Source organism: Suncus etruscus, chromosome 3 (assembly GCF_024139225.1).
Source record: "Suncus etruscus isolate mSunEtr1 chromosome 3, mSunEtr1.pri.cur, whole genome shotgun sequence".
NCBI classification, from domain to species: Eukaryota; Metazoa; Chordata; class Mammalia; order Eulipotyphla; family Soricidae; genus Suncus; species Suncus etruscus.
Genome location: NC_064850.1, coordinates 21,105,890 through 21,232,199, shown reverse-complemented (window position 1 = coordinate 21,232,199; position 126,310 = coordinate 21,105,890). Strand labels below are relative to the sequence as shown.

The 126,310-nt window shown below is 47.1% G+C and overlaps 4 protein-coding genes, 1 non-coding gene and 1 pseudogene across 7 annotated transcripts in view; 4 read left to right on the top strand and 2 right to left on the bottom strand.

Moving 5' to 3' along the window:
- The first annotated feature begins 396 nt into the window (after positions 1-396).
- Positions 397-550, top strand: LOC126005371 (uncharacterized; annotated as a pseudogene).
- Positions 551-8,171: 7,621 nt separating this feature from the next.
- Positions 8,172-18,289, bottom strand: GSTZ1 (glutathione S-transferase zeta 1). 2 transcript variants are annotated; one of them, XM_049770494.1, is made up of 9 exons: positions 18,171-18,289; positions 14,255-14,306; positions 12,423-12,490; positions 11,932-12,012; positions 11,576-11,701; positions 10,379-10,457; positions 9,848-9,900; positions 9,156-9,205; positions 8,172-8,654 (listed from the first exon to the last, which is right to left on the bottom strand). In XM_049770494.1, exons 1-9 carry the CDS (start codon positions 18,183-18,185, stop codon positions 8,528-8,530), a joined length of 651 nt encoding a protein of 216 aa, XP_049626451.1. In that variant the 5' UTR covers positions 18,186-18,289; the 3' UTR covers positions 8,172-8,527. The 2 variants fall into 2 exon arrangements, with proteins under 2 accessions (XP_049626451.1, XP_049626450.1); XM_049770493.1 differs by lacking the exon at positions 18,171-18,289 and adding an exon at positions 14,498-14,577.
- A 152-nt stretch (positions 18,290-18,441) lies between these two features.
- POMT2 (protein O-mannosyltransferase 2) lies at positions 18,442-73,812 on the top strand. The gene is made up of 21 exons (XM_049770386.1): positions 18,442-18,726; positions 27,628-27,712; positions 34,678-34,782; positions 37,308-37,416; positions 40,554-40,662; positions 44,583-44,742; positions 46,371-46,477; positions 47,833-47,915; positions 50,167-50,276; positions 50,779-50,845; positions 52,853-52,922; positions 55,500-55,578; positions 64,113-64,264; positions 64,832-64,923; positions 65,978-66,054; positions 68,414-68,485; positions 68,718-68,777; positions 68,870-68,975; positions 69,756-69,896; positions 70,039-70,153; positions 71,539-73,812. Exons 1-21 carry the CDS (start codon positions 18,491-18,493, stop codon positions 71,642-71,644), a joined length of 2,241 nt encoding a protein of 746 aa, XP_049626343.1. The 5' UTR covers positions 18,442-18,490; the 3' UTR covers positions 71,645-73,812.
- Positions 35,557-35,660, top strand: LOC126005326 (small nucleolar RNA U13). Its single transcript, XR_007494461.1, has one exon. It is a non-coding gene; the product is annotated as a small nucleolar RNA U13 (small nucleolar RNA).
- A 4,422-nt stretch (positions 73,813-78,234) lies between the features above and the next one.
- On the top strand, positions 78,235-83,142 carry NGB (neuroglobin). The gene is made up of 4 exons (XM_049770514.1): positions 78,235-78,408; positions 79,928-80,039; positions 80,708-80,827; positions 82,568-83,142. The coding sequence occupies exons 1-4, from the start codon at positions 78,320-78,322 to the stop codon at positions 82,700-82,702; spliced, it is 456 nt and encodes a 151-aa protein (XP_049626471.1). The 5' UTR covers positions 78,235-78,319; the 3' UTR covers positions 82,703-83,142.
- Positions 83,143-87,018: 3,876 nt separating this feature from the next.
- The window catches only part of TMEM63C (transmembrane protein 63C), a 56,921-nt gene continuing 17,629 nt past the window's right edge, over positions 87,019-126,310 (bottom strand). Inside the window, exons 3-24 of one of the 2 annotated variants that reach the window (XM_049770357.1) lie at positions 126,137-126,216; positions 125,667-125,748; positions 120,449-120,486; positions 115,317-115,459; positions 113,984-114,032; positions 110,326-110,434; positions 108,168-108,241; positions 107,427-107,507; positions 107,220-107,343; positions 105,523-105,656; positions 103,764-103,886; positions 103,284-103,437; positions 101,668-101,774; positions 99,897-99,983; positions 99,104-99,169; positions 96,096-96,258; positions 95,748-95,853; positions 95,355-95,522; positions 93,856-93,968; positions 91,874-91,945; positions 91,634-91,735; positions 87,019-87,465 (exon numbers count right to left, since the gene is read on the bottom strand). In XM_049770357.1, coding sequence (XP_049626314.1) covers positions 87,283-87,465; positions 91,634-91,735; positions 91,874-91,945; positions 93,856-93,968; positions 95,355-95,522; positions 95,748-95,853; positions 96,096-96,258; positions 99,104-99,169; positions 99,897-99,983; positions 101,668-101,774; positions 103,284-103,437; positions 103,764-103,886; positions 105,523-105,656; positions 107,220-107,343; positions 107,427-107,507; positions 108,168-108,241; positions 110,326-110,434; positions 113,984-114,032; positions 115,317-115,459; positions 120,449-120,486; positions 125,667-125,748; positions 126,137-126,216 — 2,358 coding nt within the window. In that variant the 3' untranslated portion in view covers positions 87,019-87,282. The remainder of the gene's footprint in view (positions 87,466-91,633; positions 91,736-91,873; positions 91,946-93,855; positions 93,969-95,354; positions 95,523-95,747; positions 95,854-96,095; positions 96,259-99,103; positions 99,170-99,896; positions 99,984-101,667; positions 101,775-103,283; positions 103,438-103,763; positions 103,887-105,522; positions 105,657-107,219; positions 107,344-107,426; positions 107,508-108,167; positions 108,242-110,325; positions 110,435-113,983; positions 114,033-115,316; positions 115,460-120,448; positions 120,487-125,666; positions 125,749-126,136; positions 126,217-126,310) is intronic. The other variant, XM_049770356.1, reaches the window with a different exon arrangement.

Sequence of the window (126,310 nt, the reverse complement as noted above, 5' to 3'; positions counted from 1 at the left end):
CTGTTGATCCCAGCTATCTGTTGTCAGTCAGCTCTTGGTGTCTTAGCAGACTTGTTTTATGCAGTATGAATTCCCTAGGTGCAGAACTCCTAAAAATGGGCCTGAATCTCCCATCTTTCCCAACTCATGCTCTTTCCACTTCCCTCCAGCCATGGTTTCTGCTCTAGCTGGCATTTCAGGTGTGGAAAATGGTGAGGCTGCTCTTATTGCTCTTATTGAACCTTATTGCTGTTGCTCTGATATGCCTGGGTCTGTTGTGTTCCAATGCAGCCCGCAAACAGCACATAGCTTTAGAAAGGAAGTAGGCTCTACAGGAAACTGGGTCTTCATTATTTCTTCTTTATGATTTTTATTTTGCTTAGGAAATAAAATTCCCGTTGTTTTTTTTTAAAGTATATATTTTCTTATAGAATATGTCTGAAGGTGGTTTTCCCAGGGTGAGACTTATCCATTGCACTCCAGATGTGCTGAGCCCTGCGGTTTCCCCAAATGTGGGAAACTCGACTGCATAATTTGTGGTAGTGGGGGACTGCGTTCACGCTCTCCCCTGAAGAAAAAAAAAAAAAAAAAGAATATGTCTGTGGAAGAGTTCAGTCTGAAAGTTCACTGGATTCAGTTGCTGAGTGGGATGGACAATTACTGTAAACCTATTAGTCGTAGAAAGACTTGAGTTATGTTTTTTATAAGCTCTACCCAGTCTCTTTGAAAGAGTTAGGTGACACCCAAGCCTAAAGTCTGTTTTTTTTTTTTGGGGGGGGGGTCACACCTCGCAGTGCTCAGGGGTTACTCCTGGCTATCTGCTCAGAAATAGCCCCTGTCAGGCACGGGGGAACCATGTTGGACGCTAGAATTTGAACCAATGACCTTCTGCATGAAAGGCAAACATCTTACCTCCATGCTATCTCTCCGGCCCCAAGTCTGTGTTTTTATATTTATTCTTTAAGACCAAGTTTCTGCAAAGATAGCCCTGTTGCCCTAAAGTATGTGGGGGTTTTTTTTTGTTTGCTTATTTTGGTTTGGTTTGGGGCCAGACCCAGTGATGCTTGGGGATTGCTCCTGGTACTGCACTCAGAAATGAATCCTGGTGGTGCTCAGGGGACTATATGGGATGCTGGGGATCGAACCTGGGTCAACCCCATGCAAGGCTCTAGCCCAAGTGCATGGTTTTATGGTATGGAGTTTGGTGAAATGAAATATTTGCTTGTAAGAGCACTATTTATTATTTTAGGGAAGAGTATGAGTGAATGAATCAATTTTGAGTAGCTTGAGAACTGCCTGGGTTTGTAGCAAGGAGTAAAATTACAGTAAATTAAAAGGAAAGGAGAAAGGCTATCAAATGTATCCTAGTATTGTGTCCATATCCTCACATTGGTTCCCTTTCACTTGCATTTTATTTGTTGGAATTGTACTTAACCCTGAGCCCCATTGGAGAAATCCCAAACCTCCTTTGGCTATCTTTTCCAACAGAATAAGAAATACTTTGGATTAGTCTACTTTGCTACATACATTTTTGATCAGAGGATTGAGTTCATCCCTGTAGTCTCTGGAATACAGAAGTTAAGTGTCACAAACAGAACTAATTATAGAAAGAAGCTAGGGTGCCAGTTGTGTTCCTGTAGTCTGGGTTTTGACTGTGACTAAGAAGGGATGAAATAAATTTATTCTGATCTTGGAAGAGATCAGCCACAACTCTTGTTTGTGATAGGGCACCCCCTGTAGGCCAATCTCTGAAGGGTAGTTTGCCATCATGATTCCCCAGGACCAAGGCACAAACCTCTCCGTACAGCTCTCCTGGAAACCAGAATCTGCTGGTAAAGAGGGACACCATCCTTTTTTGGATCTCGATGATCAAAGTAGCTTGGGAAACTTTTGCTTTCCGCAGAAGGGGCTTTTTTTTTTTCTTTTTTTTTTTTTTTTTTTTTGTAGTTGCCAATGAGGATAACTGTTAAGGAGTCATTCTCTTTAGAGATCAACACTGTGCTCATTGTTTTCCATTGTGCTCAGGGTGCCGTGTTTCTTTGGAGAGTAAGTAGGAAGTGAATGATGTTTGAGACCCAACACAAGTCCAGCAACCATTTTTTCACATGACTCTCACTGAATTCATTGGAATATTCACATAGTCCAAACTCCATGTGTGTACCTGGGATGTTCATTACTGTGTAGCTTTGTACACAGGATATGAAGCTGTGCTACTTTAGGCCAAGAAATATTTAGAAACTATCATCTTAATTCTTCCATGTTCCATGGGTATACTATATTAAGAAATTTAATATAAAAACACATCCCTTCCTGAGATTACACTCCTTTCACAAATATGTTTCCATTTAATCAGATTGAATTATTTATATTTAGCCACACTCAAGATCTAGTAAGGTCTGTTTGGAAAAACAGTCTTAAAATCAAAACTTTGGAGCACCTTCTTTTAAAGGGGAAAAACAGTAATTGTGTTTTGATTCCCAGAACCTGCTTGTAATCAGTTGAGACAGATAAGCAAGAAGGATTTGGGTAAGATTAATTTAAATAAAAGATAATTAAAGATTCCCTAAACTTCTTTAGCTCTTTCGGTTATGTTTCTGAAAGGCATGCTTTAATGCCATGTACTGAGATCTACCAGTTGCATTAAAAGATAATCTTGCTTTCTTGGTAAACATTTGAACAATTGGAAACCACAAATGCTTTCCTTGTCATGGTCTACCACACACTGGCACTGAATGGGTTAGTCTTGTCTTTAGACTTGTAAGTAAGTGCTCATTCACTTCTGTCCATTTGTTTGACAAGTCCTCCATATGAGAAATGCTGTCAGCCTCTGTGATGAGTAAGTTGAGAGCTCTGTACCAAATTGTTCTTTAACCTTGACGTCTTGCTGGGTGGTTTTCCTTTTAATGTGCCAGAGTTTACCACTCTGTGGCACTGAACATGTTGCTGTGATACATGAAAGACCCTGAGCTCCAGCTCTTTTAGTGGCTCAGTTCTCGTGTTTTTATATTCTGTAATAGTTTTGTGATGCTTTTGTGCATTCTTTGTCTTCTCCAAGTTTTGAAATCTGTCATAAATAAACTTTTTCACTATGCACCTAAACATTTGAGTTCTATGTTAATGAATTTGCTGTATGTTAAAGTTGTTTTAGTTATGAGGACATGCCCTACAGCGCTCAGGGCTCTGGTTCTACACTGAGAAATCGCTCCTGGCAGGCTCAGGGAACCATATGGAACGCCGGGATTCAAACCACCATCCTTCTGCATGCAAGGCAAATGCCCTATCTCCTTGATATCTCTAGCCCCAGACAGAAGTTTTATTAAGCACCAAAACCATCCCAGGCAGGGGAGTGAGGACAAAAGGCCTATCTTGAGCCAGTCCCACTTATATAGGGCTCTGACATATAGAACAAGAGGATGAGTAGGGAAAAATCTTTGTTTAGGTGAAACCAATTTGTAAACCAACAAATACAAAGAAGCCAGGGCAGATCTTTGTTTTAGGTAAAACCAAGTTGTAAACCAACACCCGACCCCTCCTTATTTTTATTTTATATAGCCATATGGGCCTGGAGAGATAGTACAGCAGGTAAGGTGCTTGCATTGCACAAGCCATCCTGGTCAAATCCCTGGCACTGCACCCTGAGCAATGCCGAAGTGATCTCTAACTCAGTTGAGTAAACCTTGAGCACAGCTGGTGTACTCTAAAAACAAAAGCATAAAAGTAAACAAAAAATTTATTATTATAGTTTGAGTCACATACTTAACAAAAGTTTCTCCTTTTGTGTGTGTGGTGATATGGAATTTGGGCCCACACTCAGTAGTGCTCAGAGGATGTTCCTAACTCTGCTTGGGAGTGGCTTCTGGCAGTACTCAGTGTATGCAGTGCCAGAGATTAAGCCAGAGGCAAGAGCCTCCCTTCCAGTTTTATCTCTGGTCCAATAATGTTGTCTCCTGATTTTGATATACACAGGTTCTTGGCCTTTACTATCAAGTTTCCAAGATCCATGGCTTATGTCATTAAGCTATATCCAGTTGGCCTCATCCATCCCCTAATTTTCCTTCCCTTGGTGCTATCTTTTTGTAATCCAGGGTTAAGGGTTTGCTGTTACCAAGTAGAACATTAAGGGCCCAGAATGTGGCTTAGTGGTAGGGCACTGAGTGCATATAATAAATAGAACATTATTGAATTCTGTGCCAATATTTATATTTGGTCCCCCTTGGTGTTTATTTTCTAGTGAACAAACTTGCCTGAATTTGGAACCAGTGTCAATACTAACAATTTAAAGTACCTTTGAAGTCTTTGGGGGCATAGGAGATAGTACAGCACATAGGGCACTTACCTTGAAAGCAGCCAATCCAGATTTGATCCTTGGCATTATATATGACCCTCCAAATGAACACTGGCAGGAACGATCCCTGAACGCTCAATGTGGTCCCAAAACAACAAAACCACATAAACTGTGCTCTAACTGTACATTATAATGTCTGTTACAGAATAAGAAGGAATGATAGCTAAGCAGGGAGAGTGCCTTTTCAACATAAAAAAATTTTTTTTAGTTTGGGAATCATACCCAGTATTGCTAGGGGGCTGCTTCTGGCAATTGTTGGGGGACCATGTGGCCCTGGGGATCTGACTCAGGCCTTTCATTCAAAGAAATCAGTCTACTATGTCAGACTGTTCATAGTAAGTAAACAGTATGTAAGCTATTCATACTTCACTATTTTCTTCAATGATATCCACAGTCTTAAAAATCTGTAAATTCTGTAAAAGTCTGTAAAATTCTCCATAGCATGTTAGTAGCTAACATACAGAGGAGGAAGCACTGAATAATTACATGAATATAATCTGCCTAACAAACTAGTGCACATTCAACAAAGATAATCCCTGGAAGACTTTGTAGCTTGGTGAGCTTTGTCTGTGCATGCTGAATGCAGTATGTCACTGATGACACATGGTGTATGGAAGATGGTCATTTTAACCTTTTCTAGTCTTTTTGGCCACCCCAACACCTATTTTGAGGGATTTGGGGAGACAAAACTGAGGTGTTTAGGGGCTACTCCTGGCTCTGTGCTCAGGAATCATTCCTGGTGAACTCAAGAGACCATATGGGATGCCAGGGACCAAGCCTAGGTCAGCTATGTGCACGGCAAATGCTTTAACCACTGTACTATATCACTCTGGTCCTAAAGGTTTTAATTTTCCAACATCTGCTCTTCCACTATGGCCACTCCCACTGTAGGTAGGGTCTCCTTGTGGTCAATGGCAGGTCAGATTAGGGGGAGCTGCTGACTGTTTCTCACAGAACTGTGGAAATGAAGGACTTAACTGTTGCTACCCACTAGCCTTAGAGAGGCGTCCCAACTGGAAAATTCCACCCAGATGGTGGTAGTTTTGTTTGAACTACATCTCTCCTCTGTGCAGACAAGGGAATTCAGAAAAGGTAACTTTCAAAACCCTTTCTAGAAATTTCATTTATTACTAAGCCTTGGAGCTATCTGGTCATTAAACCCTAGAGAAAAGTCTAAGTACCAGGGAGAAATACTGGATCTTTCATGAACTTAAAATGCTCAAAGAGCCCCTGCAAGGAGACTCATCAGGGAGAAGGAGGTTCCCATCCCTGGTTGTACCAGAAGACTACTTAACACACATATCTCGAGACTTGCCATCCTGTCTGACCCTGGGACAGCAGAGTGGGGATATCAAGTGAGGCTCCAGAGCTCAAGATGGAGGGTCCAGGAATGTTGTGTTGTCTCTCGAGTTAGCAGAATCCTACATCTTGGCATTCCTGTGGCACAGGGAGCCACAGACGCCTTTAGGGAGTCCCCACCATGGGAATATATGACTCAAAACTGGGGCGACTAGCTAAGCTGCTCCCCTTTCTGTTCACTGTTGTCCCTCTATTCCTCCCACTTCCTCTCCAGCACACATCCTGGTGATCCTGGGCCTGTGGACTCCCCCAACCTCATCTCCCAATACCTCCTGCCTCCTCTTCCTCACAGCTCTTGGCCCGAAAGCCCCCAGAAGAGACCAGATTCTCCTTGTGTGAAGGCCACAGAACCTTCCTAGAATGCACTTGTGTTGCCCTGAGGAAAGTGCCTGTGGCATAGGTCCTGGCATTAACACACAAATTCCCTTTTCCTTTTCAAAAATGAGATCAGGAGGGGCTATTAGTACCCCCTAAATCCAAGGCAGGTGAGAACCACAGAGTGTTTGGCATATCCTCTGTGGAGGTGATAGGGCTCTTTGTGGGGGACATTGGGGGAATTCCCAAAGAAGCCTGTTTCTTTGGCCTAGAAGTGCATCTCTTTGTGGAGAAGGACAAATTGTTAGATTTAGGGAGAACCAAGTGAGACAGGAGGGTTCCAGAAATACCATGAACTGTAAACAACTTCTTGTGCTTCCACTTGTGCTGAAAGTGGGTTAGGGAACACAGCATTGTTTCCTGTGCTCCTTTATTTTCCCATGGAGGAGTTTCGGAATACACTGGATTTTTTTTTGGGGGGGGGGGGCCACACCCAGCGGTGCTCAGGGATTACTCCTGGGTGTCTGCTCAGAAATAGCTCCTGGAAGGCATGGGGGACCATATGGGACACCGGGATTCGAACCAACCACCTTTGGTCCTGGATTGGCTGCTTGCAAGGCAAACGCTGCTGTGCTATCTCTCCGGGCCCTACACTAGATATTTTGATGACTTAGAAGTCACTTTGGATCCGGAGGACCAGCTGAGAGGCCACAGACTCATGATGCTGAGCAGAATTAGACCTGGCCAGCTGTATTCACAGAAGGAAGTGGAGGGCCTTCCTAAGCAGAGACAAGCCTGCCATCACAAAGTTATGCAGCCTAGCTCCCAGCTATGTGAGCATTGGTGGCCTGAATGGAGGAAGTAGAAACCCACTACTAACTGAAGCACACCTGTCATATTGTGGGAAATTCCACAATTCCAGTTCACCCACCTCACCCTATCTCATTCCTGTGAGAGTCATTCAGAGCAGGGGTCATCTCTGCTTTTGTACCTTGTCCCAAACATGGATTCCCTTTAGTTTCTTCACTCCCCACAAGCCTGGGTCTTCTGTGGCCTGGACAAGAAACTGAAGACGAAGGGTTGCAAGGAACCTCAGCCATGGAGAAATCCTTTTGGATTTCCTGGGCTTCCACTCTAGAGAAGTGGCTGTAAAACCCCCCTAACCCAGCCAAGGATGAGGTCTCCTAGTCCTCCCCAATCCTGATCCCAAGGGCAAGGGCACACTACCACGGGGGGGGGGGAGAGGGGGGGTGAGGAGAGGAGCATGATGAAGTAGAGGGCCACCCCCTTGTCCCCAAGTTCATCTTCAACTTGGCACATTTCAGTTGGGTGCTGTCCATGAGCCCTGGACTGAGGTCAGCCTTGGATCATAGGTCAAGGTTTCCTGAAAAACCCAAGGGAGCCTGATTTTGCCAGGAAATTCTGAGGGTTAAGGCAGGGGCCCGACAGCAGGCAGCACTGGCATCACCCACCACTGTTGTTGTGCCACCTTTCTTAGACTTTCAGGACCTGTGGGGGCTCTGCCAGAAAAATGTATCAGGGGACTGAGTTGGTCACTTTGATCCCTAGCCTGGACCCCAGGTCATCTAAGGACAGTATGAGAAGCCACGAAGGTTCAGGATGCTAGTGAGAACTAGACCCCAGGATTGGGGCTGGATGAAAGGGTCTCATGGTTGAGAAGGCAGCTTCCAGATGAACCACACAAATTCCTTCACTCTCAGTTGAAATAGCAGCCAGGCAGGAGATATGAAATCACAATCAGGACAGGGCTGCCAACTGTTTCATGCCCAGAAAATACTAGACCTCTGCCAAGAGGTGATCTGGTTCCAGAAGACCAGTGCTAGGTGTGGTCAGCTGTTTCCTGGCAGGCAGTCTGAGCTAGCTTTTCAGCAGCTGGTCACACCATACATGGAAGAGGCTTCAGCCTGTTCCCAGAACCCCCAAGTGACTTGCTGAGAGACAGGTTCTGGGATCTGGCCTCAAGAACAATCATAGTACAAAGAGAGGTGCTGTGGTACACTCATTCCATTCCTAGGCCCACTTGCTAAAGAGAGGGTCTCTGCTCTTTAGGGTTGGGCAGGCAAGTGACAGAATGACTCTCCTAGTGTGGCCCCAGGACCTCTCAGACAGTGAGTATTTATCTTCTGGAAACGGCTCATCCTTAACCAAACAACCTAGAGGCCTTTTGCAGTTTAATGTCTTGCAGAATGTGGCATTTTTCTGGAGTCAGGTACAACGTGGGGCTGGGAGGCGAGGCTGCATCCAAACTTCTTTCAGCTAACTTGCCAGGCACCATGATTCTCATATCAGCTTCAAGACTGTTCCCGCCACAGTCCATGCTCATGCCTCTCTCCTCCCTCCACCCTCCAATCTCCAAGTGGCCACACTGGACAGATGGGGAGGTTGAGGCACTTCCAGGGCTAGTATACAGGCTAGTATCCTGCCTCTCCAGGTGGGGCTCCTCGGCCCACCCAGCTTTAGGTCCTGCACCCCTCTCCCTACAGCCCACCTGTTGGTGCTCTCTAAGAGTTAAGCCCTCAGCTCAGGAGGTGTATCTGGCTGGCGGCAGGGGTGAGACACTTGGAAGGCCTCCATGGCCAGCAGAGACTTGTTGAGGCGGCTGATGATGGGATAGGGAGTGATGTCCACTTTGTACCTGGGGTAGAAAACAGCACCTGAGCTAAGGACTGCAGGGCAAAGGGAGGCTGTGCTGAGTGTGGTCAGGAAGGCTGGGGTCAGGACCTGGTAGTCAGGAAGGCAGAAGCTTTTGGGAACATAAGGCAGGTGTCCCTAAAGGGCATATAGAGGAAAGCAGAGATGGGATTCACTTCGAGGACACAGATATGTCACATCTGAGCACAGTAGGCAAGGTCTTTGAGTTATTTTTTAGGGGTGTCTACTAGCTGAGCCTCCTTTTGTGAGCAGGGGCTGTCTGAGCCAGAGTGGGCCCAAGAGTGATAGTTACTGATTTCTCTCAGGCCACTGTGGCTGGAAGGCCTGGTTCAGAGGTTCCTGGATGCACACAAGTGTGCATGCATGCATGCATGTGTGTATGTGTTTTTGTGCATGTGCAGGGGTGAGGTGGGTGATGGGCTTGTCTGTGGGCATAGGCAGAGCATTCTGAGGGGAGCCAGGAGGTAATGAAGAGACTCTTTACCTTTCTGCATTTGCCACTTGAGGCACCAAGCATAGATCAGCCATGGTCACCTGAAAGAAGGTAGGGTGGGCTTGCATCAGGGTGTGTCCCCCAGAGCCCTGGTCCTCCCACTTCTGGCTCTTCCTTGTACCCATCACCACTGCCCCACTGCCCCCTCTCTGTCCTGGCTATCTGAGCAGGTCTCCAGAGCAGGGCAAACCTCTCCCTGTCTGCTGGGGCTAATGTCAATGGGCACCAGAGGAGCCTTAGAAGATGGAGATGTGGGCCTGGAGAGATAGCACAGCGGCGTTTGCCTTGCAAGCAACCGATCCAGGACCAAAGGTGGTTGGTTCGAATCCCAGTGTCCCATATGGTCCCCCGTGCCTGCCAGGAGCTATTTCTGAGCAGACAGCCAGGAGTAACACCTGAGCACTGCCGGGTGTGGCCCAAAAAAAAAAAAAAAAAGAAGAAGATGGGGATGTGCTTGTCCCAAAACACCACCAATGGCACCTCATGGGGAGACGCTGCAGGAGCCACGGCCAGGCATAAAGGAGTCAGGTCTAAGTCCCAGACTGAGGGGACATGCAGATCATGGGAGCCTGCCCCTAGATTGGACTCCAAACCCTCAAGACTCGTCTGGCCACATCATTCAGGGGCAGAGGCAGCAGCCTGTGGTGAGCACAGGTGAGGCAGTAGCCGTGGAGAGTCCTTACCTCATCTCCTACGCAGCACTTGCCAGCTGTGTGCTGAAGAATCTCCTCCAGAGCTGTGGGGAGGCCCATGAATTATCTTAGTTGGACACAGAAAGGGCATTTGGCCTTGACCTCACAGTTCTCAAATGAGAGTTGAGTGGCAGGTGGGGCTGGGTGCTAGAAGGATTGTGCCAGCCAGAACCATATACTTGGTGGGGATGTAGGAACAAGGAGATGTGTCTAAGGGCTCCTCAGGCTCACCCACCACTCCCTCCCCCAGCATGGACAAGACCTAGCACAGGCTGAGCTGTAGCAGCGTTTCCTTGCTGAAGTGGGCAGTGAAGCAGATTGCTCCATGAGCTCCACAGCTAGAGAGCCTGAGGATTGAGGTACTTGAGCTTGGGGACCTGGACACTAATGTCCCCAGGATTAGGTACTGCCAGCCCTGTTTCCCTCCCCTCATCCATTTCACCATCGAGACCAGAGAGTGAACTGTTCAGGTCCTGGGCATCAGGCCAGGTGGCTATGGATCTGATGGCAGAAACAACTCACCCTTAAAGCCAGAGCTGATGGCCTTCTGGGCCCAGGCCAGCTGCTTCTCCTGACCCACTTGCTTCAGGACAGACAGGTTCTATGTGGCGCAAGAAAGTTGGAGATTGGTTTCAGTAGCAGGTTGGGGCTGGCCCCTCAAGGAAGCTCAGTTCTACCTGGCATCCTGGGCTCTATGACCTCCCTCCTCCCATCATGATGCTGGCTGAGCTGTGCAGATGGGTGGAGGACACAGCTGGCCTGAAGTGTGACCATAGCCCAAGGCCTCAGCCATCTGCATACAACGCTTCTTTCTGCCAAGCCCCATGAGGAGTGAGGTGGGAAGTCCCAGGTGGTAAGAGGTGCACAGAACTAGTATCAGGCATTGGGGCACTGCTTCTAGCCTGGCCCCCCAAGCTCCCTCTCCTCAGCTATCAAGTGGACTGATTTGGAAAATAACTGGGGAAAGGGGAAGAGGCAGAGGAAATGAGGCCCAGCAAACCTTTCTTGCTCTGAGGATAAAAATGGATAGAATGTCCTAGGGCCAGATCTGATGTATGGCACCAGCAAGATCCTCTTACAGACCCACCCAGCAGGCCTCAAGCTTGACATGGTGAAAAAATATAAGGGAAGGAAATCACTCAGGGGCCCCTCCAACTTGGGAGCTTTCCATTTCTCAGAGAATCTGTCTGGGTTTGATCACTTTTGTTTTGTCTCTTGCTTCTGAGCTCAGGTGGCTGAGAGACAAGCAGCTGAGCACTGTGAAGATGTAGCTGCTGCCTCCTGGTTTAGGGAAGACAAAGGGACAGGGGATGAATGTCGATAGTGCCAGGGCTCCAGACTCTTGTCTTTGTGTGACAATGCCTGGGGAGCCTCTCTGCAGTTCCCTTACCAGGCAGGGGCCAGTGCCTCTGCAGAGAGAGGTGGGAACAGCTGGAGTCTCTGGGTGTTTGCATGACCAGCACGAATTCTAATGAAAGATCTTCTGGGGATTCCTACTTCCCCCAAAGCAGGAAGGGAGGCCTCTTCCTGCCACTGGAACCTGCCTGCCCAGAGTACTTTTCAGAGGGCAGCAGAGGACCCAGGGGAGTGGATGACTTCCTTCCCTGAGAAGCACACAGTCCATGCCCTGAGAATTCCTCCCTGTCCCCCTGCTATGATGTTGCCAGGTCAGTGAGTGAGCAGTGGAAATGAGTGACAGGGAAAATGAATTGGCCTCACCTGCAGAGGCTGGATGCCACCAGCAATGAGGTCGGAGATCATGCGCACGTGTGCCCGCTTCTTGGGGTCCTGAGGCAGCAGTCTTGGGGTGGGCCTTGTCTCTTCCAGGTACTCAATGATAGCCAACTGTACAGAGGGGGGTTGGGAGGTGGGGAGAGGAACCAAGCCCTGGACCAACCCTCCAACCTTCATCTCCAAGCCTACAAAGAAAGAGACTGTCCCCAACAAGGAGGGGACATTTTGGGGACCCCTACCTGGGAATGGGGCTCATTTTTAGTCACTTTACTTCCTTGCTAAAGCAGCTAACCTCCCTCCTTCCCTGAGCACCCCCTCCCACCAGCCCTTCTTGCACTTACCGACTGACCAATAGTGGTTCCATCAATCTTCAGGGCTGGCACTTGCATCATGGGATTCAGAGCCTGGAATTCTGCTGAGAACTGTGGAGACATGGCACTGGTGAGCTGGTTCACAGATCTGGTTAGCAGGGGAGTTCTAGCATCAGCACCCCTCATACCTCCAACCTGCAAAGGCCTGGCTCCAGGACCTGCTATGACAGTGGGGCTCCCAGGAAGTGTTGACACTTGAGCCACATGTGTGCCAAGCACTGACTCTGCTGTGCCTTGCACCTCACACTCCTTGCATCACAGACACACACACTGCTCAGGTCCAACATATTAGGATCCATTAGGGCCATTCTGGTGGTACTGGTGGAGTTGGGAGACTTGCACAGCCAGTGAGTGAACCCAGGGCCTCCTACACACAAGGCCTGTGCTCCAGCCCTGTGAGCTCACTCCCTGCCCAGGATCATTCCAACTCCCACAGCAGGGCCTGGGGATGGCTCCCTTACCTGCTGCCCCCCATCCTTTATGAGGTTGATGGGCACCGTCTCGTAGTCGATGTTTTTCAAGGCTAGAGCTAGGAGAGATAGCAAGCAGCAGTCAGGGGCAGCCTCTGACTGTAGTGACCAGAGTGAGAGGGTAGCAAAGGGGGACACCTTCTCCATAGTCTCCCTGGTCACCTTCCAGGTCTCTATCCCTAATCCAACATGCTCTTCTGCTCCTAAATCCCTTACTCAACTGTGATCAGTAGAACTTATTGAGGACTCATGTTCATACCTTTCTGAAGGACTCAAAAGGCTTAGGGGAGGTTGAGTAGACGGTATTCCTGCTTCAGGAAGAGTGCCACCTGAATCCACTCTCTCTGCTCTTAGAACCAATTACTAGATCTAGCTGGGCATCCAGCACCTGGGTGGTCTCAATAGATCTGCCCTAGATCTAGAGGCTGGATCCCTCTCTGATCCTTTTGTCAACTTCCTGTGGCACAGTGAATAGGGCAGAGAAAAGTGTGTGCCCCGCAAGAGGGTGTTGGTGAGTCCTAGCTCAGGGGAGCAGGGAGGAGGGCAAGACATACCCCTTTATGAAACTGCCCCACACCTGGTGCTCCTCCCTAGCACTGGGCCAGAACTGTAAGAGCTGAAAGTGGGATGGGCCAGTGCACTCAGGCCCAATGACGACAGCAGCACTAGCCTCTGGATTCGAGCAAATTCTAAGCATTTGTGGAACTGACACATTTATGACACAGGTCATAAAGTAGAATTTGGCTTCTCACTGGGGACACACTGCCTGGATTCAAATTTCATCATAGCCCTTTCCCAGCTGTGTGGCCTTGAACTCTCAGGAGGACTTTTTCAACTATGAACATCACAGGGACACCGCAGAACAGTTATGACCTGGCACTCTGAAGCCAGGCTAGGTTTAGAATCTGGATCAGACTATGACCAGTTCAGAGACAGAATTTGTCTGTAAGCTCCTGGTTCCTGAGCGTCCCCATTATTGGGAATAGTAAGAGCACCTCCCAGGGTGACTTAAGTGCTTGGTGTCTTTTTTCCTTTTGGTTTTGGGGCCACACTTGGTCCTTGGGGTTACTCCTGGCAAGATATTCTTGTGGTACTGGGGATCAAACCCAGGATTTCTGCATGCTTAAGCACAAGCTCCAGCCTGCCATGGGTTACTGAGATTTACTTACTTATTTAGCTTTTGGGTCACACCTGGCAGTGCTCAGGCAAGATTGGGAAAACATTGGGATGCCAGAGATCAAACCACGGTTGCCAAGTATCTTGTCTACTGCACTACCTCTCTAGTCCCCGGTTTACTGGAGATTTCAAGGGAACTGTATACAAAAGCAATCAGCACACTGTTCCCTTGGTCTGAGTCACTACTGCCACTTTTGCCAAGGGCTCCCAAAAGGGGGACTTTGCATGGGAAGAGTCAGCCCCAGTTTTGCCTGCCTGAGGCCTCCAGGGAGAGGGGAACACTTGGCCAGATGGTTCTGAATAATCTGCTAAACCAAACAAGATAAGGAGGAAGGCCAAATGTCCCTGTCTGTTTCCAAGGCCCTCCAGAATGGCAAAGCTGGTTTCATGGGGTTGCTAAGTGGCTTTAGAGGGCAGCATGGAAGAACTGGGCTGCCAGGTGGAAAATTCACCCTCTCTGCTTGCCACCTCCTACCCTCTTGCTGGACTTCTCAGTGCAGGGGCTATTTGGTGCTATGCTCCTGGAGACCAGGGATGCTGGTCGCTGGGGTGAAGGCCCATTTACACCCCCCCCAGACTCAGCTTAACCACGGTTCACTCAGTACTTCCTGCCCCACCCAGGTTCCTGCAGGAGGCAGGGGGCTTACCAATGCGAACTCTCCATGAGCAGGAGCTTCGGAAATAGGAATAGAGAATGGGCTGAGGAGAGAGACAAGGGTGCGCATTAATCCCAGCCAGATGGGTCCCCACCCAGAAACCCACTGGGGTGCTAAGTGGGCCCCATTTGGCCCCCTTGTCCTCAAGGCTCTAAATAGTATTCATCATAAAGTGCTCCAGACATCTGAGGGGTCCCCCCACAGAAGTTACCAACCTGCCAATGCCTCCCTTACCTTGCCAGACTCAGTCATGGTGCTGTGGTGACCCTCGACCTGTCAGAGTATGTCTCTGCTAATAGAGCTCCCAAGCAGGAGAGGAGGCCAGAGGGGTGGCTCCCATAAGCCAATGAGGCTGGGCTGGCTGGACAGAGGGGACCTTGGACTCTGGCGGGAAAGGACCTTATTACTACTGCTGCACCGAAAGATATGCAGAATCTGGTGTGCAATGGACTGGAAGGTGCACAGAGGGTCACAGTGCCCAAACTAGCTCTGCTTTCCTGTAACATCCCTGTTTCTCTTGCTGTAAAACCAAGTTTTCTGAAAACCCAAAAAGACCAGGAATTCAGAGCATTTCTCCCTGCCCTAACTCTGGGGCCCTCTAGGTGCTTAACTGGTCTCTCAGGAATAACTGGGAAGATGCTGTTTTCTCCAAAGCAGAAATAGCAAGTGGGCAACCCTGTACTGTTGAGTTTCACAGTAGTTTAAAATGATTCCATTTCTTCCAGCACCAGAATATGATATTTCACAGATAAACCTTCCGGGTTTTTTTTTTTTTTCGTCTTGTTTAGGCTTGGGGTCCATACCTGGCAATGCTCAGGGGTTACTCCTAGTTGTGCTCGGAAATCACTCCTGGTAGGTTCAGGGGTATAGGTTGGCTGCATGCAAGGTAAGTTCCCTACCTGCTATATTATTGCTCTGACCCCTTCTTTTTGAAAAAATTCCAGACATAGTGAATTGATTGGAGTTGTGTTTGTTTTGAGGGGGGGTGTCACACCCGGCAGCGTTCAGGGGTTACTCCTGGCTTTACGCTCAGAAATCACTCCTGGCAGGCACGAGGGACAATATGGAATGCCAGGATTCGAATCACTGTCCTTCTGCATGTAAAGCAAACACTCTACCTCCACACTATCTCTCTGGCCCCTGAATTGGAGTACTTGAGTAGCAATACTTCATCAAAGCTAACTAATGGCCCTTGTCAATCAGGCCTTACCCTCTCTGATCTGCTATGCCACTCCGCACACACAATATCCCCCCATTTCACTCTTGCTTTTGTTACCTTCAGGTTCCTAGAGGCTAAATGTGTAATCTCTAAAGAGACTCCAAAGTTAATCTCAAATGTTTTCGGGAGATCCAATATTTCAGAGCAAGATCCAGGACAGAACCACCAGAAACAGCCCTAAAGCTGAAGACAGAGACATGTCCCTAAGGCTGGGGAATAAGTCAACCAAGTTCATAAGATCAGTCTCCCAAACTATGGACATGTGTACCCAAACTTCCCTCCCTCCCCTTGCATATCACACTGGTCCCTGAATTGCCTTCACTCTCCCTGCCCCCAGGCCTCCGAGATGGGCAGGTATAAACTCAGCCCCTCCCTAGTTTGTGCTCTTCCAGCCTGTGCTCAGAGCTGGAGAGTGAATCTGGCCCTGCATACAAGGTAGGTCCTCCCATAATGAAAGGCAGCAGGTGTCCTGGGAACAAAGAGCTTGGAGTTCATACAGCATTGAGATGCATCATGCCTTTTTGTACCAGTCTGGAGGTTCCTAGGAGTGAAACAGGATCTATTGGTGCAGGGTGGGGTCAGTAGAGTGGCAGATATGGGTTACTCTGTTACCTTTGTAGGGCTAGTTTTATGTCCTGGTAAAGTAGATCTCCTCACCACTCTTGGAGGCACTTTGTTTCCAATTCAAATATAAGTTTTGACCAATCCAAGGGTGTATTAGTGTTATCTTTTGTAGTGATGGGATCAAACCCAAGATCCCAATATGCAAGGTACTTGTTCTATGGCTGATCTCCAGCCTCATAAGGTTTTTTTTTTTTTTTTTTTTTTGGTTTTGAACCCAGTGTTCAAGTCTTACTTTTGGCTCTATGTTCAAGGATCACTCTTGGTAGTATTGTGGGTGGGGCCACATATTTAATACTAGGATTCAACTGGGATTGCCATGTGCAGGTCAAGATCCTTATACTTTGGACCTACTATCTTGAATTGGGTTTATAAAGTGACCGTGTACAGCAACCAGATGTGTTTGCTTGCTTGTAGCTATCATTGGTGGTTATCAAACTTCAGTGCTTAAAAGTCTTCTGGAATGTCATGAAACATGCAAACCCTTGTAGCTTTTCCTCCAATAATTGATAATTTTGCCTTGGGAGCAGCCTGGGAATCTCTCTTAACCCGCAGAACTAGTTAGGCTTGGCGAAGAGATAGTATAGCAAGTAAAGAGCTTGTGCATGTGGCCGACTGTGCCATGACTGTGCCAGAAGTGATCACTGAGCAAAAAGCCAGGAGTGATTCCTAAACACAAAGCTAGGAGTAAGCACTGTCAGGAGTGGACTCAACTAAAAGACAAAAATCAAAAAAAAAAAAAATCCAGAATGAGCAAAATCAACCGAAAGAAGGTTGCAAGGGCCAAGGTCTGGAAGAAGCCAAGATCCATCCTAGTTTAGATGGATCTAAGAGATCAGTGAAGAGGAGGGAGAGAGACAGAGAGACAGAGACGAGGGGGGGGGAGGAAGGAAGGAAGGAAGGAAGGAAGGAAGGAAGGAAGGAAGGAAGGAAGGAAGGAGAGAAAGGAAGGAAAGAAAGAAAGGAAAAGAAAGAAAGAAGGAAGGAAGGAAGAGAAAGAGAGAAAGAAAGAAAGAAAGAAAGAAAGAAAGAAAGAAAGAAAGAAAGAAAGAAAGAAAGAAAGAAAGAAAGAAAGAAAGAAAGAAGGAAGGAAGGAAGGAAGGAAGAGAAAGAGAGAGAAAGAAAGAAAGAAAGAAAGAAAGAAAGAAAGAAAGAAAGAAAGAAAGAAAGAAAGAAAGAAAGAAAGAAAGAAAGAAAGAAAGAAAGAGAGAAAGAGAGAGGGGCCGGGCAGTGGCGCTGGAGGTAAGGTGCCTGCCTTGCCTGCGCTAGCCTAGGAAGGACCGCGGTTCGATCCCCCGGCGTCCCATATGGTCCCCCAAGAAGCCAGGAGCAACTTCTGAGCGCATAGCCAGGAGTAACCCCTGAGCCTCACAGGGTGTGGCCCAAAAACCAAAAAAAAAAAAAAAAAAAAAAGAAAGAAAGAGAGAAAGAAGAAAAGAAAGAAAGAAAGAAGGAAGGAAGGAAGGAAGGAAGGAAGGAAGGAAGGAAGGAAGGAAGGAAGGAAGGAAGAAAGAAAGAAAGAAAGAAAGAAAGAAAGAAAGAAAGAAAGAAAGAAAGAAAGAAAGAAAGAAAGAAAGAAAGAAAGAAAGAAAGAAAGAAAGAAAGAACGAGCTCGCTCAAGGTCTGGAAGAAGCCAAGATCCATCCTAGTTTAGATGAATCTAAGAGACCAGTGAAGAGGAAGGAGAGAGAAAGAAAAGAAAGAAGGAAGGAAGAGGAAGGAAGGAAGGAAGGAAGGAAGGAAGGAAGGAAGGAAGGAAGGAAGCTAAAAAAGAGAGAGAGAGAGAGAGAGACCCTTGAAGCGCAAGGATCCCGCAAGCCAACCAACCATTTGGTTGTCATAGCGGGCAAGCCTTGCAGGGTTCCCGCAGGCATTGCGCAGGCGCGAGCCCGCCGGGTAAACATTGCGCAGGCGCAGAGAAGGCGCGGCGCACAGCACGCCGGGAGTCGTTGTCGTCGGACTTGGCGGGCGCGGCCTGGAAGTTCCTCTCTCTCGACCTCCCCACCTCCCGGTTTCTCAGTAGCACCACTTTCCCGGGGTGTGTTTGTGTGTGGAGGGGGCACAGACCTTCCCCGCTGGCATCTCGCACTTGGGACGCGACACCCCTCTCTTCCAGGCTAGGCCACTTTAGCGCCTGAGCTTTCCCCGACGACTGTAGGTCCGAGCCTGGATTTCCGGACCAGACTGATCTGGGACTGACTTCCGGTTCGTTCCGCCCGGCTGCCCCGCCCCTGAGGCTGCTGGGAGTTGAAGTTCCCGGAGCCGCTGCCCACTCCCGTCATGCTTTGCGCCGGCAGCACCGAGAACTACATTTCCCAGAAAGCCCCGCGCTCGGTGACTTCGCGGGACGGCTGGGGCCGCTAGGCGACTCTGTCGAGGTGGGGAGGATGTCGCCGTCCCTGGGCGGAGGCCTGCCGGGGTCTGAGTTGCGCTCCCGGAGGTGCCGCTCTGCCAAGGCCGGAAGCCCGGACGAGGCCACGGAGGTTGCCCCGCCGAGTCCCAAACGGGCCGCGTGGGGCTCCCTGCGCTGGCATGCGGCCGGCCGGTGGGCCTTAGTCGCCCTGGTGACGCTGCTGTCCTTCGCCACCCGCTTCCACCGTCTGGACCAGCCGGCGCACATCTGGTAGGGGAGGACCGGAAACTCCCGCGGGCACCATGGCAACCGGGCAGAGGGCGCGTGCTCTGATTGGATCTGGGGGCTCCGAGGGGTGGGACTTTCTGTGGAAGGGGCGGGGCTTAGGTGATGGTGGGCGGGAAAATGCTTGGTTGATTGCCTCTGGGGTTTTAAAGGGGATTTAAATTCTCCAGGGACTATTGGAATTTCTATTTCTTATCTTTTTTTTTTTTTCACTTAATCAAAATTTATTGTTAACACGATAGAATCTCTCAGTCTAGAATTCTTTTCTTTGTTTAAATGGGGAAATATAATGAAAATTAAGTTGAGTAGTGATCTAGTGTAGAACTTATTTTCAGTATAGTAACAAAAATAATTATAAAAACATAGGAAAATATTTTAAACAAGATTCATTATTCTATTTTTCTTTTTTCTGTTTATTAATAACTTTATTTAAACACCTTGATTACAAATATGATTGTTGTTGGGTTTCAATCATGTAAAGAACACACCCCTGGGGCCGGAGAGATAGCATGGAGGTAAGGCATTTACCTTTCATGCAGAAGGTCATCGGTTCGAACCCCGGCGTCCCATATGGTCCCCCGTGCATGCCAGGAGCAATTTCTGAGCACAGAGCCAGGAAAAACCCCTGAGCATTGCCGGGTGTGACCCAAAAACCACAAAAAAAAAAAAAAAAAAAAAAAAAAGAACACACCCCTTCACCAGTGCAACATTCCCATCACTGATGTCCCAATTCTATTAGCATAGAATTTCCCAAGGCCCGAGTTCCTAATATATAGAATTTATAGGTATCCGTGGAGAAGATGGACCCTTCTTAACTTTCCTTAGGAACTGGAGACAACTTGGGTGCTGAGGAGTGGTGACCAGGGTGCCAGGGAAGCCAAAGTAGCATTGTTGCGGCAGGAGAAATTTACTTAAATGAAGACTTTATTTTTGTAAACCTTCGGTTGTCGATTGAATCATGTTTGTTTTGTCATTTTGTTTTGGTTTATTTTTCATCATGAGATCTATTTTTTATAAGTCTCCGGATGGAAGAAGGAAACATTTTTGTTCTATCCGGAAAAATGGTTACTTTGGTCAGCAAGTGGCAATGTTTTCTCAGAATGGCCGAGGAAGGGAAGATAAGGGGATATTAGAAGTGAACTCTTGGAAGCCCAGCCTAGCCCTATGGTGTAACCATAATTTGCATGCAGGAGCCCTAGGTTTGATTCCCCAGATCCACCTGCTCCCCTTCACCACAAATCTCTCTTTACTCTGGATATGGCCCAAACAACTAAAGAAAAACAAACTAAACTCCTCAAGCGAGTTGACATACTATTCAGGCTGTTCTGCTAAAGTTTTATTAACTTAATTTCTGATCTTGTTATTTCTTGAGATTGCGGTATCAGATGAGAGAAGCTAGTACTCTTGGCACAGGCAGTAAGATGAGCATTAACATTAGGAAATTGGCGGGACTAGAGAGATAGCATGGAAGTAAGGTGTTTGCCTTTCATGCAGAAGGACAGTGGTTCGAATCCCGGCATCCCTTATGGTCCCCTGTGCCTGCCAGGGGTGATTTCTGAGCATAGAGCCAGGAGTAAACCCTGAACGCTGCTGGGTGTGACCCAAAAACCAAACCAAACCAAAACAAAACAAAACAACAACAAAAATTTAGGAAATTGGGATCAGTTTCTGGCCCCATTCTCTATGCTCCACGGATTGATGCATTGAGTTTAGAAGGTTGCATCCACAGGGGATTGCCATGCAGCTAATGAACAAGCTTGGGGAATCTGCTGCTTTAATTTTTTTTTGGGGGGGGGGGAGGGTCACATCTGGCAGCACTCAGGGTTACAACTGGCTCTTCACTCAGAAATCACTCCTGGCAGGCTCAGGGGACCTTATGGGATGCTGAGATTCAAACCGCCGTCCCTCTGCATGCAAGGCAAATGCCTTACCTTCATGCTATCTCTCTGGCCCTTTTTTAATTCCTTTTTGTTGTTGTTGTTGTTGTTTTTTAATCTGCTGCTTTATAGTAAGTAATAGCTTACTCTTTGTTCCAGATAGAGACATTACCTCACGTTCAAAGTTGCTTGATGTAAATGCAACTCTGAGAAATGGCCAGGGTAAAGTGCTGTCAGGACTTGCATTGTTAGCATACCTACTGAGATGTACCTAGAAGTACCTAGAAGATGTACCTAGAAGTACCCAACTGCATACATCACATCATAACAAGAATGTACAAGAATACAAGGAAGATTGCTCCCAGTAGTTTCAGTACTTGATTCTGTACTGTCTTGGCTTCTGGCAGTTTCCTTGGGAAAGTGCAACTCTATTGACTACTCTAACTTGACTGAAGAGGCTGGTGCGAGCACCTTCTGTTTGTATCATAAAACTTTTAATTAAGACTACCATGAAAAATTAAAAAAATAGAAAAATAAAAGAAGGTAAAAACAAAACAAAAAAAGAAAAGAAAAGAAAAAAAAAAAAAGACTACCATGAACAAGATTCCAAGCCAATGGATGAAGGCAAACTGGCATTTACATTCCAGCACCTTGTGCGGTGGAGAATGATCCTGGAAGCCTTATTTCGATAATTGGAATTTAGTTTAAGGTCGCTCTTGTCCCTTGTGACTTGTGCACAATGGTTTAGATTGGTCTCTGGTCTTTAATGCCATTGTCAGATAACTATATGGTCTATTCTTTTTTTTTTTTTTTTTTTGGTTTTTGGGCCACACCCGGCATTGTTCAGGGGTTACTCCTGGCTATCTGCTCAGAAATAGCTCCTGGCAGGCACGGGGGACCATATGGGACACCGGGATTCAAACCAACCACCTTTGGTCCTGGATCGGGTCTATTCTTCTTGATGTTATGATGTGATGTATGCAGTTCACTTCAGTTCAAGATTTTTGTTAAAGTTTCTTTGAATTGGGGTTGGAGTGAGTGTAGAACATTTGCCTTACATGCAGCAACCCAGGACAGGCTTGGGTTCGATCCCTAGCATCCCGTTTGGTCCCCTGAGCCTGCCAGGAGTGATTTCTGAGCACAGAACCAGGAGTAACCCCTGAGCACTGGCAAGTGTGGCACCAAAACGAAATAAATATTTCTTTGGATCATCATCAGATTTTATTTAGACTTCCAATACAGTGGAGGACTAGCTAAGCCATCTGGGCAGTTGCACTGCATGGTTGCAACCTCAATCTCTCTCTCTCTCTCTCTCTCTCTCTCTCTCTCTCTCTCTCTCTCTCTCTCTCTCTCTCTCTGTTTGGGGAGTTAGAATTGATATCAGACATAGGGATCTAGTTCTATACCTGCCACATCTACATGTGGTTTTGTTTTTTTCCCCAACTTTTGAAGTACTTTTCTGATTAAATTGTCAGCTAGAGCTGTCACTTGACTTAGTTGTTTTGTGTTGTCTGGCAGGATACTAAGCCTAAGGGACAAAAAGACTTTGTTTGCCATTGCTTTACATTTTCAGAGATCTACACACCCAGATACTGGGGTTATTGCTATACTTCCATTGCTATATGTTAGGGCTTTACATTATACAACCCATCTCTCTACTTCTTCAGTTAGTTATCTGAGTTCATAGCCAGATTTTTTGGCTATAGTCATGGTTAGAAAATTGACAGAGACTCATTCACTATGTTCCCAGGTTGGCCCATGTGAGCCCTGGATGGAAGTATTTTCAGTGAGTCTGTGTATTCCATTAATTAATAAATTGGTGTCCTGGAGACCCCTCCTACTTCCTCTGATGGACTGATCTGGCATTGCTATTAAGAGAAACAAAAGCAAATCATGCCCGGGAATGATCAGGAAAGAATTTATGGTTTTCAAAATAATCTGTCAAGCTGGAGAGAGAGTACAACAGGTAGGGCTAATTCATTCACAATAAATGTAGGGGATAAGCAATCACCAGGTAAAAGGGTCTGAGACCAAGAGCGAGAGAGAGAAACTGAGAGTGCGAGGGGCTAAGTAGCATTTAATGAGTCCATAGACTTTCAGGGCCACACACTCGCATACACATGCACACAGAAAGTCAGAGACCAAGTGAAAAACCACATATCCCCCAGCACAGCAACAGCAGCAACAAGAGCACAGCTAAGCAGGCGGTCAGGCAAGCAGGGATGCAGATTCTCTCTGGAGATGTTTCGCTGCAGCATTTGACTGGCAGATGGGCAGGTAGACAGGCCAGCCCTGGGCCCTCAGATGAGCAGGCTCCCTCAGATCAGCAGGCAGGCTCTCTAGAACTGGGCCTTATCCAGGCTTCCTCCAACTGATCCAAGGCAGCAGTTCACAATTAGGGAAAATCTGTTAACTGACAGACTATAGTTAAAGGGGAAAGAGTGGTTTATGGCAGAGGGCCATGGGGCTGAATTCCTAAATTGCATGTGGCCAACCCTGATTCAATTCGATCCCTGGCATCCCAGGTGATTCCCCCTCCCCCATGCACCATTAATAATTCCTGATGTAACCTCTAGGAATAATGCTCATCGCCAGGTATGGCCCAAAATCAAAAGAAAAAAAAACTCGGTAATTCTGACCTTTCTGTGATCACCATTTGGTGACCAAGAGGAGATGAGATCTTTCTGGTGAAGATTGTGTTAGGTGACCAAACTATTTTACTAGGTAGGTGTGAATGGAGGTGAGGGAAGTTAAAATTAGAAAATTAGGGGGAGACTTTTAGGTGCTTGAAAATTTCAGGTGTCCTTAAAGGGGAGGCCTATGGAACGTCATCAGATACTGGACTATGCCCATTTTTAGATGGCTATTTCCCTCACTCCTAAACTCACACCCCATCAATTTTCATAGTATGGTGGGCTAAAAATCTGACTGCTTAAGTTTCAAGGGCCACAAAGGTATATCTAGAGTTAGATAATGGACTGGAACAGCATAGAAGATGTTAACAGCAGTTAAGTCCCAATGATGTGTGTGTGTTGTGTGTGTGTGTGTGTGTGTGTGTGTTCATATATGTTTTGGAGCCACACCTGGTAGTATTTAATGGTTACTCCTGACTCTGCACTCAGAAATAACTCCTGGCATGTTTAGGGGACCATAGAGGATACTGGAATCAAACCCAGGTGGCCACAAGCAAAGCAAACAACCTAGCCACTGTGCTATTGCTCCCGCCTCTAAATCCTAAATTTCCATTTCTGTTGACCATTAAAGGTCTGGAGGCCTTCCTACCCAGCAAGACAATATCAATCCAGAATCCCTAGGTGTGAGAAAGGACTCAATTTCAGCTATGTTATGTTGATGGTAGTTGATAGGTCCCCCATTAAAAGATCTTGGGGCCTGGTCCTGCAGGTGTCCCTGTTATCTGGGTGAATGAACTCAGCAATCCTGACAGTAATTGTCTTTAAAGTTGTGATTTCCTTTTCTTTCTTATGATTTTTTTCCTCTGGCCCACTCTAGTCTGGCTCATATCTCAACACATAACAGCCTCAGAATCCTCTTTGATAGGTATGGGATGAGGAACAGTTACTCATTTAGTAGTGGAAGCAGCAATAATAGTACTAGGCCCAGTCCCACAGTCTTTCCTTTTCCTTTCCACAAGAAACCTGTTCTTCAAATTCTATTCACTGAATTTGAGTGCTTTGCATTCTTGATTTATGAATCTAGAGGCCCGAGGTTAGGGTAGAGTAGGAAATGCTGGATGTCAGGATGGCCAGAACCTTATCCTTTAGGCATTCCTAGACTGGACATCTCTTTCTCTCCAGCAAGCTCCTGCTGAGTCTTTTTTTCGAGGCACACTGTCATGGTGGAGTCCTCTTCACCTTTAGTTTCCCTGCCTAGAAAATCTTCCCCTTTCTCTCAAAGAGTCATCTGGAGCTGTGGCGTTTGTGTCCCACATGGCTCTGAATTTGAGTCTTCTTCCCTCGAGCCCCCAGCACCCATTGTCATTTGAAGATGGGTGAGGATAGCCTTTTGGTATTATCTGGGCTCTTACTCTGTAGGTATTCTTGAAAGCTGGTAGGCTGTGGTAGCTGGGAGGAGTCCTGGGACTCAAAGCAAGAGCGAGGCTCTGAGCCACTAAACAAGACGCGTGACCTTGGGTTGATTCACTTGAGTTGAAGTTCATTTTACTCCAATGTGTACTAAACAGCAGGCTCCTTTTGTATAGGCTTTGACTCAGCAGTCCTCTCCCTATTGCCTTTTGGTGTGGGTGTTGCCAGGCTTGCTGTCCTTTACCATGACTTTTGTCTTTCACCCATAAGCCACCAAACAGTGCCCAGGGCACTGTTTCAATCCTGCCTCTTCCCACTCTGCTTCTTGACAGTGGTACTATTAGGAGTACTTATTCCCTTCCTTGGCCTCATGTGTTCCAGGAAATCTTCTCAGAAGCTCAAACCAGGCCAGGGAAGAGCTCTCTTCCCCTGTCAGCCCTCTGGCTTTGCTGCCAGGACTCTCAGGTTCAGGTTAATACTTGTCCTCCTCACAGGCTAGTGAGACAGTCTGTCACTGTTATGGATGCTGGCAGAGCAGCAAGCAGGATGGGCATTGACATGTTTCTATTAATTCTTTTTGCCTCCAAAGACCCATGTGATGGCCAGGGTCTGTAGGGATGCCAGGATAGGCTAGTGTTGCCTCACCATTGAGAGAGATGATCTGGGGAGCAGTGATTAAGACACTTCTCTGTTCTAAGAGGGAGCCTATCCTCTCATAACTGCTTGCTGCACTCTGGACCCAGGAAAACGAAAAAACACCCACCCACTGCTCACACACAAGTTGACCTAGGGTCTCACACATGCACACTAGCCCAGGGTCTCTTTGTCTCTCTGTCTTTCTGTCTCTCTCTCTGTCTTTCTCTCTCTCTCTCTCTCTCTCTCTCTCTCTCTCTCTCTCTCTCTCTCTCTCTCTCTCTCTCACCCACACACACACACACACACACACACACACACACACACACATCCAGTCTCACATATATAAGGCAAGTACTTTACTGCAGAGCCACAACCTTAGCCCCTACTTGGGAAATTTCCTGTGGTAAAAATCTATTTGTCAGTATTTTTCCAAACAGACATCAGAACTAACCATAGAGTCAGAGATAGGTCAAGGGGTGAGCACACGTTTGGGCCACAGGAATTTGATTTCTATCACCATGGTTTTGGTTCCAAAACAAAAGGTTAGCCACATGTTGGGACAGTTCAGTAATACCTAGCACATGTGGGTCATTCTTAGACTACAGAGTTCTCCCATATGTGTTATCTGAATTGAGTCCTATGAGTTTCAGTGTGGGTACACAGGGACACCATTGTCCTCATGGTGAGGAGACGAGGTACCTAAGAAAGAGGTGGTTATGTCCCTGTAGGAAGTGGTTGAGCTAGGACTACTTTCTCTTCTCTTTGGGGGAAGGGGCACACCCAGTGCTCAAGTGTGGTTCTGGCTATGCTCAGGGGACCATATAGGTTAGGACCCACTTGGGATCAAACCTGAATCAGCCACGTACAAGGCAAATGCCTTACCCTCTGTACTATCACTCTGGCCCTTACATTTCTCTTCTTTCTGCAAACCTTTGTTCCCCTGCCTGGAAGGTAGATGTCTCTTTGACATCGTCATGTCACTGTCCTTACTTTATGTCAGTGTGCTTGGCAGACACCATGTGAAAGAATAAAGAAGAATATGCCTTCTTGGGTCCACTGAGTTAAAAAACAACACTATTGGGGCCAGAGAGATAGCACAGCGGTAGGGTGTTTGCCTTGCACATGGCCGACCCAGGACAGACCCGTGTTCAATTCCTGCATGTCACATGGTCCCCCAAGCCTTCCAGGAGCAATTTCTGAGTACAGACCCAGGAGTAACTCCAGAGCACTGCTGGGTGTGACCCAAAATATATTTAAAACAACAACAACAACAACAACACTATTTAGAAAAGCATGTTTTGCTTCTGCTGTAGGATGTTAATAACAGTTCCTGAATGTTGACCTGGGATGGAAGGTCCCTCAAAAGCTACCCCTCTGCTGAACTGCAGAGAGAGACTGCCAGATTTGAAAGGCTAGGCTCTGCAGGATAACCAGCCTGCTACCTTGAAACCCACACAAGGGCATGCACAGGTTTATGTAGTTGAGAACAAGAATGCTCACTGTTGAAAAACTAATGTGTTCGGATCACATAATTGCCCCTAAAAGAACTTGGACAGTGAAAATGGATGTTAAGCTTTTCACCTGAAAAGCCCTCAGTTTTCATACCTGATGAGTTCATTTTTTTCTAAAATCAAGATTGTAGCCAACACATTACTTATAGGTGGATGAGCAAAATCAGACCTCTAGAATAAGACCTGAGATAAAGGTCTCTGGAAAGTTGATTCAGTATAAGCTGTGGTAGTAATCATAATGTATTTTCTGTTAGGTATGAGCTGGTTTGGGGAAGCTATTATCCTTTCTATTTCACAGGAAAACTATTTGTCCTTTCAAAGTACATAGAAGCTCAAGACAAAGATTAATTATAGATTTAACTTAGATTTGATAATACTGGTTGGTAAATATTTGTTGGTGTTACCTTGTGAAAGACAGTGACCAGTATGCTATCTTACTCCCTCAGATTAAGGACTTTTACTTATATCGAGGACTTTTTGTTGTTGTTAATTGGTATTTTGTTTGGAGGCCACAACCAGTTATGCTCAAGGTTTACTCCTGACTTGTGCTCAAGGAACACTCCTGGAAATACATGCAGGGGCTATATAGGATGCTAGGGATTGAACCCAGGTCAGCTGTGTGTAAGAAAAGCACCCTACCTGTTGTTCTATCACTTAGCCCCCATGCTATTTTTCTTTAAATTCAAATTTTCTCATTAATGACTTGAAGCTCAAAGCTTTTAATTTTAACTCTAACTTTTACCTTGCTTTGTTAAGGCTACTTATGTTTTACAATACTATAATTAAAAAAAACTATTCCTCTCTCCTGTTTTCCTATAGTTGGGACGAGACTCACTTTGGGAAAATGGGGAGTTACTACATCAACCGAACCTTTTTCTTTGATGTGCACCCGCCTCTGGGAAAGGTGAGCGGAGGGTGAGGTGAGCACGACCACTCCCCAGGGCTGCAGTGGGAAGTGTGGTTTGGGATTTCTTTCTGGGTTGGTAGATCCATCAATGGGAAGAGAAATAAGAATGAGCTATAGCTATACCGTAGAATTATTACTGAGCTGTAGAAAGAATGAAGTACTGATCCATATGCAGCACAGGTGAATCTTGTAAGCAGGATGCGAAGTAAAAGAAATCAAACACAAAAGACATATGTTGTGTGATCCCCTGTATTTGAAATTCCAGAATTGGAAAATTCATGGAGATGAAATACAGATTAGTGGTTGCCAGAATCTGGGGCAGGGTGGAACAGGATAGGAGTTGGGAAGTGACTACGAAAGAGTATATAATTTCTTCTTGAGATGATGAAAAGTTCTAAAATTAGGTACTGGTAACTGTACTGAAAAATACCGATGTTAACTTGTAGTGTTAAATAATTAATGATGGTGCTGGATGGATGGAGGGACCTTTCTCTGCCATCCCAGGCCACTTGGCTCTGCAACTCCCTTCACCTACGGGTTTGGAGGTTCATAAGTGAGCGGGTAGAAATCTCACTCACAGTCGGGCTTCAGGAAGTATCAGCTTTATTCATACCCTATCCACCACATGTGTGGCCTACATCATAACCTATTAAGCATTCAGCCATTCTTAGCTAGCCCTGCATCTTAACTCCTTTCAGCCATCTTCCCTTTGACCTCCATACTGGCAAAATACCAAAAGGCCCTAATCCCCTGGGTCAAAAGCTTTATATATTACCTTTCAAGACCACTCCCCAAAATGGGAGGGGTCTTGCAGGTAAGGTTAACATAATATCCGGTTCCCAAGACCCCTCCCAGAAATGGGCGGGTCTCAGGTAGATACACCTAAATCCAGGTGGAGTCACATTAACTCACTAAAAATGGTGAATTTTGAGGCATGTGAGTTTTCACTCAATTGAAATTAGGAAATGGGAGAAGGATGAGCTTGCATAAAGCACACGTAGCTTAAGGGGGTGCTGGTTGCCCACTAGGGAACAAACTTTGTCCTTCCCTTCCTGCAAACATGCTTTTTGACCTGTTTCTCTCAATTGGAAGACAATTAGAATTCCATCTATCAGAATTCTTTTAACTCTTTGAACAAACTTCTCTGAGAAAGCAAGTAAGGCAACTGTGGGCAACTCATTCCTGTTCTTCCTAACTACAGAGTTAGAAGTTAGTAACTACTTCTGCACCAAATAGAGTAGAAATTAGCCTGGACAAAACAGTGATCTTGAAGCACAGATAGGGAGAGAGGGGGATCTGTGGCAGGTGAGCTTAGGGAGGTACTGGAACTTGGGTAGGGGTGAAGGAGAAGGCTCTGAACATGGGAGGGGTAGAGAGGAATTGACATTAGAACCCTGTTTCAGAATTAACAGAGCGAATAGGGGAGGAACAAAACTGTGCATCTTTCCTTTACCAGGATAGCAGTAATATTAAAGCAGTGTGGTGTCTAGTCACTTCACATGCATCACCTTAAGAACACAACAGCCCTACTCAGTGTGTTTGTTTGGTGGTTTTGGCAGGGGGAGGATACCTGGGTGGTTGGGGCTTCTTCCTGGCTCTGCATTCAGGGTTCACTCCTGGCAGGCTCGGGACCAACTGGGGTGCCAAGGATTGAACCTGGGCAGGCCACATGCAAAACAAGCACCCAACCTGCTGTACTATTGCTCCATCTCCGTAAGTGGGTATTGTTTTATCCCTGCTAGTAAGTGGTAGTGTTGAGGTTCACACTAGCTTAAAGATTGCTCTCATAACCATTACACTATGTTGCCTCCTGAACTTGTTTGATTCAGTACTCACTCTACATCTGTTACTGCCAAGGATATTAACCAATACAGTGAGTTGAATATTTGCCCTGGGCTCACCTGTTTATTTTGGTTTTGAGGTTTTTGGTGGGGAGAGCGGAAGAGGTTTTCCATAGGAAACCCTGTCTGGTCTTTTGGCTGGAGACTACTTACTGCCTGTCTACCTTTGGAGTCTCCTGGTGCTCAGCACACGAAGGCAGGTGTGTGTTGGTCCTTTCGCCTTCCTGACTACTGTCTGATCTGTGTGAAGGAATAAATTGGACACTTCTTTCTTTCTTTCTTTTTTTTTAAAGCCTACAGCACCTGCTATTCTCAGGCGTTCTCCCATCCAAGTACTAACTAGGCCCGACCTTGCTTAGCTTCTGAGATCAGGATGGTATGGCCGTAGACTGGACACTTCTTTCTAAAGTTGCCACACACAGTGTGGCTCATGGGCCCCCCAATTTATATCCTGATGATACTGTGCTGTGTCTGGCTGAAAGAGAATGATGAGCAAGTTAGAAATCTAGGAGAGAGCAAAGTAGCTTTCATGAATTAGGAGTCCAAGCCAGTGAAGAAGACTCAAAGTGGCCCTTGAAGTAACAGGCTGGAGGTGTGACCTGAACATCGAGGCTGATGCCTGCCCACTTCTCATTAGGCCCAGCCCTGAGCACCTGCCAGCCAGCCAGATCCATCCTTTTTTTGGTTTTGGTTAACTGGGGACCACACCCAGCAATGCCCAGGGGTTACTCCTGGCTCTGCACTCTGACATCACTCCTGGCCATGCTGAGGGGACTATAGGGGTGACCGGGGGAGCGAACCTGGGTCAACTTTATGCAAGGCAAATGCCCTACCCACTACCCCATTGCTCCAGCCCCATATAAACAAGTGAAAACAGTTGCACATGGCAAAAACATTTGATCCTTACAGGATCAAATCAAAGAGTCAAAAGCTACTGTTCCTTACTTTCCTCAGAGGTAATCATGGTCATGCTTGAGTTTCTACTATATCCTCTTAGAATTTTTTATTATTTTATTTTTATTCCATTTTATTATTAAAGTAACTCTTTTCTGAAGTTTTGTTCCATCCTCTACCTCTATTCCCTTCATTGTTGTGATGACAGAGTCATGGTGCATGCCAGGGGTTGCACATCAGGTCACCGTGCTCTAGCACACAGCCACAGTGCTGTTCTTTTAGTTGTGGTCTTTGCACATGCTCGCCATACCACATTGCCAGTGTTCCTCTGCCAATGTCCCAAGGCCCCCTCCCATCCACTCTTTGCCTCCTTGACCCCATTGGTAAACTATTCTGTAGATTGACTCTCAGGACACTCAGGTTCTATATGCTGCCTTTGTCCATTTATTTTTCCTTTACTGAGTAACTTGTATTTTTGTGATGATTTCTTAAGTTCCTTCTACATTAGCACATAAAAATATACTTAATTATTTTTAATGATTGTCATTCTGTTATACAGATATGCCAGAAGTTTTTTTCCCCTCTCCTATTGGTGGGCATTTATATTATTTTTGCTTTTTAGTCATTACAAATGACACTGCAAGGGCCCGGAGAGATAGCACAGTGGTGTTTGCCTTGCAAGCAGCCGATCCAGGACCTAAGGTGGTTGGTTCAAATCCTGGTGTCCCATATGGTCCCCCATGCCTGCCAGGAGCGATTTCTGAGCAGACAGCCAGGAGTAACTCCTGAGCACCACTGGGTGTGGCCCAAAAACCAAACAAAAACAAAAACAAAAACAAAACAAAAACAAACAAATGATACTGCAAGAACATCGTTATGCATTTTTTTTTCATTTTTTTGTTTTTTGTTTTTTTTTTTTTGGTTTTGGGGCCACACCTATTTGACGCTCAGGGGTTACTACTGGCTAAGAGCTCAGAAATCGCTCCTGGCTTGGGGGGACCATATCGGATGCCGGGGGATCGAACCACAGTCCGTCTTATGCTAGCACTTGCAAGGCAGACACCTTACCTCTAGCGCCACCTCACCGGCCCCATGCATTTTTTCATAGTTGTACAGATGTGTCTGAAAGATTCTCTGCAACTAAACTAGAGTCAAATGATAGTTTTTTCTAGCTATTGGTTAAATTGTCCTTAAACAAAAGTAATATATACTAGGGCTGAAGTGATATTACAGTGGGTAGGGCATTTATCTTGCATCAGTTGACTTGCAGGCTTCTATTGCTGCATCCCATATGATCCCTGAGCACCTCTAGAAGTGATTTTTGAGTGCAGAGCCAGGAATAGCCCTTGAGTATTACCCAGTATGGTCCCCAAAACAAAAACAAAAAATAATGATAATGTAATTTTTGCTTCCCCTATTATCAGCTCTGGCATTAAAACTTTATGAATTTGAAAGTAATAGAGGTTAATATGCATTTTTTGAGATTGAGCATTATTATTGTTTTGTTTTTGGGCCACATTTGGTGTGCTCAGGAGTTACTCCTGGCTCTGAGCTCAGGAATCACTCCTTTCAGGCACAGAGGACTCTAGGGAAGCCAGGGATTGAACCTTAGTCAACTGCATGCAAGATAAGCACCCCACTCACTGTACTTTCACTCCAGCCCCACATTATTAGTATTATATTAATATATATAATATATATTAAAAATATTTTTTTTTTTTGCTTTTTGGGCCACACCCTGTGATGCTCAGGGGCCACTCCTGGCTATGCACTCAAAAATCGCTCCTGGCTTGGGGGACCATATGGGACACCCGGGGATCGAACTGTGGTCCATCCTAGGTTAACGCATGTAAGGCAGACACCTTACCACTTGTGCCACCGCTCTGGCCCCACATCATTATTATTGTTGTTGTTGTTTTGTTTTGTTTTTTCGGCCACATCCAGTAATTCTCAGGGGTTTCTCTTGGCTATGCGCTTAGAAATCGCTCCTGGCTTGGGGGACCATATGGGTCGCCAGGGGATAGAACTACGGTCCATCCTAGCTAGCACGCACAAGGCAGATGCCTTACTGCTTTGCATCATTGCTCTGGCCCCACATTATTATTTTTTAAACAAATCTTTATTAGCCATTTGTATTTTGTTTTATAGGAACCCCCTACCCATTCACCCACAAACTTTTTTTTTCTCTAGGGTTGCTTCTTATTGATTTAAGTGCCTTAGGAAACTAGCTTAGGCAACTGCATTTTTTTTTTCAGCTGATTGATTGATTGATTGATTGGGTTTTGGGCCACTCCTGGCTCTGTGCTCAGAAATCACTCCTGGCAAGCTCGGGAGACCATATGGGATGCCAGGCACTGAATCGGTCAGTCCTGGGTCAGCTGCATGCAAGGTATGCCATACCGCTGTGCTATCTCTCTGGCCCCCAGGGAACTGCATTTTGGATGCCTAGAAAGTACAAGCAAGTACATGTGCCTGGTAAGTGCCTACTAAGTGCACATGCTTGGGTCATACCTACAGCATTTACTGCTAATTCCCACAGCCCAGCAATGAAGGCTTATCAGCCAGAGTTCAGAGACATAATGTTCTGTCCACAATCAGACTCTGAGATCGTTGGGTCTTAAGCTCTCTGTGCATGCTGGACCCAAGCAGTTGTCTGGGAGTGTGGACCAGCAGCTCGTCTCTGGAGTCCAGTGGGCAAGGGTAGCCATTTTGATGGCCACCATCAGTTTTAGTGCATCTAAATCTTTGATTGGCCCTGTCTTTCTTATATCTTATATTTTATTAAGTGAATTTGTGGACCCTGAGACTTTTCTTTCTTAAAAAATTCAAGGCTTGGGGCCAGAGAGATAGCATGGAGGTAGGACATTTGCCTTGCATGCAGAAAGGCAGTGGTTCTAATCTCAGCATCCCATATAGTCCCCCGATCCTGCCAGGAGCGATTTCTGAGCATAGAGCCAGGAGTAACCCCTGAGTGCTGCCAGGTGTGACCCAAAAACAAACAAACAAAAAAAACCCCACAAAAATCAAGACTTTAGAATCTGAGGTTAGGGCACATGCCTTGCCAGATCTGATTACTTTGCTTTGCAGATGGCCTCTCAAGCATTGCTGGATGTGTCCCTGGTGGACCCCAACAATGCAATTGAACACTGCATCCTTAGACTTTTTCAATGCATATGCCCAAGTGTCATTCTGGAGACACGCACCCTCCCAACCCCCAATGCTGCTTGTGAAGCCTGGGGATTTGGAATTAGAAATCAGGGCTTTATAAATATTTATTTACCATTAAACTTTGGCTTGTAGACCTTCACATGGAGCTACAGAAAATTACTCAATGTAAAAAACTACTTAGAGAAGAAAGCAGCAAATTAGTGGTCCAAGTCCAGGCCACCTCCAGCCCAACCCGAAGCGGTGGCAGGGAGAGTCTTTCTCTCACACAGCCAATGTATCATCATCGAATGGCCCCCAGGCAGCCTAGCACTCTTCTGGCTGCTTGGTATTTGCTGACTGTGCTTACAGTACAGCTGCTTTCCATTGCTTGCATGTAAAGAGAGGTTTACACTTCTTCACACTAATGGAAGATAGAAGAGACTGAATCTTTCAAACAGTTGGGCAGATTCATGCCTCCAATTCTTTGTTAAAGGGTGATTTGGTTCTGGGTTGGGGTGAGCCTTCAGAATACGGAAGGTGGGAGAAAGAAGTCTCTGACTGGGACTTTTCCCGCTGGAAGAAATGTCTATGATCGCTTATCATTCCTCTTCCCTTCTCTCTGTTTAGTGTTTGTAAAGCTTCTTCTTTCCTCCCTCTTCATTCTAACTTAGAACGAGATTTTTCTTTTTGAGGCATTTCTCAGGAACCAGCCCTTCCAGGAGCACCCCTCCCCATTGGCTCCCATGTCTGTCACTTTGAGTGAAGGAGAGCAGACTGAAGGGCCCCTTCACTGGCACTGTCTTGTAGCTTGTGGGAGCTTTCCCTTCCTAAGATTCACTCTGCACTCTTCATGAGAATTTGGCCTTAACACAAGAGAGCATTTGTTTGAGCCAGTGCACTGTGTAGACAAAAGAGCCTTTGCTCTGCAGCAGCTGCAGGAGAAAGTGTCACACTGGTCGCTCCTTCTGAGACTTGTCAGGGAAGCCGGAGTCCGCAGGCAGCTGGAGGGAAATGCGGGACACAGAGGAATCTTCTCGCCAAGATCTCTCATCTTTTTGTTTGTTCTCTCTCTCTCCTCAGATGCTGATAGGTCTTGCTGGCTACTTGAGTGGATATGACGGCACCTTCTTGTTCCAGAAGCCAGGGGACAGCTATGAGCATCACAGCTACATAGGGATGCGAGGAGTAAGGCTACCTGACTAAATAGTGCCCAAGCCCTCAGTCTCATTTAGAGTGTCCCAGGTGGAAGCCCAGGAGTGATGGCAGGGGTAGAGAGGTAGAGAAGGGGACTTTAGGGGGAGAGAAGGTACTAGACGCAAACACCCTGGGGTAGCAATTCAGAACTGGAATGGAGAAGGGAAGAGGAGCCCAGAAATAATCGAGAGTACACACTAGGAGCTAGCCCAAGCCCAACTATCCTCTGCTCATGGAAGGCACCAGGATGGAGAGTAACCAGGGCCCCAGGAATCCCCTAGTGTTCTCACACTGACTTTATGGCACTGACAGGCATCTAATGCTGCCTGCCTCTGATGGCTTTTTCTTAAGCTGTCAGCTTCTTCACATTCACCCCCAGGTTCCTGGCTCTCCCCTTGAAGATTTCAGATACACATGTAGGGTTTTCTGATCTTTTAAGGAAGCCCATGTATTTGCCCTGATCTAGCACTAGCCTTGTGGTACCTAAAAGTTCAATAGTGGGGAACCCCATATAGATAAAATCTGAAAAAGTGACCTCAACTCAGAACAGGTCGAATTCATAAATTCTTCTTGAGGAACCCTAAGCATTTGAGCCTAATATTGCACACTTAGTTGGGCTGATGACTGGATGATATGTGTGGCCATTTCTTACCATGTCGAAAAAATCCATATTCTAACATGATCCTGTGACTTCTAATGATGGCTTTAGAATATCACAACATTAGTAAGCACATTAGTTTTTGTTGTCTAAAAGAGACAACTCAGATTCTTTTCCAGTTCATAAGCATGATGATTGGGTTTTCGTACGTCTGTGTGATATGTGCTTCCCTTCAACCTTGTTACGACGTCAGCACATGACCCTTCTGACATGAAAAAAATAAAAATGAATAAATAAAAGAGACAATCCATGGGCCAGAATGAAAGTACAGCAAATAGGGAGCTTCTGTTGCGTGCAGTTCACTTGGGTTTGATTCCCAGCACTACAATATGGTCCCCAAAGTTTGCCAGGAATGATTCCTAAGCACAGATCCAGGAGTAAGTTCTGAGTATTGCTGGGTGGGGACTACAAACAAAAAAATAAAAGACACAATTTAGATATGAGAATTGCTGTTTCCTTGGATCAATCTATTTATTTTTGGTGTTCCAGGAAGGACCATGAAGAGAAGTAGTTTAAAACAAGACAAAATAAAAGAACAGTCCTGCAGATCCTTTTTTAAAAAATCAAAATACTGGGGCCATAGCAATAACACAGTGATAAGGCCTTCGTTTTGCATGCAGCTAACCCAGGATAGAACTGGATTTGAGCCCCTGCATCTCATATGGTCCCCTGAGCCTGCCAGGGATGATTTCTGAGTGCAAAGCCAGGAATAACCCCTGAGTGCTTCTGGGCGTGGACCCCCCCCCCCCCAAATAAATATACAACAGCTAGTTGATTAAAATGATTTCTGAGGGATAGGAAAGATAGAATAGTGGGTAAGTATTTGCCTTTCATATGGCCAGTCCAGGTTGAATCCTTGACCATCACATATGGTTCTCTGAGCCTGCCATGAATGATTCCTGAGTACAGAATCAGGAATAAGCTCTGAGCACCACCAATTATGCCCCAAAACCAAATAAATAAATAAATAGAAATTTCTGGTGTGATTGAAGAAAAGAGCCAAGGAAGAAATTAATAGACTTCTCTAAAATAGTAAACTGCCTTCAATAGATTTTTTGCAACTTAAAACCATAGTTCTGGGACCAGAGCTATAGCACATTGATAGAGCATTTGCCTTACACACAGATTACCTAGGACTGACCCAGGTTCAATTCCCAGCATTCCATGTGGTCCTCTGAGCCTGCCAGGAGCAAATTCTGAGCACAGAGCAAGGAGTAACCCCTGAGTGTGCCAAGTGTGTCCCCTCCCAAAAAAAAAAAAAAAACCCAAAACCACAGTTCTTAGGAGAAACATGTTTACCAAGCACTTTCTATGTGTTTTTAAAAAATCTTGAGCTCATTTAATCAAGAGAACATTTTGAGGTAGAGACAGCTGGGATACAGAGATGTGTTCTTCTCAGGATCACAGCTAGAAGTAATGGGGAAATCCAGCCACAAGATTCCACTATGCCGTCTGGCTTGACTGAACTTCACTGAGTTCATGTTAGGGGACAAGGTGGTATTTACTAGGAACATCCCTTTTAAAAATATTATTTTTATCTTTATTTTGCTTGGGGGCCACACCCAGCAACGCTCCTGGCTCTATGTACTCAGGAATCAGTTTGTGGGTGCTCGGGGAACAAATGGAATTCCAAAGAACCATTGGCCTTGTTCAAGGCAAGCGTCTTGCCCACTGTACTATTGCTCTGGCTCTGGAAAACCCCATTTTAACCCATACATATTCCAGGTGATTTCAGACTACAAGTCATGCCTTCGCTGGGGTCCTCCATCTTAAAATTTAATTTTTACTATGAGGGTCTGATATCTAGCTTGGTTGTTTATTTTTTATTTATTTATTTGTTTATCTTTTCTGTTCCTAGTTCTGTGCATTTCTGGGTTCCTTGCTGATCCCCTTAGCCTACCTCACTGTTTTGGAACTGTCCAAGTCCCTCTCAGCAGCCCTGCTCACTGCTGCCCTCCTCATCTTTGGTAGGTTGTTTTATATTCATACCTCTGGGGAGATTGTCAATGTGATTGCATGTGGAGTTCTGTTACGGGCCCACCTCCTAGAAACTTTAGGATTTGATAAATGTTTTTTAAGTCTCTTTTTATTCACCAGCAGTATTTATTTGTATTACTACCTGTGTGTTCCAAATTATTGGAGGGAAGAGTGTGAGTCATCCCAAAACATAGACTTGCTCAGAGTGGGCCACATCTGAGTTTGAAATGATAATAAGATAGTGATTTGTGTGTGTGAGTATGTTTGATAGAGGCTTGAATATCTAATTCTGCTTTTTCTTTAGATTACTACCAAGATTAATTTGCAGGGGCCAGAATGATAATACAGCAATAGTACAATGCTTGCCTTGCACATGTCTGATCTGGGTTTGATCCTAGGCATCCCATTTGGTTCCTTGAGAACCATCAAGAGTGACTCCTACTGCACAGAGTGTTGCCAGGTGTGACCCAAAAAGCTAAAAAAATAAAATAAAAGATTGCTTTGCATTTTTTTTTTTTTTTGGTTTTTGGGTCACACCCAGCAGCACTCAGGGGTTACTCCTGACTATGAGCTCAGAAATCACTCCTAGCAGGCTCGGGGGATCATATGGGATGCCAGGATTTGAACCACCATCCTTCTGCATGCAAGGCAAACATCTTACCTCCATGCTATCTCTCCGGCCCCTACTTTGCATTTCTTAAATACTTTTAGCTGAATGAATAATAAAGACAGATGCTTTAGAAATGCTGGATAAGGGCCTGGAGAGATAGCACAGCAGCGTTTGCCTTGCAAGCACAGCAGCGTTTGCCTTGCAAGCAGCCGATCCAGCACCAAAGGTGGTTGGTTTGAATCCCAGTGTCCCATATGGTCCCCTGTGCCTGCCAGGAGCTATTTCTGAGCAGACAGCCAGGAGTAACCCCTGAGCACCACCGGGTGTAGACCAAAAATCAAAAAAAAAAGAAATGCTGGATAAAAAGAAATAAAGAAATAGCTGGATAGTAGGACATAGAAAATATTAATTTGGATATTTTCCATGGATATTCTTCACATGGATGCTTGAGAACTGATCCATAGAAACTAATCTTGAGGTTGGAGCTATAATGCAGCAGGTAGGGCATTTTCCTTGCATGAAGCCAGCCCCAGGCTACACCACTGGCCCATATGGTCCCCAAGCCTGCCAGGAGTTATCCTCAAGTGCAGAGCAACGAGTAAGTACTGAGCACAGCCAGGTTTTTGCCCTGACTCTTCTTCCCCATCTCCCCCGCAAAAACGGATTCTGTTGTTAACCTTGTTCTTCTGAAAACATACTTATGACATGATAAAGCTTAATGAAAGAAATCTAGATAAATTTAGGTGGCTTGGTGGACATTTTTGGAGTGATTTTGGAGTTTTTGACAAATATGTTGCAAGATTATAATCTCTGGGAGACTGCTATTTTTTATTGTTGTGTCTTGAGTTCCCCTGTTTAGTTATTTATTTAGTTTCATTTGTAAACTTTTTTTTGGGGGGCGGGGACATAACACACTTGATTGTGCTTAGGGCTTACTCCTTGCTTTGTGCTTGGGAATTACTCCTGGCAGTTCTCAGGGGATGTGATGGGGCCTCCAAAAGCAGAGTAGGTGCTCATTTTAATATGCTAGCTCTCCTCTCAACTATTTTTTGAGCATCTTCTCTTGGCCGACATGTCCTCTGAGGGGTTGATTGATGACAGTGTTCTTGTTGAGATCTCGGTGAGGGTTTGGCATGAGATAAAAGCCAACTACTAAAATGGTGGTAGGATACAGGAAAGAAATAAGGACTGAGAAGAAAAATTATGAGAATCACTGCTCTGGGTGAGTTGCACAATCCTTTTGGGAACAGTGTTCTTGAAGCAGTGTGTCTCTTTTCTTTCTTTTTGGTGAGAGGACACCTGATTGTGCACTGGGCTTATTCTTGTGTGTGAAATTCTTGGTGTGGTGCTCAGGGATCACACATTGGTTGTGTTCAGGGACTCAGATGTTGTACTGAGGATCAAATCTGATTTATGCAAGACCTTACCAAATCGCACTCATTTCTCTGCCTTCAAAATCTTGTTTCTTATTATTAGACTATGGAGTTTGGCAGAACTATAGCCTTTAATCTCCTGAATAACTCAGTGATAACTAAGTAGCTTAGATAGAACAAATACTAATGCAGCTAAGTGCTAGAGGAATTATTTCTTTTCTTTTTTTTTTTTTTGGCTCTAACAATGATATACTTCCTTTATTTATTTTTTAATTATGTGAACAATGATGCAAAGAAAGAGGACAAGGTAAAGTTACAGTGGAAGGACAATCACCCAAAAACAGAGTTCTCAGAAATCCCCCTGCTGGGGCCGGGCGGTGGCGCTGGAGGTAAGGTGCCTGCCTTGCCTGCGCTAGCCTAGGACGGACCGCGGTTCGATCCCCCGGCGTCCCATATGGTCCCCCAAGAAGCCAGGAGCAACTTCTGAGCACATAGCCAGGAGTAACCCCTGAGCGTCACAGGGTGTGGCCCAAAAAACCAAAAAAAAAAAAAAAAAAAAAAAAAAAAGAAATCCCCCTGCTGCCACCTTAATTTTGAACTTACAGTCAAAGGACATTAAGAAAAATAAAACAAAAAAAAAGAAAAATAAAACAGAACCCATGTACAATTACTTTGTCCCTCAAGTCTGCAGATTGTAGTACATTATAACATTTCTTAGCTGTACATCAAGCAATCTAAAGCCATAAAATTTATGTAACTCCTTAAACTTGAAGGCATAGTATTTTTTTACAATTCCATGCACATGCATATTAGTTTAAGTTAACCTCAAAAGTTTAAGTGGGTTTTTTTTTTAAGGTTTAGAGTCAAAGGAGAACAGTAAAAACGGTGTTAGAGTGGCAATTATCATTTGCATAGGCCCACCAAAATATGGGGGACATGGAAAGGAAAAGCCTTGGCCTAAATACAAGGAGACCCTATCCCTGAAGTTTCCTAGCATAAGACCAACTCTAGGCTCCAGGCAAACTAGTTTGCCCAATCCAGGTCATTGTCTGTAGTGCCAATTGCTAGAGGGACTATTTCTTACGTCTCCCCTCTGGGTGGCTTCTCTAACTTACTGTTTGACCTCTGACCTCATATTTTTCAGACACCGGCTGCCTCACTCTGTCCCAGTACATTCTCCTTGATCCCATCTTGATGTTCTTCATTATGGCCTCCTTGCTGAGCATGGTCAAGTACAACTCCTACACCAACAGGTCAGGAACCCCATCTGTGGGAGGAAGGCCATCAGAAATTGGCAGTCCCAGGGCTTGTTAAGGATTGAGGATTCAGGGTGGGTACCCTGAAAACTTGTCTTAAGGCTGAGCTTATAGCAATACTTTTTAAAAAAACTTAAATGGTCTGTTTTCCATGATAAAAACATATGTTATATATTATATTATGCTATGCTATGCTATGTTATATTATATCATATCATTATATTATGTTATTATATATCCATATACCTGTCAATGCTGAGGTCTTACATATGGCTTTGTAAAATTACATTATATGATATTATATATTTATTGTATATTATTATATATTATATCATATTATACTGGCAATGTTCAGGACTTAAATCTAGCTCTGCACTCAGGAATTACTCCTAGTGATGCTAGAGGGATCATATGGTATGCCAAGGGCCTTACCCACTGTACTATCTCTTTAGTCCCAATAAAAGTAGATTTTTGTTTTGTTTTGTTTTGATTTTTGGTTTATACCCAGCAGCTCTTAGGGGTTACTCCTGGCTCTATGCTCAGAAATTGCTCCTGGCAGGCTCGAGGGACCATATGGGATGCCGGGATTTGAACACACCATCCTTCTGCATGCAAGGCAAATGCCCTACCTCCATGCTATCTCTCCGGCCCCAAAAGTAGATTTTTAAATCTGTTTTCAACTGGGGCATCCAAATGATGCTCAGGAGATCCTGGGTACTACTCGCAGTTCTCAGCCAACCAGGCCAGTGGTTCAGTACAACTAAGGATGCGATGTTACTTAGGCTTTGTGGTTCCCGGGGATACATAGGCCACCCTGCTGGTGCCAAGTTCCTCTAGGACCACTGTCAGTGGATTTGGTATCATGTGGTATTGGAAATGGAACCCAATTTACATGCATGCCAGGATTTTGCCCTAACCACTGAATTATCTCCCAGCCCCCCAAAAATAGATTTTAGAATATTTTCTATATACACTTAAACTTTTGCTTTTTATGTAAGACCAAAAATGTCAAGTTTTGGGGGACCAGATCAATAGGGACAGTAGGTAGGTCACTTCCCTTGCATTCGCATTTGCCCAACCCAGATCTGATCCTTGGCAACCCATATGGCCCCATGAGTCTGCTAGGAGGGATTCCTGAGAGTGGAGCCAGGAGTAATCACTGACTATAGCCAGGTGTGGCCCCTCCAAAAATGTCAGGTTTTTAGAAAATAATGCTTTCATTGAATCACCATGAGATACAGTCATAAGTTGTTCATGATTGAATTTCAGTCATACAGTGTATAACAACTTTCACCTATACACATTTCCTGCCACTGGTATCCTTAATTTTCATCTCATTCTCCCCCCCCCCCCCCATCTGTGGCCAAAGAAAACAAAAAGAGGCCAGTTTAAAAAAAATAGTATTACTTGTTTCTTTATTTTTGATTTTTTGGGTCACACCGGGTTGTACTCAGGGATTACTCCTGATTCTGAATACAGGGATCACTCCTGGAAGAGCCAGAGGTACCATATGGGGTGCCAGGGCTTGAACCCATGTTGGTTGTATGTAAGGAGAATGCCTTACCCATCTCTCGAGCCCAGGGATGGCGAACAAGTTCGACACAAAGAGCCACAATTTTAAACTGTGAGAGTCAAAGAGCCACACCACGCAGTGACCTGCCAAAACAGACAAACACTCACACAAAAGCATCTAATTTTAACAATAATCTGGGGCCGGGAAGGTGGCGCTAGAGATAAGGTGTCTGCCTTGTAAGTGCTAGCCAAGGAACGGACCGCGGTTCGATCCCCCGGCGTCCCATATGGTCCCCCCAAGCCAGGGGCAATTTCTGAGCACTTAGCCAGGAGTAACCCCTGAGCATCAAACGGGTGTGGCCCAAAAACCAAAAAAAAAAAAAAAAATTAATTTTAACAATAATCTATTAAACACATATTGCATTTTGCCATTTTGAGTGAGGGTAAAAATCCTGCAGTGATGATGAGGGTGTGCTGCGTCCTTCACACTAAGAATTCACAGCAAGGGCCCGGAGAGATAGCACAGCGGCGTTTGCCTTGCAAGCAGCCGATCCAGGACCAAAGGTGGTTGGTTCAAATCCCAGTGTTCCATATGGTCCCCTGTGCCTGCCAGGAGCTATTTCTGAGCAGACAGCCAGGAGTAACCCCTGAGCATCGCCGGGTGTGGCCCAAAAACCAAAAAAAAAAAAAAAAAAAAAAGAACTCACAGCAAGATGTGACCCAACATGTGACACACAGGTCCCCCCGCTCTATGGCCCGTGCAGTTGTTTCCAAGGGATGGGAGATGGGATGACGCAGCCTGGGGGCGGGACTACACACTTGGAGATCTCTCCTCAGAGGTCCCTCCTCAGAAGCAGCAGAACAAAATCCAAACTGGGCAAAGAGCCACAGTATACAAAATAATGATAAGAGGCAAAGAGCCATATTCATTTGGGCCGGGAGCCGCATGTGGCTCGAGAGCCGCATGTTCGCCACCCCTACTCTAGCCCATATTACCATTATTTTTATTGTTGGGTTAGATTTAGAAGATATCCATGAATATTATAGGGATCCCTTTTTCTGCTGCACTACTTATAAACAAATTCTCAGTGCTGATGCTGTTTTGGAGACCTTTGTCCTTTCCTCCTTCTCTCTAGTCCATTCTAGTCCATTCTAAATGGGGAGGACACCAGGGTAGATGCTACATAAATCACTTTGTCCCTGCCCTCATTAGTTCCAACTCCAATGAAGAATATAAAAGTTAGCTGAGTGGCCTCTACCGTCAGAAAGATCCCTGTGTGCCTGGATGGTTCTAAACGTGTTTAGGTTGACTTGGCTTTTCTTATGAATAGTTGCCATCCTATTTCTGGGAAAGTAGAGAAGCAATTCATCCTATTCAAACTAAATGACTTAGTTCCTTGTAGGCTTTTCCAGATGTCAATTCGGTTTCTCCCATAGCCAAGCTCATTCAACTATTTGTACTAATCAACTCAGCCCAGTGACTGCAAGCCTTTTCTTCGCTTTGCCACATCACTGCCACCTGGGCAATAAATTGTGTACCACAGGGCAGTCCCAAGGCACCTCACGCTGAGCTGTTGAGGAGCATCCACTGTCAGCAGAAGCAGCCAGATAACCAGGAAAGTGTCCCTTGAGGACGAGTATTATTACAAACATTGCAAGCCTAGAGCCTGCTGCCAGGTTAGAACCATGCTCCAACATGGCTAGCTGGATTGCTTACCAATCTGTACATTGATTCTGTTGTAGGAAGAGACTAATAAATATTCAGAGCAGTGGAGCAGCGGTAGGGCGTTTGCCTTGCATGCGGCTGACCTAAGATGGACCACGGTTCAATCCCCCGGCGACCCATATGGTCCCCCAAGCCAGGAGTGATTTCTAAGTGCGTAGCCAGGAATAACCCCTGAGTGTCACCGGGTGTGGCCCAAAAAAACAAGAAAAAAAAAAAAAAAGACTAATGAGAGATGACTGCTGGGCTTTCAGGGAGTTAAACATTAATACTTGCAATACCTGAAACAGTGTCTAGCATATTATAAATATATAATAAATACTGGTGTTTTAAGGACCCTAGTGGCTTTTACAGGAGAGACTTCTCTAGCTTTTCCTTATTTGTCCACTGGACTGGTTGCTGAAGTATCACCTCTTGCTTACTTTAAGCCCTATACTTAGCCAAGAAAAATTGGTCTCTCTCCCCAGAAAAATCCCTTTCATTCCTCACACTATGCTTCCTCAAGTTCCAGGCATGTCACCAGCACTTGCTTCTGGAGCCATGCCATGGTCCCCTGAAGTGGGAGGCCTCCTAATAGAGCACTGCAAGCCTCCCAATGCCACCTCTGCCCTTGTCCTTTGCTACTTATGAGTTTGCCTGACTCCAGCTGCCAAACTGAATACTGTTATCTTGTGGTTTTCAGGCCCTTCTCTGCCCCCTGGTGGTTCTGGCTCAGTCTTACTGGCATTAATCTGGCTGGGGCTTTAGGGGTCAAGTTTGTTGGCCTCTTTATCATCCTGCAAGTTGGTTGGAACACCATTTCTGACCTGTGGCACCTATTTGGAGACCTCAGTCTTTCACTGGTAAGAACTCAAGAACTTGTAAAAGTGTCTTTGTATCTTGGTTTTATTCAGCAGAGCTTATGGCCTTTCTCTGCCTCTGTTGGCAGCTGAGTGCTAGTTCTGGATCTGGCTACCCTTCTCTGTAGGGCACAGGGGATGAACCAGGACTGGGAAGCTGGGCTGAGGACTGAGAGAGAACTATGAAGGAGGATAGACTAACATGCAGGGACTTCTCTTTAGGGCTTAAAATACTCTATAAACTCCCAGATAGGGGATTTTGTCCAGCTGGACTCAGTTCAGTTGCATGGTAGATTACATGGATTGTAGGTCATATGGGTGGGATGATGTTCTAAAGGAGCAATTTTCCTTTCTTCTCTCAGGGTCCCCAACTTTTGTGTTATTAGAGCTTTGTAGGATTTATTAAAATATTATTTATTAAGAACTGTGCCAAGGGACTGGAGAGATAGCATGGAGGTAAGTCATTTGCCTTGCATGCAGAAGGACAGTGGTTCAAATCCTGGCATCCCATATGGTCCCCTGAGCCTGCCAGAAGCGATTTCTTAGCATAGAGCCAGGCATAATGCCTGAGCACTGTCGGGTGTGACTCAAAAACCAAAAAAATAAATTAAAAAAACCTGTGCCAAAGGGCATCAAAGAGATAGCATAGCAGTAGGGCGTTTTTGCACACAGCCAACCCGGGACAGAAGGTTGTTGAATCCCGGCATCCCATATGGTCCCCTGAGCCAGCCAGGAATGATTTCTGAGTACAGAATCAGCACCGCCAGGTGTGACAAAAAAAAAAAAAAAAAAAAAAAAAAAGAACTGTGCCAGGTATGATGCTAAATGCTTTACCTGCATGTGCTCATTTATTCCTTGGAACAATCCTACAAGGGTGGTAGTTATTGCTCTTTCTTTACAGTGCAGAAATGTTGGCAGAACTATAGCCATATAGTACAATGAAAGTATAATGTTTCCAAAACAAGCAGTGGATATAGGACTCAGATTTCAGTGAGGCTAGCACCAGACCCAAACAAGTACACTAGGTGCTTCACCACCACTTCGGCACCAATGTTCAGAAAATTAGATCATTTATTTATAGACTAGTGTCAAACCATCCACTAAGTGTGAAACTCAGAGTATCTAGATGAGTAAACAGGATTCCTGCCTTCTAAAGAAAGTAGAGATGGGGGACTAAGTGGGCAGGAGCTCAGAGACAGCATCAGGTCACCAGACGCTTTGAGATCCTGAGGGGTGCCAACCCAGTCCATGAGCTGCGGTAAGGTTCTGAAGTTGGGAGGAGCATTTCCTTGTGAGATAGTGAGACTGCAGGATCCCAGAAGTGGGATCCAGGGCAAGGAGTTCAGAGTGGCTGCATGACAGAGAAGCAGAGGTTGGGAGTGCCAGCTGTGCCTGTCTACAGTAATAGCCATAACCCTGGGAGTGAAGATGGGCTGTTCTGTGTTAGCCATCTTGTAGGGCTGGGTGGGTGGTAGTTATGGAAAGAAGAAACATTTTCTTCTTTCTTGTGGTCATGAGCTTTTCCACATTTTATAATTGTCTTATAAGTGAAAGTGGCTCTCTAAGGCACATATAAGGTATAAGAAAAGCAAAGGCCCACCTGTTCAGCACCCTACATGCTCTGTTTGCAGGTGACTATGTGGAAACACCTCATGGCGCGCATCCTGTGTCTCATAGTCCTGCCCCTGGTGATCTACATGGCCACCTTTGCCATCCACTTTCTGGTGCTGAATAAAAGGTATGGCCAGGCTTCCTATTAGCTCAGGGTTACTCTTCTCCTTGCCTCTAAACCATGCAGGCACTGATTTTCTGAGGATGGGCAGACAGGAGAGAGGGAATCCGCGGTTTTATTTGTTTGTTTGTTTAACCTCTTTGTTTCTTCCTATATTTTATTTGTTTGTTTGAGGGCCACACATAGCAGTACTTAGGCACTATTTTCAGCTTGATGCTTTTGGCAGTGCTCAGGGAACCATATGTAGTGTCAGGAATCAAAGCCAGGCCTCCTGCATACAAAACATGTGCATAAGTCTGTTGAACTATCTTGTAGGTTCCAAAGGACTCAGAAGGCCTGGCCTGAAGAAAGAGAAAAAAACCCTAATAGCCAAACTATTCTTTATCCCCACTCCCACCCCATACTATCTCTGTGACTGATGATACCTCATTGCTTCCACACTTTTTTCCTGAAGTGTTGTGCTTTATAATACTGTTAATGACAGGCTTTATAATACTGTTAGTGGCAGGCATCCTGCCTACAGCATTCCAAATACCACACCCTCTGCCATAGTCTCAGGGTCTCCTCCCAGACACCCAAGTATCCCTCCTCCTCCATTCTATAAAACGATTCTCAAGTTCTATTGTCTTTAATCATTGTTATTCCTACACTATGATCCTTACATACCACATATGAGAATGATCACTCTGTATCTGTCCTCGCCTCTGGTTCCCTCCACTTCAAACCTTGTAGCAACAAATTGCATGATTTAATCTTCTCTTATTGCCCAGTAGTACTCAACTGTGCACAGATACCATAGTTTCTTTATCTAGTCATCTGTTCTTCCTCAGGGTTGTTTCACTGGTACTTCTTTGGTTTTTAATTTGTTTGTTTGTTTGGGGCCACACTTAATGTTGCTCAGGGCTTACTCTTGGCTCTGCACTCACTAATTACTCCTGGTGGGCTGAGGGGGATCATGTGGGATACCAGGGACCAATTCCAGATTGGCCATGTACAAAGTAAATGCCTACCTAGTGTACAATCTTTCCAGCTCAATCACTGGTACCTTTTTTTATTCTTTTCTTTTTCTTTTTTTTTTTTTTTTTTTTGGTTTTTGGGCCACACCCGGCGGTGCTCAGGGGTTACTCCTGGCTGTCTGCTCAGAAATAGCTCCTGGCAGGCACGGGGGACCATATGGGACACCGGGATTTGAACCAACCACCTTTGGTCCTGGACCGGCTGCTTGCAAGGCAAACGCCACTGTGCTATCTCTCCGGGCCCAATCACTGGTACTTTTAAACTGAACAAAGTTCAGTTCTAGGGCCCCTGGGAAATCACAATTTTTATCACATTAATTTGATTCTGTGCGGGTCTTCCCACAGTGGTCCTGGTGATGGCTTCTTCAGTTCTGCCTTCCAGGCCCGCCTTTCAGGAAACAACCTTTACAATGCTTCTATCCCAGAATGTGAGTACCCTTGTCCTTTTCACGGATGGTAGGGTAGAAGGTCATCCTGGTTTTAAATTGCCAGGCAAATCTGACAGAATGTGTAACTTGACAATATAAGGGACAGGATGGGAGAGAGATTCATCTAGAGGGGTCTATGAGAGAGAACATGAGGGTGATGCTTCAGTCCCTGGCACTATGGATGTGACCCAACTCTTCCATTAAAAGAAAAGAAAAGAATAGTAAAAGATAGACATGATCTGTATACTCGAGAATGACTTGGAACATGGGGTGTCCCAAGAAACATGTTCTTGAACAGTAAGTTCTTTCACCCTAAAGAGCAGCTACTCTGAAAGAAAGTACCAATGAGCTCACTTATCTGTGGCAAATAGAAACTCCAAGCAAGGGAATAAGCAGTATTGAATGATGACAAGGCTCTAGATTATAGAACTGAGGTTAACAAGCAGTGAAGAATTGGGCTGGAAGTAATCTCAGGGCATTGTGAAGGGTTTTAGTATGTGTGTGTGTGTGGGGGTGAGGTAGCTGTGTGCATCAAAACCAGAAATGCTAATACTATTGTAAACTTGTGAAGTCAGGCAGAAAGAGACTGGTGAAAAGACCAGATCCTTAAGGGCTGGGGGGGTCACTTTCCACCAGGTTGTTCTGTGGATAACATCCACTTTTTCTTTTTTAAAAAAAATGTAATTGTGGGACATACTCAGCAGTGCTCAGAGATTATTTCTGGCTCTACATAGACTCAGGAATCACTCTTGGTGGGCTCAGATGACCATGAGAGATGCTGGAGATCAAACCCAGTCCTACCACTTGTAAGAAAAGCACCTTAATCTCTGTACTGTCTCTCAGCCCCCTGCACATCCATTTTCTAATAGAAAGAACTGAGCAAGTGCTAGCCATGTTTGAAGTTGTTTGGGTGCCCCCCAGAGTAAACTCTACAGTTATGGAGCTGTGTGGATAAAAGGGTGTGAGATAATACTTCTGCTGGGGTGCTGAGGGAAGGTTTCACAGGTACGTCTGTGATGTGTCAGGGAACAAGAAGACAAGAGAACAGGGCTGAGGTCAGGGAGTTGGAAATGCAAGCAAATAAGAAATTCAGGAAGGAGGTTAAGGAGGAGCAGGCTACCAGGGAGTGTAGGGTTAATAAAGGGGGACAGGAAGAATTTTTATAAGCAGAGGTAGTCAGCAGTGTATGGAGCTATAGATATTAGTCTGCATGAAATCTTAGAAAAATTAAGCTGATTGGTGAAATTAGCAGATTTCCACTTGTTATTTAAAAGGCCCATCTTGGGCTGGAGTAACAGTACAGCACTTAATTTGCACACAGCTTACCTGGGTTTTTCTATCTCCAGCACTCCATATGATCCCCCAAGCTGCCAGGAATGATCCCTGAGCTAAGAGCTAGGAATAAGCCTTGAGCACCACTAGGGTGTGTCTCCCCTCCTTTCCCCAAAAGGCCCCTCTCAGTTATGATCTCTTCTACGAAGTCATCCTCCCCATAGTCCTTGGATAGAAATTCATCCCAAATTACACTTCCCAGGAATGGGCTTTTCAAGGTTTCAGTCAGCTGTCCGTTACCTTTGCATCCTTTGTGTAATCTTTACATTCTTTTGGCCAAATGGACCCACTAAAGAGAATAGGTTTCGGCTTCTCTTTAGAGGGAGGACTGATTCTGGGGAGTAGAGAATGAGCTGAAGTGGGCAGCAAGCTTACAGGGTATTGTCAAGTGAGACAGTCAGTGGAAAAGAGGCTTCTCAGTAACCTGGAGTCGCAGGAGGAGTGGGATGAACTTGTAAAAAGTAGTTGCCCTATTTGCTATTTTAATTCATTGTTAAAAAACAAAACTAAAACCAACTAGTATGGAACTTCATGTAGTTACAGATCCAATGGCATAAAGGTATAGAAAAGTCTGTTTTGTCAGTCTGACATTATTTGCTGTAGAACATTCCAGATGAGAAGAATGGTGCTTCTTCAATCCACAGGGGAGAACCTGTATTAAAGGAGAAACTGTTCCTAATTTCACAGTGGCTTTACAGTGGTTTATTAGTAGCATTAAGACCCAACTTTTTTTCAAGCCCTCAGGAGGGAAGGACAAGTACTTGAGACGGTTGTGAGCTCCATCTGAGTTCACTCATTAGAATGAGAAGGCAGCCCAGGGATGGGCTTAGTGTATCCTATGGTTTCTGCGCCCCTGCCCATGAGGGCCAGCCTCGACCCCTATGCCAGTTCACTCCTCCACTGTCTTCCTTCCTCCCAGATCTGGCCTACGGCTCTGTGATTACAGTGAAGAACCTACAGATGGCCATTGGCTATCTCCACTCCCACCCACACCTCTATCCCGAGGGCATTGGCGCCCGCCAGCAGCAGGTCAGTGAGCCCTGACATCCTTGTGTTGCTACTGCCCCACACTGCAGCCAGAACCGAGCCAGCCAGTCACTTTCTACTTCACCTCCTTGGCATATGATGCTTCCCTCCCCTGAAACACTCTTCTCCTACCCTCCTACTACTCTTCTCTGGCTTTCCCCCTCAACAGCATGGCCCCTCTCTACCTGCTACTGAGCTAGGCAGGCACCCTTTACAGACCTGTGGGATTCCTGGCCTCCTGGATTGTAAACACTGCCCTCCTAACATTTCCTTGCTCCCAGAAGACTCCAGTGTAATGCCTGGCACAGTGGATGATGTATGAAATGTAGCATACACTGATAATTATGCTAGATTATCTGTACCTACTATGCCATTTGTAGACATGACTGTTCCAAAATGTAGCCTCTGGGGTTGTTGGCTGGAAGAAGTTGGAATGATTCATGTTGGTTTTAGTTGATTGTCTTGTAAGCTATGTGATGGTATTCTCCCTCCCAAACCCATGTAGGTCACCACCTATTTGCACAAGGATCTCAACAACTTGTGGATTATCAAGAAACATAACACAGATTCAGGTAATATATTAGGGAAGATGGTTCTTGTGGTACTGACTTTGAACCCTCCTTCATGTTTTTTTTTTTTACCTCTAAATGAACGGGACCAAGAGGGACTTGTCTGCACATTCTTTCATAACATCTTTTTCTGATCTCTGTGATCTGTAATGTTGTCTCAGCAGTTATCTGTCTCACTGTGGCATAAGGGATCAGCAGTGAGCAAAACATCCAATTTGCCTCTAGAGCTGTCATTGTGAAGCCAGAGAACAGAGCCAAACAAGGCTTAGACTGAATCCATAAGAAGTTACTTGGGAAATGTTTCCTGAGTAGCCTCAACCAAAAATGCCTGTTAGCTGCTTGCAAATCCCAGCTTATGTACACCTCAGGCTTCCTTAACATGCCAGGGTACTGGTGCCATTGTTTGCTCTGTGGGAGACATCAGTCATTTGGAGATGTGAGGGCATCAGTTAGGTTTGTCCAGGCTGAGATCTGGGGAAACTAGCCTGGGCAAAGCTGTTTCAAAGAGCACCTCACAGACCCTCACAGTTTTGGGACAGGGACAGGGCTATATAGGCATCTTTTTTTCTTTGGTGAGAGAAGTGAGCTTACATCGATGGAGAATAGAGGTGTCTTACTCTCACTGGTTGTCAGAAGCCACAGGTGTCCTCTGCATCTCCTCAGAAAATGCCATCTTGCTCAACCTGTTTTGTCAATATGCCCTTCAGCTCTGCCTTAGCATTTTGGAGAAAGTAGAAGGTTGCTTATCTATTTGCTGTCATGTTCTTTCAACACCTCTTCTGAGTGACATAGTTTTAGTCTAGAAACATGATTCTTATGTAAAGTAAATTAAGACAACATGGACTGTCTGTTTTTGTATCTATATGGTATTACATTTTAGCCAGTAGGGCCACAATGGGCTCTGAAAGACTACCTTTATAGGATGTGACCATCTCTGGTCAACTCTGTGTGACTTCTGCTGATATGGTTGCACTAGGGATGTGATTTGTATAAAGTCAATCTCGGTGCTTGTGATGATTGCCAGTCCTTCCCCCCAATTTTTTGTAAATAAAACGCCCCGTTCCATGGATGTGTTTGATTTGTCATCTTGCTAATTAATTTGGGGGGGGGGTAAACACTCCAGAAACATGTTTGGTATTTCTTTTTTTTTTCTTAAATAAAAAAACATGTTTGCTATTTCTTTTTTTTTCCTTAAATAAAATTTTTATTTAAGCACCTTGATTGTAGTTGGGTTTAAGAGAGCAGCAAAGGTACTTTCTCATAAGAGTTAGTGATTTGTTCAGCAAATTACATTTTTTGGCCTTGAGTGCTAATAAGTCACTATTTGGGGAAGAAATTTGCAAGAGTGCTTTATGCTACCACCTTTGTTTTTTCTGTTTTCAGTTTTCTGGCCTTGATGCTATCAAAATAGTACCCTTTGTTGATCACATCTTCAGTTCCTTTAAAAGCCTCCTACTTTAAGCCTCCTACTTAATTAAGTCTCTTGCCAAGATAAGAAAATCACTAGGAAATTTGATAGGCTTTAGCAACATCTTTTGAGGAAAATTGGGCAAAACCATCATTTGCATGGAGTTAGATTTGGAAGTAATGCTTTTTGTACTACTAAAAGGGGAAAAGCTAATTTTCTCCTTTTGAAGCAAAATCACTTTGCTTCTTCACTAAAAAATGTTCCAGTTGGGTCTTCAGTGTGGTAGATAATACCCTCATTTCCAAGCCTTGCACACAGTCTGGCCCTGCTTATTTAGACCCTCTTCCTTTCTGATCCTCCTTCCTGCCTATTCAACCATTTGCCATGGACCAGGTGAACTTGTTCTTCTTCTATGTTTCTGTGTCTTTTCTCCATTTGTTCACCTGGTAACTTTGAGAGTCTTTTCAAGTATTACCCTTTGATGTCATAGCACAGTTACTAACTCTGAACCTTGTTGCACTGTGATTCTTTACCTGTTACCCCATTAATACTGGCCTAAAGTGTAATTGATTTCAAATATCAGGACTTGTTTCTTCTTGCAGGTCCCCTGAACTCATCATTCCCGGTTGAGTTTGTAAGACACGGAGACCTCGTTCGACTGGAGCACAAAGAGTAAGTGTATTTACTCTTTCACCTAATTGAATGGCTTGGGCACCAAAGGCAGAATTCCTTTTCAGCGAAAAGTAGGCAGCAACCTTATTTGGATGAGGACCTAGTAAATGCCACAACACTTGTGCTAGATGGGATGAATCATTTGGTAAGATTGATAAAATAAATATCATCGCCTTTGCATAGGGGACTTGATTTCAGAGGGGCTTGAAGAGAACCTCCAGCTTTCCTTTCTCCTAGAGGGAAAAATGAGTTGCCTAAAGCTGCGGCTTAAATGTCTGTCTTTAGAAAGATGTGGGAGTCTCTGAGAATATGGTAAACTAGTATATTTAACCAATGTTCTCTCTGAAAATGACTAAGAGTGATGGAAAAAAACATCTTAAAAGCATCCTAGAGTTGTCCAGAGTAAGAACTTAGCAGACCAAAGTCAAGTGAAAGAGGTATCCAAGAACTTTTGGGGGGACACTGCAGGCTATTTTAGTACATTTCAATCTTGAGATTTTTTTTCCTGCCCCCAAATCTTGAGGTTTAATCATTGAATTTACCTCTTGAAAAAATGGAATTTTAAGTCAAAACTTTAGGTTAATCCATTGTCACATATTTATTTAGTGGTCACATAATTTTGGAATCCTAAAGCTTTAGGGTAATGGTAAGCCTTTCCCTGTTCCCCTCTACCCAGGAAACTGACTTTGGTACCAGCAGAATGTGCAGCAGGGGCCAGGTGCACAGATGGGGACACTGTTTTCTGGGCTGTTATAAGTCAACCCTGTCTGTCATGGATTGGACCTCAAATTCATTGAACTCCCAAGCCCATGTTGAATGGGCTCAACATTTTTAAGCCACAATTTAAATGGAAATGCTCCTAGACTGTTGTGTGTCCAAAGTGAAACACATCTTGTCTCAGGAAAGGCATTGCCATCCAGCCCCATAAACAGGTTTTTTTTTTGTGACAGTGAGCAGTACACAATAAAAAAAATAGTGTAGAAAAAATAGGGCGCTATGTACAAGAACCAACAGAAACAGTAGGAAACAGAAAGCAACTCTGCTTCTATCTCTTCCAAATAGACAGATTTAACAAATTAAAATTTTTTAACAAAAAATTAAAAAATATTTTAAGAGTGTATATAGAGAAATAATGGCCAGTGATATTTTTTCTAATTAGAGTTATGAATGCTTAACATTTGTTGGTATATTAAATTCTGCTCTTATTTATTTTGAGGACCACACACAGAGGTGTGGCTCAGTGCTCAGGCATCACTTCTGTGGTGATGGGGCTCAAACCAAGGGCTCGCACTGTTGATCTATCTCCTTAGCCCTTCCTAAACTCTTTATAATGAACTTGATGATTATTACAGTTTACCAGGGGTCCTCAAACTTTTCAAAAAGGGGGCCAGTTCACTGTCCCTCAGACCATTGGAGGGTCTGACTACAGTAAAAAAAAAAACTTATGAACGAATTCTTATGCACACTTCATATATATTATTTTGCAATGAAGAAACAAAACAGATGCAAATACAATATGTGGCCCGCGGGCCATAGTTTAAGGACCACTGGTTTAGACTATTATGTTTTAAAGGTACAAAATAAATAAAACAAAATTAAATCCCTTGTTCCCTCACAGATTCTTACTTCAAAAAACTAGTGATGGAAAAAAAAAAAAAGCTACTGATGGGAATAGAGAGAATTCATGGGAAGAAGGAAGTTTACCTCTCTTGGATATATGTGATTACAAGTTTAAACTTTCTTCTCTCCACACCTACCTCATTAGTCAGGCAGGCTAAGTGCTTCTTTACAGGTTGCCACCCCCTACTTGAAGTAGACTCTCTGATGGTGTCCACTCTTACACTTTTACCATTTTTCCTGTCTGGTTTGGGTAGTCTTTCATTTCTCCTTATATTTTTTCTGAGTAATTAAAAAAAAGTTGGGGCCGGAGAGATAGTATGGAGGTAGGGCATTTGTCTTGCATGCAGAAGGACAGTCGAATCTCGGCATCCCATATGGTCACACAATCCTGCCAGGAGCGATTTCTGAGCGTAGAGCCAGGAGTAACCCCTAGCGCCATCAGGTATCACACGCACACGCACACACACACACACACACACACACACGTGCGCACACACAAGTTCCTGATGAGTTATATAACTCTCATTTTTATTTGTTTTCTCAGAGAAGAAACAATGGGGCTGGAGATACAGCAGGCAGGGTGTTTGCCTTGCACACAGCCAACCCCACTTTGATTCTTGTATCCCATATGTTCCCCTGAACCTGACAGGAATAATTTCTGAGCACAGAGCCAGGAATAACCCTGAAGAACCGTTAAAAAATGGGGGAAAATGGGGGAAGGCTAGAGAAATAGCACAGCAGTAGGGCGTTTGCCTTGCATGCAGGACAGTGGTTTGAATCCCGGCTTCCCATATGGTCCCCCAAGTCTGCCAGGGGCGATTTCTGAGTGTGGAGCCCAGAGTAGCCCCTGAGTGCTGCTGGGTATGACACAAAATCAAAAAAAACAAAAACAAAAAAAAAAGGGAAAAAATGAAATCTCTCCTTTTCCCAAGATAATGACCTTTTTCTTTCTTATAGAACCTCTCGGAACTTGCACAGTCACTTTCATGAGGCACCTCTGACCCGGAAACACTATCAGGTCACTGGCTATGGCATAGTAAGTCGCCATCTGTCATGTAGGGCCTGCTGAATCAGGGAGGGCCACATGGCAGAGAACGTTCATCCCAGAATCCTAGAATGCTCCTACGGAATGGAAGCTACTGAAAAATTCTTTTTAATATTTAGGACCTTTGCAGCTAGCCTTGCCATGGGAAAAGTAGTCTATGAAATCTTTGTCTTTACCTCTCCTCCCATTAGAACCTTGCCATTTACCAAAAAAAAAAAAAAAAATGGCTTACAAAGTTATTGATTGTTGAATATATATATTGTTGAATATATCTTTCAACACCAATCCCACCACCTGTGTCATCTCCCATTACAGGCTAACATACTTCATTATCCCTCTCCCCTACCTGCCTCCTTGGCAGGCATATTACAGAGTTCGATGATTTCAGCTTAGACCTCATGTTTTCATTATTGTTTAGAGTGTGCTTTGGGTGTATAGCTATACCACTTTCCACATACCCAATATAACCAAAGTCTCTAACATTGGTCCCCCATTATTTCCCATTCTCATATTCTTCCTTAGACCTTGATTTATTTTCTTCTCTGTCCATCTTTTATAATTATCTTTATTTAAACACCATGATTACAAATATGATTATAGTTGTATGATTACAGTCATGTAAACAACACCCCCCCTTCACCAATGCAACATTCCCACCACCAATTTCCCAGATCTCCCTCCTCCCCACACCTGTACTTGAGACAGGCTTTCTACTTTCCTCATTCATTCACATTGTTATGATAGTTTTCAGTGTAGTCATCTCTCCAACTGCACTCATCACTCTATGTGATGAGCTTCATGTCATGAGCTGCACCTACCAGCCCTCATCTCTCTTGTCTCTGAGATACTATTAAAAATGTCTTTCATTTTTCTTAAAACCCATAGATGAGTGAAACCATTCTGCGTCTTTCTTTCTCCCTCTGACTTATTTCAACTCAGCATAATAGATTCCATGTACATCCATGTATAGGAAAATTTCATTACTTCATCTCTCCTGACAGCTGCATAGTATTCTATTATGTATATGTACCACAGTTTCTTTAGCTACTCATCTGTTGAAGGGCACCTTAGTTGTTTCCAGAGTCTAGCTATTGTAAATAGCACTGCAATGAATATAGGTGTAAGGAAGGGATTTTTGTATTGTGTTTTTGTGTTTCTCGGGTATATTCCTAGGAGTGGTATAGCTGGATCATATGGAAGCTCAATTTCCAGTTTGTGAAGAATCTCCATATCGCTTTCCATAAAGGTTGTACTAGACGGCATTCCCACCAGCAGTGAAAAAGAGTTCCTTTCTCTCTACATCCTCACCAGCACTGCTTGTTTTCCTTTTTTGTGATGTGTGCCAATCTCAGTGGCGTGAGGTGGTACCTCATAGTAGTTTTGATTTGCATCTCCCTGACAATTAGTGATGTTGAGCATCTTTTCATGTGCCTTTTGGCCATTTGCCTTTCTTCTTTTTTTTTAATATATTTTTTATTTAAGTAACATGATCATATTTGGGTTACAGTCATAACCAGAACACCCCCTTCACCAGTGTAACATTACCCCCTACCCCCTTCCTATCCTCTGCCTGTATTCAAGATAGGCAACCTTTCTTCTTTTTCAAAGTGTCTGTTCATTTCTTCTCCCCATTTTTTGATGGGGTTAGTTGTTTTTTTCTTGTATAGTTCTGTCAGTACCTTGTAAATTTTGGATATTAGTCCTTTATCTGATGAGTATTGGGTGAATAATTTCTCCCACTCAGTGGGTGGCCTTTGTATTCTGGGCACTATCTCCTTTGAAATGCAGAAGTTTCTCAGCTTAATCTAGTCCCATCTGTTTATCTCTGCTTCCACTTGTTTGGAGAGTGCTGTCTCCTCCTTTAGTCTCAGTGTCCTGGAGTGTTTCACCTACATGTTGTTCTATATACCTTATAGTTTCAGATCTGATATCAAGGTATTTAATCCATTTGGATTTTACCTTTGTACATGGTGTTAGCTGGGGGTCTGAGTTTGCTTTTTTGCAAGTGGCTAACCAGTTGTGCCAACACCACTTGTTGAATAAGCTTTCCTTGCTCCATTTATGATTTCCTGCTCCTTTATCAAAAACTAGGTGGTTATATGTCTGAGGAACATTCTCTGAGTACTCAAGCCTATTCCACTGATCTGAGGGTCTGTTTTTATTCTAATACCATGCTGTTTTTATAACTATTGCTTTGTAATACAGCTTAAAATTAGGGAAAGTAATGCTTCCCATATTCCTTTTCCCAAGGAGTGCTTTAGCTATTCGAGGTTGTTTATTGTTCCAAATGAATTTCAAAAGTGTTTGATCCACTTCTTTGAAGAATGTCATGGGTATCTTTAGAGGAATCACGTTAAATCTGTACAATGCTTTTGGAAGTATTGCCATTTTAATGATGTTGATCCTGCCAATCCATGAGCAGGGTATGTGTTTCCATTTCCGCGTGTCCTCTCTTATTACTTGGAGCAGTGTTTTATAGTTTTCTTTGTATTGATCCTTCACATCTTTAGTCAGGTTGACTTCAAGATATTTGAGTTTGTGTGGCACTAATGTGAATGGGATTGTTCTCTTAATGTCCATTTCTTCCCTATCATTACTAGTGTATAAAAAGGCCATTGATTTTTGTGTGTTAATTTTGTAACCTTCCACTTTGCTATATGAATATATTATTTCTAGAAGCTTTTTGATAGTCTTTGGGGTTTTCTAAGTAGAGTATCATGTCATCTGCAAACAGTGAGAGCTTGACTTCTTCCTTTTCTATCTAGATTCCCTTGATATCTTTTTCTTGCCTAATTGCTATAGCAAGTACTTCCAGTACTATGTTGAATAGGAGTGGTGAGAGAGGACAGCCTTGTCTTGTGCCAGAATTTAGGGGGAAGGCTTTTAGTTTTTCTCCATTGAGGATAATATTTGCCACTGGCTTGTGGTAGATGGCTTTAACTATATTGAGAAAGGTTCCTTTTATTCCTATCTTGCTGAGAGTTTTCATCAAGAATGGGTGTTGAACCTTATCAAATGCTTTTTCTGCATCTATTGATATGACCATGTGATTTTTATTTTTCTTGTTGTTTATGTTGTGTATTATGTTGATAGATTTATGGATGTTAAACCATCCTTGCATTCCTGGGATGAAACCTACTTGATCAAAGTGAATGATCTTCTTGATGAGGCACTGGATCCTGTTCGCCAGGATTTTGTTGAGGAGATTTACATCTGTGTTCTTCACGGATATTGGTCTGTAATTTTCTTTTTTGGCAGCATCTCTATCTGGTTTTGGTATTAAGATGATGTTGGCTTCATAAAAGCTATTTGGAAGTGTTCCTGTTTTTTCGATTTCATAAAAGAGCCTGGCCAGGATTGGTAGTAGTTCCTCTTGAAAGGTTTGAAAGAATTCATTCGTGAATCCATCAGGGCCTGGGCTTTTGTTTTTTGGCAAATTTTTTTTTTATGGTTTTAATTTCCTCAATAGTGATGGGGGTGTTTAGATATACTACATATTCTTTATTCAACTGTGGAAGGTTATATGAGTTCAAAAATTTATCCATTTCGTCCAGGTTCTCATATTTAGTGGCGTAGAGTTTCTCAAAGTATTCTCTGAATATCCTTTGAATCTCTGCGGTATCTATAGTGATCTCCCCTTTTCATTTCTTTTCTTTTTTTTTTGGGGGGGGGGCACACCCGGCAATGCTCAGGGGTTACTCCTGGCTGTCTGCTCAGAAATAGCTCCTGGCAGGCACGGGGGACCATATGGGACACCGGGATTTGAACCAACCACCTTTGGTCCTGGATCAGCTGCTTGCAAGGCAAACACCGCTGTGCTATCTCTCCAGGCCCCCCCCTTTTCATTTCTAATACGTGTTATCAAGTTTCTTTCTCTCTTTTGCTTTGTGAGTTTTGCCAATGGTCTATCAATCTTGTTTATTTTTTCAAAGAACCAACTTCTGCTTTCGTTGATCTTTCGGATTGTTTTTTGGGTTTCCATTTCATTGATTTTTGCTCTCAGCTTTGTTATTTCCTTCTGTTTCCCTATTTTTAGTTTCTTTTGTTGATCATTTTCTAATTCTATAAGCTGCATCATTAAGCTATTCATGTATGCTCCTTCTTCCTTCCTGATGTATGCTTGCAAAGCTATAAATTTTCCTCTCAGTACTGCTTTTGCTGTATCCCATAGGTTCTAATAGTTTGTGTTTTCATTGTCGTTTGTTTCCAGGAAATTTTTGATTTCTTCTTTGATTTCATCTCAGACCCACTGATTGTTCAGTAGTAGACTAATTTCCAGGTGTTAAATTTTTTCTTCTGTGTCCCTTTGTAGTTAACATCTAACTTCAGAGCCTTGTGGTCAGCAAAGGTAGCCTGCAAAATTTCTATCTTCTTGATTTTATGGAGGTATGTTTTATGTGCCAGCATGTGGTCTATCCTGGAGAATGACCCATGTACGTTGGAAAAGAATGTGTATCCAGGTTTCTGAGGATGGAGTGTCCTATATCTATCTACTAGGCCTCTTTCTTCCATTTTTCTTTTCAGGTCTAGTATATTTTTGTTGGGTTTCCATTTGGTTGACCTATCAAGTATTGACAAACCTGTGTTGAGGTCTCCCACAATTATTGTGTTATTATTGATACCCTTTTTCAGATTTGTCAACAATTGTATTAAATACTTTGCTGGTCCCTCATTGGATGCGTATATGTTTAGGAGAGTGATTTCTTCCTGCTGTACATATCCCTTGATTAGTACATAATATCCGTCTTTGTCCCTTACAACTTTTCTGAGTATAAAGTTTGTGTTATCTGATATTATGGCCACCCCCACTTTTTTAAGGGTATTGTTTGCCTGAATGATTTTCCTCCAGCCTTTGATTTTGAGTCTATGTTTATTCTGACTATTCAGGTGTGTTTCTTGTAGGCAGCAGAAGGTTGGCTTCAGTTTTTTGATCCATTTCACCACTCTGTGCCTCTTAATGGGTGCATTTAGTCCATTGACATTGAGAGAAATAATTGTCATGGGATTTATTGCCATCTTTGTGTAGAAGTTTGGTGTGTTTTTGTTCTGTCTTGTCTTTAGAATATATCTTTCAGTTTTTCTTTTAAGGCTGGCTTTGAGTCTGTAAAGTTTTTGAGCTGTTGTTTACCTGTGAAGCCATGTATACTTCCTTCAAACCTGGAAGTGAGTTTTGCTGAGTGCAGTATTCTTGGTGAAACATTTATTTCGTTGAGTTTTGTCACTATATCCCACCACTGCCTTCTGGCCTTGAGTGTTTCTGGTGACAGGTCTGCTGTAAATTTCAAGGATGCTCCCTGGAATGTAATTTCCCTTTTTGATCTTGCTGCTTGCAGTATTCTATCTATCTGTGGGATTCATCATTGTGACTAGGATGTGTCTTGGGGTGTTTCTCCTGGGGTCTTTTTTAGCTGGTACTCTTCGGGCATGCAGGATTTGGTCACATGTTTTCTTTAGCTCTGGTAGTTTCTTTGTGATGATGTTCTTGACTGTTGATTCTTCCTGGAGATTTTCTTCTTGGGCCTCTGGGACTCCAATGATTCTAAAGTTGTTTCTGTTGAGCTTATCAAAGACTTCTATTTTCATCTGCTCATATTTTTGAGTAATTTTTTCATTGTCTGATCATTTGATTTGAGGCTTTTTTCCAATCTCTTCTGCTGTGTAAAGTTGTTATGCATCGCATCTTCCAGCGCACTAATTCTATCCTCACCTGCTTTTAACCTGTTGGAAAGCTCATCCATTATGTTCTTCAATTCGTCTACTGAGTTTTTCAGACCTGTTATTTGACCTGATATTTCAGTTTGGAGTTTTCTGATTTCTATCTTCACATTCTCTTGATTTTTGTTAGTGTTCTGATCTATACTTTCTTTGAGTTCTGTGAGCATCCTCCATATTTCTTCTCTAAACTCCATTTCTGAAAGACTGCTTAGGTGGTTGGCCATTGTTGGGTCATCAGAGTTTCCATCTTCATTCTCTATGGCTGAAGTTGGTCTGTGTAGTTTCCCCATTGTCACGCTTATGCTGTGGGTTTTTCTACATATTGTGGTGGTATTCAATGGCTAGGTGGATCGGCTGCGCTCCTCTGCTTCGATCCCTTATAGGTGGGCTTAAGGGGGCCAGCAGAGTCAGCTTTATCCACAACTCCGGCCCGGAAAGACTCACCTCAGCCGAGGCAAGCCATCAGGGAATGAATGCCAGAGAAGATCAAAGTTCCCAGGTTGAAGCAAGCCAGGAGAAGCCCCAAAATGTCTGCCGAGCTTAAGGGGCCCAGCAGAGTCTCTTCTCTGTCCATCTTATCCTTTCTTTTTTTTTTTTTTTTTTGAATGTTGAATCTCAATTTCTTTTTTTTTTTTTTTTTTTATTTTTTATTTTTTTTTTTATTTTTTTTTTATTTAAACACCTTGATTACATACATGATTGTGTTTGGGTTTCAGTCATAAAAGGAACACCACCCATCACCAGTGCAACATTCCCATCACCCAAGTCCCAAATCACCCTCCTCCCCACCCAACCCCCGCCTGTACCCTAAACAGGCTCTACATTTCCCTCATACATTCTCAATATTAGGACAGTTCAAAATGTAGTTATTTCTCTAACTAAACTCATCACTCTTTGTGGTGAGCTTCCTGAGGTGAGCTGGAACTTCCAGCTCTTTTCTCTTTTGTGTCTGAAAATTATTATTACAAGGGTGTCTTTCATTTTTCTTAAAACCCATAGATGAGTGAGACCATTCTGCGTTTTTCTCTCTCTCTCTGACTTATTTCACTCAGCATAATAGATTCCATGTACATCCATGTATAGGAAAATTTCATGACTTCATCTCTCCTGACAGCTGCATAATATTCCATTGTGTATATGTACCACAGTTTCTTTAGCCATTCATCTGTTGAAGGGCATCTTGGTTGTTTCCAGAGTCTTGCTATGGTAAATAGAGCTGCAATGAATATAGGTGTAAGGAAGGGGTTTTTGTATTGTATTTTTGTGTTCCTAGGGTATATTCCTAGGAGTGGTATAGCTGGATCGTATGGGAGCTCGATTTCCAGTTTTTGGAGGAATCTCCATATCGCTTTCCATAAAGGTTGAACTAGACAGCATTCCCACCAGCAGTGGATAAGAGTTCCTTTCTCTCCACATCCCCGCCAACACTGTTTATTCTCATTCTTTGTGATGTGTGCCATTCTCTGGGGTGTGAGGTGGTATCTCATCGTTGTTTTGATTTGCATCTCCCTGATGATTAGTGATGTGGAACATTTTTTCATGTGTCTTTTGGCCATGCGTATTTCTTCTTTGTCAAAGTGTCTGTTCATTTCTTCTCCCCATTTTTTGATGGGGTTAGATGTTTTTTTCTTGTAAAGTTCTGTCAGTGCCTTGTATATTTTGGAGATTAGCCCCTTATCTGATGGGTATTGGGTGAATAGTTTCTCCCACTCAGTGGGTGGCTCTTGTATCCTGGGCACTATTTCCTTTGAGGTGCAGAAGCTTCTCAGCTTAATATATTCCCATCTGTTAATCTCTGCTTTCACTTGCTTGGAGAGTGCAGTTTCCTCCTTGAAGATGCCTGTAATGTCCTGGAGTGTTTTGCCTATGTGCTGTTCTATATATCTTATGGTTTTGGGGCTGATATCGAGGTCTTTAATCCATTTGGATTTTACCTTTGTACATGATCATCTTATCCTTTCTAAGCTCTGGGAGTCAAGAATCATTTATGCAGGCCCAGAAGCCCGGAGAGATAGCACAGCGGCATTTGCCTTGCAAGCAGCCAATCCAGGACCAAAGGTGGTTGGTTTGAATTCCGGTGTCCCATATGGTTCGCCATGCCTGCCACTCCCTGAGCACCGCCGGGTGTGCCCCCCCCCACAAAAAAAAGAATCATTTATGTAATCTCCCCTCCCCCATTTACTACATTACATTTCCTCATCCAGTTATTCTAAATATCTACATACATACAGATATGAATGTATGTATGTATGTATGTATGTATGAATGTACATATATCTGTATGTATGTACCTTGCCACTTATATGTCTGATACTTAATGAATGCCAAACACAAATAATAGTTGGTACTCTTAAAATAATTTTGAACAGAGAATCAATATGCCCTGTTTTACACAGCCCTTTTTTTTTTATTTGCTTATCCCACATTGGCAAAACTGCTAAACTGACTGCCTCATCTTCTTCCAGAAGTGATTGTAAAAAGGGCCCAATTGATCTCTGTTGGCCCAGGTGTATATCTTGAGTTTGGTTTAAAGATAACTTCAAGGTAACTGTATTTGTTTAGGATCTAAACTCTAGTTCTCTAAAGATTAGAATGGGACTTTCTCTAAAGATTAGAATGGGTTTCAGGAGTTGCTCATCTTTTTGTGAATCTCATAGTGCTAGGGCAGGGGCTATAGTTGGGCTATTCCCATAGCCTTTTCCCATCTTGGACATGTCTTTGGGATGTGGCATCTGAAACAGTGGTCATTTTGCTCATAGGATATGTTTCTCTAATGTCCTCTTAATTTTTTTTCTTAATTTTTGTGACAGAATGGGACAGGGGACTCAAATGATTTCTGGCGAATTGAAGTTATAAACAGAAAATTTGGAAACCGAATCAAAGTGCTGAGAAGTCAAATTCGCTTCATCCATATGGCCACAGGTTGTGTGCTGAGTTCTTCAGGGAAGAGCTTGCCCAAGTGGTGAGTCTTTGGGGCTTCCTGCCCTGGTCTCACTCACACTACCAAGGTATGGCAGCAGTCTCCTGGGAGAGCAATCTCCTGAGAGAGGATATAAAAATGGACCTTGACGCAAGCAATAAGGCATCTGCCTTGCACGCTCTAGCCTAGGACGGACCACGATTGGATCCCCCTGTGCCTTATGTGGTCCCCCAGGGGTGATTTCTGAGTGTATAGCCAGGAGTAATCCCTGAGTGTCACTGGTGTAGCCAAAAGAACAAAACAAATAAAATGGGAACCTGAGGGAGCTGGAGCAACAATACTGTGGGGAGGGCATTCTCCTTGCCTGCAGCTAACTTGAGTTTGATCCCTGGCATCCCTTATGGTCTCCCAGGGCTGTGAAGGAGTAATTCCTGAATTCAGGTATAACCCCTGAGCATTGCTGGGTGTGGCAAAAAGAAAAAAGATGGGGGCTTGAAAGCAGCATGCCAGTGGGTTGAAATGGAGAGGGGTTATATGAATTTAGTGGCAGCTGACATGCTCCTTTCTGGTGGTTTCAAGTTCTCTGATAGCTGCAATTTCTTTTCACAGGGGCTGGGAGCAGTTGGAAGTTACTTGCAATCCATACATAAAGGAAACACCCAACTCCTTGTGGAATGTGGAGGACCATATCAACCCCAAATGTGAGTAAAGTCCCTTCCTGAGCTGACTGACTGTAAGGGAAACATTTCAAAGTAATTCCTGTCTCAGCAAAACAAATTCTCATGGACTCCTGTGCTAACTTTATATTATTGGTCAGCCACTTGATTTCTCTCTGCAGCAAGTTAGGTAACTGTTTTCTTCCCATCCTTTCCATCCTTAAACTGTTCCCTGAGGCAGCCAAGTGCCTGATTGGAGCTGCTACCTTTTCTCACTCCCTTGCCTCCTATTGGATTTGACTTTGCCGCTTCATCTGCCTCATCTCTTTTTTTGGGCTTCTCTAGCTGCTATTCCATGTCCTCTCCTTACACACTCAGAGCTGCCTGTTGCTTTCCTTTCATGCCTTATTACATCAGTCAGTGCTTTTCCAGCCCATGATCTTATCCCTGTAGGATAGGCCAATGGTCTTCAATCACGGGACCACAGGACACTGTCTATATACAGGTATAAAAGAATTGAAAACCACTGATCTGCCACCTTGATTATAACTGCTGGTCTTAACCATTATTGAGGAAAGATACCTGTCTGTAAGTGGCAAATGGTTGAAGATGCTTGTATAGATTTCCAGGCTCTTTTTCATTTCCATTTGGTATCAACTCAAGTCAGTGTGCCTGTGCTCCTAAACCCTTGAAGCTTCTGCTTGATTTTTGCTCTCTGCACTTCCCACTTCATCCCTTCCTGATTTAGTCAACAAGCCATTTAATTCAGCGTCTCTTCATGGAGGACTCTAGAATTGTGTGGAACCCAGATGTGTTGGGAATGAGGACAACTAATCCCTGTCCCCATAGACCTTTTGTATAGCAGAGCAGCAGCTTTAAGTCAGAACTGGGTATTTCTCAGGTGCCTGATGAGTGCTCAGAGCAGCTGAGTGAACCATCAAACCCCTGCCAAGATTCCTCCCACCTTCTCTGCTCTCTCACTTACTTACTAGCCAGCTTTCTAAAAGGCTCCACAGGTCTCTGGCAGCAGTATGGATACTGTGGACAGATGTGAGAGACTCTGACAAAGATGTTTTCCTCTGTCATTTCTTTTTTCTAGTACCAAACATCAGCCTGGACGTGCTGCAGCCTACCTTTTCTGAGATCTTGATGGAGTCTCACATGGTGATGATCCTGGTACTGCATCCCCTTCCCTGGAGGTGATGGTGACAGTAACAGCATGATGTCGGGATGTACTCAGGCTCTAGTCTAAGCTTCATTTATCTATTAACTTACTGTTTACTACATCCATGGCAATAATTACTCCCAGTTTATAAATGAACTAAGAGTTGAGGTACAGAGAAGTTTATAAACTTGTCCAGAGTCTCAGATGAATATGAGAAGTGGATCCAGGCCTCACAGCAAGCTGCTGATGGGTTTTTGGTGTCAGTTCTAGTTGCCACTGACTTCCTTAATCTCTCAAATCCATTCAAGTGGGGCCTTGAACGATACACAGAGAGATGCACAGTGATAGGACATTTGCCTTGCATGCGGCCAACCTGGGACGGATTCGGGTTCAATTCCTGGCATGCTATATAATTCTCCGAGCCTGCCAGGAGTGATTTCTGAGTATCACTTGGTGTGGCCTAAAAGAGCAAACAAAAACAAACAAATATATATATATATATATAAGGTCTGTTCAAGTGTCAGAGTCCCTGGAAATGACAGTGTTTCTGGCTAAAGCTGGTGGGAGACTGGCCGTTCACCATCACATGGAGCTGGCATTCAGCTCTGAGTGGGCTGCTAGATATAGCATGAACTCCCAGCCACCAGCACTGGCTCATGCCCAGGCAGAAATACAGTGCTTCAGGGGGCTGAAGTTGGAGGGCTATGATTGACTCTTTTTAAGGAACTTTCCGAGATTCATTGCCTGCCTGCTTTATCAGCAACCAGCAGCAGTTGTAGTGTCAAAGGTGCAAAACAATTGAGAGAGGAAATGCTTATATTGAGAAAATTCAAGCCAGTCCCTTAACATAGCCCCAATAGGGCCAGGGTAGAGGAGACCACTGTAGTTTGTGGGCATGGGTGTTGCAAGGTAACTGTAAGAACTGTTCTGTTTTACACTGGCTTTGTGGCAGTCACTCTTCACAGGCTTTAGGAGAAACAAGCTCATTGTTATTTGTCCCTCTGGCGAGCTGCTGTCAAGTGAACTTTTTCTGACGTGATTATGAAAGCAGTTCTCAGTAAACAGAGTTGACTTACTTTACCAGATTCCACTTTAATATTCCAGTTGTGTCATTTCTGCACCTTGGGAAGGCGCTGAACTGACATTCGGCAGTCTCTGGGTCACATCTCTTCTGCTCTCTGCATGTAGCTGTCACTGTGGCCTGATGGCAGAGCTCTTGTGAGCAGGTGCCTGTCAGTCAAAATAACAGTCTAGGTCTGGGTAGGATTTTAAGACTCAGTCTGAATAGTTTCTTCATTATCTGAGAGGCAGAGTTAAAGCAGATGAGGGACATTGGGATCTTCCGCTTTAGCTGCTATAGCACCAGAATGAGGAGAGTGAGCTAAATAGCAAGTTCAGTTGACAGAAACTTCAGGGCAGGGATGCTTCTGCTGACTGAGGGGCCAGAGTTGGCTTTGTGGCCTGGCAAGGTGGGCTGTCTTAGCACATAGCAGAGCACACAGTGCCTGTTTTATTCCTTTTGTATCATGTTTTACTTGGGATTTAATGCAGTGAAGAGAGTGCCTTTGATTTGTCACAGCTCTGGTTTGTGCCCAGATTGGAACTGTGTTCTGTGGGTTTGAAGGAATTGACTTCTCTCCATAACTACTTCAGAGCGCTAGAATGATCCATCTCTCATTTAGAGGCCCTTCAGCGGACTGAAGCAGTTTAGGAGATGTAAGAGAGATTCATCCACCACAGGGAGGTCTGCAAACACTCAGCCCCTCTGGGAGTTGCACTAGTCAGATACTGAGTGTTGGGTCACTGGACCTTTTGGTCTGCTTGGACCACAGAGCATGATTTTGCCTCCTAGGACTGTTTGGCAATATCTAGAGACATTTCTAGTCATTCCACCTGAAGGGTGGGGGTGCTCTTGGCATCTAGTGAGTGCTGACCAGAAATACTAAAGGTCCTCCTCTTCACCCCAAAGCAGAGCCAGGTCCTAATGTCAGCTGTGAGAGGCCAGGAAAACTTGCCCTCATCCAACCCTTGCTCCTCTCACCTGTTACAGTGTGTCTTGATGGGTAGCTGACACCAGGGTGGGCAGTTAGTATCTGGTTTCCTGATCTATTTCCTTCTTGTTGTAGTAGAGGTCATATTTGCCACATAGAGATAGCTTGACACCTTATTGTTGGCCTGGATGGTAGGAAATGCGGGGACTGGTTTCTTCGAGAAGTGAAGATGGTTAGATTGAGAACAGAACCCTGACTATTGCCTGTAAGGGAGGCAGGTGTATGTGGAGTGGTGCTTCTCTGGACATGTGCCCTTTGTCAGAGCTGTGTGTGCCTCAGTTTTTGCTGGCCCTCACTCACATTTGCTTCTCTCCCACAGGGGAACAATGGTCTGAAACCCAAGAATAATGAGTTTACCTCAAAACCCTGGCACTGGCCCATCAACTATCAGGTAGGGCTGAAGCTGATCTCCCAGAAAATGGGCCTAAGAAAGAGCCCCTGGTGACAGTGGAAGTAGGCTGCATGACTGGGGGAGAGATGGGGATGTTGGCTGCTCTGCTGCTGAAATCAGCTTCCAGAGGGTCTGTGAGACCATGTCTTAGACAGAGGTGCCCCCACCCCTGACCCGGTCATCTGATACTTAAGGAACTGGGTCGGTCAGTGGTGTGTCCTTTGTTTCTCAGGGCTTGCGCTTCTCCGGGAGCAATGACACGGACTTCCGAGTCTATCTGCTCGGCAATCCGGTGAGTGCCTACCCAATCTGGCCAGTCTAGAGCTGCGCCTGTTTGTGCATCATCTCCCTCACCTCCCTCACCTCTGTCTCTATCACAAACAGGTGGTGTGGTGGTTGAACCTGCTGAGTATCATCCTCTACCTCCTCTCTGGGAGCATCTTTGCAGTGGCCCTGCAGAGAGGGGTGCGGTTGCCTGCTGAGGTGGAAGGTCAGGTCCCTTGGGCTCCTGCTGTTGACCGGACACTGGCAGCGGCTTACCCACCTGCTCCACACTTTGCCCGTCACCTTTGCCTGTCACCAGTCACCCAGTGTTGTGTTAGATACTTGACATGATCCCAGCCATCCTGGAGGGGCGGATATTATTCCCCATTTTAGGGATCAGGAAATGACAATGCAGGGGGCTTAAGAACATGTCCTGGTGCCTGTAGCTCACTCGTCACAGAACTGAGGTGCAGCCCAGAAATCTGACCTCAGACCCTCCTCTCTAACCTCTGCTCTCTGCAGCCAGAGAGGAGGCGAAGCTGGTGCTCCTGTGGGAAGCACAGCCAGGTTCTCAGCCAAGCAGTGCACAAACATATCCTCTGAGACCTCATACAGACTCCTTTGCTGCTGCAGTTCTGAGCCTCTGCCCTCTGCTGCTGTAACTCCAGATCTCCCTCCCTCCAATCTCCTTCCTCATCACCAGCCTCTCCTCCGCCATGAGCACAGATGAGGGAACAGAGAGGGCACAGGACCCTGGTCTCTGTAAAAGCTGGACTGCCTCCTTCTGGCTTGGCATACCCCAGGAATGAACAGGACTCAGGAGCCATTGCTCCATGTCCTTCAAAGCCACCCTGGGTGGGGTTGTTGGGCTTGGGCTGGGAGGGAAGCTCAGTAAGATGAAGGAAAGGCAGCTTAATCGAGGAACAGCAGGGAAGGGCAGAGCCGGCTTGAGCTCAGTCTCTGTCTATACCTGCTGACTGGGCTTCTCTGCCCTGCTGGGGTCCAGGGCTCTCCCAGGTCCTGCTGCGAGGCGGAGGCCAGTTCCTGCTAGGCTGGGTGCTCCATTACTTCCCATTCTTCCTGATGGGCCGGATCCTCTATTTCCACCACTACTTTCCAGCCATGCTCTTCTCCAGCATGTTGACAGGTCAGCAGTGCACCCGGGGCCTGAATGGGCAGGGAGGCAGCAGCCCAGGCAGCAGGGCTGAGGGTACATGGACTGGGCACTTCCTTTCTCCTGCATGCCAGTCTAGTCTGCTGCTGAACTAGGGGCTTCTTCCTCTCACCAGGCTTGCTGTGGGACACTCTTCTGCGCCTGGGTGCCTGGAGCCTGGCCGCCTTACTTCCATCTTATGGCATCCATATGGCAGGAATTGTGGGCCTGCTCCTGGGAACTGCTTACAGGTAAACTCCCGTACAAACATGCATTGGTGCAGTGATGCCAGCATTCCAGGGGCATTTCCCATGCTGGCTCCCAAGCCTTCTCCAGAATTCTCATTCAGATGGGCCCAGTTCACTGCAGAAGTTCCAGTGATCCTGCTGTGAAAAAGCTAGCCAGGACTTGCTCCTCTCTCACTCCTCACCCAGTCCACCTGGGAGGGCTCCTCTCCTTACTCACAGTGGAACAGCATCAGGGGAGAGGCACAGAGACGGTCCTTCTTTCTGGAATAACCCAGTGCTGGGAGGTTGGGCAGCTGTTCCGCCCCACCCCCACTCCCACCTTCTTGCCTTTTTTGATTGTGATTGTGATTCTTAAGAATCACAGGCCGGGGGCCGGGCGGTGGCGCTAAAGGTAAGGTGCCTGCCTTGCCTGCGCTAGCCTTGGACGGACCGCGGTTCGATCCCCCGGTGTCCCATATGGTCCCCCAAGCCAGGGGCAACTTCTGAGCGCATAGCCAGGAGTAACCCCTGAGCGTTACCGGGTGTGGCCCAAAAGCCAAAAAAAAAACAAAAAAAAAACAAAAACAAAAAAAAAAGAATCACAGGCCGGGGCCGGGCGGTGGCGCTAAAGGTAAGGTGCCTGCCTTGCCTGCGCTAGCCTTGGACGGACCGCAGTTCGATCCCCTGGTGTCCCATATGGTCCCCCAAGCCAGGAGCAACTTCTGAGCATATAGCCAAGAGTAACCCCTGAGCATTACCGGGTGTGGCCCAAAAATCAAAAAAAAAAAAAAAAAAGAATCACAGGCCAGGGCCGGGCGGTGGCGCTAAAGGTAAGGTGCCTGCCTTGCCTGTGCTAGCCTTGGATGGACCGCGGTTCGATCCCCCGGTGTCCCATATGGTCCCCCAAGCCAGGAGCAACTTCTGAGCACATAGCCAGGAGTAACCCCTGAGCATTACTGGGTGTGGCCCAAAAAACCAAAAAAAAAAAAAAGAATCACAGGCCTGGGGCCGGCAAGGTGGCGCTACAGGTAAGGTGTCTGCCTTGCAAGCCCTAGCCAAGGAAAGGACCGAGGTTCGATCCCCCGGCGTCCCATATGGTCCCCCCAAGCCAGGGGCAATTTCTGAGCGCGTAGCCAGGAGTAACCCCTGACCATCTAACGGGTGTGGCCCGAAAAACCAAAAAAAAAAAAAAAAGAATCACAGGCCTTTTGAGGTGGTGGCACTGGCCTGGGGCCTCTAGGGCAGAACCCCTCCCTCTAATGTCCCTGCCCTGAGTCCGCATCCCCTAGCCCTTGGAATGTTTCTGCAGAGTGGGCAGGTGCTCAGAACTCCAGTAGGAGTTTTGGGGATCCTTAGGCCTTATCATATGTCCGCTGGACACCAACTGCCCACCCTGAATTCTCTTGCAGCTTTTACCTCTTTCACCCTCTGGCTTATGGAATGGTGGGTCCCCTCGCCCAAGACCCCAGAAGTCCCATGGCAGGACTCAAGTGGCTGGAATCATGGGAATTTTGAGGCCACTGCAAGGACTCCAGCGTAAGTGCAGGGACTTCCCAGGAAAGCCAGCTGTGGAGCCTGTCCCTGGACTGTCCCAGCTCTGGAAGACAAGGCCGAAGAGCCTGCAGCTTCCTGCTGCCTCCCAGGAGCCTCTGTGGGTGCAGCCCCAGTAGCCATCCACCACCAGCAGACAGGAGGCTCTGACCGTCCCTGGCTACAGACAGTTAAGCAGCGGACACAACCCTCAGGCCCATTACCTTGTACGACACAAGGAGTATGTAAAATGTGTGTATGTGTGTGAGTGTGGATGTATGTGAGTGTGAGATCCTGATGGAATGTAAGCCTGCTTGGAGCCAGCTGCGTTATAAACTCGCAATACTGTGATATTTTCTGGTATTTTTTCACACTGGATTTGGTTTTTAAGTAAGATTCGTCACAAATTCTCTGACCTCCAAGAAGGGCTGGAGGGTAGAGCACAGCCAATGAAACTTTGCAAGGGCAGAGTCAATAGCAGCAGAGCCACGGGTTCCTTCCCTGAACCAGCAGACACAGAGGTGCCCAGATGTAACACTGGCTGCGAGGGGCCGCATGCCCTGCCTGCAGTGGGCACAGAGGACAGGCCCCGGTGCGGGCAGGCAATCACCTCACCAGCATTTCTCTCAGCCCCTGTTCCTGGATCTCTGAGAATGATGCTTCTGGATGTTGAGGAGACTGACGGTCCCTGTCCTGTGCCTAAGGCACTGCTCTCTGCCCTGCTCAACCCCTGTCATCCTTCTTGGTCAAGAGGGCAGGTGCCTGCCCAGTCACTGAGAGAGCCTCTCTTTTGCAGCCAAGGAGGTGAAACAGCAGAGCCCAGGGGTGCCAGTGGGGCACTTTAGCCTGACTGGGCAGATACTAGTGTCACTGATGGTGGTCCCATTTTTACTTATGTATCACCCCCTGCCAGAGCCCACCACCACTACATTTTGTTTCCCTCCCTCATGTCACATGTCACCAGGCTGGGTTTCCCCCCAGAACTCCAGAACTGCTTCACCACCTCTCTTCCTCCCCAAACGAAAGGGATCGGAATGAAAGCAGCCCAAGGCCAGCCTACTGCCGCCCACCCCAGCACCAAGAGTCTGACAGGTCCCTTTGTCCCTGTGAACCCTGTGCCTCTAGATGATATTGTCACATGGTCTTTCTTCCCTCCGAGCCCCCGCCAGCACAGACAGGGTCAGTGCCCACTCTTCAGAGCATCTTCCACAGGCAGTTGCCACGGAGACTGGAAATTGGTACCAGGGACAATCTGTGCTACCTAGCGGGTGGCAGGGAAGGAAGCTTCTGGTCCTGCTCGGGTCTTCAGACCCACTGTCATTAATGCTAATAGAGGAAATGCAGCGATGGCATGGTTAGAGCAAAGCAAGGTCACTAATTAGATCTGCGGCTTGATGGCCTCTCTTCTCCCAGGATACAGCCCTTGCGACTTCCTCCAGCAGGAAGCGCAGCCTGGGTGCTGAGTCTGGGCTGCCGGTCTAATTGCATTTCAGAAAGGAAGGGGGCCAGCAGGGAGCACATCCTTCCTCCCCACAGCTGGGTGGTTTCCTAGCTGCGTGGGGGCAGCCTTGAGGGTGCATTTTCCTGGAGGTGGAAGGCAGAATTCTGTGCTTCACTCTCAGCAGAGAACACTATCCCCCCACCAAAGACAGCCAGGAGATGGCAGGTGTCCCCAATGACAGCCAGGAGGTGGCAGACGTCCCCTTGGACCTTCTTTCCTAATAGGAACTTGCTAGAAGAGAGGAACTCGCAAGGAGCAGAGGGCTGAAGGCAAAAGCCCTGGCAGCTTCCTGCTCCCTTCCAATGTGGCCCCAGTAGAGACCAAGATTCCTCTGTCTCTCCCCTGCTTCCCACCTGTGGGGGAAGAATCTGCACACTTCTCTGCCTCCTACACCTGGCTGACGAGCACTTCTCTGGGGACAGATCTCAGGTCCTGTTGTCAGGAGATGCTGGAGAGAACAGAGGGACGCTCTGAAGGGGGCCCAGGAGAAAGCAGAAATGTGATGCTTCCCACACTTGCTAGGGGAGAACAAAAAGATTTTCTAGTTAGCCCAACTTCCAGCCAGCTTCTTGAGCCACGTTTTCTATTAAATTCTTTTTCCAGAGATAATCAGAGACCATTTACTTTTGTAATAAATAACTCTTGTTTTGAATGCCGTGTTGTTCTTGTACTTAATTGAATATGACATGCCCTCTGGCTCCCAGGAAGAATGTCTGAGTGCACCACCATTCCACCATCTTGTATTGAGGCCAGCAGGATTCCAGCAGAGACCCTGAGCTGGACAAGGGAGCTCCATCCTTTGGGTTTTCATGGGGGCATGGTAATGGGGTAGGTCAGTTAGTAATTGAATTTACTTAAACACCCAAAGTGTGCAAGACTCCAACTCCAGGCCTCATTTTCCTCTTCAGAGGCCCTCACAATAGAAAAAGAAACAGCTGCCCACTTTGGAGACAGCTGTCCGCCATGGGAGTCAGCTGCAGGAAGATGTGTAGGGTGTGAGGGAGGTGAGTAAGAGCTTCAATGTTGGATAAGTAGTTGGGGAGGAAGGGTAACATTGCTTGATGAATTTGGGGCTCTTCTGAGTTGCTTGTTTCCATTTCTGCCCAAGATCAGGACTTAATGGAGGAGGGAATGGGTCATGCCTATCTTCAGAAGATGGTGAATGCAGAGGACGGCAGATGGGAAAAGAACCAAGTACTGCTTTGTTTACCTCATCTTGACACCTCTGTGACACTATTGTCAAGGTGCAGCCAATGCTGTTTTTGTTCTCACTCTATCCATGAGAGACCATTTATTGCCAGAATTTGACAGTCAGCTGGTAGTAGAGCCAGGACAGTACCAAGTTGAGATGTTCTGCTTTTCCAGCGTTGGAACAGATATTTTCCCAGAACAACTTAGCTGTGAACCTCTAAGGGAATACCTGGGTCTCAGCTCAGCAGTTTCCAGTCCCAGTATGTTCTTTTGTACATTTTGCTTAAAACTACTCTAGAACTGGGTGATTTTTTTTTTTTTTTTTGGTACACCAAAACCAGTAGTTTCTAAGAGGAAAAAGGCCCTGGCTAATAGCATTTGCCTATTCTCACCACCGTCACCTATTTCAAGCTTCCAAGCCCATGTCACTGAGTGAGGAGTTGGAGTGATGAGAAAAAGTGGTGTCTCAAGTCATCTACGAGTTGATCCTATACTCTGCCAATCCATTCCCAGAGACTGAGTAGGTCTGTTATTCTTTGTTTTGGGGTCATACCTGCAAGTGGTCAGGGGTTATTCCTTGCTCTGCTCAGGAATCACACCCTAGAAGTATTCAAGGGATCATATGTGATGTGGAGATAGAACTTAGGTCAGTTGTGTATGTGCAAGGCAAATGCCCTACCCACTGTACTTTCACTCCAGCCAAGACTGGCTATGTCTAAACCGTGGACACAGCTCTTAGTGACAGTCCATTAAAGTGGGAGATAGAAGGTAGACCTGTAGAATGTGGAGACCAACAAGATGGGCCTGGGGCTGGGGTGATAGTACAAGGAATATGGTGTTTGCCTTGTACACATCCAACCCATTTTCTATAACCAGCATCTTATATGGTTCTGGGCACCAGCAGAGTAATTCCTGAGTGCAGAGCCAGGAGTGACCCCTGAGTATCACTGAGTGTGGCCCCAATATAAAAACTAAAAAATATAGATGGGCCAGAGTCAGACCTGAAGTCCTGTCCTGTCTCCTTCAACAGCAACTTGGGCTAATTAATTAGTTAACCTCTGCTTCTACCTGTAGAAAGTGGCACCTTCACAGCATAATTGTGAGAATGAAGTTGTCTCAGTACACAGTCCTGGGCTTGACTGTTCAGCAAATGCTTATTCTTTATTATCACAAAGACTAGCTGCAGAACAGGCCTGAACTCTCCTAGATAAGAGCCTCTGACTTGAGCTCTGGGCAGATGCCAGTCAAGGAGGAGCTCTTGTGATCCTTCCTAGTTCTTCATATGTTGGCTCAGGCACTAGTACAGAGCACAGATTAGTGTGTAATTAACTCTAACTTGTGGCTCTAAAAATGTGAGCTGACAGTGCCACTAAATAGCCAGGGCATAACCCTGGACCCCATGCTGAAGGAGAAAGAAGGCAAAATTGATGTTCCTAGAAGAGCCAGTTGGGTGTCTAGACACTGGAAAGTAAACGTAACTAGAGTCCCATGGTCTTCTCTATGACCTACTCACAGCAGCAGGACCATAGGATAGTAGGTCAGAAATCTAGTTCCTGAGGGCCCTGACCACTCTTTCCTTCTCCTTTTCTTCCTCCCCCCACCCTCTGTCTATTCATACTCTTGCTTGCAAATCTCTCAGACACAGCCAAACTGCTTCCTACTTCAGACAGGAGCTCCCGAGAGGGAATGGAGACACTCCATAGTCCTGAGTACTTAAAAGAGGGAACCCAACTGGATGGATTCACTGAGCTCCAAGGGAAACGGAAGAGTTCTACTGGGGTATCAGACTTATTTGGGTTTAGAAGTTCTTGAAGGCGGGCTGGAGAGATAGCATGGAGGTAGGGCATTTGCCTTGCATGTAGAAGGACAGTGGTTCGAATCCTGGCATCCCATATGGTCCCCTGAGCCTTCCAGGACCAATTTCTGAGCTCAGAGCCAGGAGTAACCCCTGAGTGCTGCGGGTGTGACCAAAAAAAAAAAAGTTCTTGAAGGCAAGAACTCAGCACTCCACCGGGCTAGACATTCTTTGCTAATGGCCAAGGCCAGGAAGAAGGTTCAAGGGGCTGAAGCTCATGATTTGTATGCAAGATCCCTAAGTACCAACCCAGCACCTCGTGAACTCCTAGGAAATGACCAATGAGCACAGAGCTAAAAATAGTCTCAAGTATTTCTGCTGTATCCCTAAAACTCTAACAAATATAAAAATAAGTGTTTGGACCTTTGTAATGACTCAAAAGACTGGAGCATCTATGTTGCATGCAGGAACCCCATTTTCAAGCCCTAACCCTCCCTGAACACTGCTGGGAATGATCCCCAGAAGTAGGCCCTGAACACAATTCATGTGGCTCCAAAAATGAGTAGAAGGTCTAGAGTGACAGCACAGCAGGTAGGGCATTTGCCTTGAGCACAGCTGTCCCAGGTTCAATCCTCAACATCCCATATGCCTCCTGAGCCTGCTAGGAGTAATATCTGAGAGCCAGAGCCAGGAGCCTCTGAGTGCCACTTGGCCTTAAAAACAAAAAGAAGGGGCCGGGAAGGTGGAGCTAGAGGTAAGGTGTCTGTCTTGCAAGTGCTAGCGTAGGACGGACCGAGGTTCGATCCCCCGGTGTCCCATATGGTCCCCCCAAGCCAGGGGCGATTTCTGAGCGCATAGTAACCCCTGAACGTCAAACGGATGTGGCCCAAACCCCCCCCCAAAAAAAAAGAAAAAAAAATGAACAAAGGTAACAGATAGCTCAAGACCCTTGTATACTTGGAGCCAAGTAAAGAGGCTGGGAGTTCCCTGGAGACCTCACCTCCCAAGCCCCTTTTCCAGTACCTGAGGAAATTAGAAAGGCTTGACTGCTGCCAATGGATAGGCTCCGAGACGCTACAATGCCAAATAAACGAGGCTGAAAACCATTAAAGTGGGTGTGCCAGAGGAGCTTCCATGTTTCAAAGAGAAGAGGTCTAAATTGCTCTGTGACCAATCTCATGTCCCAAAGGCAAAACAATCATCTCCTGCCACCTGATCTCCTACTTAAAGACATAAATAGGGGCCAGGGCAAGAGATAAGTTAACTAGGGGTCAGTGGCACACTCCTTGCATGTTCAAGGACCCATATTGGATCCCTGCACCACACAGTAGGACTCCCTTGGCTGACTCCTTAACAGCATTAAACTTGATTGGTGGAGTAGCACCAGGAGTGGCCCAGAGCCCCCAAGCACTTCTTAGTGCTCTCCCCCACCCCAGTACATAAACAATACTTCTGGGGGAGTGGGGAGGGAGAGCTCAATGGTTGAAGCTCTGCATGCAAGAATCCCAGATTCCATCCCACCTGTGCCTCTTCTTACCCCCTACCCCATCACACTGCATATGATTCCCAGGATACTGCTGGGAGCACCGAACTAGGAGTAGCCCTGGAGCCTCACTAAGCATGAGTAACCCCTCCCAAACAAGCAAAAACTGAACTTGTGATTTATTTTAAAAGTCTGCCCAGAAAGGGGGCAGGATGGGAAGATGGTAGAACCTTGCTGCTACTTCCCCCAACTTGGCAGGCCCACCCTGGAACCCACCCTTGCAAGGCTTGGGGAAGACCAGGTGTGACCCAGGCAGTTTCAGACAGGCTTTGTTGCAGCGGGGCGACTTGCCAAGTCCTTAGGCGATGGATCAAATGCAACTGGGGTCCCTACCTAGCAAGAGTGACCCCACTTTGCAGTTTCCAGATGCGACACTGAGATTCCAAGGGGCTCCCCGATCCTTGTGCCACTGCCACGGTCTGAGCAAGCTGGCAGAGCACTCGGGGGGCGGGGCCGCCGATGCTTTAAAACTCCGCGATCAGGGCGACTCGGGGCGCTTTTCCGAGGGTCCCCGGCAACAACAGCGTCACCCACCCGGGCCCCCTCCCTGCCACCCTGCGGGGCGCGGACATGGCTCTGCAGGTGCCGTGACAGGTGTCCGCGCATCCTGCATTCCCCCGCCCGGAGAGGATGGAGGGCCCCGAACCCGAGCTGATCCGGCAGAGCTGGCGGGAGGTGAGCCGCAACCCGCTGGAGCACGGCACCGTCCTGTTCACCAGGTGAGGCAGAGCTGAACCCCCGGGGTGCTGGGTCGGGCCTAAGCCCCTTCCCGCTGGGCTCACCGGGATCCCCGATCGGGGGAGGCGACTATAGTGCGCTGCACTTCTTCCCCAGCTGAAGCTTCCCGCGGGTGTTTTTTAATGGGGTTTTTGATCTCCACTAATATGAAGAGATTGGGATCCCCCCCTTGGGTTCTGCCCGGTGAGGATGTGCCAGGGGAGACTGGTGCGCCAAACAGGGGGCCAGGTCCCAGGCGCGCGCACTTGCAAGCAGCCACATTTGGACAGACCCCTTTTCCCCCAAAGTCTCCTCTTCCGGATTGGGGTGAGGGGGTGTCCCACCAGGCAGCTTTCACTTCAGCATCTCTGCTGCCCTCACCTTGGGGGACAGCACCCCCTTTACCCTGGTTTTTCAGGAGCCTGGCCTCTCTAAGCTTGCCGGTTCTATGCATTTTGCAAAGCTTCTTCCCCCCCCCCACCCCCCCCCAAATAAAGGAATAAAGCACAGTGGCAAAAAGAGAGAGAGAGAAAAACAACCCAGGACCCTTCGCCCACGTGTCCTTCTTTTTCCTGAAGACAGCTAGGACTCTCCTACTTGCTGTGGATGTCCAGCTCCCAAGCTGTGTGAACCCAGGCAGGATGCACCACCACTCTGGGCTTGTTTCTTTCTCTATCCACGTCCGTTTAGGATTGTGAGAAAAGTGCAGAATGTCCTCGATACTCAGGAATATGTGAATTGTTGAATATTATTGCTACCACTGACAGGAGTGGGGCTAGGAGATGCGGAGTGGGGAGGGGGGGATTTTCTGTCAAGAACCCCTTCCTGTTTCAGTCCATACCTGCCCTACTGTGCAGTGGGGCTGTGACATGCTAGGCACACACTGCTCCTTCCAGGATGGTCCCCAGCACCTGTGAGAGAGGGAGAAGGGAGTTGCCTGCAAAGCCAGTTAACAATCAGTGTCCTGGGGGGGCTGGAGCAACAGCACAGAGGTAGGGCATTTGCCTTGCACGTGGCAGACCCGGAGGGACCCAGGTTTGATCCCAGCATCTTATATGGTCTCCTGAGCCTACCAGAAGCGATTTCATAGCACAGAGCCAGGAGTAACCCCTGAGCACTATCTAGTATAACTCCCCCCCCCCAAAAAAAATCAGTGTCCTGGGCCAGAGAGAATATAAGGAGTTAAGTTAAGCTCTGGCCTTGCATAGTCAGATTTGATCTTAGCACCACCTACGACCCTTAAACCTGCCAGGAGTGATCCTTGAGCACAGAGCTTGGGATCTGAGCACTGCTTTGTGGTCCAAAAACAAATAACACACAAACACACACACACACACACACACACACACACACACTCAATATCTCGTTGGAGATGCCAGGTCAGAGGCTGGGTGGAAAGGTGTGTTTGGAGAAAGTGGGTCACCACAGAGCCCAGGCTGGAGAAGGTACAATAATTTGTACTCGAACCCTCACCTACCCCAACTTCATGGGGCAGCCAGGGCTCACGTGTCTCCTCCACAGGCTTTTTGAACTGGAGCCCGACCTGCTGCCCCTCTTCCAGTACAGCTGCCGCCAGCTCTCGAGCCCCGAGGACTGCCTTTCCTCCCCAGAGTTCCTGGACCACATCAGAAAGGTGAGGGCCCGGAGAGATAGCACAGCGGCGTTTGCCTTGCAAGCAGCCAATCCAGGACCAAAGGTGGTTGGTTTGAATCCCGGTGTCCCATATGGTCCCCCTTGCCTGCCAGGAGCTATTTCTGAGCAGACAGCCAGGAGTAACCCCTGAGCACCGCCGGGTGTGACTACCCCCCCCCCAAAAAAAAAAGAAAGGTGAGGGCGGCTCCTGGGCAGAGCAGAGGGAAGTGCGATGGGGCCTGTGGCTTTTTTCTGCCTCTCTTTTCTGTGGAGTGCTGGGACCAGACTTCTCCCCAATTCTGTACTTGACCAGCTGGTCCCCACTCTGGTCTTGCCCTGGACCTTGAGCTCCCATAGATGGTGTTGGTGCTGACCCATGATGGGGTCCTCTACCTCTAAAAACCAAGCTGGTCAGTCTCAGAAACTGATCCACTCACTCCCTGGGGCCTCAGTTTCCCCTTGTGCCAGGCAGATAGCACTGTCCAGAGGGCAGATGGGGACCTGCGGACTCTCAGAGGAATAGTTATGACCTGTGGACTCCTTCAGGACACAAACCTTGGTCATCTCAGGGCCTAGAACATTGAATGCCCTGGTGACTCCATTCCAGGCTGTGATCCTCACCTGGGGTCCTTTGGCTTCTCTGTCTCACTCCAATTCCTGCCATGGCAGGTGATGCTGGTGATTGATGCTGCAGTGACCAACGTGGAGACACTGTCCTCGCTGGAGGAGTACCTGGCCGGCCTGGGCAGGAAGCACCGTACAGTGGGCGTGAAGCTCAGCTCTTTCTCGGTGGGTCAGGGTATATTCCTGCCCCTCATTCCTTTCTTAGGGCCACCTGCTCTCGCTCCCACTCCCCAGACCCAGCTAGAGGTCAGCAACTATAACCAGCTGTATAACCCGGCCTGGCCTTGCATTTCCTTTTTCTGCTATGACTTGTCTTAGAGCCAAAGAAAGTTAAGGAGCCTTTGAAAGTAGCTAGGATGCTCAGTTTTTGTTTTGTTTTATTTGAGGGGGGGGGGTGCTGCTCCTGGCAATGCTCAGAGCTTACTCCTGGCTTTGTGCTCAGGAGACCATGTGTCAGGGATCATACCCAGGTTAGCTAATTATAAGGCAAGTGCCTTACCCACTGGATCTCTCCAGTCTCACAGACTGCCCGGAGTTTTGATTGTTACATATCAACTTTCCCAAATGAATTGTTTGAAATCAATGATTTCTGTTTTTTTTTTCTGGGCTCAGTGGGGCAGTTCCTCTGACCACAGGTGCATCTGGATTCTCATTCACTGTGTCTACTTGGGAGCTCACTCAGGACTGGACTGTCCAGAGTGCTTGTCCCTGGAAGCCCTTGTCCCTGGAAGCCTTGCCCTACAGTCTAGTCCAGTTTCTTTAGAGCGACCAGGGGTCCACCAAAGGGCACAGTCATGACTTAAGCCCAGCATGCAATAGCTCTTCCAGCCTCTGCTTCCTCTATCTTGTCCAGTGGGCCAAAGCCAGTCCTCAAGTTGAAGCCCAGGGTCATAGTGGGAGAGCCCTTAGGAGTGGTCTTGAGGGGCTGGAGCAATAGCATAATGGTAGGGTGTTTGCTTTGCATGCAGCTGATCCAGAATGGACCTGGGTTTGATCCCCAGTATCCCATATGATTCCCCCAAGCCAGGAGCAATTTCTGAGTGCATAGCTAGGAGTAACCTCTGAGTGTCACCGGGTGGCCCAAAATGAAAAACAAAACAAAGGAGTGACATGACAGTTTCCTACCATTCCAATCACTTTACCAGATGAAGAGAGAATGTGGGGGCCTGAGAGATAGCATGGAGGTAAGGCATTTGCCTTGCATGCAGAAGGACGGTGGTTCGAACCCTGGCATCCCATATGGTCCCCTGAGCCTGCCAGGAACAATTTCTTAGCATAGAGCCAGGAGTAAACCCTGAGCACTGTGGGTGTGACCCCCTACCCAAAGAAAAGAAGAAAGAATGTGTCTGTTTCCTTTCCATCCCAGGTCCTAGAGTATTTTTGGGAGACATGCACCTCCTTTTTTGGTGAATAATATCACGTTGAGCATCTGATCTTGTTTCATCATGTCTAACTCAGAGCTCGAACTGTGTTGGACTCAGTCTCACCCAGGAATTACTAGGGGATCAGAGTGGCCCCACAACTTGTCCCAGATTGCTCAATTCATAGGAGTCTCAGGGAGTGAACTCAGGTATTCCAGGTTCCAGAGCCTGGGTGAGAACCTCATTTTTGCAGATGCAGATACTGGAGCTGGGGGTGTGGTGAGGGTAGGGTTTTGCTTGATCCAAACAAGGGGGGTGTGTGTTTGTCTCAGGCCATGCCTTGTTCTGTGGTGGCCAGCTTGGGAGCAGAGTAAAGTGCTCAGCTCACCATGAAGCTTCCCACTGGAGAGAGGGGAGGTGGGTACGATATGAAAGCCTGGTGGGGGGGCATCAGAGAAAAAGCCTGGAGCCCTCACCAGCCCCAGCACTGTGGAACCAGGTGATGCTCTTCCTCCCAAATGACCAGGTGCCATTGCCTCCTCAGACAGTGGGTGAGTCTCTGCTCTACATGCTGGAGAAGTGCCTGGGCCCTGCCTTCACGCCTGCCATGCGCACCGCCTGGAGCCAGCTCTATGGGGCCGTGGTGCAAGCCATGAGTCGTGGCTGGGACAGCGAGTGAGAGGTGGCCTGGGCCCATTGGTCTGTGTGTTGTTCTGTTGCTCAGGCTCCCCTAAGCCCCCCTATCCTTCAGCATCTTGTATTTGTCCTCTTGGCCATCCCCCAGAGAGGAGCCAGGCTTAGTCCAAATCCATCAGTCCCCAGCTGGCTTTGACTTTTGGAAGGGGCTTCTGGATTTCCAGAAATCCCAGCAGCCTTTTCCCTGTCTGCTCCGCATCCTGACAGCACCCTATTTTCTACTGTGAGATGCACCTTTCAGTAGCAAAGATGGTGCAGGATCAGAAAGTTATTGGCACTCTCTTGTCACCTTTTCTCTGGTGATAGGTCAAGCTGGGGTGGGCTGGCTGAGCTGTAGACCCTTTCCCATCCTGCCTGTCAGTACTCTGCCAGGGACCTTTGCTGTTCTCCAACTCCGCAGTAGAAACTTGAACCTTCTGGGTTGTAAGGTACTCGTGACTTGGATCTGCCATGGGACTCAGTGGTGTCCCCTAGAGGCTACTAGAGTCATTCTTTGCATTAGCATCATGGTAGAATCTGCTATGTGGCTCACTGGTGCCCCCAAGAGGTCACCGAGAGTTGTACTCTGGATTAGTATCCTCGTAAGCCTAGGGGAACTGAGGGGTAGGGGAAAGGGGGTGAATTTCTCCTGAGATCCAAGTTCCTGGCTCTTTCTCACCCCCACCCCCTGTCCAGCAAGACCTGAACCTCCCGCATCTGACCTTTTTTTTTTTTTTGGTTTTTGGGTCACACCTGGTGACGCTCAGGGGTTACTCCTGGCTATGCGCTCAGAAGTCGCTCCTGGCTTGGGGGACCATATAGGATGCCGGGGGATCGAACCTCGGTCTATCCAAGGCTATATATATATATATATATATTTTTTTTTTGAGGTTTTTGAGCCACACCCGGCGGTGCTCAGGGGTTACTCCTGGCTGTCTGCTCAGAAATAGCTCCTGGCAGGCACGGGGGACCATATGGAACGCCAGGATTCGAACCAACCACCTTTGGTCCTGGATCCGCTGCTTGCAAGGCAAACACCTCTGTGCTATCTCTCCAGCCCCACATCTGACCTTTCTGCTCTGTGCTGTGGTCTTGTAAACTCACGAGGAATAAACTTATACCTGTGTTTCATTAACCCTGGGAACTGTTTTTCTTGGGTGTTGGTTTATACCAGAGGAACCCCAGAATAGCTTAAGGGCAGCAGCAGAGGATAGGATAGAGAGGGACAGGACCAAAGGAAGTGAAAAGAAGGGAGAGGCCTGGGGGGCCACTGACCCTGATTAGTTTCTCTTCCTCCTGGTTCACAGACAGACTACAATTCTCAGCCAACTTTGCAACTGGGGAGGGTGTGTGTATATGACTGATTCTGGCCACTGAAATGTGTCGACTTGTGTGTCCCATTCAGACCTGGCCCACACTTCCCACTTCTCCACAATCCTTCTGCTGGCTCTCTACAGACTTCCCAGAGGCCTAGAGGGCTGTGTGTGGAACATGGCAGAGCTACAAGGTGGAAGGAGCTTGGGTCCAATAGCTCCTTGGGGGACTGCCCATTCATCAAATGTGCATTGCTCCTCACATCTGCATGCAGGCCTCTCCCTGGAGAAGTTGGCAGGAGACACAAGGCAGGAAACCGTCATCCATTTGGGGAACCCTTATGGTTCCGCCACTCCACAGATCCCAACTGAAGCCATTCACTGGGTAGAGGCTGGGAGCCCCTGTGCTGGTAGACAAAGGGGAGACTGAGGGTTAAGAATGATCCAGTCACAGACAGCAGAAAAGGACAGCAAGTGACCCTCAGGCAATCTGCTCCCTCCCTAGATTGTCATCCCTTGTCCTCAGGGGGAGTAGGTGGGAGGTGGACTCACTTCTAGCCTTACTACTAGGTCTGCTCTAGTCAGTAATAAGGCAGAGTTGGCAGTTCTAGACTTTCCAGATTAGGTGCCAGCCTGTACTCCCAGAACTGACCGAGACCCCCAACTTCCAGGCCAGGACCCATTCCAGGCAGGACAGTGTCTCCTTGGGGCCTGGGTGGCAGTAGACAGGGGCCTGACCTTTGCTGGAGGTCATGACCTAGTAGCCTACATAACTCCCTGAGGTTCACCTTGTCACTTATTACTGCCCCAGGCCCAAGCCCTCCTGCCATTCGCCTCTTCATGGGTCACCACTCACCAGTCTCTGTTGTCTGGGGCTGGCTACCCTGATGGCTCCCTGGGCTTCTCAGGGACCAGAAAGTTTGCCCTAGTGACAATTTGTACCCACAGCAGAGGGAGTTTCACTTTTGGTCTCTCCCACAGTCCTGCCAGGTCCTACCAAGTCGAAGCCAAGAAAGGCCTCAGGGGCAGCTTTAGTTCCAGGGACACAGCCTCACTGCAATGTGGGGTTTGGCCTTCTCCAGGCAGCTCTGGCACCTTGCAGGGCCCATGGGTGGCGAACAGAGGCGTGGGCTGGCAGACGTTGGGAGGATGTGTTTATTCAAGGCACAGTCATAGCATTAATAACAAGAAGGTCAGGCATTCTGGCACATTCTTCCACTGTGGTGCCACGTCCCTCACCGGGGTTCCCAGAGGAGGCAATGCTGCTGATAGGCACTTTGCTTCCAGAAGCTTCTGAGGAAGAGGCAGGCAGGGGTGGAGCTGCTTGAGACCAAATGGGACCTTCTGGCAGGAGCTGGGCCATGGTGTCAGTTGGGTCTAGGGGGCTCCACCTAGAAAGGGTGGCATTTGAGAGAGGTCTTTCGGTGGACAGAAGGGCAAGTGGATATGATGGCGGTGAGGGCCATGGTGAAAGCAGAGGGGAGGTGCTGGGTGCAGAATGTTGTGGCCAAAGAATACCCCCAGATCCATCACCATGTGAGTGACTCTGGGAGGGAAGAGCAGGGCTGTGAGTGGACTATGGGACTCCCAGGACTCAAATCACCTTCCCCAGAACCAGGCTTGACCCTAATTCAAGAAACAGCAGGAGAAGGGTCAGTGGCAACTCAACAGGAGCTGCAGAGTCCCTGGGGCAGAGGTCAGCCAGCTTCCAGCAGGACCCCCTACTTATACTCCAAGGCCACACAATAGAGACGCGGGGTGCCAGGTCAGCCCCTGATGGTGGGCAGAGTTCTGTGGAGGGGGCTCCTAACACTCCCAATGAATCAACCCTTTGTGAGAGGTGAAATGCTTGGGGGTGGGCAGAGGGTGAGCAGGGCTGGTTTGTAAGGGGTTATGGGCACAATTTCTTCCTCATTCTAAGCCAGGCAGCATGTGGGCAAGACCAACTCCTTCTGCACTGACCCAGGCACTTCAGAACCGTCCCTCGTGCCAAGAGCCCAGACCAAATTCACAGCATGGCAATGTCTGGCCTGCCAGGGCTAGTTTCTTTTGGGGGTGAAGCCTGGAGTGGGGGTGTGGGCAGAGAAGGAGATGACAAGAGGCCCAGGCTCAGGGACACTCATGGTCTTGGGCTCCTTAAGGAACCATGGTGGTGAGTCCAGTCCTGTGAGGGGTGACACTCAGGCGCGATCTCTAGAATGGACTCATCAGGGAGCGCATTAGCCTTGGTGCACCGAGGCCCCAGCTGGTCTCTTGGATGACTGGGGGTCATCCCCAAAGGGCAAGGGTCCTTTAGACCCAGGGGAGGCAGCAGGTTCTCAGTGGAGGAAGCAGCCCCCTTGAAGCCCTCCAAGCTGTGTCTTCTGGGAGTCCAGGCGGTCCTGAGACCAGAGGAAGCTCCTTTTTGGGACCAGGAGTCAAGGTGACTTCCTTGTGAAGCTAGGGTTCCCTGAATCACAGCTAGTGGGGGGACCTCCGGGCTCTGCAGTGGGCAGGCCTGGCCTTAGCAGAGAATTCTCATTAGGTCCTAGGCCTAATAGGTTGTTTCCCACCACCCCAAATTTTGGGACAAGACACCCCTCTCCATGAATTCTCAGCCCCTCCCCACCCAATTTGTACGAGCCCGCAGAGGCGGCCTCACTGGAACACACAAGTTTCGTTTAATGAGCTGGGGGATGCAGGCATGTGATGCCCTCACAAGACTAGAAAGGAGATGGTCTCCCCCCCCCCATTGGTCCCAGGGACATATAGTGGTGGGCAGCCGACGAGGGACCCTGGCTGGCATTCATGTGGCTATAGCAGCTTCTCTGCAGGGACCCTGGCAGGGGGCAGGACCGTCTGATCCACAAGGCCCCAGGTGGAGTAGGGCAGCTATGGGAGGGTGGCAAGTCCTCCAAGGTGGTCTTGGGGTGGTTCCCTCCTGCCTCCTTCCTATTGCATGTCCACCCCCCACAACCAACTGGTTCCATCTCCACCCTGAGATGAGCCCTCAGGGTGAGCTCACCCAGGGCTTCATCCGCTTCTCCTAAGATGCCGTGCCAGAATGTCTCCTCCATCCTTTGCCAGGGTCCCTGGGTACTGGCCTGCCTCTCTCATTCTAGCTGCTTGGCAGGTCGAAGCCTCCACTCAGGGCCCACAGATGTCTGGACTGGGCCTTCCCAAAGTCAGCTGGAGATGGTTGGGAGGTTAAGGCTGTCCCCTACCTCCCCCTGCTAGACCTCTCCTGGCCTCCACTCCCTGCAGGAGTTGCCAGGTAGAGGTCCAGTCACAGTCACTGCTTCTGGTTCTCCAGTTCCAGTCTTGGCTCAAATGAAGCTGTGTCTATCTCCTCTGGAGAGATCTCGTTGTTTTCTTCTTCCATGTCGTGTGGTCTGTTCATGCTACCATAGCTCTGGCGGCCGGGGGACGGTGCGGGGGTCATCTCCGGCTCATGCAGCACACTGGCCTCATACAGCTGCTTGAGAAAAGAGGAGAGATGAGGGCGAGGCCACAACTGGGTTGAGGCACCAGGCCTTTTCTGACCCCTAGAGTGTCTGTCCCTCTAAGTCAGGCCTCCTTCCTACTGCCCCAGCAGCCTGAGGCCCGTCCACCCTATCTGCCCAATGACTTCGGATCTGTGCCAACAACTCAGTGCTCCCAGGTTCCTGAGCACAGCTGGCCTGCCCCGAGGCCCACCCTGCCTGCCACACATCTTCCGCTCAGTCATTCTCAGGTCAGGCGTGGGTTGAACCTAGGCAAGGTGACTGCAGGTGACTGCAGCGGGGTCTGGAGAGACCCCGTTTCTGAGTGAGAGGGCCTTCTAGTACTGTCCAGAGGCACAAGGACAGTCTCAGCTCTCTGAAGATCTGTGAGATCTAGATCTGACTCTGGGAAGAGTAAAGACACAGTAAAGAGACAGTCTCTGAGATAGCAGGGAGAGGCAGACAGATAAGGACTCTGGGACAGCAGGGACAGACACAGACAGGGACAGACAGACACAGGCACAGTCTCCAGGTCAGCAGGGACAGACAGGCACAGACACAGTCTTTGGGATAGCAGGGACAGACAGACACAGACATGGTCTCCAGGACAGTACGGAGAATGGGCAATTCTAGAGCTTTTGCACCAGAAATGTCCTTGGAAGTGTCTCTTTCTCTAACTCCTCCTTCCCCAAACTGAGAATTGAGATAGAACTTTCTCTGTAGGGGTTCATTTTAGTGGAAGCAAATCGTCCTATCAAGTGAGGGAGCACAGTTCTTCTGAAAGAATCTAGGTGTTTGCATAATGCCCAAGTAGCCCCAAGGAAGACCATTTGTTTCATAAGGAAAAAACAATGGGGCAATGGAAGGATCCAACTGACTCCTTAACCAGGAGGCCAAATTTTCGTTAATTATGGTAGAGAAGTACTCGTCATCTGCATGATGTGTCTGTCCCAGCCCCATGTTAACCCTGACCCTATGCAGTTGAAGTAGGGTCTGGTTTCCAGAAACTATGAGAGACAGTGAGACCTACTGTCAGATCACCTGAATAACAGCCTGACCCCCCCAAAAAAAGCAAAGGCCAAATGTGAAAAATAAGAGTACATCAAACTGAAAAAGCATGTGCAATAGCAAAAGAAACCCCAAGGGAAATCTCTGCCCTGGAGAGGTTATTTATACATCCAACAAGGGGTGCTATTGAAATAACTGAAATGATTCAGTAACCACACAGTTCAGTCAGAAATTTAGCAGACTTGGAGATCCTTCCCAAATAAAGATATATAGAAGGCCTTCATGCACATGAGAACAATGATTAGGGGAATTCAAATCAAAATCTATCACTAGGGCTAGAGAGACAGCACAGTGGGAAGGTCACTTGCTATGCATACATCTAACCTGGATTTGATCCCCAGCATCCCATATGATTCCCAAGCTCTTTCAGGAGTAAGTTCTGAGTACGAGAGAGTGTAACCCCCAAACCAAAATCTTAAGGAAAGGAAAGAAACATGTGCTAAAATGAAGGGACATGTATGGAGCTGGGCTGGATATTGAGTTGGAAGAGCTGTGAAAGATATTTCTTTTTTTTGGGGGGGGGTTTAGTTTTTGGGTCACAACCGGTGGGTCAGGGGTCACTCCTGGCTCTGTGGTCAGAAATCACTTCTGGCAGGTACAGGGAACCATATTGGGTGCTAGAATTTGAATCACTGTTCATTCTGGATCGGCTGCATGCAAGGCAAACACCCTACTGCTGTGCTATTTTTCTGGCCCATGAAAGATATTTCTAAAACACTTAGGACATATAAATCAAGTATTCAAAAAGGTAAAATTGTATATACCCGGAAAGATAATTGTTAGTTAAATATTTCAAATTATCAAACTAGACAGTCTATCATATTTCATTTTAGCAAAAATGACATGGAAGTCTCTTCTCTCTGGAAGAAAATATACTAAGGCATCAGTGGTCATCTCTGGCTGGTGGAAATAGGGACTGTTATTTCCTTATTTTTTTCCTCCCCTGTTCTTGTCCTCATCTACAATTTTCACATGTGATTGTTGTACTAGAAACAAATCACAGAAGTCAGTTCCAGTGATCAAACCCTGTTCTGCCACTTCCCTTCTTAGTCTATGTTTTTTTGTTTGTTTGTTTGTTTGGGTTTTTTTTTGCCACACCTGGCAGTACTCAGGGGTTACTCCTGGCTCTACACTCAGAAATCACTCCTGGCAGGCTCAGGGTACCATATGGGATGCTGGGAATCAAACCTGTTTCTATTCCTGGTCAGCCATATGCAAGGCAAATGCCCTAATGCTGTGCTATCTCTTTGGCCACCTGGGGTCTATGTTCACCTTTCTGAGCCTTCAGTTTCCCAACTGTAAGATGAGATGAAAACTCCTTTTGAGTCAGTTTATCAGGAGGACAAAGAGCAAGCGGGTCAGTAAGTCAGGTTTGAAGGAAGCTTTCAATGCCTCCATTGTTAAGTGGGCTTTTTAAAGGGCCCCAGGAGATGCTATGGGAATGTTTCCTTTGTGAAGCCTTGTAGCCTTGAGAAGTGAAATTCCTTCTCCCTTGCACCTCACAGCAGCCTTCTGTCCCTCTACACAGGGTGCTGTCCAAGTGCAGCAGGGCTCTGGCTCTGCATGGTGGTGTGGGCACGTGCCTATGTGTGTCTGAATTCTTTCCTCCAGCACCTGCATCCACTGCATTTATGCTGCATTGAAAACTCTCTTCTGGGGCCCGGAGAGATAGCACAGCGGCGTTTGCCTTGCAAGCAGCCGATCCAGGACCAAAGGTGGTTGGTTCAAATCCTGGTGTCCCATGTGGTCCCCTGTGCCTGCCAGGAGCTATTTCTGAGCAGACAGCCAGGAGTAACCCCTGAGCATTGCCGGGTGTGGCCCAAAAACCAAAAAAAGAAAGAAAGAAAGAAAGAAAGAAAGGAAGGAAGGAAGGAAGGAAGGAAGGAAGGAAGGAAGGAAGGAAGGAAGGAAGGAAGGAAGGAAGGAAGGAAGGAAGGAAGGAAGGAAGGAAGGAAGGAAGGAAGGAAGGAAGGAAGGAAGGAAGGAAGGAAGGAAGGAAGGAAGGAAGGAAGGAAGGAAGGAAGGAAGGAAGGAAGGAAGGAAGAAAGAAAGAAAGAAAGAAAGAAAGAAAGAAAGAAAGAAAGAAAGAAAGAAAGAAAGAAAGAAAGAAAGAAAGAAAGAAAGAAAGAAAGAAAGAAAGAAAGAAAGAAAGAAAGAAAGAAAAAGAAAGAAAATTCTCTTCTGGGGCCAGAGAGATAGCATGGAGGTAAGGCATTTGCCTTTCATGCAGAAGGTCATTGGTTCAAATCGTGGCATCCCATATGGTCCCCTGTGCCTGCCAGGAGTGATTTCTAAGCATTGAGCCAGGAGTAACCCCTGAGCACTGCCGGGTGTGACCCAAAAACCAAAAAAAGAAAAAGAAAACACTCTTTTGTTGTCCAGACATTCCAGTATCTCTCTTCTAGCCTAGGATTAACTTTGTTTGCTTTTGGGCCCCACCCCATGTTGCTCCTACCTCTGCCCTCTTGAGAGACCATGGGGTGCCAGAGATCAAACCTAGGTTGGCTGCATACAGACCAAGAGCCCTACCCATTGTACCAAGGCCCCCGGCCCTGTCTTCCAGTCCTGGGTACAGGCAACAGCTCTTCTTTGACTGCTCTTTCCCAAACCTTATTCCACCTGGCAAATCTAGTATTAGAATTGAATTTGAGTACCATCCACCCTGTCCGGGAAATCTTCCTAAATGTCTTCCTAAATGTCCGGGAAATCTTCCTAAATAACCAGGGCTAGTGCTCTCTCTCTCTCAGTGCTTCTGCAAGGCACCCTGGCATAGGGATATAGGCTGACTTAGGACCCAGATCAGTGCACTGGTGACTCTGCCTTTACCCGTGTAGTCTGTGTTGGGGTGAACCCTGGTGAGAGAGGTTATGCCTATCTTTAAGTCCCTGCACTCTGGTTCTGGTTTCATTTCACTGCTCTCTGCTGAGTGCTCTGCTCAGGGTCCACCTTGACCTCCAAGAGCTTTCTGACGCTCAACCTGGGCTAGTCTGAGTGGAGCTTGTGACCTCAAAGACTGCCTGGCTCCTGAGACGGGGAGTCCCAGCAAGCCCTTGCCTCTGTCCGCCGGGCTCACTCTGCCGGCTATGCCCTGACCTTTTTTTCCTTTATTGAGTTCCTTTTAGAGTCTGTCTTCAAAATCTTGTTTCTTCTTCTATCTTCCTGGTTCTTCAGCCAGGGCCATGGCAGCAAGGTGACCTGGGCCAAGTCCTGCTGTGTCAGAGGAGGGTGCCTGGGGGGCTGCTATCTTTTCCCCACTCCCCAGGGCAGGCCCTATGAGCTGGTGCTCCTTTTCACAGTGCCACCCGCTCCCAGGGAAAGGCAACACTGACTCACAAGAGACGTGGGTGTGGACGCAACACTGCTCGGCTCCAAGTCGAACACAGTCTCCATCTCCTCCGGGGCCTGCTGTGGGGGGGGACACATGCAAAAGGTCATAGACTGTGGGGAACACATCCCTCTGCTCCCTGTTCCCTGCTCTGAGTTGCTTGGACTCTGTGTATAGAGGTCTAGAATGTAGCTTGTCCTCTGCTTTACCAGACTGCAGTCGACTTGGCAGGGGCTGAAGTCCAGGGGGACAAAGACATGACTAGAATGGGAGAGAGAGAGACCCTTCTAGTAAGTTCCATTTTCATGGGTCATGAAGGAGTATATGCAGAATTGGGAGGGAGGCTCAAAAGTTAAATTACTTGGGAGCCAGAGCGATAGAGCAACAGGTAAGGTGTTTGCCTTGCACACAGCCAACCTGGGTTTGTTGCCTGTCATCCCATTTAGTTATTCAGGCACTACCAGGAGTGACCCCTGAGCATCACTGGATGTGCCCCCACTCCCCAAAAAACAAACTATTCTTTCCCAATTTACCAAGCAAATGCAACAAGAATATGTTTTTACACATTGGGTAATATAGTTTCAAATATATAAACCAAAACTCTCTGGAAACATAAGGAAATTCATTAGCACAATAGGAGAAAAATTTTAGTGATGCTGAAAATACTGATTATATCAACAAATTTGTGGAATTAAAATCATATTAATCAAATATTTGATTATTTAATTTAATACAATTATTTGATATTTATCATTAAATTATTTCATTTAAATATTTGATTAACTAATATTAATTCAGTAAAAACATCCAACTCCCCAAATTTTACAGAAAGCCTTGACTTCAACTCTCCTTCTCTCCATTTCCTGTCAAGATCTGGAGTTAAGTGACCTTAATGGGGTCTCACCCCCTCCCATTTTTATAATCTGGAGCTGGTTTTTCACCTACAGACTGGCAGCTGACTGCATACAGGCCCACAGATCTGACCTGCAATTGTAACTGAAGCCATAGACCAGAGGTTTTCAAGCTGTCTATACTTGCAGACCAGCACAGGGTCTGAGGACTAGCAGTGGAAGGACCACTCTGCTCCATGGTGAGAGATTCTTTTGTTTTGTTTTGGGGGCATACCCAGTTGTGCTCACACCTTGTTCTATACTCAGGGATCCCTCCTGAAGGGGCACAGGCAAATTATCTAGGGTGTTGGGGATTGAACCATATGCAGAGCAAATGCCCTGTCTGCTGTGCTTGGGGCCCAAGAATAAGGGATTGGTTTGTTTTTTGTGGGGGGCCGGGGTTGGGGTTACACTTGGAAGTGCTCAGGAATTACTCCTGGCTCTGCACTCAGAAATCACTCCTGGCAGACTCTGGGGACCATATGGAATGCTGGAATTCAAACCATCTACCATCCTGGGTTGACTGCATGCTAGGCAAATGCCCTACTGCTGTGCTATCTCTCCGGCTGTTAACCACAAAAGACTGCTTCTTTTCCTCCCCATGTTTACTCCAAATTCAACTCTCTACCCTATGAGAGAGCTCCCAGTAGCCATGGCTAGATGGGCCTCACTGGAGGAGGTCAGGGCACTGGAGGAGGCTGCTCAAAAGTTAAGGGGAGAGGATTTTTTTTTTTTTTTTTGGTTTTTGGGCCACACCTGGCAATGCTCAGGGGTTACTCCTGGCTGTCTGCTCAGAAATAGCTCCTGGCAGGCACGGGGGACCATATGGGACACCGAGATTTGAACCAACCATCTTTGGTCCTGGATCGGCTGCTTGCAAGGCAAATGTCACTGTGCTATCTCTCCAGGCCCAGGGGAGAGGATTTTTAAATGTTCCCAGTCAGGGGTGGGACCCACTGAGCCATGACCAGGCAAACAGGGGGCCCTCACACCTCAAAATCAGAGAATGTAAGGTCAAAGCCACTTGTTTCGTGGTCTACTGGGTTACCCACACCTCTCCCCACCTGGGACAAATTAAGAAAAGCAGACAGACAACTCACCCTCCCAGCAACAGATGCATTGCGAATCTTCCCCATGCAAGTGCTGCTGGCAGCAATTATTATGGACAGGATGAGGAGGTTCATGGACATGATGGTTAGGATGTGGGACTTGCCTGTGAAGAGAAGGAAGAAAGAGAAGAAAGAAGGAAAGAAGAAAGAAGGAAGAAGAGAAGAAAACGTTGAGGGGCCTGGTGCTGTCAGGCTGCAGCAGTGGGCAGCAGATCCCCACTGAGATGCCACCCTATGGGCAGATCTTTGGGAATACTCCACATCACTACAGGGGATCAGAGCCAGGGTCACCCCATTTCCCTGCTAATAACTGGACCCCATGTGTCTGGCACAAGGACAGCATACCTCTGTGTTATTAACAAGCTTAAATCTGACCTTTTTGCTTTGATTTTGTTTTTGGGCTACACCCAGTAGGGCTCAGGGCTTACTCCTGGACCTGCACTCAGAAATCTCTTTTGGCAGGCATGTGGGACCATAAAGGATGCCGGGGATCAAACCTGGGTTCATCCTGAGTTGGCTGCATGCAAGTCAAATGCCCTACTTCTGTGCTATCATTCTGGCCCCTTAAAAGTGACCTTGATAAAAAAAAATGAGTGGATTTTACATATGTGCTTAGGGACCCACTAACTGTGGGCCTCCTGATTTCTGTGACCTGTGCACAAACCTGCTGTGAAATAGATCTCTTATTTTGTTTAGGGCACATGCCTAGCTATGCTCAGGCTTATTTCTGACTCTGTGCTTAAGAATCACTCCTGGTGGAAATCAGGGGACCCTATGGGGCTGCTTGGTGATCAAACCAGGCCAGCTGCACATGTGGCAAGCATCCTACCCATTGTGCTTTATTTATATTATTCCAAATGTTGATGACATTTTTTTCGGGGGGCACACCTGGTTTGCTCAGCTATGCGCTCAGAAATTGCTCCTGGCTTGGGGGACCATATGGGATGCCGGGGATCAAACCAAGGTCTGTCCTGGATCAGCTGCATGAAAGGCAAACACCCTACTGCTGTGCTATCACTCTGGTCCCAAATGTTGATGACTTTTGAATGGAACAGTATTAGGTAAATATTAAAAACTAGCTTGGAACTGCAGAGATAGTACAGCAGGTAGTATACTTACTTGTCTTGCATGCAGCTGACCTCAGTTTGATCCTGGGAACCCCATATGGTCCTTAGAGTCCCACCAAGAGAGATTCCTGAGCACAGAGCCAGGAGTAAGTTCTGAGTACCACTAGATGTGGCCTCCAAACCAAAACAAATAGAACAACAACAAAAATAACTACTAAAATAAGTGAGAAGAAAGGAACACGGCATCTCAGGACCTTGGCATTGTAAACCAGAAGCAGGAAGATTTCTGAGCTCAGCCACATCAGAAGCATTAGCGGTGGTCCCAGGCTGTGCTGGCTGAGTCCTACTCCTCCTGGCTTTTTTCTGCTTGCACACAGTTGAAATGAGGGGCTGTGAGGAGTGACCAGGCCAGTCCAGACCTACCTAACCGCAGGAGGGAGAAGAAGAACATCCAGAGGAGCCCCACGATGGGCGCAACTATGGCTTGGGTGATGGCCGCTCTGTGAATCTGCTCGTTGAGCGTGGTGGGCACGTAGGAGTAGTACATATTGTAGCGGTCAGTGATGTGCTTCATAAACAGGTACAGCAGTCCTGGGCCCCAGACATGGAGGTATCTCAGGGTAAGTTCCACATTCAGGATCAGCATGGTCCCTAGACAGGTTAGGGTTGGGGGACTTCCACCCAGACTCCCTAGACTTCACCTCGCCATCTGACTGAAGTTATTCATTCTGGCAAGCAAACATCAGCATTGGCCCCTAAATGGGCTCCTGCCCTGATCTCCCTCCCAGGGGTTCCCAGAGTTCCCATGTGACTCACCGAAAGGGACAATGATCGGGCATGTCACGCTGTACGCGACTACCACCGTGAAGACATTTAGCATCCACGCGTACTCGCGCCCATACTGGAAGTCCATGGCCTGGTCCTGGGGCAGAAGGCGGGGTCACCCTACAGTGGCCCGATCTCATCTTGGCTTGGCTGCCGCTGTGGCCCCTTGTCCATCTCCTGGGACAAGGAGATGGAGGCAGCCTGCCATGCAGGCCTGGACACCAGGAGCTCCACACTGCCGCCCCAGGCCTCCTACCTGGAAGCCCCAGGTGCTGGAGGTGAGGGTCCTCCCCCACAGAACCTTCACAGGAAGCATGCAGGGCTGTGGGCCCTTCTCACCTTCCTGATATGAACTCGCTCTGGCTCTGACGTGGAGAAGATGAGGCGGAAGCAGTAATAGAAGAGTGAGCCGATCCGCAGTAGCTCCGTGGCTGTGCCCATCAAGGCGGATGTGATGACATAGTTGACAAAGAAGGCGCCGTTGTCTGGCAGAAACACACACCTGGGCATGGGGCAGCAGTAGGGGAGACAGAAATTGAAGAGGCCAGGGGAGGCAGAGGGAGAAGAAAAGAGGCAAGGTAGATGGAGGACGATGTTGGTATCCATGGGCATGTGTAAGGAGATGTGTGAAAATGACTCCTTTATTTCTGCCAACCTCTCACAACAATCCAGCTGGACCTTGGGGCTGCCAGGGGAACCGCTTGAGCTCAGGCAATAGCCCTTGGGGCTTAGTGCCACTTCCCGAGGAGAGCAGATGCCACAAATGCCACTAGATCACACAGGACTAAAACGGTCCCTCTGCAGACATGGTGGTGATGGCGCAGGCCAGTCATTCAGCTATCTGAGGACCTGTGGTTACACTGAACTGTCATCTCTGTCACTCTCTAGGCCAGGGGTCTTCAAACTTTTTAAAGTGGGGGCCGGATTACGGTTCCTTAGAGAGCTGGAGGGCCAGACTATCTAAGCTACTAATTCCTACTCACACTGCACATACCTTATATAAATAAAATGAAAACTTTATAAATAAACAGATCATGCACCAGTATTTTAATGGGAACTGTGGGCCTGCTTTTGGCTAAAGAGATGGTCAATGTCCAGTTCCATATTTGTCACTGCCAGCCGTAACAAGTGATACAAGTGGGCATCAGTTAATCTTGATCTGGTTGGAGATTTCAGATGTTTCATTCTTGAAAAAGTCTGTTCACAGGCATAAGTGCTACCAAAGATGGTTACCATTTTGAGTGCCTGGTTCCTGATATTTGGATATACACTGAGTGTATATGCTGGCAGGTATCTTGGCAACCAAACAGCTCTCACTGCTGGCGGGCCAGATCAGACTCCTCTGCGGGCCGAATGTGGCCCTCAGGCCGTAGTTTGAAGACCCCTGCTCTAGGCCCTTCTTCTACCAGGGTCTCAAACTCGAGGCCCATGGGCCGCAAATGGCCCTTCGTACAACATTTTGTGGCCCTGCCCTAAAGGAATCTTTTTTTGTTTTATTTTGTTTTAATTGTTTGGGTCACACCCCCCAATGTTCAAGGCTTACTACTGACTTTGCACTCAAGGATCACCCTGACTTTGCCTCCTGCGGCCCCCAGGTAAATTGAGTTTGAGACCCCTGTCACCTCCTCAGAATGTAACAATTCTTTTTTGTATTTCAGAATTCCTCCTAAAATTCTTCTTCCCACCCTCTAACTTCCTTCTATGAGCTTTTCTATGAGGATTGGGGGGAGGGGGTCAAGGACACACACCTGGTTACAATACTCACACTTTAGTTGTGCTATGCATACACACCTAGCTAAAGATGCAAACTCTTTGTGGTGACCCCCTGGACCCCAAATAACAGAGACACTTGTGGTTGAAGTTGGTCATTGGGGTGGTGTTGGGGATCAACTTCTAGGCCTCCCTGACTGCATGTTTGCATGACAAATATTCCAAGTTACTAAGCTACACCTGTTCTTTCTTTTTTGCTTTCATTTGGGGGGGGGAACAGGGGAGATTGAGTCATCCCTAGCTATGCTCAGGTTTTACTCCTGGCTCTCTGTTCAGGGATTGGTCCTGGCAGGGATCAGGCAACCATATTCTGTGCCAGGAATCAAAACTGGATCAGCCATGTGCAATATAAGTGTCCTACCCACTGTACTATCTCTCCAGTTCTCTTCATTCTTGATAATATCAAAGATGAACTCATACTCTTTTTTCCCCATATAAGAATTGTACTGAAGATATTGATCTAGCCAAAAAAAATTATATGCACTTCATTTGGGGAGAGAAATACAACTTACATAATATAGTTACAACTATAGTCTAAGGTGCTGAAATCTTGAAGAATTCTAGTGTTTGTTCCAGAGAGCAAGTTATGAAAACTTACTTGTCTCATTCACAACATTTTATTTTTGAAAAATAGGATTTTCAACAGGTTTAACCCTAAAAATACCTGCATATATCACTGGATGCTGTCTAAGATCAACCCTTCCCCAGTTTAATTTTTCTAGCTGTGTCTCAGATTGACATGAAGAGCCTTAAAGTAATACAAAGGAACATTGCCTCTCCTCTATTTAAAATGCATTTGTGGTTTTTAAATGTATTAATAGAAATTTCTACAAATTCAATTTTTAAAAGTATTTTTGTAAAATAGATTTTATTGAAATCTAGGTATTGGTGGGTATTTTTTGTTTCTTTGTTTTTTGGGGTGCCTTACCCGACAGTAGTCAGGGTTTACTCCTGACTCTTCACTCAGAAATCACTCCTGTCAGGCTTGGGGGACCATACAGGATGCCAGAGGTTGAACTTGGGTTAACCACATGCAAAGCAAATGCCCTATCTGCTGTGCTATTGCTCCGGCCCTGAAATCTGGGTGTTTTTGTCAATTATTTGGAACTATGAAAAACTGGTTAAATCTGAAGGAGACTAGAGAGATTGTAGAAGATGTAAGGTGCTTGCCTTGTATGCGGCTGACCCAGTTTGATCCTTGAACCACAAACGGTTCCCTGAGCACCACCAGTTGTAATCCCTGAGCACAAAATCAAGTCTTGAGCACTGCCAGATGAGTCCCCAAAATGTGAATAAAATCTGTAGGTTGTATCAATGTCCATTTCCATCTCTAACTAGCTATTGTATATTGTTAGTTATGGCAAGTTTACCCACTGGGGTAAACTGGATGAAGATTACCGAGGAGATGTCAGGAGACAAGTTCCTAAGAATTTATAATCATGTCAACAATCTTCAGAGAGGAGGCATTCAAGAAAAGGTGAAGCTGAGTAAGGGAAGGGGACCCATGCAGTGGCACCTGCTAGCGTAGACCTGGGGACCCCCATGTGCCCATGTGACACCTGTACCCCAGTACTCACTGGAACTTGATGGATGTCTGTCCCAAATAGTAGACGTCAAAGAGCCAGTGTAGAAAGATGTTCAAACTAGAAGCAATCGAGATAGGCTCTCCAGTTAACAAATTGAGGTGCTAAGGTCTAGGGTCCACTTTCTCTCAGAAAGTGACCTTCCCGCTTCTCCTCCATGCCCAAAGATGCTAGGCTCCACTAGGCTCACTAGGCTCCATTGCCCTTTTCCTTTGGAATTCTGGGCCGCTTTGCCTCTAACACTTACTGCCCAGCCAGCAAACCGTTGTCAACCATTGCCAGCCATTTCTTCCCCAGGGATTGCTCTTTTTTTTTTTTTAATTTGGTTTCTGGGCCATGCCCAGCAATTGTCAGGGGTTACTCCTGGCTCTGCACTCAATGATCACTCCTGGAAATTCACAGGGGACCATATGGGATGCTGGGGATCAAACCTGGGAGGGCTACATGCAGGGCAAATGCTTTCCACTGGACTATCGATTGCCCCCCCCCCCCAGTGCTCGCTTTTCTCCCCCATTCCCTCTGATCAATGCCTGTTCTTATTCTACCAGGACTAAGGGGCATCCAGTATGCCTGGTGGGTCTCTCCAGCTAGAGGACAAGGTCTCTGAGGGCAGAGCTCATGGCTTCCACAGCTGCCACCTAAGAGTCTGTGTGGTACTTGGCTCAGGTGAGGTGCATGACTGACAGACTGCCATGTGAGAAAAGGATGTGGAGCTTTGCAGGAAGATCTGTCATGTCTGGAAGAGGAGCTTCCAACTCTAGGAGAGCCTGGCTGAGAGGAGGAGTACCTGGTCAGTCCCATGGAGGGCAGAATGAGGGCCATGAACACCAGGAAGATGTAGCACTTGTGCATCACAAACAGATTCTGACTCGAGCTAGAAGGCAACAGAGACACAGTCACTAATGAGAGGCAGGGTCAAAATCCAAGACCTCACTGTGAATGAGGAGAGAGTCAGACATCAACCTGGAACTCTGGTTTAATTGTTCATGCTTATTGCTGTGTCCAAAAAACTGCAGTTGAGCAGCTGTGAAAAAGGGCCTGAGAAACTAGTCATGTCTTCCCTGGGCACAGGAAGGGCAAGGTGGGAAAACAGCTCTGTGGGTTGGCTGGATTGGCTTTTCTGTTTGTTTGTTTGGTTGGTTGGCTGGTTTTTGGTTTTTGGGTCACACCCAGCAGCGCTCAGGGGTTCCTCCTGGCTCTACACTCAGAAATCACTCCTGGCAGGTTCGGGGGACCATATGGGATGCCGGGATTCAAACCACCGTCCTTCTGCATGTAAGGCAAATGCTGTACCTCTATGCTATCTCTCCGACCCCTGGCTGGATTGGTTTTAAGGACACAATTGGTGTTCAGACTTAGTCCTGGCTCTGTGCTCAAGGATCACTCCAGATGGTGCTCAGGAGACCATATGTGGTGCTGGGATTCAAACTCAGGGAAGCTGAGTGCACGGCAAGTGACTTAACCGCTGTCCTAGCTCTCTGACTTAATAGCTCTGCGTCATTGAGACAGTGAGACACAAAATCTTTGCTGAGTTTCTACCATTGGCACAAAGTGTCATTCTTGAGCAGAGATAAAACCACCAAGGATTTGTTACAAGCAACCTCTTGATTTACTGCCTATCAGGAAAGCTGGATGCAGGAAAGATCTTTTCTGGGAGAGGGCACACCCAGAGGTGCTCTGGGGTTATTCTTGGCTCTGCATTCAGGAATTACTCCTGGAAATGCTCTGGGGAGGGGCATATGGGATGATATCATTCCAGGAAAGATCTTATGATTCCCCGCCTCAGTCTTTAGGTTCTTTAGGGGAAGCATTAAGTACTTTCATCTAATGAGTCTCCATCATGGAAGATGGAGAAGGTATACCGGAAGAAAGTGCCAGTGGCAGCAGATGTGGTTCTTGTGTGGGCTTCAGGACTCCAGCATACCCAGCCACCTGGAGTTCATGGATCCCCTGCTGTGAACACAGTGGCCCTCCTGAGATTTCCAAACGAGTGCCTCACGCTTTTTTCTGGGTTTTTTTTGTTTGTTTGTTTGTTTTTGGGCCACACCCAGTTGTGCTCAGAGGTGACTCCTAGCTCTCCACTCAGAAATCACTCCTGGCAGGCTCGGGGGAACCATATGGGATGCCAGGGATCCAACCTGGATTAGTCGTGTACAAGGCAAATGCCCTATCCGCTGTGCTATTGCTCTGGCCCCCAAATGCTTCACTCTTGTCCCTCAGGTGCCCTCCCTAGGACTGCTTGCAAGGCCCTTCACTGCCTCTAGCTCCATCCCCTCAATGCAGGGCTGAAGAAGTGGGGAGCCTGAAGCTCCCCTGAGGCAGGTTTGAGCACTATCTTCAGCTCCCCATGGGGCATAGATGCTTCATGTCAGCATCTTTATAGCCAGAGTTGACACCTCCAGTGCCCTGTGATGAAGGGAAAATACCCATTAGTCTTGGGGTTGGTTCAGAGAGTCAAAGCCAACCCATGTCCACTTCATTTCTTAGGCCAGATAAGGGTGCTATCACCACACTGGGGCTGTGGCTGCGAGAAGCCACCAGGGCCACAGTCTACTCACTTGGTCCAGTGGGCCTCGAGGAAGGCGGAGTAGTAGACCAACATGGGCAAGATCACTGTGAAGGCCCAGAGCAGGACGGAGGGGAAGAACTGGGTCAGCACTGGGCTCTGTAAGGGTGAAGCAGAGACGGGCAGAGATGTCAGTGCCGAGGCAGCCCTATCCCTTCCAGGCCACCTGTCGGCTCTCCTGGATGCTGCCCAGTGGACCTGCCTGGCATGTCTCCCCATCTTCCCAGACATGAGGCTGGCTGACTGAGGGCCAGCAGGCAGAGGTAGGCACTCCAAGGTCAAGGGATATCCCAAAGGGCATAAGCCCTATCTGGTCAGCCCAGCTTTGTACTGATGGCATCCTCCTCAAGCCAGTGTTCACTGCTGCCACTCTTTTGTTTGTTTCATTTTGTTTTGTTTTGAGCCATACCTAGTGATGGTTACTCTTGGCTCTGCACTCAGAAATTATTTCTGGCAGAGTCAGGAAACCATATAAGATGCTGGAAATCAAACCCAGGTCAGCAGTGTGCTTGGCAAGTGCCCCTTGCCACTGTGCTGTTGCTCCAGCCCTCTCTTGTCTCAGAGTGACCTCCATGAGAGGTCAGAGCCTTTCTTGTCACCTTGGATAACAAATGCAGAGACGGGGAGGATGAGAGAAAACATTGGTACTCAAAGAAATTAGACAAAGGGTATAGAAGCCAGCAGGTGTGTGCGTATGTGTGTTTGTACATGTGTGTGTATCAAGTGTGGGTGTATATGCCTGCTAAGTATGCTTGTAGATATAGTGTATGCAGATATGCATGTATGTGTCTGTGCATATACCTGAGGTCTATTTGTGATATGTGTATTTGTGGGTATAACCACATAAGAATGTGTTTGTATGTGTCTCCATCTGCCTCTAGGTGGTGAGTGCATGGAAGTACACAGGAGTAGTGTTGTGTTATTGTAAGCAGGTGTGTGTATATATTAGTGTGTGTGTTGCTGGAATAGGGAAATAAAGAGCTAATGCAATCCCTGAGGCTGCAGAATTTTAGAAGGATTCAGTTCAGTTCCCCTACACCTCTATCAGGCATCCATGATGACTGGTGTAGAGCTCTGTGGACTGCTGAAGGGTCCCACTTCTACCAAAAGGCTCACTCTTACGCAGGCCAAAGCTTTAGAGGTGTGGGAACAGCCAAACTTGTCACCCTCTCATTATGCCTCTCATTGGCCAAGCATGGCCTGACATAGAGAAGGTTGGTTCAGAGGCAGAGCACATGGGAGGCCCTAGGATCAATCTATAGCACCACTCTCGCTTGCTCGCTCACTCACTCACTCACTCACTCACTCACTCACTCACTCACTCAGTCACACACACAAAATTAAGAAACACAAACAAGTCTTTGTGGCCCATGACCATCCAAATCACCTAGTCTCTACAAATATCCTGTTGAGATTGAGCTGTACCCTCTATGGTAGCACTCTGCCCCCTGTTTAGAACAAAGAAGACCCCATATGCTGGGGCTGGCTGCCACTCCCATAAGGGTAGCTCAGAGGCCCTGGTGCCACATTCCCAAACCCTCTCCCCTTGCCCCTGGGCCTCCTTTACCCTCCAGGACCCCCCATGCCTGGCCCAAGTAAAGGCATCACCTTCAGCTTCTCGATGGGGCGGGTGACATTGTACTTGTCAATGGTATTCATGATGATGGAGGGCGTAGTGAGGAAGAAGAAAAGCAGGAAGAGGAAGGTGTTGATGGTGATAAACCGGGCCCACCACTCAAAGCGGGGAGTGGCCAGGTGCTTCCTAGGGAGGGTTGGAGAAAGGAGACATGCTCACCAGGGTGTCAGCCCCAGAGAGAGCCCCACAAAGCCCCACATGCTGGCCTGGCACTAAATGGCACAGATCTCACAGGGCTACATGCTGAGAAAGGCACTTCTAAGCCAGACACCTTGACACATCATAAGTCACAGATGCCACCAGTGGGCCAGACTGATGGACTTTTCTCAAGGGGCTTGGCGTCTCTCACCCCTAGACCAGGGCTGGATTTCAGATGAACCTGAAAGAGGGAGCTGCATGTTCTGTCCCCTTCTTGTGGTCATCCCCAGTCTGAGTGATGCAGACGGGCTTACCAGATAATGTCCTTGGGATGGGACGCGAAGTTGACCCTCCACTTGTTGGATTTAATGCTGTTGGTCATGGAGGACTGCTGTGGGTATTTGCGGCAGGCCACCCACTTGTAATCGTCTCGAACACTGCAGAGACAAGGGGAAGGGACAGAGGTCTGGGGGAGAGGGCAACATGTTTGGGAGGGTCTCACATGTCAAGGTACTGGGGTCACTATGGTTGATCATTTCAGGGGGACTCATTCACTTTCAGGGAATGGAGAATCTGTCCCCCAGGATCTGAGAGGCAGGCAGCTCCAAAGACCTTGTTGCTACAGGAAGGAAGCTGAGATGGTGCCCAAAAGGTGGGGCCTGGGGTAGATGATACACAAGATTCTTGGTAAGACACGCCCTTCCTTGGAGGTTGAGGGCAGGTAGGGGGTGTCACTAATGTTAACCTCAGCAGCTCCCAAGGACTGAGTCCGAGGTGGTTGAAGTCCCAATCAGAGGGGGGGGGGGCAGCCCCAGACCTGTCACATGAAACCTGCTGTCTGCAAGCCACCATGCTCAGAAACCACTTCCCTGGGTGTTTCTTGGAACACACAGACTCAAACTGTGTCTTTAACACAAGGGGAGATGGATGGGGGAAAGAGAACTGGCATTAACAGTTTAGAAACTGAAAAGAAGAATGCATTTGTACAATGCTATGGGTGGGTGAACAACAAAATTCTGGACTGTTCTATCATCCCTTTAAAACAAGAGTCCTCAAAATGTTTAAACAGGGGCCAGTTCACTGTCCCTAAAACCATTGGAGGGCTGGACTATAGTTTAAGAAAAAAACTATGAACAATAGTGGCCCGTGGGCTATAGTTTGAGGATCCCTGCCCAAGACTGGGAGAAGTAAAGAGACAGAGAGGAGGGGAATCAAAGAATGAGGCACACAGTTTACACATGCACACTATGGCTCTGAAAGAGTCAGCTGCTAAGCAGGACAGAAAGTCCTGAAGAGCCAGATAAATGTCCTCGGCAGATCAAAATTTGGAGCCCAGCTTTAGCTGGTTAGGTGGTTAAGGACTAAGTATTGTGGCCCAGGAAAGAAGGGCCTTCATAATCCTCAAGAGACAATTCTGGGGCTTGAGTCTCTTTAATCCAGTCCCAAGGATCCATTCAGAACACCCAGAATAAATTTTAAACCACTGACTGTCAGAGTAGAAAAATGTAGAGGCTGAGAGAGAGGTCAGGGAGGCTGCAGCAAGGGGAACGGTGAGGCCAGCTCTCATCCTGTCATGGGTGGTGGGAAAAAGAGACACAGTACAGAGAAAGGAAAAAGCCAAAGTCAAAGCCCAGAAGAAAAGTCATGAGCTCAGAGGCAATGGTCCAGCTCTGCGTTGAAGTAAGGATGTGCAGGTTGGGCACAGCTGAGCCTGGCTCCTGGGCAGAAACAGATGTGGTCATGCTCTAGGACAGGGGTCCTCAAACTTTTTAAACAGGGGGCCAGTTCACTGTCCCTCAGACCATTGGAGGGTCTGACTATAGTAAAAACAAAATGTATGAACGAATTCTTATGCACACTGCATATATCTTATTTTGCAATGAAGAAACAAAACAGATACAAATACAATATGTGGCCCTCGGGCCATAGTTTGAGGACCACTGCTCTAGGAAGTGAGATGGTAGTGGCCTGTGGGCAAGTTTGGGCCAACGAGGCTCTCTCCCCCTACTCCCCATGAGGGGGAGCCAAAGGATTCCGAGAAGCACAGGTCCAAGCCAGGGCCTGGGCACTCACCGCCGTGCCATCTTGACATTCTGGAAGGTGACAAACATCAGATCCAGTCGTCTCAGCCGGACGCGGCTGAACTCAGCATTGAACTCATCTGTCAGCTGCTCCTCCAGCTCACTGTAATACTGCTCTGCGTCTACCTGGCATGAGAAGTGGCCTTCAGAGGTGGGGAAGCTCAGGAAAAAACCCTCCCAAAGCCCTGATAGCTTGGGATGCTGATGGGCTCTGGGAAAGGAGGAGGCCAAGCTTGCCAGAACTTGTACTTTGAGATCAAGAGAGAGAGACACCCACATTAAAGAGGGGGTCTTTGGACTGGTGGGTGATGCCTGAGGAATGACAGAATGTTCTGGCAGTGCGTTGTATTTTTTCATTTCAGTTTTGGGGTTTCAGGACTAACTTCTGGCTCTGCCTCAGGGGTCATTTCTGACAGTGCTTATGTCAGAACCTTATGTGGTACTGCAGGATCAAACTCAAGTTTGCCTTGCCAGGAGACCACCCTATGTGCTGTACTCTCTCCAGCCCCACATGGCAGCATTTTCTTTTCTTTTTTGGTGGGGGGACAAAGGCACACGCTGTGGTGCTCAGGGATTACTCCTGGCTCTGTGCTCAGAAATCACTCTGGCAGGCTTGGGGTTCCATATGAGATGCAAGGAATCAAATTCGGGTCTATCTCAGGTCAGCCATGTGCAAGGCAAATGCCCCATCGCTCCGGCCCCAACATGGCAGCATTTTCATTCAAGGTGGCTAACCCTTGCCTAAAGTAAGCTGAGGACCCAAGCTGCATGGGACAGATGTACACTCCTGGGGGTCTTCTTTAGTTACCCTTGGGGGGTTGACAAGAAGGTGATCCCTGGCAGCTGACAGCAGCTTGTAGTTTCCTGTTTGGCCCCCAAAGGTTTGAGCATATCTATGTCTGCACTAGAGCTGGGGCAAGGTGAAAAGGGAGGGAGGAATTGGGGCTGCAGCCCTGAAGTGCACCTGAATGAGACCTGGGCTGGAGGGTATTGACATATATATTGTGCAGACCTGGAGACAGAGCCACCCACCCTCTGCTGCATGCTCCGCCCACCCTTTGCTACATACACCCATTTTCTGAAGTATGCACTGCCTAGCCTCTGCTGTTTGCACCACCCACCGTGCAGCTCTACATCATTGTTTTTGTTGTTGTTGTATTAATTGCTTTACTTAAACATCATGGATATAAGGCTGTTCATAATAGTTATAATTTTTTTAAACAGGTACAAATTCATTCATAATTGGGGCCAGCGAGATAGCATGGAGGTAATTGCCTTCCATGCAAAAGGACGGTGGTTGGAATCCCGGCATCCCATATGGTCCCCCGAGCCTGCCAGGGGCGATTTCTGAGTGTAGAGCTAGGAGTAGCCCCTGATCACTGCTGGGTGTGACCCAAAACTCCAAAAAAAAAAAAAAGAAAAGAAAGGAAGGAAGGAAGGAAGGAAGGAAGGAAGAGAGAGAGAGAGAGAGAAAGAAAGAAAGAAAGAAAGAAAGAAAGAAAGAAAGAAAGAAAGAAAGAAAGAAAGAAAGAAAGAAAGAAAGAAAGAAAGAAAGAAAGAAAGAAAGAAAGAAAGAAAGAAAGGAAGAAAGAAAGAAATTAAGTTTTAATGATGCAACAGACAACACCCTTCACCAGTGCACATTTCCCATCACCTATGTCCCATTTCCCCTCTCTGAAGGTGCTTTACCTCTTTGAAGCAAACACAGCACTTGCAGAAAAAAAGGCGGGAGCAGGGGTGAATCTTGATCATCTGCTTCCCTTTTTTCTTGGCCTTGGCGGTGTAGTAGAGCCGGCCCCGCATCGCGTGGCGCCTGTGGGGCAGGCGCCAAGTCAGGATGTGACGGTGCCAGTCCAGAGGCCTCCCCAACTCCACCCCCAACCCCACGCAGCTCACCTCTGATCATCCAAATCGATCAGGTTCCTGACGTCGTAGCAGAAGTGGACTTTGGTCACGACGCAGCCTGGATAGGCCTCACTGTTATTACAGACAAGAATGCTTAGCTCACCAGGAGGGCCTGGCAGATGCCCCTACCCCAATTCCTGTATAGTGTCCTTCAGCTCAGCTCCCAGGGTTTGGTCACTCAGTGGCTAGTTCCCAGTTCCCAGATGAAGAATTAATCCTTGCTTCAAAAGTCAAACTTTGGTTTGGTCATCTGAGGTCTGCCACTTCCCATATACACCCACTCGAGCCAGGATTGGACACACAGAGTGCCCCAATCCTTAGTTTCCCAGGCCTAAGAGCCTGGGTCAGAGGAGGCCTCGAGTCCCACTATTCTAGGAGCTGGGAGTTAGTTCAGTGTGCAGAACATGGGATGTGCATTGAGAAGGCTCAGGTTTGACCCCTGACATCGTAGGTTCTCTGAGCAGTATCAGGAGTGACCTCTAAATACAGAACACTACTAAATATGCCCCCCAAATTGTAAAAAAGAACTATAAAAACAGATGAGCAGTTGTAGAAGCTGTGTCCAGGACATTGCTGTGTTCCAGGATGAGGGGAAAAGAACAATCTAGACACACCTTTCCACCCAAGCCCTGACCCTGGAGCTGAAGCCAGGTTCTCTCATCTGAGAGGTGCCCCCAACCTGAGTGGAGGGCAGCCAACAGCTGGGCATCATGGCCATAGGGGGTCACTCACTGGAAATGCCTGGTGATGATGTCGGGGTCCTGGATAGTCTTGGGGACGTAGGTGATCATTAACGTCCTGGTTGTCTAGGTAGGAAGGGGACAGGACAGAGAATGTTCTAGATGCCTGGGTGGAGTCCCTAAGGCCAGCAGGAGGGGTACATTGAAGCATTTGGCTTATATGCATTGACTTTGGGGGGGGGGGTTGTTTTGTTTGATTTGTTTGAGGGCCATACTTGGCAATATTCAGGGCTCTACACTCAGGAGTTACTTTTGTCAGCAGGGACCATAGGGGATGTCAGGGATCAAATTTGGGTAGACCATGTGCAAGGCAAATGCCCTACCCACTGTGCTATTACTCTGGCCCCTCATTCACTATTTTCTGTATCTTCTTCCCACTCAGCCCCAATTTGCCCTAGCACTTGGTAAAGAGAGGAAAAAGAGAAAGTGTGGTAGAGGGCTAAGGTTGTCTGTCGAGGGCAGCCCAGTCTGTGAGGGCAGCCCTGTTCTCCTGCTGTTGACCCTGTTCCCCCCAAAACCCATAGGTAGCCCCACATCACCAGGAGGCCCCTGAAGCAGAGTGGGAACAGTGCTGGGTGGAGGTGAGAAAACCCCTCCAAATCCTCTTTAACTCTGGAAATGGGTATATTCTGGTTTTGTACTTTGAGTGCAGCCTGAGATTGGTAGAGAGGACAGCAAAGAGAACGTAAAAGGCTTGGTGAGACTGGTGAAGGGTGCCCAAGTCTCTTCTCAGATGATGGCCAGGTAAGAGTGAGTTCCTTCCCCTAAACCTCTGAAAGGCTGAGACTGGAGGAGCCAGAAAGATAGCACAGTGGTAGGGCATTTGCCCTGCAAGCAGCCAATCCAGGCTGGATGGTGGTTTAAATCCTGGCATCCCATATGGTCCCCCATGACTGCTAGGAACAATTTCTGAGCACAGGGACAGGAGTAACCCCTGAGTGCTGCCGGGTGTGACTCCAAAACAAACACAAAAAATAAGAAAAGAGAAGAAAAAAAAAAAGCTGAGACTGGAGCAGGAGGTACTAGGATGTTCATCTTCAGGGGTCCTTACCCCCAAACCTTTCTCTTCCTCCAGGCTGCCCAAAACAGGAAGCAACACCGGCCTCCACCCCCATGGCATCCCTAACTCTCATCCTAAGCCCCCAAAGTCTTGCACATCTGGTTTTTTGGGCTATACCTGGCATGCTCAGGGATTACTCCTAGCTCTGTATTCAGGAATTACTTTTGAATGATACAGTACACAAAGAACTATCTGGGGCATCGGGGCTTAAACCCAGATAGGTTGCACTCAAGGCAAGTGCCCTACCCACTGTACTATCTCTCCAGCTTCGTGTTGATATTTGGAACCCCAATTTGGCTTGGGGGTTCTCCTGACTTCTGTTCAGTTCCCCCTGAAGAGCAAGAAGAGAGCCTGACTGGCTCAGCCTCATCCACAGACCAGGAAGCAGCCCCTGCTCCAGGCAGACTCCGCTGCACCCTCTAACAAGCCTAATGGGTGACCCTGTGCCTACCCCTCACATGACCTTCCCTAAGATCAATCCCCAGGCTAGTAAGCAGCAGGCTGGAGATAGTACAGAGGTTAAGGTGCTAACTGTGACAAGGCCAACCCTGGTTTGATTCCCAGCACTGCATGGTCCTCTGAGCATGGCTAGGTGTGGCCCTGGAGGTGTCTGAACACCCCCGGGACTCCCAGGTGTATCTTTGGGCAGAATTATTACGGACACCCTGGGAAATCTACCACTGGTGGTGTGTGTCTTGAAACAAACTAACCAAACAAGTAAATATTACTCAAATCCTTGTCATGGGACACTTGGGAGGTGGGGTGGAGATACCTGGAACCAAGGGAGGGGGGGGGTATGGTGGTTCCTGGCCTCCAAAAGGCAGGGAGGGCAGGTCAAGAGAGCAGGGCTTATCTAGAGATCAGCAGCAGGGGCACAGGACATGTAGGGGTCCAGGGGTACTAAGCTGCAGGTGACAGGTGATGGTGGAGGTTCTGGGAGAGAGGGACAGAGTGGGGGGAGTGTAAATGGGAGACCGGGAGGGTTTCCATGTGGAGGCCGCTAGGTGTCTTCTCCTAGGGGTGTCAGGTGAGGACTCACGGGGGAAGGCTCTAGGGAGCAGAGGGCAGTTGGCAGGGCTCACTTGCTCACCTTGTAGCTCTTCCTGGGCAGGAAGCTCAAGCAGTGGTGAGCCATGAAGAGGACATTGATGATGAAGTAGAAGAAAGAGAAGAAGCAATGCAGCCACAGGAACTTGCTCCTGAGAAACAAAGCCGGGTGACCACAGGCTCCCCACTCACCTCCTCCCTCAGTGTCCCTAGATACTCCCGGCACCCTGAACCAGGGTTCTCCCAACCTCCAGCATCATCTAGAGCAGGGGTCTCAAACTCAATTTACCTGGGGGCTGCAGGAGGCAAAGTCAGGGTGAGGCAGGGCCACATAAGGGATTTCACAAAAAAAGTCCTCAAATGTCATTATTAACAATTTTTTTTTGGTTTTTTGGGCCACACCCATTTGATGCTCAGGGGTTACTCCTGGCTATGTGCTCAGAAATCGCCCCTGGCTCGGGGGGACCATATGGGACGCCGGAGGATCGAACCACGGTCCTTTCCTTGGCTAGCGCTTGTAAGGCAGACACCTTACCTCTAGCACCACCTTCCCGGCCCCCATTATTAACAATTTTAATTATTTCTTCTGAACGTGAGACCCTCAGTATGGCTTGAAGATGATCATCATTAAGTCTAGACCTGTACTTTGACTTATTGAAGTTCAATGTGGAGAATAACTTTTCACACAAATATGTGCTCCCAAAAAGGCACATGGTGCGCTTGAACATTCAGGAAAGCTCAGGGAAGCTGGGGGGCAATTCTCTCAAAAATTGCCCATACATGTCTGCTTTTCCACTAATCTCCCTGAACTTGGCTTTGAGATCAGAGTTGCATTGCAGGTCAATGAGCTCCATTTGAAGCACAGGAGGGGCATCTTGCACATCAAAGGAAAAGGAGTCCACAAAAATTTGGAAAGTGGCTCTGTGCTTTTTTTTTTTTTTTTTTTTTGGTTTTTGGGTCACACCCGGCAGTGCTCAGGGGTTATTCCTGGCTCCAGGCTCAGAAATTGCTCCTGGCAGGCACGGGGGACCATATGGGATGCCGGGATTCAAACCGATGACCTCCTGCATGAAAGGCAACCGCTTTACCTCCATGCTATCTCTCCGGCCCCGGCTCTGTGCTTTTTGAAGTCTGCAAATCTGAGATCAAATTCCTTCTCTAGCTTAAAAATAGCATCAACATATTTCTCACCACTGAATGGTATGCCTGCATCCACAAGTTTCTTGCATGCTGGGAAATGACAAAGGTTTGTCTGAGAGAGCTGGGATTTCCATAACACAAGTTTTGTGGAGAATGCTCTCACATTGTCATAGGCAGCAGTGATAAGCTGCCCCGGGCCTTGTAACATCTTGTTTAGTACATTCAGCTTAAATGTGATGTCAACAAGAAAAGCTAAGTCCATGAGCCATTTGTGATCACTCAACTCAGAAACAGCATTCCCATCCTTCTCTATGAAGGCTTTCACTTCTTCTCTCAACTCAAAAAAATCTTTTCAGGATATTTCCCCTGCTGAGCCAACGTACCTCAGTGAAATAGAGCACATCTCCATATTCTGACTCCATTTCCTCTCAAAAAGCACGGAACCTCCTGTGCTTTAAGCCCCTGGATCTGATTTGGTTGATGCATTTCACAACAACAGACATCACATTGTCACATGACAGGCATTTACTGCAAAGGGCCTGCTGATGGATAATGCAGTGAAGAGCAATGGCCTTCTCTACACCCTCCTCTTCAAGTTTTTTTTTGAACAAGTGCCACCAGTCCATTTTTCCTCCCTGTCATCGATGGTGCTCCATCGGTTATTATTACAACAAACCTCTTCCATGGCAAACCTGCATTCTCAATGGCATCACACAGATGCTGAAATATCTCATTAGCGGTGGTCTGGCCATGCATTAAATTATTGTGAGCAGCTCCTCTGTCAATTCAAAATTGCAATCAACACCACGGACATAAATTGTGAGCTGCGCAGTGTCTGTTATATCTGTGCCCCCAAGAGCAACTGAGTATGCATCAAAACATTTTGCTTTCTCACACAGTTGAAGATAAATGTCACTTGCCATGTCAGAAATGTGCTCTGCCACAGTGTTGGCAGAAAGGCTGATTTTGCTAAACTGACCTTTCTTTTCCAGACAGATAATACTTGCAGCTTGTAACATGCATTTTTTTTTAACAAACTCTCCTTCTGTGAATGGTTTCCCTGCCTTAGCAATCATCTCACTAACCCGTAACTAGCTTCGACTGATGCAACATTCTCTCTGGTTGCTTTCTTGAAGAAATCTTGTTGCCTCATTAGACATGCTTTAAGACTGGCAACCCGCTTGGTTCTCTCATTTCCTTGCTATTTTGCACATTCCTCAGCATGTTTAGTTGAATAATGGCATTTCAAGTTGTATGCCTTGTGCGCTGCAACTTTCTCTGAGCAAATAAGACGTGGGGATGCCCCTGTGTTCAACAAAGAAATACCGCATCTCCCACTTTTCCTGAAATTGTCTGTGCTCGTCATCAATCCTTCTCTTCACTGCAGGCTTTGATGAAGTCATGAAGGTATGACAAAATCTTATTCTGTAATAAACTTCTCTCCCTTCTCCCCCTTCTCTCCCTTAGGCCTCTGATAATGCAAGGGACAGCGGGGAGAAGCAGCGAAAATGACTTTTGCGCTAGGCGCAATGTATTCACGATTATTCCCTTACCGAATATTCGCAATAAAAATCGCATTAGTAAGAAAAAAAATCGCAAAAAATCACATTAAACATTTGCATACCCTGAATGGAACTGCTCGGGGTATGCGAATGTTTAATGTGATTTTTTTCTTACTAATGCGATTTTTATTGTGATTATTCGGTAAGCGAATAATCGCGAAACTGCGATATTTGAAGGTCAGCCACGGGCCACAAAATGTTGTACGGAGGGCTGCAAACGGCCCGCAGGCCGTGAGTTTGAGACCCCTGATCTAGAGCCTCCAGCACTAGGTGCCCAGAGGGAGTGGGGTGGAGGTCAGAGGCTCCATGTCTGACACTCACAGACTGTCTGTGCTTTGCAAAGGAAGGAGACAGAGCCAGAGAGGGGATGAGGCTGGGAGGAAGCCCTACATAGGGATTCAAGATTCCCTGCTCATGTCGCTCCCAGTAGGCCCCAAGAGGGGCAGCACCTCCCCAGCATACAAGAGGGCAAACCTCTGCCCATCAAGAAGCCTCCGAGCAGGCAGGTGGCAGCAGGCCCACCCCAGCTTGGCTCAGTACTCAGGGATTTGCTGTCCTCCTGATTTTCTCCCACCACACCTGATGAGGCTCAGAAGGATGGCAGGGTGCCCCGCTCAGGGCTACCTGTGGCAGGATACAGTTCAGACTCTCCTGCTCTCCTGGGATCTGGGTCAGGCTGTCATGGGCTGCAGGAGTGTCACCTCAATGACTTTGCAATTAGAAACAAGACCTCCTGCCTCTGCCCTAGGACTAATAGCCTTGCTGAGTCGAGCTAAAGCCTGCCGCCTTTCCAAGACTTGGGGAACAGCCACCTTGGGTGGGGGGAGGTTCTTTCCCAAGACGATGCACTAACAGTCCTGTCCCCTCATGTCACCCTGAGCCCCACTCCCCTCGGAAAACTTGATCCATCCAGTGATGCACACAAGAGCAACCCACATCGAAGGCTTCTCTCCCCACTGCATCTTTAGCAGAATGGCAGGTAGAGAAGCTGGTACCTACTCTGGGGAGACGTTGACGATGGTGGTCCGGCCAAAGTGACTTTTCCTTTCTGAAAGAGAAGCAAATGGTTGATTGCAAGCCCGGCATCTTGATGGCTGCCAGATCCAGCTCTCGGGTGCTGGGGGTACCTAGGCTCTCTAAGCTCTTGTCTACATCTTGCTCTTCCTTCAAGTTCCCCAACTTTCAACACCAACAGTATAGAATCCTGCCGCTGAGTCTGCTCATTGGAGAACCTTATTTTCATGGTGAGCCTGAGTCTTATATGGCCTCCTCAGTGAACTTAGGGGACCCCTGACCCCTGGCCAATGCATTAAGGACCTGTGCTGCAAGCCGAGGTACCACGAGGTTACCACTGGGAGTGATCACCAGAGCTCAGAAACCTCACAGAGACAGGCAAAGCCCTTCTGGCGAAGTGCCATCTGTCAGGACCACCTCTCCATACTCCATAAATCAAATCTAGAAACCCAGTGATTGATGTCACTGGTGTCACACACCATCTGAAGACAGGGCCTAAAATCTATTGACTCAAGGGGTAGGATCTGGTGGCATAGACATTCTATGCATTAAACTTAATGATTTGAAATCTAAATCTACCTCTGGACAAGAGACAGAGAAATCCGAGGAAAGCTGGCCAACCAAGTGTATAAGGTCCAGTGGCAAACAGCTGGACCAGTTTTGGATTGATAAGGGAAATTGGTAAAACTGGAGGGTCACAACCCTTTTTGGTGTCAGACCTTCATTGCCCTAATCTGTGGCCCCCTGGCAGTAAAAAGAACCTGGGCCTGGGGAGATTGGTTTGCTGACCATATGAATAAAGAACTGCCTGGATAAGGCAAAGGTATTTTCCAGGACGCAGACATGGGTCAAGACTAGAAGCCAAGATTTTTCTCTCAGCCCAGTTTTGGCCACGCCTAGTCCTCCTTGGCCAGCAAAACTTGCCCTGTGCACAGCTATCCAGCAGACATATTCTGCAGGTACAGGCTGGAAAATCAGGTTCAGGGGCCACTGCTGTGGGTTCCCATTAGAAAAGATCCTCTGGGACACTCAGCCAGGGAGAGTGAGGTTACAACTACATACTCCAGGCTGAATACTAACCCCAGGCTTGCTGTGTGCCAGACTGGGGGTAGGAAGGGATGGGGGAAGAAGGGAAACACCTCTCCTTTGTACCAGAAAAGGAACAGTTTAGGCACCACATGGAGGGGGAGACACAAGTTGCTTTAAGTCACACGTCAAGTGACTTGAAGAAATGATATTCAAATCTAGGTTCCTAGAAACCCAATACCCAAGCTCTGTCCTACTCACCAGGCCCAGGGCCCCACTGAGCTCTGCCTACCCAGAACAGGTCCCAAGTAGTTGATGGGCAAAATGACGCCCATTGAGGGGATGCAGAGGAGGAGCATGAAGAAAATGAGATGGTACTGGAATGTCATGTAGATTCTGGCGTCTTCACCACACCGGTTGATCAGATCTTGGTTCCTGGAAGAGTCACAAAGACAAACACCTCTCTCAGGAGCTGGCCAAACTTGGCAGGCAGAGGAAAGGGAGAGGGGGGATGATGCTACTTCCAGGTCCTATTTCTTCTGATCTACCTCCTGGTGCATCATGCCTGAAACACATTTCATTGGACTTCAAAGGCATGTTTGAAACGGCTTGGGTGATGGAGCAATAAGAACCAGAAGTGCTCATGGAGGTAAGGCATTTGCCTTGCATGTAGAAAGTTGGTGGTTCGAATCTTGGCATCCCATATGGTCTCCTGAGACTGGCAGGAGCAATTTCTGGGTGTGGAGCCAGGAGTAACCCCTGAGTGCTGTCGGGTGTGGACCCCCCCGCAAAAAAAAAACGAACCAGAGTGCTGCTGGAAGCAAGCACTTGGGAGGTCTTTCGTGATTGCCTAGTCACCGTGAATGTTATTGTGGGTACCAGGCATGATTGGTGATACCAAGATGCATCCTATTTTTAAGAAAGTTGTTTGGGGGCTGGAGAGATAGTACAGTAGGTAAGACACTATTTACTTGCAATTGGCCAACTCAGGTCAATTCCCAGCATCCTATATGATCTCCAGAACACCAATAGGAATGTTTCCTAAGTGCAGAGCCCAGAGTTACCCCTGAGCATCCCTGGGTATAGCCCTTCCCAAAGAGGGGCCGGAGAGATAGCATGGATATAAGATGTTTGCCTTGCATGCAGAAGGTCAGTGGTTTGAATCCCGGCATCCTATATGGTCCCCCGAGCCTGCCAGGAGTGATTTCTGAGTGTAGCCAGGACTAACCCCTAAGCGCTGCCGGGTGTGACTCAAAAATGAGAGAGAGAGAGAGAGAGAGAGAGAGAGAGAGAGAGAGAGAGAGAGAGAGAGAGAGAGAGAGAGAGAGAGAGAACAATTTTTTTTCTGAGTCGGAGTGGTGGTGCAAGCAGTAAGTGCCTTGCATGCACTAACCTAGGACGAACCTTGGTTCGATCCCCTGGTATTCCATATGATCTCTCATAGCCAGGAGTAACCCCTGAGCATTACTGTGTGTGGCCCAAAAACCAAAAAAATTTTTTTTCTGGGGGCCAGAAAATAAAAAAGCTGAAAATAGGTGACAATTAACTCCAGACAGAGAAGTCAGGACACTGGTTATCTTTGAAGAGGGGAAGGTGACAGGGACTGGGAGGGAGAGGGTCCTGGGGCTTTGATAATATTCTAAGTCTCAGGATGGCCGTTGTACCATTTCTTGTAAAGTGACATGATCACTGAGTTGGACACTATTTTTTTTTTCATGCCAACTCAGCCCCCTCAGATAATGGTTTTAAGCCTGTGCATTTATTTCCTTTGGTTTCTTAATGGGATGACTGTTATACTTAAAGCTCTTGATGTTTGGCTTCTCTGACTCAGCATTTAATCAGAACATTTTTGGGAGGGGTTTGGGTCACATCCAATGGTGCACAGGAGTTACTCCTTGCTCTGTGCTCAGAAATAGCTTTTGGTAAGCTCAGGGGACCATATGAGATGGTGGGAATCAAACCGGGGTCCTTCCAGATTGGCTGCATGCAAGGCAAACCACCCTACCACTGTGCTATTGCTCTGGCCCCGGAACATTTTTGACCTTTGACATTTTTTTCTGGGCCAGAGAGGTAGCTCAAAAGGTTGAAGCATGCTTTGCATGCTAGTAGCTTGGGTTTGATCCCAGGCACTGCACAGACCCCTAGAGAGAGAGAGCAACAAGCTGAAATCAGCACCCCAAGCATTGCTGGGGTGGCCCTAAAATAGATATAGCTTGATTGAGTTTATTTTTGTTTTGTTTGTATCATACCCGGTGATGCTCAGGGGTTATTCCTGGCTCTGCACTGAAGGATCGCTCCTGGTGGTGCTTGGGACCATATGAAAGTTAAGGATCAACTCCTGTCAGCTATGTGCAAGGCAAGGGACCTAACTGCTCTACTATTTCTCTGGCTCCCCAGTTTGATTTTTTTGTTTTTGTTTTTGAGCCACACCTGGCAGTGCTTAGGGTTACTCCTGGCTCTATGCTCAGAAATCACTCCTAGAAGGCTCGAGGGACCATATAGAATGCTGGGTATTGAACCCGGGTCAGTCCTGGGTTGGCCACTTAAGGCAAACTCCCTACTACTGTGCTATTACTCCAGCCCTGGTCCCCAGTTTGAGTGTCTTTCAGTGGTCCTCAAACTATGGTCGCGGGCCACATATTGTATTTGTATCTGTTTTGTTTCTTCGTTGCAAAATAAGATACATGCAGTGTGCATAAGAATTCGTTCATAAATTTTGTTTTTACTATAGTCAGACCCTCCAATGGTCTGAGGGACAGTGAACTGGCTCCCTGTTTAAAAAGTTTGAGAACCCCTGAATAGTTGTGTAACAGGCAAGGTGAAGGTGAGGAAGTGTGACCTATCCAGACCTATCTGGCCTGCCTCGCCATTAGTGGCTGCCCTCAGGCCAGGTAAGGAAGCTGTATTTAACATGCAGTGGCCAGCCCAAGACTCCAGTTTGATTTTTCTTTCTCTCAATACTGTGAGGTCTTGGGGGGGAGAGGTGGGACCCAGGAACCAGTCAAAAGCTTCATACACATCATGCACATGCATTACTTTGGATTCACTCTAATTTAATTTTATTATTGGGTTGTATGTTTGCACCATCTTTGGGGTTATCCTCAGTGGCACTCAAGAGTCACTCCTATAAGTAGTTGGGGTACTATATGTGGGGCTGAGGATCAAAGTGGGATAGGATGAGTGTAAGACAAGCACTTCAAACCCTGTACAATCTCTCTGGTTCCTTATTTCTTTTTTGTGTTTTTGCTCCTGGCTCTGCATTTGAAACTTGCTCCTAGCTCTGTGCTCAGGTCGCTTCCTGTAGTACAGAATGACCGAGCAGTTGTAGTGGGCCTCCTTAAAGCAAAGCCTACATTCAGCTCACTGAGTTACATTTCCAATCTCCTCACTTATTTTGCTTTTATTTTTGTCTGTTGTTGTTGTATTTGTTTTGTGAGACACACCTGGCACTACTCATCGCTTATTCATGATTCTGTATTCAATGATGATCACTCTTAGTGGGGCTTAAGGAACCATATGACTACTGGGGATGGAACCTGAGCTGGCCCCATGTAATGCAAGTGCTCTACACTCTGCGCTATCTCTCCAGCCCCGATTCCAAGTTTTTACACCGCAAGCAATTAAACAACTTCCTGTTCTGGAGGCGGGAGGGATAATTTAACAGGCTGAGTATATGCTTTGCATGTGGGAGGCTTGGGTTCAAATGTCAGCACCACCAGATGGTCCCCAGAGAGCATCACAACCGTGTGTGTGTGTGTGTGTGTGTGTGTGTGTGTGTGTGTGTGTGTGTGTGTGTGTGTGTGTGTGTGTGAAAGAGAGACAGAGAGGAGAGACAGAGAGGAGAGACAGAGAGAGAGGAGAGAGGGTGGAGAGGAGAGAGAGAAAGAGAGAGGAGAGAGAGGAGAGATAGGGGAGAGAAAGATAGAGAGAGGAGAGAGAGGGGAAAGAAAGATAGAGGGGAGAGAGAGAGAGAGAGAGAGAGAGAGAGAGAGAGAGAGAGAGAGAGAGAGAGAGAGAGAGAGAGAGAATGTGCAATCAATCCATCAACAATCCTAGTACACAGAGTTCACCCCTAGAGGGCGCCACTAGGATGCAAGACTCATTCTGGACTCTGTTCTTAAAGGGTGCAGAATGCATGCTGCAACACATCCTTGCACAGTGACACATCCCATGGAGAGGTCCTCACTGACAGTGTGAATGGGCCAAGAGAGAGGACAGGTTCTCACAGATACAGGCTGTGTACAGTGACCACACATAGAATAGCAAGCCCAGGCACTGGCATGAGTCAACTGTGCAGCTAGCTACAATATGCATCTTTATTTTTTTGGTTATTTATTCGTTTGGGGGCCATACCTGGTGATGCTTAGGTTACTTCTGCCTCTGCACTCAGAAATTACTCCTAGCAATGCTCAGGGAACCATTTGGGGTGCCAGGAATCAAACCCGGGTTAGTTGCATGCAAGGGAAGAGAACTACCCATTCCAGACCTCTGAGTTGCATCTTTCATTTCACACTCCCAAGCAGACATAGACATTGATGGTCTGAAGTTCCGTTATGTTTGCACATACCCTGTACTTCCTCCACCCAACACACATTCTCTCCTGTCTTGCAGCACCTAGGTGGAAGTCCAGGAAGTCGATCTCAAATGCCCCTAAGATTATCTCTGTCCCACGCTGGAGGCTGTGGTTGCAGGGGTTACCCCCTCAGGCCAGCTTCTTTCCCTCTACCACACGTGTGTAGCTGGTACTTTGCCTCCTCACCCTGTGCATGATTCATGAACTGCCTCAACCCATGTGTAAGACCAAACCTCATTCCACCCCCCAAGTGTTCATTCACACCATTGGTTATTTTTTAACGATCGAAACTGTATGTGAGAACTAAAACATGCTGTCCCTGGAAATGGTGGCCCTGTTGGATGGCCGTGAACAAAGGCTCCTGGATAAGTGTAGGTAGAGGTTTATGTTTATTTTTATGAAAAGAAACAGGTGCCCATAGGCTGGAGTGATAGCGCAGTGTTTCTTTTCTTTTCTTTTTTTTTTCTTTTTCTTTCTTTCTTTTTTCCCTTTTTTTGGTATTATTTATTTATTTATTTTTGTGATAGTGCAGTGTTATGACATTTGCTTTGCACATGATTGATCCAGGATGAACCTGGGTTCCATCCCTGGCATCCCATATGGTCCCCCAAAGCCAGGAGTAACCCCTGAGCATCACCAGATGTGGCCCAGAAACCAAAAAAAAAAAAAAAAGGTGCCTACTCCTTATATGTTTTCAAACCTAATCAAGCAAAAATTAGGGAAGGTGCCAGGAAATAAAAATATCCACTCCAAAAGCCTCTCTCCTAGGCTTGACCCCACACAAACTGGCTGCACCCCTTTTCAAGGATGGATAGGGAAAGCCTCTGCTGTGCGCACACTCAGGCACTCACCTCATGCTGAGGGAGTTGAAGATCCAGGAACAGAAGCCCTAAGGGAAAAGAGAAAGTGTGAGAAAGCTCAGACAGGTCTATCCTTCCCAACTTGGGGAGAGGCTGCCAGGGCCACACAGGTCAGTGTCCACATGCAATTCTTTCCAGACAAGAGAAGGCGAGAACACTCGGAGGGAAGCCTGGAATCAGGTGGCACTACGGAAGACGCAAATCCCCAACTCATCCCTGCACCAGAAGTGAGGTGTGTGTGTGTGTGTGTGTGTGTGTGTGTGTGTGTGTGTGTGTGTGTGTGTGTACTGAAGGGCTCTTTTGGTAACAGCCGTAGTGACTTCTTTTCAGGAAGTGCCTCTCCCTCATGTCCCTCAAGTATGTGTCTCCCACCAGTGGCAATTCTGAATGAAAGTTATGAGGGTATGGAGAGTGTGGGTCTCCCTCCTTCTGAGTTCCCATACATGACAAATGCCAGAAAGGAAAGTGTTGTGGCCGGGGACACTGTTTTCTATAGGTGCTACATCCAACAGGAGGCTGGCAGTGCTCTAAGGCCACCAGAGTAATTCTCAGCAGTGGTTCTGAAACAGGGGAATGCCAGGGACTCGGTTTAGGTCCTCACACTTGCTAACCAAGTACTCAACCACTTTGCATGTCCCCTGCCTCAATGTCCTTTTGAATGCCACCTGTTAAGTGCCTGTATGAGGAAAGAGAGTGCTTCAAGGAGGGTTCTAGCTCTTGCTACAAGCACTTCTCCTACCTCAGTGTCTCTGTCCCCTTTTGTTGTAATGCTAGTCTAAGTCACTTTTCTTCTTTTGCATCTATGGGTCCTGTGGAATATGGAGGCCTTGGGCGGGGGGCTTACTGTCTGAAGTTTCTGGGTGATAGGAAGAGGTGCCTTGGACCACAGGGACTCAGGAGCTAGAGAGGCAATTTTCTTTTCTTTTTTTTAAAATTTTTTAAATTTTTAATTTTTTTTTTTTTGGTTTTTCGGGCCACACCCATTTGATGCTCAGGGCCTACTCCTGGCTAAACGCTCAGAAATCACCCCTGGCTTGGGGGGACTATATGGGATGCCGGGGGATCTAACAGCGGTCCTTCCTTGGTCCTTCCTTGGCTAGCGCTTGCAAGGCAGACACCTTACCTCTAGCGCCACCTTGCCGGCCCCGAGAGGCAATTTTCTTGAGGAGAGTATGAGGGAGGGTGGACTGGACTACCATTCCCAGCAGCTGTGGGTTTCTTGTGTGTGTGTGTGTGTGTGTGTGTGTGTGTTTTGGGCCACACCCGGTGTTGCTCAGGGGTTACTCCTGGCTGGCTGCTCAGAAATAGCTCCTGGCAGGCACGGGGGACCATATGGGACACTGGGATTCGAACCAACCACCTTTGGTCCTGGATCGGCTGCTTGCAAGGCAAACGCCACTGTGCTATCACTCCAGGCCCAGCTGTGGGTTTCTATGGTCTTGCTTCCTTCTGGGATCTCCATGCAACTGGGCAAAACCTTAGGAAAAGCTGCAGCTCCTGATGCAGCTCACAGGGCATGTGATATGCATCACTGCCTCACAGTCCACACGGAGTAGGAAAGGGGGCTTTCTGGGAGGAAGAGTGAGCGCCAGAAGCTAATTCCTTGCACCTTTTCTGATTAAGACCCATCCTGTGCCTGGCTGCCAGTGGGATGGCCACTCAGGCAGTGTCCACTTGGGGGCGCTGCCCCAGCGACATCCCAAGGGACTGAAAGAAGGCCAGATGTTCTGGGAGGAGTTGGATGAAAGCCGCAACACAAAGAAGGGGATAGTGACTGGGAATGTCTCCAGTGGGGTAGATGGTGAAGTCATTCCTTCTTTGTCCCCCCCCCACCTTTGGGCAATGGGGTGACATTCAACTAAGCATATAAATAAGTATATGATGGTCTCTGACAGTATAAAACACCCTCCGAGACTCACTTCCTCTCTTCTAGGGCACGGTAGGGAGCATCTGTTCTGTAGCGCTCTCTCTCTCTTTCTCTCTCTCTCGTTCACTCGTTCTCTCTCTCCTCATGCATATTCATTTATACCCTCACACATATATACAAACATAGTCATACTCAAATTTACAGTCATTCATACACTCACATTCATTCGTTCACCCTCTTCATCCTTAGCATATTCATTGTGGCTCTGAGACACCTCAATTGTGAACACTTCTGCACTCAAGAGTGGGCCGAGAAGCAGCTGCTATCCAACCCCACTAACCCCAACCCCTGCAGCAAACGAACTTAAGATCCCAGGAGTCACCTCAGCTGACTCACAATACCGAGTGACAGTGGCTGATTTGCAAATCACAGTGTCAAAGCATTTTGGAACATTGCCCCTTTCTCCCCTTCTTTCCCCGCCCCCCCCCCCAGAAAATCTGGGACTCTCTGGGTTAGAAGAAGCTGGACCAGGCTACTCTGGGACAGTGTGGAAGGTGCAACTGTCTCTCTTGGAGAAGCTTCCTGGTTTTTTACCTAGGTTCTTATTGCCCAAGACAGATTTTTTTGTACAGATTAGGACCTGGGAGTAAAGGTGGGCGTCCTCACCAGCAGTAACAGCCAGTGGAGAATATGTGGTGCCTCTATTCACCTCCTTCTTCACCACCATTCTAAAGAACACCCAAATAGTTCTCCACGATTCCCTATGCACGCCATATGCGCGCCTGGCCTGCTCCTCAACTGCACATGCTCAGATGCTCACTCTTGTCCCTCATGAGTATGTATGAGTTTCTTGAAAAACAACTAGAATATGTATGAGCTGTTACATCACTCCATCTCTGCTGGGCAGAAAGCCAGACCCCCTACTCCCTCTCTCAGAAGCTTTTTCTCCAGCCCACGCCGGTAGACATAATCCCAACTCTGGTTGTTTACATGGCAATAAAGTCCCTCTTTTCAATTTAGTTATCCTGTTGTTATTTGGTTATGCTTTTGCCTAGAGCCCTGTCTCAGTGGTTCCATCCTTTCTACTCATACTGCATGGGCCTAATACCTGCTTTGAACTGCCTGGGCATGATGGGAAGACCCCGTTGTTTCACCTCTACTATTCTCCAAATGGAGGCCCCCAATCTTGGCTGCATGCATACAAGGGCCTGCCTGCACCCGCCTCCCTCTATACCCTACTCAACCCTTTTCCCTTTGAACATTCCATCTGTGAAAAAAAAAAAAAAGATTTTCCTCCTTAAATTTTGTAAAGAAAATACAAGTAGATTTTTGCTACTGTATTTTTTAAAAAATCCAAATAAATGACCAAAGTGATGTTTCCAAACACAAAGTCATGGGATGGAGAAATAGTGCAGCAGGTAAAGCACTTGCCTTACACTGGGCTAACCTCAGCAGCTCAATTCCTGGTACCCCCTAAGTATATGATTCCCCCTCAGCACTGCTGGGGGTTATCCTTCAGTACAGAGCCAGAGTAAGCCCTGGAACCACTGGGTATGGCCCAAAGCATAGTCCCCAACTCCACCAAAAGAGCAAAAACACAGCAGGGAGAAAGAGAGGAGGGGGAGGAGGAGGAGGAGGAAAAAGAAGAGGAGGAGGAAGAGGATGGAAGAGGAGAAGGAGGAATAGAAGAAGGAAGAGAAAAGGAGAAAGAGAAGGAGGAGAAGGAGGAGGGGAAGATGAGAAAGAAGGGAAGGAGGAAGAGGAAAAGGAGAAGGTAGAGGAAGAGGAGAAGGAGAAGGAAGAAGAGGAGGAGGAGGAGAAGAAGCAGAGAAGCAGAAGAAGCAGAAGAGAAGGAAGAGGAAGAAAGAAGGAAAGGAGGAGAAAGGAAAGAAGAAGAGAGGAAGAGGAAGAAAAGAAGAAGAAAGGAGAAGAGGAGAAGGAGGAGGAAGAAGAAGAAGAAGAAGAAGAAGAAGAAGAAGAAGAAGAAGAAGAAGAAGAAGAAGAAGAAGAAGAAGAAGAAGAAAGAGGAGGAGGAGGAGGAGAAAAAAAGAGAGATGACAGTTCTGATTTCTCATTCCAGAGAAGCTGCCAAAACAGATGCTTTGCAAGGTGCCTACTGAGCAGAGAGAGGAAGCCTCTTTAAGACCCAAAGGGGAGTTTCCAGGTGAGCAGGTGGAGGTGCAGGGGGTACACTCAGGAGGGCATGGCAGCCTCATCCACCCCTATCTCCCAACCTGCACTCCTGAGCGAGCCTCTGAGGGGCTTCTCTTAGAAAACCCAAGGAAGCAAATTCATGAGAAGGGATCAGGGGCCTCAGAGACTCTGGAACAAATGGACTTCCCAGGGGCACCTGACCTCTGAAGGAAGCTTTGAGTCAGGGCCTGAGGCAGTAGCTACTCAGAAGGATGTGGCAGCAGTTGAGGTGAAGCCTCCATCCAGTGCTCCACTCCTGCCCTGGTCAGGCATGGAGACTGCTGGGATGGGAGCTGTGAACAGCTAAAGGGTATGGGGGGTAGCCAATCAGAGCTGAGTTCCCAGAACCCCAGCCTGCCTGCATACACTCATACTGGACTTGGGTCCTAGAATTTACTGGAAGACCACAGGCCTGTGGGTGTGGAGGTCAGGGGACCCAGAGGAGTGCAGAGGAGATACAGATGGGTCAACTATGGGTTACTGCAGATGCTAGGAAAAGGGGTGCAGGAGAAGCAGAGACAGGGCAACTCAGAAGGAGCAGCCAGAAGAATCGGTGGGGCAGAAGTGTCTGAAGTGGACGTTGAGCAAAGGTCCTAGGACATCATAGCAGAGGGTTCGGTAACCTGGAGGGGGGATCTGGACATGGTGATGGGGTGATGGCTACATCTGAAGGTCTGAAGAGTGGGAAGCAGAGACATTCTCTCAGGAGTTTTGCTAGGATGGGGTGAGGGAGCTGGGCAATTGGGGTGAGGGGAGACAAGGGAAGTCTGGGGTCCCTTCCCTCAGTTATACTTCCCCGTGACCAAGGAATGAAAATTTAGATTGGCATAGCTTGGAGCAACAGACAATCACAGCAAAACATGGCAGGAGAATAGTCCGTCAGCTACTCAGGCTGCAGGGCTACAGGCTTGGAAATACAATGCGCTCTTCTGAGGAGAGGCAAATCCCTCTGAAATATTACTGTGCGGACCCTAGACGGTGAATAGCTCCACCTTTCTACTGGGGAAACTGAGGCTCAGTGAGGAAAGTGCCTGGCTCATGTTCTCATGGGTGGGTCTGCTGGCCAACCTGAGACCCTCCCCTCAAAGATGAGCACCCTCCTCCCTTCACACCCACAGCTGTTACCCGCCTCTCCCCACCTATACTTACCTTGTCCTTGTGCTCCATCTCCAGGGACACATCGGAGGGAGACGATCTCTCACTCTGATCCCCAAAAACCAGAGACGTGAGGCTGTGGCCAAGAGGAGGTACAGAGGCAGGAAAGGAGAGGTGAAGTCTCAGGGCTGGGTCTTGATCTCATCCACGAAGCCAAACGCACACACACAGGGCCCAGGGCCACAGGCCGCATGCCACCCCGAAACAGCCATGTCCCCACTCCTGGGCTGCACACAGGCTCTACGCCCTCCACTCCCAGGAGGACATGCACCTCGGGGTTTGGGGGTCAGCATCCCAGAGAGTTAAGATGTGAGCAAACGGGGGCCAGTAGGGACTGCCTCCCCACCACCTCAGTGATGACAGAGACACTAGGGACAGAGACCATGCCAGCCCCGCCATGGGTGCCTGTCACAGCAGCTTCCCCTGGGACATGACGGGCGATGCCGACCCCAGCTTCCCCTCACCTATCATTGTGTATCAGTAGTCCCAGGCGCCCATAGTCCCAGGCGGCTTTTCGGAGGAAGGAGTAAGCCACAATGATGAGCTACAGCCAGAAAAAAAGAGACAGGGTAAGAGAAGCCAGCAGTGGGGTGGAGTAATAACACAGTGGGAAGGGCACTTGCCTTGCATGCAGTTAA

What these genes read in the sequence shown, in the direction of transcription:
- NGB (XM_049770514.1), top strand. Translation starts at nt 78,320, where the DNA reads ATGGAGGGCCCCGAACCCGAGCTGATCCGGCAGAGCTGGCGGGAGGTG. An exon ending in TCCTGGACCACATCAGAAAG is followed by an intron (nt 80,040 to 80,707) that starts GTGAGGGCCCGG and finishes CTGCCATGGCAG; the next exon opens with GTGATGCTGGTGATTGATGC. An exon ending in TGAAGCTCAGCTCTTTCTCG is followed by an intron (nt 80,828 to 82,567) that starts GTGGGTCAGGGT and finishes TTGCCTCCTCAG; the next exon opens with ACAGTGGGTGAGTCTCTGCT.
- GSTZ1 (XM_049770493.1), bottom strand. An exon ending in CTCATGGAGAGTTCGCATTG is followed by an intron (nt 12,491 to 14,254) that starts GTAAGCCCCCTG and finishes TATCTCTCCTAG; the next exon opens with CTCTAGCCTTGAAAAACATC. An exon ending in GAACCACTATTGGTCAGTCG is followed by an intron (nt 11,702 to 11,931) that starts GTAAGTGCAAGA and finishes CCCTCTGTACAG; the next exon opens with TTGGCTATCATTGAGTACCT.
- POMT2 (XM_049770386.1), top strand. Translation starts at nt 18,491, where the DNA reads ATGTCGCCGTCCCTGGGCGGAGGCCTGCCGGGGTCTGAGTTGCGCTCC. An exon ending in GCTACATAGGGATGCGAGGA is followed by an intron (nt 34,783 to 37,307) that starts GTAAGGCTACCT and finishes TTCTGTTCCTAG; the next exon opens with TTCTGTGCATTTCTGGGTTC. An exon ending in CTCACATGGTGATGATCCTG is followed by an intron (nt 66,055 to 68,413) that starts GTACTGCATCCC and finishes TCTCTCCCACAG; the next exon opens with GGGAACAATGGTCTGAAACC.